Consider the following 144,179-nt stretch of genomic DNA (forward strand, 5'->3'; position numbering starts at 1 on the left):
ACTTATGTTTTGTTTTCTTTCTTTCTTTTTTTTTTCAATTAAACACACTGAGTATGCTATCTCCTGGTCACAGAATATGCTTTATTTTCAAAATAAAATGTTAAGACACAAGGTTGTAAACTTTATTTGTATTTCAGTGTAATAATGATTGTTATGTAATCACATTTGTATCCAGTAAAGTGCAAACACATCATGTCTTTGATGTTTAAAGTCTGGACTGAAAATCTGTTGCAACAGTTCTTATGGGGTGACGAATGCAAATTTGAAGTTTTTTGTTCACATTGTCAGCATGTGTCGAGGATGTACATGAGTGTCAGTGAGTGTCTAAAGCAGGGGTAGGCAACTCCAGGCCTCGAGGGACGGTGTCCTGCAGGTTTTAGATGTGTCCTTGATCCAACACAGCTGATTCAAGTGGCTAAATTACCTTCTAAACATGTCTTGAAGTTCTCCAGAGGCCTGGGAATGAACTAATGATTTGATTCAGGTGTGTTGACACAGGGTGATGTCTAAAACCTGCAGGACACCGGCACTTGAGGCCTGGAGTCGCCTACCCCTGGTCTAAAGCCATCTATAAAACACCATGGAGTCTCTGTCATGGTTTGGGTCTTCATTTCTCAACAATATTAAAGCAGAGTGGGATCATCTCGACAGAACAGAAGGCAGCCAACATCCAAAGAAAAGCTTTAAAAGTCCTCCAAGAAGCCTAGAGAACTATTCCTGAAGACTACATAAAGGAATGACAAGAAAATATAGACTTTCATGGTCATTAGAATTGTACAAACTCTTGCCTTATACACTCTATTTTCATGCATGTTTGCACATATTTTAACAACAGCAGCAATTTCCCATTTTTCCAACAAAAATATAAAATATAAAGAAATGTGGGGTGACTCAAGACTTTTGATTTACTCATTACTGTATTTAAACAACCAAAAGCTCTTATTCTGCATTTCTCTGGAAGTTCATTTATTCTTGTGACAGATGCTTGAAAAACGTTTACATCAGTGAGCTAAGCCATGTCAAGGCCTGTTCATCTAACACTGGCTTCCATAACACACCCGTCCAGATAAGATTAGCCGCTTACCCTATTTTAGCAGTTGACTCACCTAGTAAAGGCAGCTCCTTGGCTTAAATGTCAGGTGGATTTATCTAAAAGTCATTCTATTATAATTAGTGCTAATGGGTGAAAGTGAAAGCAGTTAACCTTTTATTAAAAGTTGTAACGATCTAAACTAAATCCACAGATGTCTTGATAATAATAATAACAGTGTCAATGGAGCGGATGAGCACACTGGTTTGACCAACGATGACTAAATAATGATGCAGTCAGTGTCAACATGGACCAGAATTGTTTGCAGCATTTAACCCTTTAAAACCTGAATCACGAAATAATTGCCAGAAAATAAAATTTTTCTGAAAATAGTGTTTATTTAACCTTCTTTTGTTTAATTTTATTTAATTGTTTAAAAAATTGAATCACATTTCAATTTCCATATATGACATTTAATTTGTGTCATATTTGCTTATCTGGTTGGTTTTTTTTTTGATTGCTTAAAAATATATTGTGCAATTTATTTAGGTTTTTCAGGGGGGGGGGATTCACACTGATTATGTTGAAGTCCCAAAAACTTTCAAAAAACTGTATGTATCAAATATGATACACTAGGCATTAAGGGGTTAATTTGGACACAGCATCTTATAAGCAGTGACAATGCCTCTCTGATATGTATGGTTCCCGCTTTCAGTAGATGAATGAAACCAGTCTTGTAATGTCAAATAATGCACATATAATACAATATGTTGGGTTTTTTTTTTTCTTGTATCCAGAGCAATTGATGAGCTAAATAGATTAAATAAAGCCCAGTTTATTGTTGCAAAGTGGTGAGTGGTGTAAGCGGTCAAAACTGTTTTAATGCATATGTGTTTTGGAGCTACTTTCAAAGGGTTTTGCCAGTTGACCTTTACCTTTGTGATTCTTCTTTACATGCAGATTCACTACATTCATCCGCCATAGCACTGTTTCTGTGTGGGCGGCTGACTGAGGAATGCACAGTCCTTTCTTGTAGCACACATTTCTACATGTCACAGTAAGAAAAGCACATGTGTAATTAATGTTCCTCAAATTCTTTGTGTTCCAGTAAACCATGACAGTAAAACCAGTACTTTGTTTTTCTAGTGACTGAGCATGCCTGCAAAGGGGTTAGAGGAAAAGAAAAAAGAGAACAGGGCGGTTTAAAAGAGGTTCACTTACAGGAGAAATGCAATGATACAGGAAATAATTAGCAAATGTTGTAGTTTTAGTAGTTAACTTCATGGTAAAAAGTTAAGCTATTCATTTCATTACGGTCTACCACTGAGCTACAGTTCTGTTCAGTTTAGTGTTATTTATATTGCGCCAAATCACATCAACAGCCACCTCAAGGTGCTTTAGACTGCAAGACCCTACAGTATTACAGAGAAATCACAACAAGATGATCCCCTATGAGCAAGCCCTGAGCTATAAAGAAAAAAAAAACTCCCTTTTAATGGGAAGAAACCTCCAGCAGAACCAGAGACAGGGAGGATCAGCCATCTGCCATGAACTTTCGGGCAAAGGGAAAGAGAAAAGAAAAAGAAAAGCACAGGTAGACAGGACAAAACGCAAACTATAGAAAAGACTGACGGGAACTCAGAAAACATGAACTGAAACTACACCTTATTGAGGATCTTCCACTTTGCAGACCACTGTCACCGTCAGTGGTCTGCAATAGTCAACAAATCATTTTCAGTAAAAGTATACATACAGTCATAGTAAAAAGAAAGCACACTCTCTGTCAGTTCCAATGTTTTATGTATTAAGAGACAAAACAAAACCATCTGGTTCTTAGCCAGACTTACAATTAGGTAAATACAACCTGGGGGAACTACAAACATGACATTTTACACGGTGTCATTATTTATTTAACAAAAACATAGCCACGAAACAGTGTGCAAGCACAGCCCATGAATCAGTCACTTGTAAAACCTCCTTTAGCAACAACTTGAAGTAGCATGAGGTACATTTTTTCTGTGTAACTTTATCAGTCTTTCACATTATTGCGATGGAATTTAGGCCCACTGTTCTTTACTGGGATATTTCAGTACTTTCAGTAGATGAATTCTCATCTTTTTTGTTCAGCCATTCAGTTGTAGATTTGCTGCTGTGCTGTGATCATTGCCCTATTTCATGGCACAATCTGGGCCAAGCTTTAGCTTATTGGACAGATAGCTTCAAATTTGATGCAGGATTACTTTGATATACTATATACTTTGATATAAAGGACATTGTTCTATTGTTTTTAGAAAGAAGAGGCTTTCTCCCGGTAACCCTGTCAGACAAGCCGTACTTGTTCAGTGTTTTTCTAGTTATGCTGTCATGAACTTTAACATTTAACATCAGTTAAAGTTCACTGAGGCCTGTAGAGTCTGAGATGTAGCTCTTGGGCTTTTTTTGTTCAGTTTCTCTAAGTATTGCACAACTTGACCTTGGGCTAAGCGCCATCACTGCTGGAGAGACTAGAAACTGATTGATTGTAAACCTGAACTTTTGCTTATGTGGAAGCAGTAAAGGCATAATTAGTTTTTCAAAAACTTTCTGCATTTTGGCTTTGGTTTTCTTTGAGCAATAATGACACTGTGTAATATTTCATGCTTTTGTTAGTCTGGAGTTGTATTTACCTAATTTTAAGATTAAGTTTTATTAAGTCCTGAAAGATTGTGCATTTCCTTTTTCCTTGTTTTTTTATTCTAAATCTTGATTTCTATAGTGTATAAAATCTCTGTGACTGTGACTGAAGGGCGTTTTATTTCTAAAACTATAATTATCTGCATATAAATGGGTTTTACTAATAATATCTAAAAAATATTTGTTATTCAGTCTTTTTTTGTTTTGTTTTTTCTGAGAGGGATTAGGTGAAAATTTAGCTCAGCTGAAATATATACTTGAAAACAAGCTACATCTTTGATGAGCAGGTCATGCAGTTATGTTTTGTTAAATAATTTATCAGAAAACAGTCTGTTTCCACGCCACAAGCAGCACTTATAAAAGCCTCAGCTCTGATTTTGGAAACCTGGAAACAAAACCTAAAAAGCGAACAGGCTGAGTAAGTTCAAATTCAGCGTCAGTAACTTTCTGTGAAGTCATCGGGATTTTATGGAAAGAAGTCTCTGACAACAAGCAATATTTGCTTAGCTAACTGTGGCTTTATCTTTCCACTTTTTCACCTAAACGTTGTGTTTGTTTTCTTTTTTCTTTCACGTGAAACCGATAGCAAAGGTTACACTAACACGTGTGCAATTATGCAAACCTGCTAAACCACTGATCACAAGAGAAAGTGTTCCAGAACAAGATCAAACCCGTTTTGGGTTTTTAATTCGTAGGTGTACGCCACAAAGAGTCTTATCTGTTTCGCGTGTGAACCAAAGATCTGTGACAGGATCTTAAAGAGCAGAGTTAGACATATTTGTGTGAGTGATACTCTTGTGGCAGGAAGAGGGAGGCTCCTCAAGCAGAGTAAAACCTCCTCTTTCCTTTCTAGCGTATAGCTGCTGTGTCACACGTACCGTAAATGGGCCGTATTGGTGCTGGGAAGAGGCGTTCGGGGTTCTCACTGCACAGGTGTAATATGAAGAAGGCCCCTTGTGTAAAACCACAACATGGGGTACTGTGACAAGTACTGTAATGTCGGTAAACATTGTCACGATTTGAGTCACTGTTGTTGCCATTCGCACAATCACACTAATAATAATCTTTGTGTGGCACTTTTAGGACAGTGGCAAAGTGTTATTGCGGTGACAGCAAAACTTTCAAGGTCATTTTTTGACATTTCCACATATTTATCTAAAACGGGCTTTTTATTCGAGTAAGCTGGATTGAAGTTTTCTAAAAACCCAGCAGACCCTGCCAGCCCCCTGACAGTCAGTACGTTACCTGCTCCGCTGACTGCTATTTCCCAGCTTATTCATGCTGCGCCCTCCATAGACATTTCAAGAAAGTACTTTGTACTTCTTAGTGGGTATAAACCTTTCCAAATCCTTCTTGGGTCCAGGAATGTGGACAAATATGGACTGAGTTTTTTGGGGGAGGGGTTAAAGGTTTTACTAGAGTAGAAAATGTACAGTATCTCCGACTGAGCAACCAAACAAAGTGATGTTAATGCTTGACATTTTTTTAAAGCATTTAAGCAAAGTACATGAGTAACCAGAGGCCAATCACGTTCATCCACCTGATACTCCTCACTAATTGCACAATCTGCAATAAATGAATTTCCCTGATGAACTGGGAATGTTTTTAGAAAAATCTTTCAGCTCCTGCAAGCAGCAACTATGACGCTTTACCATGCTTACTTTATACATTATACTTTTTAGCACTGAATTTAGCATTAGACTGCTTTTTCAGTCTGGTCTCAGCGATATAAAACATCTGTGCATGACAGGTTGTTAAGTCACGATACATGGTTACTTCTGGATTTGATGCAGAAGTTCCAAACTGAACCAACAACAACAAAAAAGAAAAACATGGTTAAAATGTTTAGTGATTCAAATTAGCAATGTGAAAGTCAAGCCATGTGTCTAACAATGCAGGTATTAGAAGTATTAAAAAGCTCAACTTTTGGACCAGACTGAGAAGTTTATTTCTGCTCTAATGCTGGACATTTTAACAATTGAGTCTGTGGGATCTAACTGGCTTTTGCAAACCAGTCTAGAGAGGCTACAGTTGGTTATTCTGGGCCTTTAGTTACTGTATAAACACTGGAGCAAATACACCCACTGTGAACAAGGATTTGCACCTTGTCAAGACATAAGCCTTCGTTTTAATTTAATTTGTAATTGCAGGTGATTATACACTAATGAAAGCATCACTATCGATGCCACATTTAATTATGTTAGAACAGAGAACAGATACTGATGAGTGTTTAACAGTTACAGCCTGGGCCTAATACTGCAACCTCCAGGGTGGATGAGCTGTTGCCTCAAGCACAAGCATTTAAATCCAACTAATGTGCTGCCTTTCTGTGTGTGCACGTGCTCTGTTTTTTTTCCTGTGCATTGCATTGGACAAAAGTCTCAACCAAATTACAGCAATTAAACGGCTATGTGGCATGAATAATTGGTATAAGTAAGGGGTCAACTTAAGTATAATAATAAGCATTTTAAGACAGGAATTTCTCTTTTTTGGCACAATTAATTGTTGGCTAGTAACATCAGTGTTTACTAAGCCTACATATACTCTCTATATTCTTTTCCAAATAACAGTTTTAATTACACAAAAGTAAAAATGAACATTTTTGTTAGTGTTTTTTAAATCTCATCTCCACATGGTGATATAACTTTAGGTTGCAAAACATTTCCAACACTTTTAATATGTAGCTTGTGTCCAAATAGTACAAAGTCAAGATAGCATTTGCTTTATAACTGACCCAAACACACCATGATAATAAATGTGTATGGCTCAGGTGGTATAGAGAGAGGTGTAGCAGTCAGAAGGTCAGTGTTTGATCTGCCTTTAAGGTGTTGCGGATAAATACAACAAAATAAAACTAGTACCGGTACCGATAAAAAGAAGATTTATTCATAACACACGTGAAAAGACCCAGGAAAACCAAGTTAATGATAAAAACGATAACAAAATAACGCTGAAAACAGATAAAAACCCAGAAAACTATACATTTCACACCTGAGCCTCAACTCTCGCGGCCCGGTACCAAACGACTCACGGACTGGTACCGGTCCGAGGCCCGGGGGTTGGGGACCGCTGTTCTAGGGTCTGCTTGTGTTTCCAGCTGTCTGCAGCAGAGTACAACTGAGGCCTGCGAGTGCAGTGTACATAGACTGTAGATAAAAGATGACAGCAGAAGCGCTTTAGATCTGCAGTCTTTCCCATTACCAGCAGGAGGTGATTCCTGTTGCTCAAACACACACACACACACATATATATACATATATATACGTATATTGAAATCTAGAGGAAAGCAGCTTTGTATTTCTTGCTCTGTGACTTCAGTGACTGTGACTTGAGTGACTTTCTGATCTCACTCACTGTTTTTAAGTGTAAGCACTTTAGGGCAAGCACACCCTATCATAGACAAATCACTACCACTTGAGAATGCACCATTGGTCGGCTTCTCAAATCCACACTTTCCTTGGATATCACCAAGGTGATATCCAAGGAAAGTCTCAGGTTTGGGCTTCAAATCAGGTCTGCAAAGCAATGATGATGATGATGATGTGACGGTAGCTATATTCATTTATATATGGGAACAGACTTGTATAAACTCTCTTGAGTTTCTTTCACCCATAGAGTCGAGAGTTGGCTATTTTTGGTCTTACTGGCAAAATATGGGGATTTTTTTACATTATTTCTTATTTTCTTTCAGGTGGAAATATCAAAAAATGTCCTAGGCAACAAAAATTAATGGTTGTTTCGGTGGAGTGCGGGATATCACATAATGCCATGCTGGAACGTCCCCACCATTGGCTATATTTAATAGGAGTGGAAGCTCCCACTTCAACAAAAGAAAAGCAAATATCTTGATGTGAAAAAGGGCACTGAGGAATCACATGTCTCTGTCTGTTTGGTAACATCATCTCTAATTAACATATGCTGATCATGAAACCAGTCTCCTAAAGAAGAAAAGGATGGCGTGTCCTATATGTGGGAATAAATCACACAGGTTTCCATAAGAAATAATAAATAATTAGCTCTGGGTTGAGTCCCCCGCGCTGAGTGCCGGTTACTGGAGGAGGAGCAGTGGCGTATTTTCCCCTCTCTTTCTTCCCTGAAATAAGCCCGCTCTGAGTCAACACCTTTCAGAACAGACTGTCAAGAGATTGTGTAATATGATAAGCCTGCGAGATGTGTGATTTTCCCATAACCCGCAGGCCATAAGTTTTGCATTTTTTTGGACAGTTTCATTTCGATATTAGTGGTTCTGAAAGCTGGTCGGGCTTTTAAGCGGCTGCAGTTTAACCACCCAGGAAGTAAAGAAGAAAGAAAAAAATACTCAGCATACAGATGAGTTCACACAGCTGAAACTGGAGGCTGTCCACTGTAAAAAATCAAGAGTCAGAATCTCTTACAATATTATTTGGTATCATTATAATTTTTCATATGGTTTCAAAATTTTATTGACATGAATTAGGATATGGACTTTAATCTTGAGGTATAACATATATAGTAAACAAAGTAATTTTTTTATGTTTTTGTTAATAGACACACAAATAAAGCTATAAAAGCTATAAATCTATAGCTATCAATAGTGTTATTTTATTTTATTTTGTTTTGTTTTACATCTAGTAATGTGTTGTCCCAACGGGTAGAATAATTAATTCATGAATTAATTAACTGGGTTTTTGTACATTATACATGCTTTTTTTATATAAAGCAAAACTAGCTCTGTAAATACAGTAAATGTTAGCTTGGCGTTAAGTTTAAATGCTAGAAAAATATTCTCTCGGTTAAAAAAACGTAAATAAAGATTTGCCATCTTTTGCAGTGCAACAGCAGATTTTTTTTTTGTCTTAGTCATCGATTCATACCATAAACACATCGTCTATTACCGCTCGAGGCGTTGATTAACTGCTTGTACTTTCCTTTCCTTCGACAAAGTCGGTCAGCGGCTCAACTCATTCTGACTGCACGGGACCGGGGAGGGAATCCCGGCAGCTGATTGGACAGTCAGGGTTTTCCCACGTCACAGGGGATCCTCGGTATAACTGAGAGGCGAGCCGGTCGCGTCGCTTCAAGTCACACGTTTTTTAGTCGGGTCTGCACACTCTGAAGACGCCTCCGAAACGCAGTATGGTGAGTCTGCTGCTTTTTACACTTCGCTGCTTTTGTTTATGTTATTATCGAGCAACTCTGACCTTCTACTTAAAAAAATAAAAAAAGGTTTTGCTTCGTACAGAACACTGACCTGGACTCAGAGCAGGAGTTCAATAGGCGTTTATATCAACTTGGACATCTTGTCCTGATAAACATGTTAGCTCCTCAGAGGTTTTTAAAGGCAGTTTAAATAGATTTGATGATTTACCGAGGAACGTGCAAGCTGAGGTCGGGTAACCACGTGACAGCGCGGGGTATAGATAATCGACATCCTTTGTGGGTATGAGTCAAGTGTCACTTTGTGCCATTACAAACAAACTGAGCTCACTGCAGCACAGTATCTCCGTGAAGTGAGCACAGGGACTACGTCAAGGCTGCAACACACTCTTTGAGTGATTGAATTGTTATTAGTAATAACTGATTAATCGTTTTCTGAGACAAAAGCAGAAATACTTATAATATTCATTTATGTTGATATCTTTGGGAATTTGCATTGATGTCAAATGAAACCGCTGAACCTGTGGAAATATCTGTTTCTACACTGGGGTGTTATGTCAGAAGAAAAACTCATTTTAGGCCATCCTAATGTAAATACATCTCTGCTGACGTACTTATTCTTACAATAGAAGAACCGGTTTTTAAATTATTATTATTATTAATTTCATATAAAACTTAGATAAGATAAGATAACCTTTATTAGTCCCACACGTGGGAAATTTGTTTTGTCACAGCAGGAAGTGGACAGTGCAAAAGTTATGAAGCAAAAATTAGAATACAATAAGAATAAATACAGTACACAACTGTACAGAATAGAATAAAATAAAATACTATATACAGTAGAATAAAATAGAATAAAATATACAATAAGATAAAAATAGAATACAAATGCTATATACAACTGAGTAAGTCCTTATGTCCTTGACATTTTGGGTTTTTTTTACAGTCTCTGCTTGAAAACTCAACGGAAAGGCTGCCTGTGGACCCATCAGAGTCAAATGACACTGACAAACACAGACAAGCCCACAGACTGTATCCATCACTGCCAAATATAGACAGGTGAGACACATCACAGCAGCACTTATGTGAACATTGGAGTCAGTTTTTATGGAGGAACGTGATGCGAATAATTTGTTTTTCAGGCATGAGTTTTGGTGCAATACTGGGGAAGAACTACACCGGTCTGTGAAGCTGGAAAACACACAGGTAACAAAAGAACAGAGAACCACCACCTTTTGATTGCCTGACCACAACTGAATGATGATATTCGTTGGGTTACTGGAAGCAGTGTGAAGCAAAACTTCCAAAAATGTGTAAAAGGAAGTTGGTAGAGGGAGTCATGTTGCATAATTTCCCAGAGTCGCAGGCATTTGGCTGCTGATGGATTTACTGCGTGCCACATTTGAGTAGTTCCTGTTTTTCTCTCTTTTATGTGCCTCAGTTGCAAGGGTCCTCACACAAAAGTGATGTCAACATGAAAACACAGATTCTTATCTTAGAAGAGCAAAAGAACGAAGTGAGTACTTCTCAGACTTTCTGTGTATTCATCCTACGACCCGTGTATGCACGTTTAAAGGTTCACAGTCTTTCTGTTTTTACTCAGCTTCTTTCTATTAATGAGAAATGGGCAAAAGAGTACCGAACCATGGTGCACTACTACAAAGAGAAGGTAAGAAAGGAGCAAGTTCACATCCTTTAATGTTGTTTTTCAGCTCGTGTCGGTTTATTATCGCGCTTGTTTATCATTTAAGTGTTGTCTGCGTTCTGCACCCAATGTCCAGGTCGAGGAGTTAAAAGCATTACAGCAGTGTGATCGCTTTGAAGAGGAAGAAGGAAAGCACGTCACGTTAAACCGACTGAAGCTCAAGGTGATCAAAGGAAGAGAGAGCGCACAGGTAAATGCGCCGACCGCTCTTTGATAGATTAAGTCGTTTGATCTGAGCGCTAACGGTTCCCTCATGGGATGCTTTTTCACAGACGGAAGAGGGTGATGCCAGCTCTGAGAAGCTTGAAGCACAGAAAGAAGTAAAAGAGCTGCGAGCGCAGAACAGCGCCCTGACCCGCAAAGGGCAGCATCAACACGAGGAGATCAGACGACTGAACAAGGTGAGGCATCAGGCTTCCTCTGATATTCACTGATGAAAAGGAAGTCTCATTCTAACCCTCGCAGTAAAAATGCTCTAACAGTGGCTTCAATGTGTTTGTGCAGGCCTTAAAGGAGGCGCTTCAGGCTTCTCAGTCCCTTGGAGTGGACAATGAAACACTAGACATCTGGAAACATCAAGTGAGTGCTTTTTCTTCATGTGTGTGATGTTTTTCTTTGCTTCCTTGGTGGAAAAAAATGGTTAATGTTGGGAACATAGTCACAGTATTTGTTGCTTCAGGCCTTGCATGACAGACCAGTTTCCATTCAGATGATATGGTGATGATGTCGTTATGTGAATCTATCATTTAGTGTTGAAAGTAGCCTTCGGATTGCTGCCACCCTGTTTAACAAATATACAGTGATAGCAAGGGTTAGCTTAGCATAAGGACTGAAAACAAAGGAAAAAGGTATTACTTGTCCGTGTCCAAAGGCAATCAAAAAACCTATAAATTTCACTCTGTAGTAGTCTGGCTAATAGCTGCTTTCAGCTGCCACTTTGCCACAAAGCAGGCACCCTGCATGTTTGATTTTTGGCAACGTTTTACACCGGATCCCCTTCCTGACGCAACTCCAAAGGGGATTTGTGTCTTCGGCTCGAATCCACTCTGCTGCTTTTCACTTACTCACTTAAATGAATGTGTAAACCATATCTTATAAAATCCAAGGTTAAATGTAGTAAGGGGTGTAAAAGAATTGCCCAAACTGTTGAGTTACCCCTAATGGACATCTGTTTTTATTTGTCTCACGTCCATATTTAGGCTGAAGTCTTTAAGGAAGACTTTCGGAAGGAGCGCAGAGACCGGGAGAACCTTAAGGACAAGTATCTGGAACTGGAGAAGAAGTATACCAAAGCTCACAACGAGCTGCATGTCCTCAGATCTCAGGTACCATTCGTAACCTTAGAAAAATTCAGCATGTGAACTATAGGATTAGTGCTTGACTTTAATATGCTTTGTGTATATTCTTCCAGATGACATGGACTCGGCAACTGCACCCCGTGCTTAACTGCTCCTGTTCAAATCAAGCCAAATGTCCGAACTCGGAGGGCCACCAGGTTAGCCAGCGCCACATGAAGCTGCAGAGGCGGTGCACTCTCGATAACAAGCAGTGAAGCTCAACCAACTCCTCTGACTTTTTGGGATATTGTTTAGGCGGACTTTCTGGATGTTTTTCCCGGAGTATGAGCAGCCAGATCAGTGTTCATCGCCAGCAGAGTGAGGAAGTGAGCTCCGTTCCAGCGAACTCCTCTGCTGGTCCTGCTTGTAACGAGGCCACGCTATCAGTCTGGGTCCACTGAGAAACTTATGTGGGGCAAGGGAGGAACCTAATACACAAATATCGATGCATACGCTTACCAAGAGGAGAAAGGCAGCGAGGGGTAAAATGAAACTGTCAAGATAGGCTGATTACACTTCGGGTGTGACACAGGTTTTATTGCACTGCCCAAACACTACTGACATCCACCATACTGATCAATGATGCAACAAAAATGTGGAAATTTCCTGTGTTTAGCACTTGTAAACACCCTGTGCCGCACTACGCTGTAGAAACCTCTTAAAAAAACAGAGTCGTGCCTCAGTGATGGGACTAAAAAAGATCAAAACTATCACAGCTCTGTAAGGAGGCAAAGAAACTCAAGCTATGCTGTGATTATAAAGGCTGGTGTTTTTCTGACTTATATTACACTATGTTATGTCGGTTGCATGCAGGCGCTTTTACAACAGCGAGAATCAAGCCTGTAAGAGAAAGAAGTTAATATATAATATATACATTTATGTTGAGCAGAGTATTTATATATGTTTGGAAAAGTTTTTTTGCACATTTTTGTCTGTTTCTTATTTATTTGTCGTGAAAATAAACAACTATACGGTGTTTGTGTTTTAACATGTTCGTACATACTTCATTCACTGAAATCACTTTTTCACAAGATCAGACAGACCAGATTGTCTAATTTAGGTAATGCACACTCAACTTTAGCACACACTCCATTGGACTTTTTAAGGACTTCGGTTACACGATACAGCGCACTGCAGTGAACTCATTGTCACGTTAAAGACACCAGTTTGAGGTGAATATGAGATATGTGACGTGGTGTGTTATCCACCCAGTGTCACAGCAGAAATCAAGACTCATCAGATCAGGCAATGTTTTTTCCAGTCTTCTAATGTGCAGTTCTGGTGAGCCTGTGTGGGCAGCCTCAGTTTCCTGTTCTTAGCTGACAGCTGACAGCACCCAGTGTGGTCTTCTGCTTATTTGAGTTACCAATGCCTTCCTATCAGCCCAAAGCAGTTTGGCCATTCACCTTTGACCTCTGACATCAAAGAGATATTTTTTACCCCGAGATTTGCTGCTCACTGGATATTTTCTCTTTTTCAGACTGTAAACCCCAAAGACAGCAGTGTGGGAAAATCCCAGTAGATATGAATAGATGAGCAGTTTCTGAAATACTCACACCAGTCTGTCTGGCACCAACAACCATGCCACGTTCAAAGTCACTTAAACCGTCTTTCTTCATTCTGATGCTCAGTTTGAATTTCACCAGCTCGTCTTGATCATGTCACTGACTTGCTGCCATGATATTGATTGATTAGATATTTGCTTTAATGGGCAGTTAAACGGCAATAAATAATAAAGTCTATATCTTTATATGGACTGGTTCTTATATAGTGCTTTTCTACTCTATCTGAGCACTCAAAGCGCTTTATACAACTAATTCATTCACCCAATCACACAGGCACTTTTTTATAAGCTGTTAAGTGCTTCATACACATTCTCACTCCGATGGATGCATCAGAAAGCAACATGGGGTTAGTATCTTGCCCAAGGATATTTGGCATGCAGACTGGAGCAGACTGGGATCAAACCACCAACCTTCCAGTTAGTAGCTGCCCTGCTCTACCACCTGAGGTACAGTCTTTGACTCTAGCTGTGTTTGGTGAAGGATAGCAGAATATAGTACACATGTGTATCTGTGAAGCACTTAAATGTTTTCAGCTTATCCGGCTGATGGACCGATTAGTTTGTTCTAGGGTGGGACCTCCCTGCATCTGTCTACAATTTACAAGAATCGCCACTCCTCCTACAGTATTAGTGAGATTTCAGTGAAAGAAACACACTAACCACCTAATTCATCCAAACTGTGCTCAAGATCAAAGTCACATTCGTAGTTTTACAGGTAACAACTTGTGAATCGTGATGGATGTTGAGCAAGATGAGCAACTAAGTCATTGAAAATCTGCTCACCTCTTAACAGGTAACATCACCTATTTGCATTATGGTAAATGGTAAATGGACTGGTTCTTATATAGCGCTTTTCTACTCATCTGAGCACTCAAAGCGCTTTACACAACTTGTGCATTCACCCATTCAGACCCATTCGCACAAGCACATCTTTCTAAGTGCTTTCTAGATAACATTCACACACATTCATACTCCGATGGATGCATCGGAGAGCAATTTGGGGTTAGTATCTTGCCCAAGGATATTTGGCATGCAGACTAGGGGAAGCCAAGAATCGAACCACCAACCTTCCGATCAGTAGATGACCTGCTCTACCACCTGAGCTACAGCCACCCACATTATTGAATCAGATAAAGGAAACGTGATTTTTTTTTCCCTATATTGCACCGATATGTTGAAAAGCTCAGTTGTTAAATTTCAGGAATCAAAACGGATTTTTTTCTGAGGCCTGACAAGCAAAATTTGTGTATTTCTCATTTCAATTTAAACTGGGCAGCTTCAGTGACAGACCTACAGTAAATAAGTTTTCAGTGTCACAGCACAAAGATGCAAGAGCAACAAGACGCCAACGACTTGCCTTTGCACTCACTCTTACGATCCTCAGAGCTTCCTGTGTCGTTGCTGCAGTCATTCAGTCAAATTGGAAGTCATCTGCATGAGGAAAACTGAATATGAAGCCTGGTGCGAGGAAACTGATTCCACTTATAGTTTCATTGCATATGTTAGTACTGGTGTAGCAGACTGCTTTGTAGAAACCAACCTTGCTTGTTTGAAAGACATCTGAAAAAGATTCTGTATTTGGAAACCTAAATCAAATTTAAAGCAGACCATCTAATTCACTTATGAGTCAAAGTTTGCCTCGAGCACACCAATGATTGATTCAAGAGACTTTAATAAAAAAATACTTGTGTTAAAAATTGTTATTTTTTCAAGTCACTTATTATTGGTCATAAGTATCAAGCTAATGATGGCTCAGCACTGAGAATCAGCATACCTCTACTGACCTCTAGTGGTAACCAGCGCAACAAACAAAACCTCATAATTCTCAGTTCCCAAAATAATGAGGAAATATGACTATGCCGACCTAGGAGCCAGCAGAATCACGATTACCTTATTTTAGTAATTTCTCCATTACGTTACATGTTTACATGTCCACTAACTGGAAGTCTGTCTCTGACTGTATCTGTACACATAATACTAAACATAAATGGTTCCCTAAATGTTTTCTACTAGATATCCTATCCTCCGCAAAGCTTTCAAGTAAAGACTTTAAGAGAGCTGCAGGATCCTTCTCACGTTCTATTTCTTTATTTACATGATGATAATTTACATCTGGCAGTGAGGAAAAAAGCACAGCCTATGCTGGCGGAAAGATTTTTCATATGTTGCAAGTTCATCTTGAATTTCTGGGCTTTGTTTAGGTAATGTCTCACTGAGGCATGAAAAAAAAAAGATTTGGCAGCAAGTTCACCCAAGCTCTAGACTTCCACTTGCTAAAGGTCATCACTCAACAAATGATGCTTCTCTGCTGGACTGCCAGAAACCACAGAAAGAGCTGGCTGTACATCTGTAATAACAGCTGTACGGAGCCCTCAAAATGCTGGAAAGGTTTTTAGAAAGCAGGAACTACAGCAAAAAGGATAGATTTCTGGTAGGGGGGGAATGAAGGTTTTAACTTGAGTGGAAGTATGTTCTCTGGCTCTTGTCTGGCAGCTTATTTGCTGTAAATTGGGTACATACCTGAATTACACGTAAAAATTGCTAGCAAAAGGCTTTTGATCCCTGAAATATCACTGCTTTGGATTCTCATAAACTCAAACAGTAACAACCAGCCACACTCTACAACATGGTGTAATTGACTCATTAGAAACTACACTGCATTGAACCCAAAGATAAAGCCAATTAACCCGTGTGGATCTAGTTTTATACAACTCATTGTTGTAACTGATTTAAGGCAAATAAGCTCTCCTGCAAGAGCCAGAGAACATGTTGACATTCCATTACAGGAATTTTTGTGAGATCTTTCCCCCTCAAGTGTTTAGAACACAAGGCCCCCACAAGTGGACAGACGGACAGGATGTGCAAATTCTCCTCCATCTGCTGCTTTTCACTCTCACTGTGCTGCAATGTCCTCACACACAAACAACAGCAGCTTCAGAGCTCTTTTAAAGGCAAAAGAAAACCAGCTTTTCTCAGTTGCGCTGTGGTCGCACTGTGATCATAAAGTGACGGCCACAGTCGGCAACAACAGATTAGATTTTAGATATTAGTGTGAACAAGACGTTGACTGGGTATACCTAACAAACGTGTACAGGTTATAGACAGGTTTGGTTTATTCAGTTGAATTAAAATAGCACGCATGCTGTTTCTTTTAAGTCTTAAAGGGGAATAGCATGTTACACGCCCATATATGGCATTCTCAGATATTCTCAGTCACCTTAATGACTCATAAACATGCGCAGGCCGGGAGGGAGTGGATTTTTACATGAAATTTATTGGCACAGTTATAGCAGCAATGTGTTCTTGTTTATTTTCAACACTGATCCCATTCCTATTTTTCAGTAAAAGCCCCTCTCAGAAGCAAACGTGCTTTCCAAAAAAAAGCCAGTACTACTTTTGTAAAATGTAAACAAAAACATTGTGCATTGATTTGCTACGCATTTAAACTCCACATTGCAGTTAGACTGGTACAAAGACAACATGGTTCCTCCTGTCTGTGTTTAAATATTAATGCTCCTTGCAGTTCATGGTTTCTGGACTCCTCTTGCTTCCTGCATAGATGGTTACGGTCCCTCATGTTTCCACATGTTCTGTGCGCTCTGGATGTTCCCTTACCTGCCTGCCTCAGCATCCAGAACCTCTCCACTCCTCTTATTTATTTCTTTTTGACCACATGCACACAGCTAATTAGGTTCATTAGCAAAAGAGCATCTTGGAGAGTCTTTCAGAAGCAAAGATGGTTTTTAACCACTCGTAAAAAAAAGACTAGATAGAGATCTACTTGAACTGTTTAACAACAGCAGTAAGGAACATAAAAAATGCAAAGAACTGGAGGATTTCATTATCGAGATTACATAACAGCCAACATGCCAGATTTCTGGATATTTTCTCTGGGCTAAAGAACTGAGGAACCATCCAGCAAAGTTTAAAAGGAGCTGGAATCCATGTGGGATGTGCGACTTAAGCTTTCTGCGAAGGCATCAGTAATGATATTCAAGAGAGGCCCAAACCACATCCTGCACATATTACAGCATGGCTCTGTGATTAAACTGAATGTCGTCCTTGCACAGTTAAACATACTTTCTATGATTTGCATTTTATTTACATTTTATTGTATCCCAGCCTTTTTGGAAACACGGTTTGCTTTACTCGTGACATTTAACTAACACAAATGCATGTGGCAAAATGCTAAATATAAGAGTTTGAGCTCAGTTGAAGTGATTGTCAGCGCAAATGCATAAAGTGCGTATGCACACGACACAAAGAAAGTGAAACTGACTATAGTCTAAATCACCAGATCTGCTTAGCTGCTGCTACATTCGCAGTGGTTTAGGATCAAGAGATACTTGTTGTTCAAGAATAGCTGTAGAAATTATTACAATGATTATGTTTCAGGGCCTAAAGGTGACAATGACCTAAAATAAAATAGATATTACAATACTTTGAAACGGTAACACAGCTGTACCCAGTGCTCAGTGTTGTAGCATGTTATTACATTGCAAACTGTGATGTTGAGGGAGGGAGTAATACTGTACTTTTCTGCCTTTTTGTATAGATAAATATGTTAAATACATTCTGTGGAAGTATTTTCAAAGGATAGCATTAACAGCCATCAAGAGAATTTAAAAAGACAAATCCTGGCCAGTATTGCACGCCGGTTTTCAACTAGCTCTGACACATCAGCCGCTGAACTCTGCCAACACCATAGCAGGAATATTAGAACATCCACTTGTCAGAAGACCAGTCCAAGAACTCCCCGTCTCAGTAGAAAGCGGGGTTTGTGTGCTCGATGACGCAGCGCCGACAGTGGCGTCTGACGAACCGCAGAGCCTCCGGTGACACCTCGCAGTCCTGCACGTTGAGCAGCTGCAGCTCGCAGCAGTTGGCCGCCAGAGCTTTGAGTCCTCTGCCTGTTACACTTTCGCAGGCTCTGAGACTGACTCGCCTCAGGCCTTGGCAGTACATGGCTAGCTGCTCCAGCCCGCTGTCCGACACCAGCGGGCATTTACCGACATCCAGAGACTTGAGTCTGGGGCAGCTCCTGGCCAAGTGACTCAGGCCGTGATCCGTGAGCCCCTCGCAGCCCCTCGCATTCAAGTAGCGCAGTCTCGGGCAGTAGCGAGCCACATAGCGCATGCCTACATCTGTAATGCGGGTACAGTGGGCCACGCTTAAGTAGCGCAGGCAACCCTCTAGGCGGGCGACTTCCCGGAGGCCGAAATCCCCCACCAAGCGGCAGTCACTGAGGCTCAGCTCCCTCACTGAAGGGCAGTGGAGAGCCAAATGGCGCAAGGCTTCGTCTGTTAGTCTGGTGCATCGCCGCAAATACAGATGAGTCAGGCGAGGGCAGTGGGAGGCGATAGTTCGCAAGCCCTCGTCCTCGAGGGAAAAGCAATCGGTCATGTCTAGGTAGTGGATGGAGATCTGCTGGCCGTGCAATGGAGACAGCTGGAGTGAGGCCTCTTGGGTTAGGCTAATGCATGTCACCTTGGAGCAGCCTGGAGGGAAAGGAAGCAGAGGTGATTTTTTTCCATTAAAGAGAGTCTCGCTGTTGATGTTGAAAGAACAGGTGTTAATGCAGAACTCACATGTATGTATGCACATGGATTTTATGTTATAATGCAATCCAAGAGTAAGAAAAGAAGCATTTTCTCTCTGTCTATGTAAAAATGACTTTAAAAGTTCTTATCTCGTATAGTGGGACAGCAAGAAAGAGATTATAAACCAATTAAATTCTCTTATCAGGCCTCCTATTACCATCTGCTGCACTTTCAAGGCTATTTTTGTACAGCCTACAATGACAGAGGGAGGCGGTACAGTAGCCCAACACTGACTCTTAAAAGCTGATGTTAACTGAGTCACCACTTGATGGCGCCAGAGTAAAACCTGCTGTGTTAGATTACAGCGAATCAAGCAGAAGAATGAAAATGTGAGCGCAGACAAAGAAAACACAAGTGCGGTCGGTTTTTAGAGACCAAAAAAGCCAATTCAATCAAAGCCTGGTGTCTTTAACACTTTGAAAAGGGCTTATTTTTCCTTTTACTACAAAGAGCTTCCTTCCTGCTGCTAATAGTGCAGACCTCGCTCTGCCCCAGTCAATGTTATTTGTGTCACTTCCTTAATGAAAGCAGCAGACCGCTCCTCTTACCCATGTTGAGGTAAGCTCTGCTTTCAGCTAAAGAAAGTCTTTCTTCTCCCACATGGGGACTTAAGATTGGCAGAGCTTCTCCTGCTCCTCTAATGATTTTACCAGCTTTACAAGAAATCACTGAAAAAGGACTGAAAGGAGAAGTTCTTTGAGGCAAATCCACACATGTGCATGATGTCAAGTAGTGGCCACTCCTTAAGACTTAGAGCTTGCCCAAAGATTCTAATTAAAGTCAGATGGGTTTATTTGCTTTTTACTCAATATGACTTGTCTGTTTCTTTTTACCTGAGAGGTTTAGGTGTTCCAGGTTGGGACAGCGGGATACCACTTCAAACACGGTCTCATTAGAGATGTTATAACAGCCGGCAACCTCCAGGCGGCGTAGCTCGGGGCAGCACTGGGCCACCACGTGCAGACCCCGGTCAGTGAGCCTCTTGCAGCCATTCACCACCACCGTCTCCAGGGTCAGACAAATGTTCGGGGTGTCTTGGCACAGCCGGTGGGTGAGGACCCTGATGGCACGGTCGGCATGAAGCAGCTCTCCTGTTAGCTGGATAGTGCTCCACAGCCTGGGGTCCCAAGCCAGGTTGTACCAGCGGCGGCAAACGCGTGCGCAGCGGCACAGCTGGTTGGTCGAAAGGTGGGAGAAGATCTGCAGGAGGGTGTGGTCAGGGAGGAGATCGATGGGGGCGTAGTGGTGGGTTTTCGACTGTCTGGAGCGAGTGTGAGTGCCGGGCTGAGGGTGGATCACAGCGACCGTCTCAGCGGGGGCAGAAGACGAAGATGAGGAGTTGGTCTCGTGGCCGTTGCTGGAGAGAGCAGGTGAGGAGAGGGAGGAGGACTTGGAAGGCAGAATCAGTCCCGGGCTCGGGGTGCTCAGTGTTCTTGTGCTGGAATCTAAACCTGAATAAAAACAATAAAACAAAACAAATTGAGACAGAATAATTCTTCTGGGTTTTACTTTTAAATGAATCTTTTGGCTGTTTAAGCTAATATTTGAGCTGTTAGGTGAACCAACCAAAAAGGGATTTCCACTTTGCGTTACCGCCTTACAATAAGGAACACCAATAATTGTATAGTTAATTGAAAGAGTCAACAAAAAGCTGAAGTTAAGTTAATCAGTCTACTCACATTATAACCTCAATCCAGGACATTACAGTAGATAATTGTTCAAGTAAAGTTAATAAAAATAATGAATTACACTTAGGAGACACAAACTAAAGGCACTGGTATGTGATGTGTAACTACAAAGTAGCTGTAAGTAAGTAACACAAAAAGAGTAGCTAACGTTAAAGAAATGAGAAGTTACTGTTTTGTGACGTTCAACTTTTGCAATTAATCAGGAGTGACTCATGGAGAAAGTGGGGAGTCCTGTTGATTTACAGATAATTATGAAATAATCGCAACCTAATGACTCACAATTTCTGGAAGTCATTATCTTCTAGACGGGTAAGGAATTATTAAGTTAGAACATTACTAATGAATGACTCATTAACTGGTTGTTCCTGCTTTGTTGGTGTGGCTGTTATGTTCTCAAGAGGTAGAGCGGGTCATTTACCAATCAAGAGGTCAGTGGTTTGATCCCTGGCTACTCCAGTCTGCATGTCCAAGTATTTTTGGACCAAATGCTGAACCCCGAGTGTTTGTGTGAATGTTAGAGAAGGCGCTTAGGTATCAAAAAAGATGTTTAAAAAAAGTAAATAAATATAAAATGCAAAATAAAATTTGAGAAAATAGAAAAAAAGCATGATTTGTTTTCAGTGTTTCCAGGTATTTCTGTCTGTGATAATGACGTGTTTCCAACGATGTCCAGTCTTCTTATCTGAAATTTGTGGGAGACACCTGATATCTTCTGTTTTCTCATTTGTGTAACGCGTCATGATATTTTTCAGTAACACAGTCATGTTACATTGCAGTTGCAATTATGTCGTTACTTGTGCTAAAACCCTTCTGTTATCTGCGTGTTTTCTTCTTGTGTGTGCACTTGCGCTACAATTATCTGATTTTAGTGGGCGAGAGGAGGAAAATTGTAGAGTCATACAGCGATACAGCTTCTGAGGTGATATGGACATTATTTTTATCTGATGCATCGGATGCACTGAGGAGTGATAGTGGGGTCTGTCTCTTAGCCGTTTTTTATCTTTGTCTTGTTGTCGGCTTTGTGGTCATATGTGAAAAGTACGAGAACAATAATATGTGTGTCTTTATTAGGAAAAGGATTTGTATCAGTGTGTGGTTCGGCAGACTAAAGGTTTATGTTGTTAACTGGTAAATATGTAAGGGTGCGTTTGAAGTATCAAATTATGCACTAATGAGAAAGTAACAGTGTAACAAATTACTTTCTCTGGTGAGTAATTACGTGATGTACTTTTCTTGAGTAACGATCCCAACGCTGCCTAATAATCTCTTGTTGAGACTTAGGCTACGTCCACACGTACACGGGTATTTTTGAAAACGAAAATTTTCCGTTTTCGTTTGCAAAAAAAATCCCGTCCACACATAAAAGCCATAAAACGCTGCTAGGAACATGCCGAAGCAGCAGGGGGCGCTATATTCCTATCCGTGTAGAAATGTTGGCCAATCAGTCAATAAGCCTGGGCGGGAAAGAGTAAACAAAGATGGCGCATAGAAGCAGAACTGAGTTGTATGTGTGGAGGGACAGTAACTGTGGGTGTATATATAAGCATTTAAACACCGCAGAGAGTAAAATTAACAGTAACGTATTATGTCTACGTCCACCATTGTAGAAATTCATTTCACCGAAACAATAACGTGACGCACAGTGTGACGTCAAAAAATGCGCACACCTTTGACACTGCGTTTTCTCCGTTTACCTCGTCCACACGTAAACGCAAAAGCTGAGTTTTTGAAAATATCCACCCTGGCAGGAGGAGTTTTTAAAAATCTCAGTTTTCAGTGACCGAAAACACAGTTTAAATGTGGACGAAAGGCAGCGTTTTAAAAAAATACCCGGGTACGTGTGGACGTAGCCTTAATAATTCTACTGTAACCAGATTATGACATAGATTAATGTTTTAAGGTCTCCGAATCTACTAGTCCTGGTTTGAAGAGTGCATTCAAGATATATTTGTGCAAAACTCATGATGTCCTGATGCATGCTCAATCATCCAGGTAAGTAAATCCCGAAAGGTTGATTCTGTTCATCTGGGCGTAGCGTTTTCAGTTTTTCACAGTGATATTTGGTACAATCCAGACGTTTCTTCATTTTCTTTCTAACACATGGCCTTCTGTTTTGTTCCCCAAACTCTCTAACTAACAGTAATCACATCTTCATGCTTTTGTAGAGTCTCCCAATGCCAAATAACACTTGATACAGTTCCAGTAGCACTAATGACAGCCATTATACCTTCATATGTAAAGAAAAGGAATATCATTAGTACTGTATATGAAACCTTGCTTGATTAGAGGGAAGTGATGTACTGCACATTACATTTGCTAGCTATTATCAGAAAAAACAGAATAAGAATAAACAGATAAAAAGTTGGAAAAACTGGTCGAGAAACTTGGAATCCACAGTTACAGTACTACACAAGCTTTTATCATCAGTGAAGAGGTGTTTCCATGGATCCCATTATCAGGTTTTGGGATGTTTTTGGAAAAAAGTGTGTCACATTTATCTACCAGGCGTTTGGGCAGCACACACAGTTCCTCTTCATCAGATTAACTCTGCGGCTTCAAAGCAAAGCAGATGAGGAGTTTGGTGCCTGGTCTGACAATATATGGTTAGCCCTGTGTAAACACTGAGGCCCTGACAGATGTGCACTGATTGCTGCCGTGTCTGAAGATGCAACTGTGAGAAGACGAGGCTGGATCCCATCACTCTAGCGTGAGACGACAGAATCCTTTGTCAGCCAGGGCGCTGAATCTGATTCCCGGGGTCGAACTGTCGCACTGGGACACTGAGCGCTCTCCTCTGATGAAGTCACAACCCTCCAATCTATTCTTTACGATCTTGAGGATTTTAGGTGGACTGATAGTCATCACGAAAAACATTCCAAGAAGTCACTAGTATGATGTCACCCACAGCTGTCCAACCATTAGTACTAATCTGATTGACCTAAAAAGTAACAGTATGTGGTGAAAAAGGCAAGCTAGAATGAGTCGCGTCACAAAGATTGCTTCCCAATTATTTGTTTAAAAGACGATGTCTCAGTTTTGGACAAAGGTTGTTACTATAACAAGATGAGCAAAAACTTTACTGGAAACTTTTTTTTTTTTTGCCTTTTAACAGCAGAAATCCACTTACAGCTTCCTGGGCTGTTCAAATGTTCCTGCTTTTATCCATGCTTTTTCCTGTTTAGGGTAGAGTAAGCAAAAGCTACTGAGTAGCCAGTTGTTTACGATTTGTTCAGGTGTCTGATGTATGCTTCCATCAACATCAGAGCTTTTTGGGAGACTCTTTGATGAGCTTACCTCATGAAAATGAAGCACGTTAGTCTTAAGCGAGTCTAAAGGACGGTAAAAAATTGAATGTAGGCTTTTTTTCGATGTAGAAATTTCCCAGCAGTGGGATAAAGAGAGAATTTCTTATCTTGCTAATATGCCATTTTTATTCCAACGAAATGTTTTTTTAAACATTTTTTCAGAAGTTCAGACATTTTACCTTTAGTTTATCTGCTTTGATGCAGCTGATTAATGGTTTGTAAAGTTTCTAGGCTATAAACTTTCAAACTTGTGAACCTCCTGAATGCCCAAAGATTTGTAATTAATGACAAAGCAGAGGACGCAAGTGCATAGAATTTGGCACTATTTCTTCAGGAAGCAAATTCCAGCTGTCTCAACATTCATCCATCCATCCATCCTGGATCCTATCTCAGCTCTTAGTGGGTGAGAGGTTACACCCTGAAGAGGTTGCCAGTATTTAGACAACACTGTGGAGCTAATTTCCTAAGATATGTGGTGACTGGTTGTCTTACAAAAGCTCCATTTGAATGAATTCTCTTTACAAACATTGGGCCCAATAAGAAGAGCACAAATGTCCCCTTTTCTTCTACAAGAACTTTTCTAGGAGCCTTTTGTAGGAGCTCGTGAATTAGCAGTGTGTGGTTATAGACTCATACTTCTAACACCCAAACATTCATTAACTATTTTCTAAAGGGTCCGTCTACTGAGGTGGAGTCTCGTATTTCAAAATTTGTGAGACAAACTCCAAGACAAACTCTGAGTAACTGAGTTTATTTAAGAAAGCCCAGTATGTCTGTAAGATCAATATCAGGACCTCATTTATTAGTAATTCACATTATGGAGATTACTGAGCAGAATTATCAAAAGGTCAAAATAATACCAACAGTCATACAACACCCAATACGTCACAGACGGGCTCACAGCTATCTGCAGGATCTGAGACAATATTTTGGTCAAAAATAAACTTGCAAAGTCTGCAGGTAAGTGGTGAGGTCATTGAGGTCGTGAGGATTGTTGTACTTCAACAGACTATTGACAAATAGGTGATTTCCATGTTAACACTGTCTGCAATCTACAATCTATATTTACACTCCCAGTCGTGTGAACTGAACTATGTTGGTGAAAATGAAAGGGTAAGTCAATCATCTGCTTCTGCACAGTGTGTCAGCATGTGCAGTACATGACAAATAGACAGCATCCTGTCTGCCATGTGGATTTGTGCGCTGGGACAGGCAGCTGGGCAGTGACACCGTCCTTACAGTCGTATTTCAGATGTAGATACCAGAGCTTCTGCTCAGTCTGCTTCCCATCTCCCTTCTGATGACATCCACAGATTCATCCTCTGGGGAACATGTCCTCGAATTCTGCTTTTTAAACTGCCTCTTGTGTGCTTTAAAATTCTCATTCAAATCCAAATCCTGGCCAGATGAAGAGAATGCATCAAAACTTTTCACATGTTGGGCTTTTTTTTTTTTAATTCTTGTGGGATAGAGTCCACCTCATTTTGGTTATAATGCATCACATTCTTGTGGGTGGTCCATCTATGATTAAAATATGCAGGACTATTCTCTTGAGGACTTGTACCTTTTCTCGGCCAATAGATATCTCCAATAACAATTCACTTTTTAGCTTAATGCAAAGGATTTAATGGTCTGACGTCGTTACAAACACCTCATCTATTTTGAATTTCACACAGCTGTCCAAATATGTCTCAAGAATAGTAGTGCTGTACAACATTCCCACAATTAATACCTAGTGACTGTTATTTTTTTTTTGCATAATTTGGCTGCAACCACACACCATGCAGCACAAAACTCTATAGATGTGAAAATATGTTTAACTATTTTTTTAAAAAAGTGACGTTTCACTTAATAATGGGAATGAAGAATATACTGATACTGCAGTAAATCTTGTGATGTGAAAAAAATATGTATATGTGCAAGTCTTGCGATGAAAACATCACAGCATCCAGGAGAAAATCAGATTTTCCATGAAGCTGTGTGCAGGCATTACATAGACACATTTTGTGAATCATTAGTTTTGATGGATGAATGAGGCACCACTTTATTGTCCAAATCCTAGCTAATGCGATAGATTCAGCATGCAACTCATCTGCCACTGGCTAAGGAGCAACTTCCAAATTGCGTAATTACACGTGTCACTGATCAGAAGAGCACTCCAAGTCCAGGCTACACCCAACCCCTTTAATCTGAGACACAGTTTCAAACAGCTGGTGGGAAACGTTAAGTGAAGTCAGCTTCGCAGTTGCTTAACTGTGCATGATTCTGGATAGCTAGCATCTGGATTACTTTAAGGAAATCCAGGTGTTACAGTTGTCTATGTTTTTCAGCTGAGTGAGGATCTTGTTTATCCGAGTATCACTGAAGACTCGAATGATCTCATTTCTGATATTTTCCTTCATTTTTCACATGCATCTGGTATCTGAATTACAAAGTATCACAAGATCCCCTGGTACTTCTTGTCTTCTGTGTGATTCATGCAGTTCATGCAATGCATTTGCAACACATATTCTCCATACTTTCAAATGTTAGGGGTTTGCGAATACAAACACAAATAAAAGAAACAACATGAAAGCACTTGAGTGGTCAGTCAAGCACATAGTTTGAAAGCCCATTAGGCGGAATTTGCTATACAAAAACTTGTGGAATGAATGGGGTCGATATATTAACTGTTTGCTGATATATCGAGATCAATTTAAAAATGGCAGATAAATGAAAACTTAAAAATAAATGAAAGTAAAGAAAAAAGAAAACTTTAAAAGTAAAAAAGAGACACCCTTCAACCATGAGTGTTGATAGTGCATAGTCTGTCCACCAGAGGACACTGTGCCACTTTCCTATCTGGTCTTTAAGTGATGATGTATCAACCCTTATTGCAGTTGTTCTCCTGACTGAAGTTTGGTCCGTTTATAGCATCCTGTCATGCGATTGCATTTGTCCCTAACCATCAGAAACACCCTTGAATAACTTTTACCGAATGGCTTCAGCTTTACTGTGCTAATATGTTCATATTGTGCTAACCATAGCTTTGTAGCTAGCCACCAGGTAGCACACCATTATATACCAGCTAGCCCAACTTCAGTAACCCTACAAATGTCACTGCTGTTTAGTTTTCTGTCTTCAGAAAGTGATAGCAGAGCTGTACATTTTAATTTTTTTCAGATATCCCTCAGTCAGAACATGGTATATAATATTTAGGTAGAAACTAGCGAGCTAACCTCTAACTCCGTTAAATTTCAAAAATGTTGTTTTCGTGGATGCCTGGATGATAAGTTTAATTGTTACACCTGCCAGAGCAGCCACACTGATCATTTTAATAAAGATGAAAGAATTTAGACAGTTTTTAACTCTCAGTGATGCCAATAAAAAATGATTTTGGTAAATACCAATACAGAATTTAGAACAACTATGTCATAAACTTTACACTGGGTGAAGGTCTAATAATTTTTTTAAGGACTGTACACAAAACCAGTGTTTATGAAATCTGTGTATTTAGTGTGTTTAATATATCAACCCACTGTATCAATATCAGTATTAAAATATAGTATAAGCATAGGAAGTATATAAAGTTTAAAGAATAATGCAATAAAGACAAAGCAAATTTAAAATAATAAACATATATGGGATAAGTACCGTACACAGTCAAGACTGGAGGGTATAATATTGACCCTAAGTCTTAAATCTTTAGGTAAAAGACACACTTTCAGAATCAACTTACCTGTCTCCTAAAAGTAACATTTATCTGGACACAAATTCGAAACTCAGAAACAGTATTCTGACAAAACAATCACAGCTTATATTTTTCTCTTGCTAGCTTGAAGCCAGCCTGGAGCTTTCAACACACTCATTAGTGGACCATAAGATGGAACTGTTTTGTAATCTTCCTTTCAAAGAGGTCAAGAATGAGCTTTATGCATAAGCCAACATGGATGAGAAGTGTTATGGAGAAAATTATAACAGCTACTGAGCTCACATGTCAAAATATTCTTCGCTATGACAACAAGGAAAACTTTCCTCTAATAAGGTCCATCTGAAACAGCAGAAGGTCTCTAGAAAATGTGGATCTCTTCAGAAGGTTTACTTGCAACTTGCAAGAATAAACTTTCCTGTAACTTCCAGTTGCAGCTTTACGAGTTAACCAGTGGTGTCGTGTTTTATATCTCTGTATCATTGCAAGCCTATCATTAGCAGAACAAATACTATGCAGCTGTTAAAGTTCTCTTGAAGTCACTGCAAGTGCAGATGGTGGAAGATTCAATTTAGTTTAAGAAATCAGAGAACAGTGGAACATCTGGTCTTTACCCTGGGCAAAGAACAACTGCACAGTAATGAAATGAAAGAAAAACTCATGCATTTTGAATGCACATATAGCCACAGCAAGGCATACTTGGCTGAAATCATTTGCCACAAATACCCAAATCTGTGCTGATCCATGGCAGTGCCACAGCAGGATCTCATTAATGTCAGCTCAGCTTCACTTCTAAAGCACATCTGGACTGTGCTTTGATACTGTGCAGAAGTTTAATGTAAATCAATCGGAATGATCACTGAAAAGACACCGTGCCTGGATGATGAAGAGGCGCAGCTGGAGTGAGGTCGACTTAATAACAAAATCCTGATTAATATTTTTCTTTAAAGTAGCACACAAAAACAGATTTGAGGAAATCAGCTGAAGGCTTCCAAAAAGAAAGCAGGAGCAGTGGGGAAGGAAAGAGGGAAGATAAATTGGCAAAAGAGCCTGCAGACTTTACCAGAGACAAAGACAAGTGCACGGGCAGGGTCAATCCAGACTTTGACGCAGTCTGGTCATAAACTAAAGCTATAGGGATTCTACTCAGGATCTTGCAGTGCCGTGAAGCTCTGCTAAGACCCTGTCTGGGGCTCGCAGGATTATTACTGCTGCATCTGGCAGAACAGAGCAATGCATTACCTCAGTGACATTAGCCGTGTGACATGCTCCTGCTCTGTAAGCTTTCACTGGGCTCCTCCCTGCCAGAAGTGTGAGGGAATAAAAAGAAGCTCATTTTCTACCCATAAGTCAGGAAATAAAACCAAAATTCATTCAAGAGGAGTAACACGCCAAGAAGAAGTATCAGCTAATAAAAAACAACCAGGCAGCAGAGATTTGACTGAAAAAAATGCGATTGATTTATCAGCACTAAAGGGGCATGTGCTTTAGTTCTTTTCTTTAAAAAAGGAAACATCCAACTGAGAGAGAGGACTGCTCGGATGAAAAACATCTGGGTCTGTCTCAGATTTTATTGAATACATGGAAGTTGATATTACTGTACAGTGTGGCGGCTGGGCTATCAGCAAAGCCTTCACTACAGGAAGGTCTTACGTCACTGCGCAATCTGAAAGACAATAGGGCTGCTGGTTACTTCACAATGCGCACATTCGGACAGGAAATAGACTTCTTCACTCGGCACAACCCCCAACCCACCTCTGCTTCTGGATGGCAGCTTTTCTCACACTCACTCAGTCTTGAGATTCTTTCTTTGCATTTTTCTCTCTTTATTTTATTTTTTATTTTTGAAGATTTTGCTGCAACAGATTTGGCAAGTACATATGTCAAGAACTATAACACGTTTTTCCCCACAATGCGACTAATTTCCTCAAGAGAGTTTTTCCACCTATTAAAGCCCCTCAAACGTTTCCATACCCTGCTCTCGTCACTTTATAAATCCTCAGTAGAGGAGGACAGCAGACGCTCAGATATTCTACAGCCAGATTCAAACGCGAACTCACTTCTTCAAAAATTAGCTCTTATGTTTGCCCGTTCGTCACAGCGCAAATTTTCCAGAATGCAGAGGAAAGTTTGCAGTCCATGAGTGATTTGGCCCAATTCAAAGCTGATCTGGCTTTTGGCAAATAATTGAAATTCAAGATGATGTAATTTTTTTTTTTTAAAGGTCGTTAAATTGGGATGTCAAGGTTGGGTGACCAAGTTTGGGGAGTCGTGTGCATGATTTCTCTTTTATGGACAGTTTCTCCATTTTGGCAGAGTGTGTGAGTGGGGTTAGAGTGCAAAGTGACTGTAAGTCATGTCAAACGACCGAGGAGGGTAACGTAGCTACACAGAGCACATCTGACACAAATGGAAAAGTGAATGCTTGGCCAAACGTTTGATTTGGTTGTGATGAGGAGCAAATGTAATGATGTCATGTGGTTAAAGCAATAGAACAAGGGAAGTGCCTGGACTCTTTGGTTATAAACCCCTGACAGAAAAGGGTTTGGTTGAACTTCTTAAAGAGGTTGTTTCACATCAAAGTCCTGGATACCCAACTCATGGAAAAAGCTGACAAGTGCATTTCAGGAGAAAAAAATAAGAAAAACACAATTTATTTTACCACAAAATACTTCTGGGAACAGTACTGGATGACAGGATTAACATCTCTCTTTTGTCCATATGCTAAATCTGAAGCTACAGCATGAAGATGATTAGCTTGAGTTAACACACCTGTCAACAGCAGGGCTCTCTCCAGTACTACTGCTTTAACAGTCTTTGTTTTCCTTGCTTTTTACTTTCAATTACTCCCTGAATCAGAAGGAATGGTGATTCTTTGTAATACACACCTGATGGCCCAGATATGGTAAATGGTAAATGGCCTGTATTTGTATAGCGCTTTTCTAGTCCTTAAGGACCCCAAAGCGCTTTACACAACTTGTCCACACACTGGTGATGGCAAGCTACATTATAGCCACAGCCACCTTGGGGCGCACTGACAGAGGCGAGGCTGCCGGACACTGGCGCCACCGGGCCCTCTGACCACCACCAGTAGGCAACGGGTGAAGTGTCTTGCCCAAGGACACAACGACCGAGACTGTCCAAGCCGGGGCTCGAACCGGCAACCTTCCGATTACAAGGCGAACTCCCAACTCTTGAGCCACGATCACGATATGCACATCTTTTGTACTGAATACTTTGACCTCTACACTATTTCTCTGTGTGACAGTTTACCATCAATTGCTACACAAAATGGCAACTCCCAGGCTTTCTATAGTTTCTGTCGCCATCTCAGTTTGAAGGCTTTGACGAGGAGGGGCAGGTCTGACTGTGAAACGGCTTGCTCATTCGCTAAAAACTTTTCAAATTACAAATTAACCAATGAGCATACTATAGATTATCCTTGTTTGAGTGATTTAGAAGATAGGCCTAATTATTCATGACCCCAAACGATGTAAAACTACTGAAAAGTTTTTACAGAGGTCAATTCATATTCTGCTACTTTAGATTTACCTGTGACCTCAGTAAACACTTTCCTAAGAGTTTAATTGTGACTAGCTGGCATGTTTCTGGTAAATGTAATTTTTGTGCAAACAATGAAAAATGACTTTGCAAAGCGATTTTCTGGCCTTGTAGTATCAAACTTCCAATAAGTTTGTACTGTACAGATCATCATTCAGGCCAAAGTTCTGAGCTAATATTTTTCCTCCTATGATGGTGACAAGTGTATTTCTAGACCCAAATACTTCAGATAAAGAAGATGTTTAGTTGTTTTTGCATTTCCAATGTTGCATAGTTACATAAAACACAATTAATAAAAGAAAGAGGGTGGAACAGTCTCCATAGCAATGTTCCTCTCATTTTTGTAACGCTGGAGCTTCAGCCACAACTGACGCTTCCCTGCTTACGTAACGAAACAAACCACAGAGTGAAATGAGGGGAGGGGAAGTCCAATGTGTCAGTTCAGCTGTTCCACAACCGCGGTCATATTGCCACATAAAAGCCCAAATACCCAGGTGGATCATAGTGAAAACATCGCTTGCGAGCCAAAATCTTACAGGAAGCGAGCATGTGTTTCTTCCAGGTGGCATCTTTCCCAACTCCTGTCAAACGTGCTCCTGTAGTAGACCTGATAAACGTGACCCCTGTTGAAGAAAATGGCAAGCACATTCAAAACAGAAGGGCCATCACTTCCTCCCTCTCAGTAGAGAAAGAGAAGACCGAGTCGTAATCAGAGAAGAGTTATGAACTGACTTCCCCCTCCTCCTCCTCCTCCTTCTTCTTCTTCTTCTTCTTCTTCTTCTTCTTCTTCTTTTTCTTCTTCAGTAAACTGCTTTCACTTGTTTTTCTTTTGAAGCCTTGTTCTGTGCTTTTTCGCTCAGATTTCCTGGCTTGTGGAGTGGTAGAAAGGAAGGGGGAGGAGTGAAGACAGCTGATGGAGAAAATCTGGGCAGAATAGCATTGGCATTCTTTTCCTCACTGTGTTCTATCTTTACTAAACTATTTCCAACAAGGATTAAATGCAAACCAATGATATTTCTTATTGCAATCGCTATAGGCTTGTTAAAAATGCCCTTGGATAACTGCAGGCAGCTGTTTTGTGTCCTAATTTAGGACAGTAAAAAAGGTGCAGATACTTGTTGAGGTGGTGAATTTCTGTGCATTAGTATTTCCTTAGTTAAATATCTTGCGTTAAAAAACAGATGTGATGTTTGAGAGGGTAATAAAAGGAGGCTAACACCTTAAATCTCTTTTTTTGTTGTAAAAATGCCCCTAAGTCAGCGACACTTACGGACATCTCTCTGCAGGATCTGGCAACAATCAACAGGGAAACACTATATATCTGGCTGAGCAAACACAAGGAAATAGGCCAACAGTATGCAGAGTTAGTTTATAGATGAAGTGTGAGGGGTCTTTTGCCCCTGGGAGAGCAAAAATATTAACTTGTTGGAGACAGGAGTGAAGCTGTTTAGACTGCAAATGTGACCCCGACACCACATTCGACCCACAAAAAGGGGGATTATTAGTTTGTAATGCTTTATATGCTACATTGGAGCATATGACTAGTGCATTACACAGATAGCCTAAAGATAGAAAGATGTGAAGTGAGTCATTGTGCTGACACAATGCATCTATCTGGCATACTTGCCACAGGATCGGTGTGCATATACAAACCTCCCACGTACACTAAAGCTTTCGGTTTAAGTGTGTCTTTGTGAGAAAAATCTAGTAGTGCATCTTAAATAGCAGTTTTTTATGTTTTATTTCATTTTGACTTGTTTTTTTCCAATTCATTGTATTTTCAGGTTGTTTCCAGACAGGATTTTCTTGTTTTAGTTTAGTTTTTATGCTTTTCAGTTCTAGTTTTAGTCTCTTTTTTTTTAATCATTAAGGATTAGTCAGAGACTGGATAATCAGTCTGGTGGACCTTGGTAGATTCACCCGTCACCTTGCTCCATTGCTATATAAGACTACACAGAGCCCCAGCCAGTCAGTGTTAGTCTTACTCTTGCATTAACTCATATAGAAACTTTACTTACGTCATGCAGAATGTAGATATTTATAGCAAAATATCATCTAAAAAAATTGCTTTGATAACCTTCTAGTTAAGAGCATATAAATTAGAACGTGTTTACAGTACAGCCTTGTACTACAGTGTTGGAAGTGCTATAGAAGGACAGATTAGGTTTTTCCTCGGCACTGTTATCTCTGTTTCTTTGGTCCTTGGCAGACAAAGAGGAAGTCAGCATGTTCATTGTTCCCACCATTCTCCTGTGTCTGAGCCACCTTCCTGGTGCCATTATGTACGAGTGAAGGAACTGACCCCAAACATTGGCTGTTTTTACATAATCAACACTCTTGTGAAACTGTGCTACTTCATTGGGTAAACCTTTGGCAAAGGCTCCAGCTGATACAGCAACATCAAAACGGTCTTCAAGAGTCACAGCATGTAGGCTGAACACCTCAGGGTGCTGTCTGTTTAGCGCTTACTATGTCTGAGCCACATTCCTAAGGTACCCGGGGTCCAGCTGTACCAAAGCGAACCCTTGAGGCCCAGACTGGGTCACTGTGTAACCCCTGCTGGGAGATACTCATTTTCATCTCACAGGAAGGATTTACTGTCCCAAGCCTGTGCCTTTCAGTCTGCAACTAATAAGCGATTCAACTGGGTCAGGCCACCACAAAGTTGTCTAAATAATAACTGAAAACAGAGACGTATTGCAAAATCTTACCAGATGACTGCCCGGCTCAGTTTGTTTTCAAGAAAAGAATGAGTGTGACTTCCTAATGTTGGTTTTGTTGGAATACTTGACTGATCATTGAAAGACGGCAGGCACCAGTCTACTTTCCGTTTGCATACTGATATTATGGCTGGGCGATAATTCAGTAATATGGTTTTCATTAGTTTTTGAGATGATTACAACCTATTTGAAATTCTTGCGATGGCAATAGTTTTTGTTTAGAGAAATATGAAACAGCCCTTATGGGACTTGGTGCAGTCTCAAGCCGTTCATTTCCAGGGTCTCTGGTTTGGATCTGACATACAGTGGCTGTAAAAACAGACAGTTTCGTTTGAAAAATAATGTTTAAAGAGAAAAATATTCACCTCAAAAATCTAAAAAAGGAATGCAAACTTGCATAGCATTGGTTGTGAATTAATATATATATCTTTTCCATGTGCATATACAAAGTTTCTAGTAAGGTTAACTTTGGTTGTTTTAATGGTAAGCTAACAACAAGAATTGTTCTAAAAACCTCACTCCTTTTCTTTTTTGGACAGATCATTGTTAAAACCAGATTCATGGATCTGCTTTGTACTCTAGATAGTGCAAAGCAGGGAAGTTCTGAGCAGCCATAATCAGCCCAACAACAACTCCAATCTGGTCCCCATGGAAACCCTTGGAAAATGTGAAGGACAAAAACTGATTCAAATTCAATTTACCTGATAAAGGCTTCCCGCATGACCATTGAGACTACACCAAAGTAATTAAGTAACAAATAAACAATTGGATAACAGGAAAGTTCCTGTTTTTCATTATCCAATATAGAAATGAATGTTGGGGGGGGGGGGGGGTTACAGGATAATTTGAGGAGCAAGCTAAGATAACTTTTTCTTTAATTTTATACAGTAATTTTCTTACAATTTAAGGCCAAAAGGTCGTGCTGACAGATTTTAAAAGTTAATAATTAGATTAGATAATTACATTAATAATTAGATCAGGGGTTAAATGTGTATTAATATAAATAAATAGTAGTAGTAGCATAGCATAGTAGTATATAAGTAAATAGTAGTAATATAAATATAAATTTACCATAGCTAAAGGCTTTACTTTATCTTGTATGACAACTAGCTTATGCTAGCTAATGTTAGCAAACATTAGATTAGATTAGAACATTTTTATATTTTCTAACTAATGTTTTTCAGTCACAACTTAATGACATGTATATACTCCTTTCATCCATCTGCAGATGGGTGGAGCCAGAGGGCTGTGGTCTATCACAGCTGTCACAGGGTTAATATTACTTTAGTTTCAGTTTTGTTGAAGTATCAGTAATAATATAAATAAATAGTATATAACATAAATATTAATATAAATAAATAGTAGTAGGATAGTATAGTAGCATATAAGTAAATAGTAGTAACATAAATATAAATTTACCATAGCTAAAGCCTTTAGCCTAAAGGCTTTACTTTATCTTGTATGACAACTAGCTTATGTTAGCTAATGTTAGCAAACATTAGATTGGATTAGAACATTTTTATATTTTCTGACTAATATTTTTCAGTCACAACTTAATGACATATATATATATACTCCTTTCATCCATCTGCAGATTGGTGGAGCCAGAGGGCTGTGGCCTATCACAGCTGTCACAGGGTTTAGTTTAGTTTCATTTTTTAGGATCCCTATTAGCCACATCAATGCAGCAGCTGTTCTTTTCCACAGGGGAAAAAAAACTTACACTGTGACAGTTCACTATAAACAACTTACACAGAGACATAAAACATCTTTACAAAACTCCACCACGCACACAAATAAAACAAAGTAAAAAACATAAAATGATAATATCATGTCAGCATGAGCAATCTATCATTTAAGTGCACAGCCAATATCCCCAGGCTTTTTTATCATTTCCTCCATTTGGTCAGACACCATCTCAAAAATGTAGTTTTTTAATAGCCTTTTAAATCCAATTCTGCTGGTTTCTTTCTGTGTCACCCGTTTGGCAGTAAATTTCACCTCGTCATAGCCTGACACAAAACTGTTCTTTCAACTGAATTAGTTCTTGCAACGGGTAATAAAAAAACATCCTTCTGTAGCCCGTCTGGTAGAACAATCGTGTCTGTCTCAACAGAAATATGCATTTTTCTACAGTGAATGGAATCTTTGTAACAACAGCACGAGAAGTCACCAGCCCATCACAGGGAGACAGACAGCCACACGCTCTCACGTTCACACCTAGAGCCAATTAAGAGTTGCTAATTAGCCTAACAAGCCTGCTTTTGGACTGTGGGAGGAAGCCAGAGCACCCAGAGGAAATCCAAACAGCCACAGAGAGAGCATGCTACCAGATGACCAGGAGCTTCAACCAGGACTGCTGCGAGGCAGGAACAACTGCACCACAGATCTATTCTGTTACTCGATATTTAAGAATTAACACATGACGGGTGCAGCCTGTTTAGTTAAAGGGCAAATGGAAGTGGAAAACTCTATATTTAAATTCAAATAGGTTTAATTTATTTGGGCACTTACTGGCAAAACATAAAATTTAAGAAATATGTTGCAAAGTTAATATTAGAGATGCTCTGACCTCTAATAGTCTTTTAATCTGCTCTCATAAGGTATCACAATAATAATCCAGCTCATAGCATTCGGTGTCTTTTGGCTGCACTCTTTTATACATTTATACACCTCTGTATAAATGTTCCTGTACAACCAATGTTTTCCTCTTTCATTGTGTTACTATGGTGTTTTACAAAGAGCAAAACAATAACTAACTAATGGAACTACATCAATGCAACAGTGACCATACTGCAGCATGGGGACACTGGAGGCCCTAATATGAATACTCCCAGTGTGTGGTGGGGAAACAGCCCAGACTGCTTCCTGATTAGTTTAGTGGACCACAGGACTAGGTGGGGAAGGGCTGTGTAATCTGCCACTGTATATGAGCATGTGGATGTGTGTGTGCGCGTATGTGTATATGTGCATGCACATTCATGCGTGTGTCTTTCTAAGGAGGGGGGATTTGACTGTGGCCATAGCGGTTCCAGACCATGTAATTACTCCCACTTAGCATGGAGAAAAAAATAACAATTTCAGTCATAACACAGGGGGGGGAATTATGGTCTGGAAGCCACTGGCTATGGACTATACTCTCTCTCCATATATATATATATATTTCTATCTGCACAGGTTGTGCTCAGAGAAGACACATCCAGGACAATTATCGATTTCCACAAAGTACTCTGAATTAACTTCCAGAAGCTGCTCGGTGGACGGACCTTTATGCGTCAGCATTTCCAGCGAAGCCGAATGAGTAAGAGTGATCTATCTTCCTACAATGCACTCTCACAAGTACATCTCAGTGTATTTTTAAAGCAAGATGTGAAACTACTTGGCACAAACTTTGCACAAAATCTGAGGTCTCCTGAGGAGTTTGTCTGATGCGTGGTTTCCCCTGTGATCCTTTTTTTTTCTCTGAGAAACACCTTAAAATCTCCAGCTGAGTGACAGTTATAAAAACACGCTGTAGTTAGTATTTGTTTTCTTGTGGGCAGTGCAAAGCCACAAGAATACTACATTTAGCATGCCAGAGCAAATTTAAGATTGGCGATGACAATGCATGAGAGAAAAAGGGCGAGTGTATTGTAAAAGTGTATGAGCGTGCAAAACAGCCGATGACTCACTGGTCAAGTCTCCTACACAACAGTAGGGAGACCACAATGTATCTGTGGGGGATTTTGATAAAGCTTTTGATCAGCTTTTGATCAGAATTGTCAAGTGGCTTTGTGATTACTTCATTGGGGTTTTACATCTTATTCTCACTGTCTGACTCATCATCTTTGAACGCATTCTGACCAGTGGAAATCTGACGTCTACAAATGATCGTGATGATAGCGACAAAGATGCTGTGAAGATACCCGACCTGGATAAAGAGTACTGATGAACTGTGGAAAGAGAGCACTATCACAGCACTGTAGTCCCTAAACATGTGGGCGGAGACCACAAACTAAAAGTGATGGGTCACTGCAACACATTAGCCATAATAACTAGAGATGCTACTTAACAGAAGCAGCTGCAAGAAATTTAGAGGATATCGACCCTTTTCTTTCTCCAGAAGTATCTTCATAACTGCTTTGCTCATACTGAGGTTGCTGACTTGTGGCTTGTTCTGAGCTTTGCGTAGCTTTAGCTTTTCTTGTGATAAGCGTTTTCACGGTAGTACTGGTACAGCAAAGAGCTAACAGCATGTGGCTGTGAGTGCACAACTATTTGTCTGTGCACCAGCACAGCAGTACTGACATTTCCAGCAAAGACTTGTAATCAGACACATGACTGACCGGCCAGTCAGCATTCTGGTCCCTGGCCAGTCAATTTTTATTTTAAAAAAAGCCAATTTAAACCGTCGGTGTTCTCGTCCCTTGTGTTTTGCACTACTGTATTTTTACCTGATGTCTTAGAGTAGAGGAAAATACATTTAAAATTGGCATACAGTCATCCATCACTTTAAAAAAAATGTGGAAAAAGTGTATGAAATAGATCGGCCAATGGAAAAGAGCACCTTGCCTGTCTTCCTCCTGGCACCTCTAAATTCCATCAAAATTTCTGAGTCTTTCTCATTATGTGGTCAGGAAATGTTACTGGACCTGTGTTTTTGGAATGCACTATAATACTGATGCAAGAAAACATTTTCTAAAATATGTTTTTGGTGTTATATTCTGTTCTTTTCGCTGACAAATTGTTCCGACTGTAACAGATGGATCAATGTTTGAGACAGCTGCTGACAGCAGGCTTCAAGATGCATCTGCCAGCTGAAAAGTGTTTCCAAACCATTAGGGTGAGCACACAGTTTACATTAGTAACACATCCACTCCTGAAAGAGTTCCTATGGTGACTCTTGCAGAGTTGGACACTTGCCTGGGCAAGCAGGAGGCTGAGGAGGTGAGAGGGAGTCAGAGAGTTGGAGAGGAGTAAGGGCATGATCTGAGCAGAAGGTGAAGCTCTCTCTTCTCCATTCTTACTCCCCATACCTTCACTGTCTCCAACAAAATCCCTCTCGCCCACCTCTCCCAAGCGCATGCAGCTCCCACCCGCCCTGGCAACGCTTTGAGCCTGATACGACCACAGTTTAGATAAGCATTCTTCCACAATGAGAAGCCAGAAGTGTTTTTTTCCCCCTTCTTCTAAAACAAAGCTCAAGAAATGCCTTTGGTTTCTGGGTTCTGATGGCAGCTGTGAGTTTGTTTTCAATTTAAGGTTATCCCAGGAACACACAGGTTTCTCTCCAAAAATAGGCAGCACAGAAAGTGGATGAGGAGGAATAAGAGCGCTGGAGGGGGGGGAAAGAAGAAGAAGAAAAGGAGGGAAAGAAGAAGTAGGGAGGGGAGTTTGGTTAATGAGCACCAGATGCCTTACCTTCAGTGGTAGCCACATTCTTCGGAGCTTTAGTTGGTGTGTGATCTGTGCTCGAACTTATGTCAGAGGAGATGCTTGAGCTCCCTTTACCTGCAGGGAAGAACAACAAAAGTGCTTGGACATAAAATATCAAGGTTAAGATAATAAACTGCCTTTTTAATTAAATTTGTAGTCATTTGAGGCAAGTTTGTAGCCCGCAATCCCCCGAAACTTTGATTTTCAGTTTAATACCTGAAGAATGTTTGCTAAAGATAAGGTGGACTCACACTTTGATGACGTATATTATACAGTAAGGAGGCACAAAGTGTAGTGAAATATAAATCTCATCAATCTCTGCTTTTATGACTTTATGTTCCTCGGTTTTGGAGGAATGGATAGCCTTGGCACATGCACAAAGTATCTGCTGGTTCGTCTGAGTTAGTATCCGTTTTTGACATTTGGAAAAAGAATAAAGTCTTCTAAAATCCCCCCTTCAGCCCTTACTTCCACACAGGACGAGTGACAAAACACAGAAAGAGGTTAATGAATGGTATCATCTGCAGTGAGTCAGCACTGTCTCACAAACACCACATCATAGTGATTTCTACGTTTTTGTTCTAGGATTTCGACTTTGAATTTCTACACAGTCGACTCGTCTATGAGTGCTAAAGTGAAAAAAAGTATATGCTTTTGCATGACTGCCTCTGTTCCCAAAGTACGATAGGCTTCACTGCCATGGTGACTACAGGCTGCCTGTGGAGAAGTTGTTTATGGCGTTTCATTCCTCTGTCAGATCATAAATGCAGCTTTGTGGCTTTCCTGAGAGTAACTATGCGCCTTTCGCCCAGCACGACAGGCTAAGGAGGTGTTTCCAAACAGTCACGCCCACATCCACATCAAGCGCAGTAACCTAAACAGACAAGACAGTTCCCAAAATATGAAGAAACTCTCAAAAACTTGGGACGGAAGAAAAAAAAAGCAACCTGTCTGCATAATGAGCCCAACGAAACAACGAAAGATCGCACAGCTACTTATAAAATAACACAAAACCAATGGAACAGATATGGTATGAACATGAATGACACTTTGCGGTGACATCACTGAGCTGACACATCTGTTAAAGCTCCCCCCAGTCCACAGAAATGAGTCAGATATTCATGAAGAGCTTGCAGATGTTAATGTCAGACCACTTTTCCCAGCAGAGCATAAATGGCTGAGTTAACGCAAGCAAATATATTTTGATATTTAGCCGGTTACACAATTCTTTAGCGAGCGAGGAACTCGTGGCTGCAGGGGCTGTTTGGTTAGCATGTGGGTCGGTCTCTGCAAGGCAATAACTATTTTCTGTCTTTCATTGAAAAACAAGTTTCAGAAAAGCTCCTGCTTCCTGTCTTATGCTTATATAATGTGCTGGTTGCTGCATAGTTACGACCAGTGTGTAATTAATTGTGGAATCACACTTGAAAACAGATGTGGACTAATGAACTGCAGGATTCTAAAGTTTGGGTTAAGAAAATGGTCTTAGATACTATCAAGCGATAACAATGCAATACTACCTTAATTTTACGTTACTCTCCTGACATTGTTGGATCCAAGGTCGACAGAAGGAAAAAACACAGCAAAACCAGAAATATTGTTGTTTTTTTTTATTCTGTGCCTACATTACCCAAAACAGAACTCTATTGCTACTATTAGTAATTTGCTAATCTCCCACCACTTTGTAGCTGACAGCTGGTTGCTAATTGGCATTCCAGATTCTGGCTGTGTAGATATCACCATCATATGTCAGTTAGTTGTATTCATTTGTTCATTTCACCTGTTATACTCAAAGATGTACGCATCACACTTTGCTCTGTCATTGCTACAAATCACCCAATTTTATTGATACTCTACATTCCCTGGTTACCACATCCACTGCTTGTCTGCCCGCTGCTTTCAGCCCAACTTCAGCATCACTTGAGGCAGCCTATCAGATTTTGTGCAGCCCCTCCAATGCATTTAAAGACTTCAGATACATGTTTGATAGACTGTTATGGAGAATTCCTCTGGAAACTGATTTATCTAACAGCTGATATTATCAGTCAATATTAAGTATTTGCTAATATATTGGGCCTAGCATTTATAAATGAAGATTTAAAAAGTAAAGATGAGCCAGGAGAAACACCCTTCAAACATGCTATGTGTGCCAACATTGCACAGTTTGTCCACCAGAGGGCACTCTGCAACTTCAGTTGACAACACATGTTTGTAACTCCCCAAATGCATAAACCATCTGATCTTAGCCAAATCAGGCAGATGGTAAACATGTATCTAAAAAAACTACATTAAAAAATGTTAGGAAATACGTTAATGTTTTGTAAAAGAAAATATTGGAATATCAGATACATAAATCAACGAATAGCACTGAAAACAGGTGAAAAAAATCTGGAGCCCAGTGTCTTTTTTCTGCCAGAAATTTACACTTTCTGCAATAACTTTGGCAAAACCTACAGAACAATGTGCAACAAGCTTTTCTAATATCATGATGGAAAAGCAGCCATTTATAAACTGAGAATGCAAGGGTTATTTTTAGCTGTACAACAAATAATACATCAGTTATTATTCTGGTATATTCTGGTATCAGGTATAATCTTAATTTTTAATTCTGCATTGGATCTATACAGACATATCCATGCAAGTGGGTGACATCACAGCCAGGATGCATGGTGTTCCTCTGCATCTGCATCCTCTCATCCCTAAAACGTTGAGCTGGCGGTGGAGATTATCTCTTCCAGTTGATCAGCAGAAGCTGGCAATGCATAGGAGGAAACAGCACTACTGAACGGGCCTTGAGGCAACATCTATTTACATTTCTAGGGAGTTGCATGTCAGGTTATGGCATAAGTTACAGCGTAGGGTTATAGAAGGGTTTGCGGTTATAACTCCCCTACGGTGTAGATTTAACGCAGAACCATAAATCTACTGTTAAAGGGGAATTCTACTGATTTTACACATCAGTGTTTGTATTACTAGCATATGTATGTTCTGTGAAGGCTGATAGATTTTCTGAAGTGATGTTCTTGAGTTTGAAAATTATATAAATAGATAAATCAGTAGAGTATGGGACTAAGAAAGAAGTATGCACCGTAGGTAAGGATTGTTCATTTTGAGCCTGTCAGAGACTTTAAGATCACTTCTTATGTTAAAGACTTTAAATCTTAATCAACAAAAAGCACAATTTTTTAACTGTTTGGTTTATTTTGTGCCAGATACTAACTGCATAGTATGGTGTTCTTCAGTCTGGGTATTCTCTGACTGCTGCACAGCTCAAGGACAACTCAACTTCAGCTCTTGAGTACAGGCCTTGAGCTTGTGATAGAATCTGTTCATGTACCTTAACAGACTAAATTCCTAGGTGGAGTTGCTCCACGTGTTATTTTTAACATCATGAATTCCAACCTTTTCTCTGCAGCTATTGACTTAGGAAGAGAGCTCCTTGGAATGTTATTTATACAAACATTTTCTGCTCCGAGGTAGAAATAATGTGTTTGGTAAAGTCGGACCACAATTTTTTTCTGAACAAGTAATGCTGAAGATCAGACCTCACATGAGACCTGCACGGCAGAGATAGGTTGTAACACAACGTTTTTTATTTTTGATGATAACAGACAAAAGGCGGGATAAATTCCTGGATCATTAATGCCACATGTTGGAGATTTTTCTGCATTTTTCTATGAGAGTGAACAGATTCTGATTCTGATTGTGGTAACGTCACGAAAAACAAGGTCTAATGTTATCTTTTAGACGGTTCGAGCTGCATTCCTGTAAGCTGAAACAGCTTTCTGTACTTGTCTGCCCGTTAAGTGTGATGTACTCTAAGTGCTTTTTAATCTATGCAATGCAACATTTTTCGTGTCTCGTCAGTCATTGATATTAATATGTGGCCATTTTATTTTGCCAAGTCTAAACACTTGTGCAAGAAAAAAAACTAGCATTATGTCTACTTGTCCTCTGTGAACCCCAGTTTCTGAGGCTCCGCCCAAACACAGCATTTTACAGCATCTGCAGGAAAGTTAACTGTAATTGAAATAAAAACTGAAGTGAAGCAAAAATAAAATAAATCAGTGAACTTGAGATGTACAGTCTCAATGAGAATCCATTTAAGAAAAGACTATTCACAGTATTTAGCTGTTTGTGTCTTGTGCACTTTTGACTTTACACAAAAAATAACATGAAATTGACTAGCATGTATGAAATGGCCTCCAAATCAAACAACACCAGGCTGTGGGGTCTAGACTGCAATCTCTGATAGTGGCTCTTATCAAGATAAACTGGACTTAAGTGCCCACATCTATGAGAACCACCTCCACTAAACCTGAATAGATTTTATCTTCAAAAACAAACTATAAGGCTACAAGAACCTGCTAAGTCAGAGTCATTATGCAATGTTGAGATCCTATTAAACTGACTTTCTTTCACTCATATGCTTTTAACTGAAGGCAAACACACAATAAGGCAGAGATGAGTTAATTTCCTTGAGAATAAGAAAAGAAAAACACGAATTTTGTTCAAACTTGACTTTTCTAACACAGCAGGCCGGTTTTCAAAGGGATTAAAAACGACCGCCGCCAGATGTCACTCTTATCTTTTATGAATAAATGTGACACATCTCTAAAACCAATATAAAATACAAGGCAAAAGTAGCCAACAGCTTTAACTGCACACACCCCAAACACCTCGAAGACATGTGGAGTAAATTAAAGTGTGCATAAAAACAGAAAACGCACAAAGGAGATTAAATATAGTGCACAACTCCGAGGAGATGGTGCTAGTTTTAAGCTAGCTAACTGATGTCTAGGGACAAGCTCGAGGAAGCTACAGACCCAAGAAACTGCATTATTTTCTATTTTTAGATGGCCAGGACACAAAAGAAAAAAAGCCACAGACGATGATATCACAGCCCCTTTTTTACCCACTAAAAAGGGAGTTTTTCATATATACTTGCATAAAAAAGAGCGAGTTTTAAAGTGGCATTCACATAAATGTGTTTAAAAGTAATTTTTGAAGCACTTACCCTCGCTTCCATACTGTTTTCCATTGTTCGCACCCATTTTAAAGAATACATAATCTACGAGCACAAACTCGGGTCATTAAGTTAAATTCCAGAGTAGGCTAAAATGCATTCTTTCCATCAAGATAGCAGGCTATACAGTCAAGAGTTTCGTGTAGGGCCGTTAGCTCTGGCTCCAAATAGTTAATCCAGATGTTGAGCAGAGGACGTCTGAGCATTACGCAAACCTAGAATCCCAGACTTGCTTCCAGCGGTGCAGACTTTCTATATCTGAACATCCACAGGCTCAGAACGGCGAAAAAAAAAAGACCAAAAAAATCCCGATTGGAGGAGTTTGGAGAAAACTTTGTGAAGCGCCCTAAATGGTAAGCAGCTGTTTATCAGACTGAGTGCGGGCAATCACAGCGGCCACACAACTTTCTGAGGACGCGCGGCTCCCCTCCAACTGGATTTGGATTTAAAGAGACCGCAGGCCGGAGGGAGATGTGGAGGTGAAAATAAATAAATAAAATAAAATAAAGTAAAAACGTACAACAGCCTAAAACTGCGCTTTAGGAACATTTAAGTACAGCATTTCTACCTATTTGCAACTTAGCTCGCTCATTTTAAACATTTTTATTCGTGCACACTTGGAGTTTGCCAACTGTACACGAAGAAGACAGAAAAGAATCGCAGTCCAAGGAATCTACTCCTCATTACTACCAGGTGCGACTTCAACAGATTTATGCCCGTCCAGTTAGAAGTGAGGACACATAATCGCTGATATATTGGGAGAACAGAAGCCCACTGAAAAAAAAGAGAGCGGTTTAACCACATGTTACAATGTTTCTATGAATAGCAGCCGTACAGGTCATTGGATATGCAGAAGTAAAGACACGGGACAAAACCAGTTGTCTGCTGTTGACAGTTGACTTCGTATTCTTAATACATGTTAAATTCCTTGCTAAATGCACACCGCCAGTAGGTCTAGATTTAGTTGAATATTGCACCAGTGAGTTTTGTCTCAAACATTTCTTTTGGAATGTGAAAAAAAGCTAAATTTCCTCCCTTTGTTAGAATGCAAATATTTCTAATTCTTTACAGACTACTCACATTTGTGCTATATTGGTAACCGTGTTGGCTTCCACACTGAAAAAGCACTACTGTGCTCAGCAGCAATCAAGAGATTTCTTACTGCAGAGTTTCCATTCCACATCGGTCTTCCACTCCTACATTTTCACACCAAATGTCACTCTTATTGTACAAAACCTAATTTACATCAAAGAAGAAAAAAAAAATAAAGCAAAAACTAAATTGTGGTTTAGAGAGAATGCATTTGAGAGCTGAATCATATGCTACACCAAAGCTATTTTTTTCTTTATTTTTTAAATGTGTGGAGTCTTACAAAACATCAAGAGTGCATTATGTGCTTTAACAATGTTTGATTGGCTCACATGGTACCAATCAACTGGGCTCTTGGCTGTCTGAGGTCAGATGTCAGACCTCAGATCTTTACAGCCAGTAATCTCTGCCACGCTGGAATGCATAGTAAGTGACATTTAAGCATCCTGCAGGAGATGAATGTGATTATGAACTCTGAATTACTCAAACACAGCCTTCTGCAGTTACACATTAGCATCTCTAACTGATAACGGAAAACAAATACCAGTTATTATGGTCCATATTTATGGCTGATTTAACCCGTGAGAATTTTCATAAAGGCTGTGGATGCACGTTTAGATCAGCTGTGCCTGTTGTCCACCCTGTTGAAACGTGTCTACAAGGGGTGGTGAGTAAGAGGAGGCGGAGAGACTTTAATTTATTTCAAGAATAGATTGAGATTTGGCTACAGTCAGGGCAGAACGTGCTAAATCAGAAACACTGAAGCCGTCCTTTGGCATAGCTGCACTTTAGGAGAAAGTGGCCAAAGCTCTGCTGGTGTCGGCCACAGCTGTACTCGAGGGAGCTGAATGGTCATTTTCAGCCGCTGTGGTGGCCGAGCAGCTGGGAGAAAGTGGGACAGAGGTGATGTCCTCGAGCTTGTTGTATAGCATCCTCATTGTCTCAGGGATGGACATACAGCTGAAAGGAGAAAAACAAAACAAGTGAAAGTTCCTAGAAGGAGTGGAGCTAAAATTCAGTACAGCAACAAGACAAATCCCCTCCTCTTACAACTGTTGTTGAAACAGTCTGCTACCAGATATCTATATTCTTAATAAAACATGCAAGAACTTTAAACAGAAAGCAAATCACAAGTAAATAAATGTGCAAGGTCACAATATGTTAGTAGAGACGTCAGTGGGACACAGGCGCTGTAAAGGTTAAGTGCAGCAGCTCGGTGGGAGAATGTAAACGCAGAGGAACCGGGTGAATGTGATGAAGACACATACCGAAGAGAGTTTAATCTATAGTTGTAACACAAACAGCAAGGAAGCTGCTGGTATGTTAGCCAAGCATTGTGTTGAACACACAGTTTAACCTAAGAGCATCTTCTTTGTTGGCGTGTGTAGCATGTTTGTAAATGTAGGATGAGTACTAGTGGTTGAGAAAGAGTTACTGTAATTCTACCATGTAATGATCATTCAATCATGTGTTCACATTTGTTATGCTAGTTAAAGCTGTAAAGTTTAGACACTGTTCGGGTAGGTGATGAATGAATCAGCAAAATAAACTACATTCAGTTACACTTCAGTTATTCTGCTGCACACAGATCTTCCTAATGCAGAATTTCTGTACATTGTTACACACACTTGAGTCTTTAAAAAGTAAATAATAATCACATTTACACCAATATCTGCATGTAATCATAGTTCTTAAAGACAGAAAACATACCTCATGATGACAGAGGAGAGGTATTCATTAATGGAAGGATCACGTGTATTTGCTCCAAATAAGCTGCAGGTAATCTGGTGAGGTTTCGGTACATTCACCAGCACTGTGGGCACAAATCAGTTTAAATTACCGGTACACACCACATTCCTTTAACGTGTTCATTTTCCCAAACTGATATTACAACCAGGTTTTTTTTACTTGATTTGCCCATCTACCACCATGTTTATAGCCAAAAAACGAACCCTGCAAGAAATTTGATGACGTTCAAGAAACCAGGCTGAGATTATTTGTACTTTGTGGCATGACACTTTGTCCTGCTGGAAGGAGTCATCAGGAGGTGGGTACACTGGTGGACATTGCTAGCAGCAACACTCAAGAAGGCTGTGACATTTAAATGGTTCTAAGGGGACCACAGTGTGTCAAGAAAATCTCCTTCACTACCACCCCCACCACCCTGAAACTGGAAATCAGAGCCATGCTTTCAAGTTGTTATTTTCTAACCCTACCATCTGAATGTCACAGAAGAAATAGACCAGGCAAACTCAGGCCAGGCAATGTTTTTACAATCTTCCATTGTCCAAATTTGATGAGATTGTGCAACTTTAGCTTTCCATTCATAACTGACAGGAGCAGCACGATGCATCATCTGCTACTGCAGCCCACCTGCTTCAAGGTGTTCTGCATTCAGAGATGCACTTCTGCATATCTTGGTTGCAACAACTGGCTATTTGAGCTACCATTGCTTTCCTATCAGTTCAAACCACTCTGGCTATTCTCCTCTGACCTCAACAAGGTGTTGTCACCCAGAGAACTTCCACTCACTGCATAGTCTTTTCCCAGACCATCCTCTGCAAAACTTAGCGATTTCGCACCCTGACACCAAGACAATTTTCCTTATTTGTGTACAAACTTGGCCATAAACATGATTCTGACTGTGGTGATGTCAAAAACTCCCAGTAGACCATCAGTTTATACTCAGACCAGCCCAACTGGTACTACCATGCCAAATGAAAAGTCACTTAAACCATATTTCTTCCCCATTCTGATGTTCAGTTTGAGCTTCAGCAGGTTGTCTTGACCATGTCTTTATACCTATATGCATTTGATTATTGCATATAGATAAAAAACTTTTGTTTTTTAAAAAGGATAAACTTTTAAAACAGCTAATTTTTTCCCATATTTGAAATGAACTTATGCTCACAAACACCCAGGGAGTCAGCATCAGGTGGCTGGAAGGTCACAGAAAAGCTGCTGTCAGACTCTGGAAGGACTTCGAAATGCAGGCCACAAACTGAACCTGGTAAGATGCATAAATGAAGATGATATTTTAAGCACAACAATGTTTGCTGCCCACTTTACACCATCTCTGTGTCGACCGATTTTGTAATGTAAAAACACTCCTACCTGGACTGGCACAGTGAAATATGAAACAGCTCCTCAGCAGGGTGTTAATGACACACTGGTGGCGCAGCAGCTCCAGCAGGGCTGGGACATGACCAGGGTGGGTGAAGGGAACACTGTCCACCACAGCCCCCCTGTGGGCAGGCACATCCCATGCAGCTCCAGGGAAAATATAACTGTGCATCACACCACCAGGAAGAGTCTAGATGGATAAACATTAATCTTTTTTTTTTTATAAATGCATAAATTACATATTAAATACTAACCCCTCTTTTACCTTTTCCACTTATAATAAATAGTATCTTCATACCACTGTAAAAATCATCTTGCTTTCGCATGTCATCTTCCAGGAGCTGTTTGCGCTTAATGAATCTCTCATGAGAAGCTTGGGTAAGGGTGCCGACTGCAGGTCAACATCTGGTACAGTCACATCTAGGAAATAATCGGAGACAGAGCAGCAGTAATGAGCAGGCTTTTTGTTTCATGTACATTTCACACAATACTCATGAAAGCCTCCCTGACCTGTAATTTGGCTGAGCTTCTTTACAAAAGACGGCATCACGGGCATAGCTGGCTGCAGCTTAAGCAGGAAACAGGCAGGCAGCATTTCATTTGGCACCTCATTCAGCGGAACAAACACAGGATAACTGCTCCAGGACACAATTGTACTCCATTAACACCAACGCTAGTGACAGTCAGACTCACTCATAAATGGAAAATGAAACGTGTCCCGCTGGGTGAGAGATTAAAAATCAGAAAGCAGGCCAATACCCCTGAGGATCCAGCTGGGGAGGCTGAGGGACCACAGATGCCATCTGAAGCTTGTGGGTCACATCGCTGACAACTACAGTAACCTGGGCGGCTTGAACAACTGGATTCAAGTCTGTCATTTGAGGAAAATCTATTTATTTTAACACCTCCGAAGACACCTGTATTGAATGAACTGAATGAAAGAGAACGCAATTTATCACGTTTTTAACTCAGAAGCTTACCTGACACCAAAGTTTTCGTTCTATTGGTCGGCGGAATAAAAAACCGCATGGCGAAAGGACAATCTAGAACAGGGATGTCAAAATCATTTTACACCATGGGCCAAATTCAGCCTAGTTTCCTCTTAATTAGGCCAGACCAGTGACACTTCCCTTTCTGTCATTGTAAACACATTTAACTTCAATTTTAATGACTTTTCTATAATAGACAGTGAAAACTTTTACATCACCTAATTGTTTATCCATTACTTTGTGTGGTGTGGTTGACTGTGGGGGAGGTGTTTGTCAGAAGGAAAGTTGTAAAACTTTATTTTCACAAGTTTTACATCTTTCACATTTTCCAAAGCCGTCCAGTGGGCCGGATTGGAGTCATTACTGGGCCAATTCTGGCCCCCACACCTTATATTTGACACTCTTGATCTAGAATTTAATTTGAATAATTTAAATACAACCAATTTAATATACAAGTGTAACTATACCTTCTTTTCCCATGTTTAAATCCCCAATCCTCCCATTGTTTATCAAGTCCATTTCAGGGTCAGAATACTTTTGTTTCCTGAAAAGAGGAAAAAAAGAAACAAACCAAAAAAAACCTGCAGTTTATATGAAGAGCTACAATTATTTACTCTCCTGATCGTGTCATATACATGCGTTTTGGTTTATGAAATTTAAATTGAAGCACTGAACAGCAATTCATTTTGTTTTAAGCAGACAGACTTTTGGAAAGTTGTTGTTTTGTCACACACCTTGGCAAATGAGAGATTTTCCATAAGTCTTTCCCAAGGCACTGTAGAGATGCCAATAATTTTAATTTAATTTCACTGGAAAAGAAAAAAGGGAACACATGGCTAAATGATCACAAGAGCCTCAGATTTATTAAAGCTAAAGAATATTTGACAAGCTGAGGTAGGCACTTGTCTCCAGGGATGTTGTACTGGGCAAAGAGGCCTTGTAACTTCAGGGAGAAGGCGGCAAAGTTCTTGGACCTGGGCACCCAGAAAGTAGCACAATCAGCAAATAGAGTTAAAACCATTAGTGCTGTCATTATGCTCTTAAAAAAAATTTAGTGGATAATGGCACTGCTTACTGCAAGCAAAATGTAAATTTAAAAGCAATCCATTCCCTTACCTTAGCAGCTGAAGCAGAGATTCACTGGGCTAAGAGACAGTTTTATTTTATCAGCATGATTAGCAAAAGGAGAGAAGTTCTAATGACTTGCTGGAAACAGCACAGTCCACTTACAACAGGGGATTCTCCGTGGTGGACCACCTTCACCTCCTCCACTTCACCACACGGCAACAACAATACCTCAACGTAGAATAAATCAGCTGATAAATAGCACGTGGCCTCAGCAAAATGAAAACTCAACCTTGGGAGAAAAGATTCATATGGATAACAAGGTGTCATCACAGTAGATGAATAGAAAAACAGATCAGGAAAGATATGAGTCTCTAAAGCAAAAACAAAGCCACAGAGGTCAGGTTTATACCCTTGTTGTTTTGCGATAATCTCCAGGCGGAGCTTTGTGGTGTTGATGGTGCACACTGAAACATATCGAGATTCATTTTACTCATGTAAAGTAAAAATACTGTAAAACAAAATACATGTTACTCACATACCGTTTGATTCTTCCTGGAGTTTTTCCAGGGATCTTTCCAGTGGCTCACGGGATCTGGATTTATCTCTGGATTTCTCCTATTATAGGAACAAAGGCGAGAGACAAAGAAAACAACAATGGACTGTTTGTATGGCAAAAGCAAAGTCTTGTGCAAACAGCCTTTGGTCCTGTCTGCCCATCTCACCATGCAACACAAACTGCATGACACCATCTCAAGGAAAACACTGACATTTGCATGCTTTTCATACTGGGATGTGTGTGTTTAATGAAACAAATGTTTTGGAACTAGGAGTTTGAAAATATTGTGCTTAATTTTTTTTTTTTTTTTTTTTTTTTTTTGAAGAAGAAGAAGAAGAACCCCACTTCTTCACAAGTTCTCTTTAAGATCACTGCTGGAAGAGAAATGGATAACTAGCCCCAGATGCCTTATCCCTTTGGACCACACATCACTTCAGACCACCAAGTAATCACATTTCTTCAACACACTCCAGAGACTGACCACTGCCAAGCTCCACTCCACATTAATCCAAAAGTATTATCTACCCTGCTGCTCCACCCATGACAAATCTAAAGAAAACTAACCAACCCTCTCTTCTCACAGAGGCCCAGCATACAGATAGAACAATAATAATAATGACTGCACAGAGTACAGCCCTTTTGCCTCATGTCAGTGCTTGAACTCTCAAACCTCTAAGCAAATAATATACATGTACAAGAGGGACATCCTCTATTTAAGAATCGATAAATAGTGCAAAGGAAAATTAATTAAGCCAGCAGTAGTGCATGTCTGGCCAAAAGGGATGGTGTTAAATAGTGGAATCAAAGCCAATGCCATAAAGATAACCAACAACCCACAGTCAAACTACTTTGTTTTGATTTGAACGCGTTACTCCATACACTGTACCAGGTGCTTGATAAGTAAATCCAAGTAGCTTAAGTGATACAAGTTAATGCAAAAAAAGAGAAGAAGAAAAAAAAAAAAAACAAAGCCGTGTGTGTTCCAGGATGAATGATCTCATTCTGAGTGCATAGCCACACCAGTTCACACCACATTATCATATTAGCAGAGCCATGCACTAACCAGCCACATAACGCAACGTACCCCCTTTAAACCCCAAACAAAACAAAGGAGGGGGTCTTAGTTTAAATTAGAAATAAAAATGAGTAATCTCTTTTGCGTAAGATGAGATTTTTTTAAAAAAAACTAACCATATGACTAAAACGATTCAATTAGACCATTTGAGTAGAGGCATTTTCATTTTTATTTAGTGAAGACTGCCTCACCATACACCTTCGGACAAGCTGAAAAGTGTCAGGCCAACTCTTCTCTGCAAACTTCAAACGCAACTCTGGAATTATGACCCTGTCCATCATCACTAAAGCGTCGAAAAACAGGAGATTGATGGGGGAAAAAATCAAAATTAAACTTTCTTCCCATTTTAAGATGTTTTATTTACATTTGCGCATTTTTTTAACTTAAATTATGTGTTTATTTAGTGAGAACACTATATTCAAACCGACATACCTGGCATGTGGAGGTCTCTTCACTCTTCTCCTTTTGAACAAACCTGCCACTATTTATGCGGATTAGCCAGTTAATCAGTTATGTGGTACCTTTCATCCGCTGTTCCTAATCTGCATTGTACTGTATGCTCAACTGCGAGGGTAATTATCTGATATGTCCATACCTGGGGGCTATATTTTTTTTTGTCTGAAAGAAAATATTACACTCACACACTAAAGTCAAAGTGAGACGCTGTCTGCTTCTCAGGCAGGCGGGCGTTGTCATTCGGAGCCAAGCCCACAGGACGTGCAGTCAGTCTGCTGCTAACAGCTACCAGCCGGGTCTCTGGAGTTAGCCAGAAAGCTAGCCATGAGCTAACAAGTAGCTACCTGAGTCGTTTCGTTTCGCCACCTTAAATTCTGCTTCATCGGACCTTTTGCCAAGGTGAGTGCTGTTTATTTTTGGATTTGTGTTAATACAAGACAGGGTACTGGTGCAACGGGCCCTGCTTGTCTTTCAGTTTTATTAGCGTCGCATCATTTAGTTATGATTAGCTGCTCGCTAGCCGTTTTTTCCCCTTTACCCCCCCTTCTGTGTGTCCACACTCGTCCTCGCTAACGAGGAAGCTACTGAGTTTGGAAGCAACGAGCGAACATCTGTTGCAGAATATCTGCTTTTAGAGACGTGTCTTTAAGATGTTATCTTCATCCTGAAATGTTACTTTGATGTCAGGTGGCATTTACCTGCCCGGTAGCATAGTTAGCTTGTTAGCCACATTGCCCAGCAGTCAACCAGCTAAGTTGCTAATAAGTTAACGTTGTTGTTAGGGACGTGTACACTGACATTTGCTGTGCTAGTTTATCTTTTATTGTAATAGTTGGTTAAATAGTTGATTTCTCAGTTCATGTTATGTATAGTTTTTTGTGTATAGTATTTTGTTTTATGTATTCTTGGTGTGCTTATGGTGTGGCGTCTTGTTTGTTTTTTATTTGCTAAATAATGACTCACTGACTAATTTGTCTAACTGGTGTATTGGCTTTCCACCCACATTTGTGCTGATGATTGAAAACTGAAGGCATAGTATTGTCTCTACAGTCTCCCTGTCTTTACATAAGGTGACTTGGGTTTGTTTAGAAATTGTTGTTAAACGCCTCTCCAAGCCCAGAACGATTGACCCGTTAATAGTTCCCTTTTCACTTCCACTCAAAACAACTTGCTAAGAGATGTTTGCAGCTTTAAAAGATGAAAGTAAAGCAACACTCCTCCAATTCTTTATAGTACTATTGACTTGCAATAAATAAACCTTTTATGTTAATTTGTGTAGTGACAAATTGGCTGCAAGCCCATGCTTATCCCTGATCCCCCCCCACCACCCACAAAAAAGGGTTTGTGTTGGCCTTTAGGAAAGGGCTTGAGCACACATTTCTGGACAGTATGCATTTTCCATAGTGTTCTTGGACAGTCCAGTATGGAAAAGAGGCCACTCAATGGCTTTATCATGTGTCACATTTTATCCACTGTTGTCAAAGACATATAAAGTACTGTCAGCTTTTCAAAACTTGTCTCCCTTTTCTTAGGGCAGGTTCACTTAAAACTGTTCTATTAGTGGAAGTTGTGCGCTTTATTTGCAGTTAACATTACCTTTTCTGTGCTATTGACAAGCAGTATTTGGTCGTCAGGCTCCAATATGTATTTGTAGTGAAACTTGGCTGCCAAAAGTACTGCACCCACAAGGCGCCTTTCTGAATCGGTATTTGTGTTTCGGTATTTTAGCAACACGCAAAAGAGGTTTAAGATTATAAAAAATGTACCCTTTTGCTATGTTGTAGATTGGCCAGTGCATCTGTGATATCAGGGTCATGTTTCGACCCGTTTGTTTGGTATAACCTTAACAACTGTTTTTTCACAGGAATTAAAGAGTTTGTTTCTCGGGAGAAGTTAGGAATCCCCTTGCTGGACTAGGCCTAAAACCGACTCTGACAACATATTCATAAATCTCTTTCAAATCTTTGTGTACCTTCAGACATCTGAGAGGGAAAAATTAATAAATAAAAAACTATTAGTAAATGTCTTTGCATGGACAAGCAAATTATTTCTTGTCTCTTGTATGAGGACATTATGCCAGGGGTAATATTTCTACCAGTAGTAACTTGCACTTCTATTGCTTTCTCCATCTTGTGTTTCACAACTAACCAAGATGTAAAAACAAAATGTACAGCTGGAAATTAGAGCCAGGTTTACAATTTGTGTGATCTGATTTCTGTTACTTCTGAATACTTATGGCCTGAATTGTTAACAGGTCAAGTGGTATTGCGGTTGTGTTTGTAAAGAGGAAAGTAATACCGCTTAAGGCAGTAAGGGATAGGTGCTATTTGCACAGGCAAATGGCTTCAGAGCAGAATTTATAATGAAAATAAATTTGCATTTCTAATGCGTCAGTCTTGTGTCATGACAATGTTTCCTGCATTCTTGTTAAGCTACAGAGAATCATTCTTTTGTACGACGTCTCAAGTCTAATTGTAGTTTCTGCTGTTTAAGCCTTTTATTGGTTTGGGATTTATTACCACGATGACTGTGCAATCAAAATGCAGAAATGGAACCTGGAGGCACTGGAAAATATGATGCAACATCTTTCTGTTCTTTTTCTTTTCTTTTTTAAATTCTCCACAGGAACTATCATTCAGCCCTTTGTTGGACCTGCAGTCTTTGGATCTGATTTTTGCAGTCCTCACATTTCACAATCCCTTCCCGCCATCTTGCACTTTCTCCCTTTGATACTTGCATCTCTCGGTACACGGAGCCATGGCAGCTGCAAAGCCAAAAGGGCAGAACTCTCTAGCCCTTCACAAAGTGATAATGGTTGGCAGTGGAGGAGTGGGCAAATCAGCTCTTACACTCCAGTTCATGTATGATGAGGTGAGCTGCTCACATCACAGTACTCAACTGAAATTCCAGTTTTGAGGTTTTTATAAAAAAAAAAAAAAAAAAAAACTCTGGCATAATGGATCTCTTTCTGTTTTCTAGTTTGTTGAAGACTATGAGCCCACTAAAGCAGACAGTTACAGGAAGAAAGTGGTGCTGGATGGAGAGGAGGTGCAAATTGACATCCTTGATACAGCCGGGCAAGAGGACTATGCAGCCATCCGGGATAACTACTTCCGAAGTGGCGAGGGTTTCCTCTGCGTATTTTCCATCACAGAGCTGGAGTCTTTTGCAGCAACAGTAGACTTCAGGTGCAGCCACTTAGATTCTTTTAATGAAGCACTTACCCATCCATTAGGATGTAATTAAGCTATTCTTCCTCCTTTGCTTTTTTGATACATCATCACAACTCAAGGTTTTTCTTCCATCAGGTTGACTTGACTCATATGAGTAAGGATTTTGTGCATTTACCATGCAGCGCTCTGTTTATTTACATAATTCACGGCTGAATGAGATTTCCTGTCTTTTGTTTTGTTTTGTTTTTTTTGTTTTTTTTTTGCAGAGAGCAGATTCTGCGAGTGAAGGAGGATGAGAATGTGCCCTTTCTCCTGGTTGGTAATAAGTCAGACTTGGACGACCGACGGCAGGTTAGCGCAGATGAGGCAAAGGCACGTGCAGAGCAGTGGGGCGTGTGCTACGTGGAGACTTCGGCCAAAACTCGTGCCAATGTTGACAAGGTTTGTTTAACTTGCTGAACATAATAATTCCTTCCTATGCTGACACCAAGCAAAACAGACACATAAACACAGAAATGTGAACACTTGTGTTTTTTATGTTCTCCTCTTAACAGGTTTTTTTCGACCTAATGAGAGAGATCCGGGCAAGAAAAATGGAGGACAGCAAAGAGAAAAACGGGAAGAAGAAAAGTAAAAGTTTGGCCAAGAGAATTAGAGAGAGATGCTGTATTTTATAGTCGTTAGAGGGAGCAGGCTCGCTGCTTATGTACATACGCATTTCTCAGACTTTTGCTTTTTTTAAAAGTTTTAATTTAATTTAATTTTTTGTGCCCATACCTGACCATGACCTTCTGTTCCTGGTTAACAGGACATCTGACCATGTGTCAGGAAGTAGTAAGGTGGCACTTCATACACCATTTATAGCTCTAACTTTTTATGTGCTGACACTCCAAATAATTTATGTACTCTCTCTTTCTCACTCTGACCACATTACAGAGTGTAATAATTCAGTGGTGTTTTTAATTTAGACCTAAGCTTGAGAGGCTAAGTCCTGAAATGTTCCAAAACTTTTCATTGTAAAGTCTGACGTGTGTGTGTAACACACATACACATATTAAGAGAGCTGTGCAGTGCAAGTTGAAAAAGGATTTAAATGAAAGTCTAAGCGCCAAGGTTTAAACAGGGAAGATGTAACTGGAGCTAAGTACTGGAAAGCCCCAATCCCTTTTAATTAATCCACCATCTTTGGTAGGAAGGGTTAGTTAACAGACTCGGCAGTGTAGTGTCAACCCAGAGTTCATCAAGAGCCACAGAGGAGATGAACATTGCACTGAGCCTATGAAACATTTCAATTAGAAAAAAAGTTTCATTATCAAAGCTCGAGACAAAATTTGATGCCATTCCTATTTGTTGTTTTACACCTCAGTTTTACTACGTTGTACAATTATGTATACTTCTTTTTAGTCGTGACGTCAAACATTTCCCTTCTTCTTCTCCTCTATCATATCACCCAGTGTAAGATAAGCGCACTAATGTTTCCACTAATCTCTCCCCTTACCCCACAGACTTTGAGTCGTCTCAAATGCACAATGGACATTAATCGTTACCCTTGAATCTGTGAGGGATTTTGCAACACTTGAACTCTTTTCAATTCTAACATGTCAGAAGTTTTACCTCACTTGGCATTGTCTTTTTTTGCGATAAAGGAATCCCTGGTGCTCAGATAAAAGGTGATTCCATAACACTACATCCCTTACATGCTGACACATCTTAATTTTAAAAACAAAGAAACACATTGTAACATGTAAAAAAATGTCTTTTTTCATTTATAACTTTTCCTGACATTTAATCTGCAAACTTGTATCTCCTTTTTCCTTTTGTTAAATGGAAAAGTCCTTAATTGGAAAGCCGGGGTAAATTAATGAATAGATCATTTTTAAGGCATGAAATGAAAACGAGACTGCAGGCTGCATAGACGTGAGGTGATACTTGTCCAAAAAAAGTTTTAGTCGCCAAAGAAAAAACGCTAGCTAGTACAAACAAGTGCCCACTTATTATTTGAAGTGAATGACAGCTTGCTGTAATGAGCATCAAAAGTAAGCGCTACAGTCTTTGCAAAAGTCAAAAGGAGTGTCGGGAAGCGTCGAGATTTCGGTCTGATTCGCCTGGGGAAAGAAATGCAAGGTTATGAGGGCTTTAGTAATTCTTGTGCAGTGCGTCACTGTTGCCTCTCTGTCCATTGTGAATGTGAAACATCCCCTCATACTCATCCTGTTTCCCTGTAATCTTAGACTGCCAATGATTTGCAGAGTTTAGAGGTCACCGGCGTTCTACTTTGCTACGTTTTGTGCAAGGCTACCCTGTGTTACAGTGCTGTAGTAACATGCCAAATGTGTTCATTTTATCTTGTAGATGGCATTTTAGAGGCAAAGGTTGAAACAGTGTATAGAAATTGGCAAATTGAGAATGCATAGACCAAAATACACTGTGAAAACTGCCCCTTGTTTCTTAATTTATGACTGAGCCTTTTTTTTTCTTTTCTTGTGAACAATATAATTTATTTTTAGTAACTTATTATTTGTTTTTAATATTTCAGTAAAGCTAAACAGCCACGTTGAGGTTGTTGCCATTTTTCTCTCTGATTCACTACCAATCGTTAACTTAATAGTAAGCTGCTCACCATTTACACTAAAAGATTGCCACAACCAATAACGTGCCCAACACTGGAGTCTATGCAAAATGTTTGGTGTAATTGCAAAGAGGAAATGTGAAACCTGGAAACAGTTTAAAACACTAACTGGGTCTAGAAACTATTGAGAACTAGAAGCACTTGAGCTGGAGCGCCATTTAGAGATCTGACTACAGTTTGGAAAAACATGTGTCATCCAACAACTATGAAGCTTTCTTTTGTCTGTTTGTTTGTCTTTTTAATGTGCGTTTATCATGCAACTCATGTTTACAGCAAAGCACATAGTAGGAGAAGTTGGACTTTAAAACAGTAACGTGAGGTGGCATCAAACTGATTGGTAAGCAGTTTAGTCTAATATATGTCCTAAGGGCTAAACTCCAGTACACCACATAATGATTGAAACGCCCTGAAAGTTAAAGTGGCACGCACAGAAACTGGAATGAGCATAAAGATCCCAGTTTATTATTACTCTCCTTCTTTAGCTTGAGATTATTACATTAACCGCATTGTGTCTTCATTGTTGAGGATTACAGAAGCTGCCCTACATGAAGTGACTACCGTAATGCTTGCATACTATAACACTGGCTAAACAAAGTCTTTCTTGTTTCAGTTGTTTGTTGTGGGTTTTTGTTTATTCAAGCAGACATCATTCATAATCATTCTACTGCTCTTACTTTGTTTCCACATATTAATTTAATAGACTTGATAGCCCAGAAAAATTTCAGTGAAATACTAAAACAGATGTTTGTGTGAACACTATGAGCGAACTGTCCTACTGGGTATTCAGATAACTTGTTTTGCCTTTTCTATACCCTTGGAGTAAAAAAAGAAATCTATAGGTATCTATGTAATTGATTGGATGGTTGTATGTATGCCATCAGTTAAATGTTTCCTTCATGTTTACTTATTTTTAACATAACCACTAATGTAGCCTATCTGTTTGTGAATACAAGAGGTGATGCTTACATTTCAATTCATTTTTTTGTGAGTTTGGAAATGGCAAATAAAGTGGACATTACTAATAACACTTTGTCTATGTTCTGTGTGATACGTTTATTGTTTTCTGCACTGAACAGGTGCTGTGTTATATGTATAAACGTGGATAATCTCTATCTCCTTACCCTGATCTTTCTTAGAGGGAAAGCACTATCTTAAGGTCATAAAACAAGCTCTTGAAGTGTCTAGGTTTTTCTAAGCTCCCTAGAAACTCATGAAGTCTTTCAGCAGGCCTATATTGCCAGGAAAATGGCAAGAAATGTCCATAAAAACACACCACAAAAAAACTTGCCAGAAAATGGAAAAGTAACATTTATTGGTGTCTTTGTTGGATAAATAACAATAAAAACAGGTAAATATATTTGTCACAATTTCAGCTTAAGTCTGTGCATTTGGTTTAGAGAACAAAGTAAAAAATTGCTTTAGCTTTTAGGTATCTTTCTCGTGTTACACCGTGTCTGCGATGAATGTAATGATGATGTTGTAATTTGTAAGGTATTTCAGTTTTATTGCATATAAATGTATCTGTGCGTGCACAAAGAATTTGAAATGTTATTGTACAATAGTGAGCAAATTAAGGTGTAGACTGAGCTTGTGCATTGCCAGTCAGATCATCTTCTAATATTCTGAATATCCTGAGTAAATACAAAATGCAGTTGGTAAATGATTTCATTTATTAACGGTAAAGGTTATCCAAACCTATCTGACCATATGTGAAAAGTTCTTCTGTAAAGAAAAGTGGGCCGAAATTCCTGTGTGAGACTCATTGCCAGTTATTGCAAATGCTTGACTGCAGTTCTTGCACCCAAAAGTGGCACAATAGGTTACTGGGTTTAAGGGGTATTTACTTTTTCCCAAGGCCAGGTAGGTTTGGAAAGTTTTTTTCTTTAATAAAAAATAAAATCTATTTTGTTTTTAATACTTAAATTTAACTTCTTAATTTTCCAATCATTCCCTTGACAAATAACCATATTCTGTATAGTAATAATTAATCATTTAAACTGAGGAATGAGGAACAGATTAACTGTGATTAACGGCGCGTGATGGCAGCATCTGGTCTTATTGTAATCAATGGAAAGACGTAACCTGTAGTTCCATTTACTGGATACGTAGAAAATAACCATCTCCTGTACACTCTGGTTAATATCGCATTTTCATATCATATTATGTGGGGTTTTTTTGATGGTAGGGGTTTCCCTTTTGTTGTGACGTTACCAATGGATTACGAATACGAGTGCCATTGGTTGACACCGACGCACAAGGCCTGTAGTTTGAAAGCAGCCTGGGCCCGGGTGAGCTGTACCGTTAGCTGCACTGGGAACAAAGTTATATTAATATAAACACATTCAGAGATTTTTTGAGCTATTTAACGCAGAGGTTTTGCTACTTTCGGGTAAGGCTGCAATCAGCTGAGGTAGCAGTCCAGCAAGATACGTGGACGCAGGCGTGTTTTTGAATGGCATTGTTTTCTTGCATGTTGACTGAGTTGTCTTGAACTCCACACAAGGAGAAGCTAGCTGGCTAAGTTGCTAGCGGCTAGCTGGTTAGCCGTGGACTATCCGGCCAACTCGCGTGCTGTTCACTTCCTTGTTGCACACCGGAGTGTGATGGAGGGCAAGAAGTTTGTGAGAAGGAGACGGAGTTGACTACTTACATTTTAACACTATTCGGTAAATGGATTTACATGCTCGCACAAACGATAACGTTTTAGAAGAAGTGGATCTTAAATTTAGAGAGGCTATAGGCCTGTGCTTTTACCATGAAACGGAATGCGACTGTGTAGCCGAGTACAGTTAGCCAGTTAATACTAGCTGGCTAAACCGACTAGCATTAGCTGATAAATCTGGGAGATGTCCGTCCTGGAACACAATGGTTGAGTATCGTTTGGCTCTATAACCAAGAATCATTTTGTGAATTTGATATGAGCCGGAGTGTGCTGGCACTAAGTGTCATTAATTTCTCTCTGAACTAACTCACTTTATCTTCAATCTGAACTGTACTAGCTTTGTAATGCTAACTTTAAGCTAGCTAGCTGGCTGGCTGTCTACCTGTGATTTTGCTGTTACGTTAGCTGACTAGCCTGTCACCATAGCTAGCCCAATGTTTTGTTCCACGACACACCAAGGGACATAGCTTTGGTAAATTAGAGAATATATTATTCTTAGCGTGGTGGTAGCATTTATTTGGGAGATAAATGCCTAATTCGGAGGTGCTTCGCGAGGGTCGGGGACGGAGCCCCTCTGCACAGAGAAATGCTAGCAGGCAGGACAGGCGTAGCAAACCGGGGAGCGGTGCCGCTCAGCGAGACAGGCACCGTGAGAAGAGGCGCTCATCGGCTTCTAGAAGAAAGAAACGCAGGCAACCCAAGGAAAGAGGCTTGTGGCATACCGGTACAATAGAAGACCCTGACAATGATCGAAGAAGTGCTTTTGAGAAAGATGTTGAACTTCGGACACTGGTGGAGTACGATGACGTGAGCTCCCAGTCGGAGCGTTTTTCTGGGAGCCCCTCTCCTAAACTTGACCCCCATGCTGAGAGTCTCACAGCGGACCGACTTAGCGATGTTGACTTTGTTGACTATAATGGACCAGCATCCCCAGACAGAAGTCACCCCAGAGAGCGGGAGGCAGTAAGCCTCAGCAAAGACGAGCAAACAAGAGGACCATCTGAGAGAAGCAGGCAAGAGAAGGAGCTAAGTAAGAAAAAAGACCGTCACAGTCGGGAGAGGGACTCCTCAAAAGCCAGGAGCGGAGGAAGCCTGAGTGGCTCTAAAAATCACAGAGACACTACAAGGAGCAGTGACAGGAATGGCAAAAGGACATCTACATCCCAGTCCTCACAATCTGCTGATAAAAGGGATTCAAAAAGGCACAGAAGTAAAACAAGATCTGATAAAGAGCCCCCATCTGCATACAGAGATGCTCCACAGTCTTACAGAGATGATCGTGAGGACCTCAGGGCATACAGGAGAAGTCCTGGTTTTAAATCAGAAAGTCCCTATGGGACATCATATTCATATAACTACCAGTCTCCTGGCGGTTATAACCAGCTGATATCTAGAAGAAGTCCAACTTATGGGAGCAAAAGACTTTCTCCCAGTTCCACATATTACAGCCGGGATGCAGACATGTATGGGTCGTACGGTGCCCCCAAGTCACCCAGTTCATACTCGAGCAACAAAAGGAAGAGATCACCTGTGAGCCCAGTGAACTGGCGCAGGTCTCCGAGTTACGGTCGGCACAGTCCTTACGAACAAGGAGAGTTTGGCTCAAGTCCTTATGGTAACCGGAGGCGATCACGAAGTCCATATAGGAAGTCCTTGAGCCCAAGTCCTGATGTCAGGTGAGTTGTTATTACGCAGCTAATTGAACATGTTTAATTTGTTGCACATGCTCTGTTGGTGTGTTGACTTTATTAGATTTGTTATAAGAAGGCTGCACTGTTTCATTTTTCATTAAAAAAAAACAAACAAACCAAAAAATCAACTTGCATGTGTCACTGCAGTTGCTAATCTGACTGTGATGTGATAGTATAAAAGTTGGAGGATAACAAGGGACACAAAAGAAGCTGATTTCTTGAATTATAAGTGCTTTTGATGTCCCAACTGAACATGCTGTTCTCATCATTTTCTTTCCAGGCGATCTGCTAGGTCACGCAGTAGAAGTCCATATTCAACTTCAAGGCATTCACGTTCTCGCAGCCGACACCGCCACTCTCGTTCCCGTAGTCGGCCATCTAGTCTTTCACCAAGCACGCTCACCTTCAAAACTAGCCTTGCTGCTGAACTCAGTAAGCAGAAAAAGGCTAAAGCTGCAGAAGCAGCTGCCAAGGCCAAGAATTCGAGCAATACATCGACTCCCACCAAGGGTTCCTCGTCCGCTCATCAGCCCAGCCCTAAATCGAATCACAACTCCAGGAAGGGTCGCCCTCCTTCTCCACCTCAACCGGAGAAGGGACCCCGAACTCCCACATCAACACAGCCTCAGTCACCCTCAGACAGGTCATCCAAGAAGACAACAGAGCACCAGACCAGCAGGGACAGGGATGTAAAGGGCAAGGATGACTCTATACACCGGGACAAGAGGAAAGCACCAGCCTCTGGACAAGGCAAAGAAAAGGAACGTACCACAGGTCAAGCCATGTCTACCCTCCCATCGCTGCCATTGCCCCAAACAGTTATTGAGCACACGGATAAAGGAGAAAGGTATGGATGTGCTGACCAGGAAATGTTTGTACTCTGTAGATATGATCAGACTGTTTCAGTATGCTAATGCTCTTTCAACAATTTTTCCAGCTTGAAAGACAGCTCACTCTCAGGGAAGAAAAAGTCAGAGAAAAAGGCTCGTCAGCTTTTAACAGACTTGCCTCTGCCCCCTGAACTTCCTGGAAGCACAGATTCTACCCAGAGCCCATCTGATGACAAGAAGTCCCAAACAATTCGCCGAAGACCTAAGTATGTTCTTGATGTATATAGTGTTAAATCACTTTTTGTTTTGTGCTGTTGCTGCTGTTTTCTGTGTGCTTACTTTTATTTCAATGTAAAATGTAATTTTTAATTGCCAGAATCTGTGGCCCGAGATATGGTGAAATTAAGGAAATTGCCATAGACTGGGGAAAACGTTGTGTTGACAAGTTCGAGATCATTGGAATCACAGGGGAAGGAACCTACGGTCAAGTGTACAAAGCTAAAGATAAAGACACCGGTAAGTTTTACTGAAGATTAATATTCTCCTAATTCCTCTACACCAACTTTGGCACTGATTCATAGTGTATTCTTCAGAAAGTGCAGTTTTTGTATGACATACAAGTCAGTATTGTCATAAAGATCTGTTTTATGTATTTCTTTCTGTTGTCTGTTAGCTGAAATGGTGGCATTGAAGAAGGTTCGACTTGACAATGAAAAAGAAGGCTTCCCAATTACAGCCATCAGAGAGATTAAAATTTTACGTCAACTGAACCATAAGAGTATTATCAACATGAAGGAGATTGTCACAGACAAAGAGGATGCTCTAGACTTCAAGAATGATAAAGGTAATTTATATTTTTGTGAATATTTATGATACTTAGTGGAATTTTAAAAATAGTTTAAAAGAAAGAATTTTAAAGAATAAATAAATTTCTTTCCCTTTTGTCTCAGGTGCTTTTTATCTTGTATTTGAGTACATGGATCACGACCTGATGGGTTTGCTTGAGTCTGGTCTTGTTCATTTTAACGAGAGCCACATAAAGTCTTTCATGCGACAGTTGCTGGAGGGACTCGATTACTGCCACAAGAAGAACTTTCTTCATAGAGACATTAAGTGCTCCAATATTCTGCTCAATAACAAGTAAGATAGCCTTTTTTTTTACCTATTTACAAGAACTTAGTGTTTTAAAACCTTGCCAAGGATGCTTTCAAGTACGCTTTAAGCAGTGTTTTTCTTTTCTTTTTTTCCTTCTACTCAGAGGTCAAATAAAGCTTGCAGACTTTGGTCTTGCTCGGCTGTATAACTCTGAAGAGAGGTGAGCCCTCGTACATTCTATTTCTGAATCTTACCTTATGTAAGATACTCATTTATCATTACTGGTAGCTTTTGGGTGTGATTGTGATACTAATAAACAGATGTTGTCTTTGTTTTTGTATTTTCAGTCGACCATATACCAATAAAGTGATCACACTATGGTACCGTCCCCCAGAGTTACTTCTGGGAGAAGAGAGGTACACACCTGCTATTGATGTATGGAGCTGTGGGTAAGTGCTGATACTTTTATTGTTAATCATAAACATTTAATAATAAGAATATCTGAAAGGTGTCATATGTGTGTCATGAATGTTATTTTGTGTATTAAAGATGCATTCTTGGCGAGCTGTTCACAAAGAAGCCAATCTTTCAAGCTAACCAGGAGCTTGCCCAGTTAGAGCTTATTAGGTAAGCATAGCCTAAATTCCTAAACCATGACTGGCTCTCACACAGGGTCACAGATACAGTTTCCCTCCTGTGAGCTTTGAAATTAAAGAAATACATTTATTTCTCCTCACATTTTATTGTTTGTTTCCATCACACATTAGTGGTTGAAAGAGGAAAGAAGTGAGCTCTGCTGTACACAGATGTAATACTTTACCTCTGCTCTTTACTGTACTTTTTAGAAAAAATGCCTTTGTTTTTTGTTTTTTTTTTTAGCCGCATATGTGGCAGCCCCTGTCCTGCAGTCTGGCCAGATGTCATAAAGCTTCCCTTCTTCAACACCATGAAACCAAAGAAGCAGTACCGGCGACGACTACGAGAGGAGTTTGCTTTGTAAGTTGATGTTTACTTTTTCTTATTGTAAGTCGTAGCTGTGGAATTTGGCCTTCCAGCATTTATTTTAAACATGTTCCTGTGCTTTTGCTGCTGTTCAGCATCCCTCCAGCTGCCCTCGATCTTTTTGACCACATGCTCAATCTGGACCCCAGCAAACGCTGCACAGCTGAACAGGCGTTGGGCAGCGAATTTCTCAAGGATGTAGATCCAGACAAGATGCCTCCACCAGAGTACGTTTGGGTTCATGGTCCATCATCATGTTCATCCTGTAGTGTTGCTGTGCTCATCAGATCTTTTACTTTCTCCACTTCTCTAGTCTCCCACTTTGGCAGGACTGTCATGAGCTGTGGAGTAAGAAACGCAGGCGACAGAAGCAGATGCCGGAAGAACTGGCAGCTCCAAAGGCACCCCGCAAAGAGCTGGGCCTTGATGACAGTCGCAGTAACACACCGCAGGGTTTGTCTGCCCCCGGAGCCATCAAAGCCCAGAATACAGCTGCTTCTGCTCTGCTAGGTGAGTTTGACGACTGCTTTTATTTTTTTTACGGTGTTGTCGTCTTATGCTTGGTTTCATTTCATACCTTAGTTTCATGAACTAAAAGTAAACTCTGATAGTCTGATGTATTTAAAAATCAACTTGTTACCTCTGAGTTGTGATGTAATGTATGTGTGGTGTGAATAAGGCACAGCGGGTCCAGGGATCAGCGTTTGGAGACATTTTATTCCCAACACCTCACACCACCCCGCAACCCCTGAGTCCTCGTGTTTTTAAACTTGGTGGACGTGATTAAGGATGCCGTGCAGGTGCGTCCGCCCTCCCTGCACGGCACCGCAGGCCACGCCCCACCACATTCCCCCATCGCCCGACTGAGGCCGGGGAGCCATCCGGCCGAACCTACTCCCCCCACCGCGAGCGGGAGAGGGGATCAGCCCGGACCGTCGGCACCCCCGGGCCCTGGCCTAGCGAGAGGGAGGTGTCTGTTCTGGTGGCCGCCCACTTATCCAGCGGCGCCGGTGATGAGGTGGGTCCAGGGGTCACCCACGTATCCAATGGCAGCCCCGGAGATGGACCGGAGGCCACCCATGTGGCAAGCAGCGGCGCAGCCGGCGTGACCTTGAGCCGGGGCTCGTCCACCACCTCCGGCTGCCGAGGTGCCTCCACCGCTTTACCACTGTCAGTATACCCCGGTGGGGGTGGCGGCGTCGAGCTCGCTCAGGCCTGGAGCAGCGCTGCCAGCTCCGCCATCTTCCCCAGGTGGCGTTCGCGCTCCTTCCGCAGCTCTTCCTGTTGGCGACGCACCTCCGCCGCCTGCTCCCTCTGGGTAGCCGCTATTTCGGCCACCATCTGGGCCAGCTCCTCCCTTCCCTGGCTCCGGTAAGGACCCGCCATGCCGCCTCCTGGGTTTCGGCACCAGTGTGGTGTGAATAAGGCACGGCGGGTCCAGGGATCAGCGTTTGGAGACATTTTATTCCCAACACCTCACACCACCCCGCAATCCCTGAGTCCTCGTGTTTTTAAACTTGGTGGACGTGATTAAGGATGCCGTGCAGGTGCGTCCGCCCTCCCTGCACGGCACCGCAGGCCACGCCCCACCACAGTATGGAAATGAGCTTTTTAAAACATTACAGCTTTCACCAGACTAACATGCTTTAACTAGGGGTTAAACTGGAGGTCACTGTTCAGTTAAATTATTCTTGGCCATTACACCAGAATGTAACTCTGTCATTCATTTACTAATTAATTTGCCTTTGCCTTCTTTTCTGAAGTATTTAAAAGATCCATGTTGCTAGACAACACACTGAACCAAACTCACTTATGCTCATATTGTAATTTCCTTCCACAGAAATATATATATGTGACTCTTGGTTCTTACTCTAGTAATGAATCTTGCAGACTGATATTTCCATTCTCTTCACTTGGGAAAAGTAAATGTCATCAATTAGATTTATGTATTTTAAAAAGGATAGAACTTGCCATGCAAGGTTATAATATATGGCTGTTTCCCGAAATGAAGTTATTTTAAACAAAAACCTTTTTTAGAAATGATATGGTCAGAAGTTGTTAAAGGAACTTTTACTTTCATATATTTCATTCAGGATATTATCAGTGTTATGACTTCTGCTCAATCTTGTCGTTTGTCTTCCTACAGACCCAAAGGGAGCAAACTCACAGTTAACCCAGGAACAGCTGGCAGTTCTCCTGAACTTCTTAGGCCAGCCAAAGAGTGCAGTCAGCACAGCCCAGTTTGTCCAGTCCATGAGCTCAAAGGTCAACCAAGAGACATTACAGCAGCTCTCTAAAGCCTTAGCTCCCACTGACCCAGCTGAGCCTCCTCTTCAGCCCGCAACTGCCAAGCCTCCCCCACCCACAGCCCCAGCAGGAGTACCCCGTACTCCTCCGATGCCCAAACCTCCGTCGCCCCCGATGTCTGCTCCGTCAAATATTCCAGAAGGCGAGGCTGCAGCTGCCACACAGACAGCCATGACTATGCTGCTAGCTCAGCTCCTCCAGGCTCAGCATACACAAAGGCAGGAACCAGTCGATGGTGGAGAAGGAGTAGAGAGCACCAACTCTGCTGGAGCTGCAGCACCGCTTCTACCTCCAGAGGTTAAACAGCCTCCTGAGCCCAGTCCAGTCTCACCAGGTGAGCTGCCTTCTGAACACACTGTGTCTGTGTACCTCCAGATGGCGGGAAAACAGCTTTTATGCAGTTATTGCTGGAAGTGTTTTTCTAATCCTACATCAGGGAGAGAGCCATTAAACACTGGCTAGTATTTGATTTATAAAGGCGGCCAGTAAGGCGTTTTCATTTATTTTATTTTATTCCTGAAACATCAGTAGATTGACAAATACTTTTTCTTTAACTTTTATACCACTGAAGGTCAAATATCTTGTCAGACCAGCAGAAATATTTTTTCTGATTTTGCTTTAAAGTAAAAATAATATGAGTTTTTTATTAGCTGATCATCAAAAAGTGAACTAATATCATACATGTGCAACTGTTTTCAGTGTCTGATGTAAGTGGGGTGTCCATCCTGCCCCCAGACCAGAGACCACCAGAGCCTCCGGAGCCACCTCCACATGCTGACCTTGACTACCGGCAGCCACCACCTGAGCCCAAGACAGGCCATGCCCCCCCTATTGCATCTGCAGGTGCAGGTGACGGAGGGAGACCCCCAGAGCCAGACTATCCACCTCTCCCCACTGCAGAAGGTTCTGGATACGGTGGCGAATACAGCCATCCACCTCCTCCACCTTTTACACCTGCAGCGTTTGGGGAAAGCTACATGGGTCATATGTTGGGTGGGGGCTTGCCACCTCACACTCTGAGAGAAGTGTTTAGTGGGCCTGGACAGGCTGCCAGCTCCTCTACTGCTCCTGGGGCTCTTGCTCCAGTCCACCCCGACCCATTCCCTCCAAGTGCCGGAGCTTCTGGACCCAGCAGTATGGTTTTCACTGGGGACAAGGACCACCGTTTTGAGTACAATCACAGCCCTTTACCTGTGGAGGGACAGTCTAACCCCAGTGCTATCCACCTTTACAACCATGCCATGGCAAGAAAGGATGGTGTACCTCCTCCACCACCCATCCCAGCACCAGGACAACCCTGGGGCTCCCCCTCTCAAGTCGGGGCTCCACCACTACCCCTCGGCTTTCTCCCACATGTGAACTCGACGGCAACAATCAGAGGCCGAGGGCTGCCTTTCTGAAAGACTGGAAATATGTAAAGTGACTATGGGTGACAGGGTTGACCCTGAAGCCTCTTAGACCAGATTAGATGGATCTGGAGATGCACATTAAGTTTTTAATAACTTAAATCTGTATAAGGCGTTGTATTCCTCCTCAGTCTGGAATGTGGAATACGTTGCAGAAGGACAGTTAACACCGGAGGAGCTTTTATTGCTCATACCATTTTCATATTTTTTTTGTAATCTATTCTGCTGTCTTTTAAATTAAACTCTGATCTTTTTGAGTGTACATTTATCAGGCTGGGTAAATTTTAAAACTCTACCTTAGCCTTTCTGTAATTGCTTCAGAGCAGACTAGTATTAATGTTTTGCACTACTGAGTGAAGTAGGCGGAAACTATTTTTGGTTATGAAAGGAAATGGATGATGTGCTCCATCTGCACAATTAGGAATATAACCCGTAAATAATGTTGTCCTCCTTTTTCTATTGTCAAGATTATCTTCAAACAGTGGTGGCCCGTTTGGGTCAGATTAGTCATCAGCACAACAAGTTAATTGAGAGAATAAGGAGTAGTAACCTCTCGGACGAATGCACCAAATCTGATCCAGTTTCATGGAGAAAGGCTGTTTGAATTCCACATGCCTTTTTTTGCCAGTAGGTGTTGTAAAATCACAAGCAAAACAAAGAAGTATAATCGGAGTTTGAAAAGAAAACAATGTCTTCTTTTTTTTTTCCTGTTTTTTTTTTTTTTCTTTTGTACTAAAATGATTTGTCAACCACCCTCCTCCTCCACCTTTGGCAAATGTTTATTAAAGAAATGCCGACGGTATTGTCGTCTGTTACATTACTGAAAACACTAGTTGTTCTCACAGTGGTGTGGTGACTTCACAGAGCACACCACTGGATGGCAGTGTCATGCCAGAAACATTCACTTACCTAGAGTGTGTTCATTGCACTACAACCATTGACATGACTCACACTTACTAAACTGTTGGACCTTTAGCTTAACACCAAATTTTGACACTTTGAACAATTGGTATTTTTTGCCTCAGCAAGCACTCTGTGCAATTCAGTATAATGGAAGCTCCTGTATTTTGGATTTTTATCGCGAGCGACGCGGCTAAGAAGATGCAGCACTCACTTGTGTTGCTGGCGGCACAATGCAGGAGCACAGATACAGAGCAGCACGACTGTCAGGAAGAAAGAAAATGTTCTCCAAGATGATGGCTCCCAGCAGATTTAATCTTCAAGCGCTAAGAAAACGGTTTAAAGAAACTAACCAGTCCTGCTGAATGCTCCCTACTAATGTCAGCTTTGATAAAACTTTTTGCTGTAGTAGATTTTGGTGAGGGGGAGGGGACTGCGCTTGCACATCTGGCCTGTTTTACCCGTCATATCCACATCTGAATTTGCCACACGTTCATTGCTGGTGATGAGAAAGTGATTATCTCAAAGGAGTTCTCTTCTGCAAATCTAATTCGCAACGTGGATGGCGTCTGATCTGTGCTTAATATGGCGTGGATGATGGATTGCTGAAAATTTATGGTAGCTTCAGTCAGAGTGGCAGCATTTTTTTTTCTTTTTTTCAGGGGCATGATTGAAACAACAGTGAGTACAGTTTTAAAAGATGGTGACGGGAAAGCTACAGAAACAAATCACTTAGTCAGTTTTAGTGAATTATGCTGATGTCCAGCTTGAAAAATGACTTTTCAGTCAGGGCTGTGCTATATTTTTTAAAAACTGATGTAGTAATTCTTTCCTTTTTCACTCAGTGTAAGTTGCTTACCAAATGTTCAGCATCATGTACAGTCAACTCCACTGAAAACCGGATCCAAACATTCAGCTGCAATACACAAAGGAACTATATGCACAGGTGAGCCAATCACATGACTTCGTATCAAAAAGAGACTATATACCGTATATCATCATCTATGGCAGTAAGCAGATCTTAAAGATCTAAAACAGAAAAACCGCTAAAGAGTAATACAAACAACCTCAACATCTATTGGGGCGATCGTGGCTCAAGAGTTGGGAGCTCGCCTTGTAATTGGAAGGTTGCCGGTTCGAGCCCCGGCTTGGACAGTCTCGGTCGTTGTGTCCTTGGGCAAGACACTTCACCTGTTGCCTACTGGTGGTGGTCAGAGGGCCCGGTGGCGCCAGTGTCCAGCAGCCTCACCTCTGTCAGTGTGCCCCAGGGTGGCTGTGGCTACAATGTAGTTTGCCATCACCAGTGTGTGAATGAATGGGTGGATGACTGGATATGCAAAGCGCTTTGGGGTCCTTAGGGACTAGTAAAGCGCTATATAAATACAGGCCATTTACCATTTATATAAAGCTCACAGGTGCTACCCCCTTTGTTCAATCCAAAGAAAACCTGAAAAATAACATTTAACTTTTCATGCTAAGCTAACTTTATCCACTAAAGCTGGCTTTGTGTTCAACCTACAAGCAAGAGGGTGATATAATCTTCTCATCTGACACAAAAGCAAATAAATGAAGCAAATAAACATTTCAAACAACTCCTTTTATCGAGGCCCTCCAGTGAAAAAACTGCAATGTTTGACATGTAAACACATTTACTCAAAGTTCAGCCTGACAGAAGCTCCACTAGTAGCCAAAATAAACTTTTGTACCTAGCTGTACATATTGAGTGCAAAGGTGGGGGTGTGGCAGTTTTACTTATAATAACATAGAATCAGACACCAGTAAAGTCATAAGTAGTATGCCAAGATCATAGCATCTTTGACAACCATGCATTGTTATTGCAACCATCACAGTAAAACACAAAATCACTTTCAGTCTGTTCAGTTGGGAAACATAAACTACTGTGAATCCATTTCATCTGCTTTGGTACACTTTATCAAAGAGGGGGAGATCCCCAAGGCCTGATCCACCTGGGATTAAATAAGGGATTAGACCCAGGATAGTTCATGAAGTTCAGAAATATATATACACGTTATTGCACTAATGGTTATTTGAAATGCAGTGAAAGTAATGAAAAACTGTGATATTATAAATCAGAAGTCAGCGGGGCCACCGTGTAAAGATAAATGGATGTAGGTGTTGTGCAGCTGGAGTAGTGCATCAAGAGTGTTCTCAGCAGGCGCTGAGGGGGGTATAGTTTGTAAAATGGTATAAACGTGATGTTTTGGCAATGCTATTACTCTGGTTCTTGCTCTGAGCAAACGGATCATCTGAAAGAAATGATTATACCAAAGGTGAGAAGTGCATTTATAAAATGAGGCAACAAGAAGACAACCCTCAAAAAGGAATGGCATTGCAAGTGGAGGCCACAAACCACTGATATCTTTTTATCCCTCCAGGCTGATTTTTCTCTAGTTTTGCTGGCAGGAACCAGGTCGTCCTCCAGGACCACGTCCAGGCCATTTCAAGGAGGTTTGCTGTGTCTCCCAGCACAGTCTCAAGAGTGTGGACGAGATCCCAGGAGATGGGCTTTTACACAGGCCTGTTGAAAGGCACCAACCCAGAAGCAGGACCCCATCTGCTCCTTCGTGCATGTTTCTAACCAAACTGTCAGAATCAGACACCATGAAGGTGGCATGAGGGTGTGATATCTTTCAGCGGGACCTGTGCTTACAGCCAGCACCATGTAGCTGAATTGGCATTCACCAAGGATATGCCTCCCCAGACGATCGCTGAGCCACTGCCAAACTAGTCATGCTGGGTGATGTTGCAGGCAGCATAATGTCTTGCCACGGTGTCTCCAGACTCTGTCGTGTATGTCACACATGCTAATTGTGAAGCTGCTGTCATGCCAGTGGTGGATCTGCCAGTTCTGGTGTTCTCTGGTGAATCTGAAAAAAGGATGCCACACTCAAGGAGTGTGATTCTAAAGGTTTGGTTGGAAACATGCACGAGTAGCCTGTTGGAGGTCATTTTACAGCACTGTAGCAGGACTCCTCCTGCTCCCCCTCATGCAAAGGAGCAGATAATGGTCCTGCTGGTCCCTGTTTGACTCTCCTCGTCTCACAGTAGTGAACTGACTTTCTGTTACACTGCGATGATCAAGTGAGCTAAAATCTTCCCTTATTTAATTTCATAAATTTTTTGGTAAGTGTAAGTTGCTTTATTATAACAATACTTTGAACACACTCAATTGATTCTATTTAGTCCTTTAAATAAACGTCAGTTTGTGCTATTAAGACAATATGACACACATTAAAGACACCAATCAGAATCAGAATTGCATTTATTGGCAATATGCACAGACGCATACAAGGAATTTGGTTCCGGTAGATGGTGACTCTCAAGCACAGCAATGTATATCACAACAATGTAAGCAACACAATTCACCCACACACACATGCGCGTGTGGATATATACAGCTACACATGCATACACATACATACACATACATATACAAGCTGTGTAAACCAACCATAAACCATTCACTTTATTATTGTGCAGAACAACCTACAGCCAGTGCATATGAACCACTACTTATAGAAGAAAAACAGGCTGAATTTATCACAAAAACCTTCCTGTTTTGTGACTAGCTATCAAGAATGCTAAATCTGAATGAGAGGAGGTAAGGCTGTTTGCTGGGTAGCAAGAAAAGCGTCTGATAAGGTCATAGGATGAAAGGTATATGCATAAAATATGTGTAGGGGTCATGCTAATCCAGGTGCAACAAATGGGCTTTGAAAAGTGCTTCATCTGATAATTACATCAAAAGAAGTGACAACACGTAAATACCATAGACAGATATATGGATGATAAGCCTGGCTCGAAATTTTGCCAGGCACTTTTGTGTACCTTATTAAAAAAATGTTTGTTTCTACACCTTTCAAACAGGAAATGTAATTTAGAAATGTGAAATGTCAATAAATTTGTTGATTAATTTATATATTAAGTTGATTTCAAACTGCTGATGCAAAGCAGGAAACACAACAAAGAGGAACTCTGAAAGACTTCACGAGGTTGCGGTTACAGTCTTTGTCACTCACAATCACATTTATAAACCCTATCAGACCCTCAGATACATTCGCTAACTGTGTGCGTAACCTGTAAAAAAGACAGCATCAGCAACATGCCACACATACTTAACTCAGAGCAAGTCTTTGCAGTGGATGCACACGCTCCACCTGCTGTCATGCCTGGTTTGAGGCACAGTGTGGTGCTAAAGGACTGGAAAGGAAGCTGAAAAAAAGAAAAACCAGGAGCCTCTCAATCCATCACCAGGATTTCATAAACCTCGCAAAACTGAAAATTATGACGAGTACACTTCATCCTTAAAGCCCATGAATATGGACACATGCCCATTAACGCTGATGTCTGACAAGCAGAACTGACAGCATGAATTCATTCTTACTTGAGTGCCTAAAAAAGCATCGAGGGACTGGCTCTCTGATAGCGGAGCGGGGTAAGGTGTTCCCTTGAATTTTTAAGCTGCTGGCTCTTGTTGAAAATGGATTATAGCCAATATCATTATGATCCATAAGCTTATCATATTTGGCTAATAGACTTGAGCTTGTTAAGCTATTACTGCTCCAAGGTGCTTTGAGGACAGGAAGAGGTGCTACCTGTGCTGACTGTTGACAGTCAAATGTAGAAGGGAAATGATTAGGAGTTAAGGATGATTTATTGAAGAATTAAGGTGCTGACTTTGAATTAACCTTTGAGATTTTGGCAGCAACTAAACCACGGTGGGACCCAGAGTGCGTCACTGCGCCTTAGGCCAAACTGCTCCTTAAAGAGGTGAGTCAGCTGAACGAATGGCTCTTTAATGGCCAGTGGTCAAACCTTGTTTTGTTTTTGTGTTCTGTCTATAACGTGAACGAAAGGCAACGCATGTCTTTGACATTTTAAGATAATGTTATGTGTACATTTTGTTTTCGCTGAGAAAATTTCCTCCTGGGGCGTGTTCAACATAGTTTTTAATTAAAATGTGAAATCTGAAATAAGTGAGACAATTGTTGTGCAGTCTTCCACATGCATGCACAACATAACTAACTCTCATGCCTGCCGCGTCATTTAAGCTTAGGTAGAATACCAATCATTAACGTGACCAAGTTACAGGGTGTTAGTCTCACTTAATGAGCTCTTTCCTTTAGAAGACACTGCATTAGCTGTGTAACAGATAAAAAGACGGGATTTACTGACCAGGCAGGCTTCACAGTCAATCAGTAAAGATGGAGTGTTAAAGGGCAGCTTTTGCATCCTGCTGCTGTTTATGAGGTTGTGTGATCGGCAACAAGGTGACACTTCCCAAAGGTTATGCTGCACTGACCTTTACTGTGCTAATGTCACGCATGGTGACAAAGATGACCACAGGTTAGTGAAGCCATCACATTAGCGAAAGGTCATGATCTCAATAGCTGTCAATATGTGCTTTAAAGCTACTGATTTCTGATCTTCTCTGCCTTTTTTAGGGGAATTTGAAGAGACGGATCAGCTAAATTTGGCACCAATTACACACAAAATGTAGAATTGTCACTATACAGAAAAGTTCACTGGAATGTTTTTCTATTCATCTATGAGACGCGGCTTCACCTTTTCTCTGACGTCCCCATTAACTCTGACCACAAAGACACGGGGTTCTCCAATCATTTACAGCAGATATGACCCATAAATGTCATGCTCAACTTCACTTCACGCCTTACCTGTACATGTAAGGTCAGGCTCCAGTAAGCTATTATAAAAGCGAATATGGCTCTGCACAACCAGCCATTTTGACCCCCAGACTTCTTTTAGAAGGGCACGTCACAGCACAAAGTGTTTAGAGGGTTTTATATTAAGGGCTTTCACTGAATGGTGTAAAATTTAAGAGACCCAAGCCTGGAGTCATGTTGACCTGTGAGATGTTCTTCTACATCTATGCAAACAAACACAAACATAGCTTAGTTAGGCTAGTGAGTACAGCTTGATTTGGCTGTCGTCTAAAAGTAAAGAAAAGTACAAGTTTAAATTAACAACAACTACTACATCTATTCTTGAAGTAAAACTTACTAGAAAGTAAGAGACTAAGTTGGCATGTGGAAGTTCTACTGCCCCTTCCATTAGTGCTTTGAGTTAAATTGAATATTTAAAGCACGGCTCTGCAACTTTTACTCAGAGTAGGCCTCAAAATCTAATAAATAATAAGTCTGGTTTCCCTACATTTCCCAATTTTCTCTTGCATTCACTACCTTAATAGCGAAAGTAGGGAAAAGTCATAAATATTAGGCAACTGACTCAGAAATAAAAGCTACATCTAGTTAATATTAATATTAGCTTACTATAGTTAGGGTTGATATGTCAAACGAGACTACTTTGCAGACTGCAGGGAGCAAGCTTGTGTGGTAGTTCTTAGCTAACTTCTCTTTGTAATAGTGATATTTTCTCTTTTCAAAGCTACATATCTTAGCCTTAAATCTTTATCATGCATTGAATTCTGAGTGAGCTAAGTGATGCTAGCAATAGAGTTGTTTGAAAAATTTAAAGACAAGCAGGAAAACAGACTATTAGCGATTAGCGATGACAGACAAAATAACTTTTAGCAACCCAGATTGGGCAGGTACAGAGGTTCAGCTTTTCTCAACTTTGAGGCCAATGGTTGAACTGACTACCAGTGAGAGTGAATGGTATCATTCACTCTCACTGGGGCAAAAATGCTTTGTTGATGTCAAAAGTCGAAGAAAAATGTCTGGACTGGTTTGAGCTAACAGCAAGCTAGCAGAACACAGAAAACTTTTTGTTACAACCAAGGTGTAACAAAGGAGAACATCTCTAAATGTAAAACTCATTAAACCTTGAAGTTGAGCCACAGTAGTAGAAGATTCCAGTGCGCCATTCCCATCACCGAAGGACAGCAAGCTCTTCTGTTGCCCCAGAAGACTGGAAGATCTCTGGTCTGATAAGTCTCATTTAAACAGCTGGACCATACTTTGCCTTAAATAACATGAAAGCATAAACCCATCCTGCTTTGCATCAACAGCTTAGGCTAGTGGTGGTGATGGTGTTGGTGTAATAGTGTGGGGGATATTTTCTTGACACATCTTGAATCTCTAAGTGTGTCTTTTGACATTTCTCTCTCCACTCACCCCAAATTGCCCCTTCCTGTGTCTGGTTCTGCAACCGGAGATTTCTTCCTGTTAAAAGGATGTTTTTCCTTCTCACTGTCACCAAAGTGATTGCTTGTCTGATTGTAGGATCTTTACCTTACAATATAAAGCTCCTTGAGTCAACTGTTGTTGTGATTTGGCCCAATATAAACAAAATGGGACTAAATTGAAAGCTCCTCTCAAATGGGTTTCTTGAACATGACAATAGGTTCACCGTATTCAGATGGCTTTCGCAGTCACCAGTAAAAAGGGAGTCCAACCCAGTACCAGCAACCTAATAATGTGGTTGCTGCGTGTATGAGGGGGAGGTAAATGCATTAGAGGGTTACCTGTGTAACAGGAGGCTGGAATACCCACCAACCATCAGCTACAAAGCAAAGCACAAATTGCTTTAAATGTGGATGGGGCTTTGCAGTGAGAAAAACCTGATGGCTTTGGTAGACTTTGATCAGTTTGTTGCCTCAGACGAAAGGGTCACCACAAATTTATGCAAATATGATCAGAGTGAACATTTTTTTTTTCCTGAGCGCCCACCCACAGGCCACATGGGGGTCAAACAATTGGATGAATCACATGTTTTGGCTTTTGCGGTCAACAGATCTCGAGGTTATATATGCGCTGCCCTCCGTTAAAACATCAAATGAAGAAATATGTGTTGGGAGCATGGTTTTCCATTTATCTGACAGTGTTTCAGAGACTCGTGGAATCAAAGCGGGAAACATGGTGGGGCAACACATCACAATGCGCTTTATGTTCGCGCTTCCTTTAATTCGTCTGTATCTATAAAGAGAAAGTTAAAAGAGCGGGATTTCATTTAGGAATTCGCTGCTGTATTTACTGTTGGATGTTCTGGATCAGTGAGAATGAAAAGAAACAGTGATGCAGCAGTAATGGCAGCAGCGGTTTGTTTTTCATTCATCATGGTGTAAAGACATGTATTGAAAACGATTTTGGAAATAATGCTCGCAGAGAGGACAGTGAGTGAGAGTTATGTCAGCAAATCCCTCGCTTTATGCCATGCAAAATCTCATATCTCCAAGGTGAGGCAAAGCTAGATGATCTGTGAAAAAGGGTACATCTGTTTTATACAGCAACTTCCCACACATTACGGCTGTCTAAAGCCACTGCAAAAACAATCTCCGAAGCCATTAACGGAAATTGTGTAAGCACACACAACTGCTTTTTCCATAAATGTGAAGAGAAATATGAAATCAAGCGTGAAAAGTAAGAGTCACATTTCTGGAGAATTATTGTGACTCAAATTGAAATGGCGTGGAGTGGGGGTGGGGTGGGGAGGATACAAAGCAGGCAAACAGTGTGGCATGTGGAAAGGTCGATAAGTCACTAAAACATCTTAGTTATGAGTCATCACTTGTTTTGTACATTGACCCTTGCTCAAACTCTGTGTGCACTGTGCTCAGCAGCTCTGCTTGCATTACTGTAAAGCCTTGACACCCCACTGGAAGCATGTACAGTAACTTTACAGTACACGTTGTTCCACAGCTTGTTTCTCCACCGGCTTCTGTTAAAAAAAAAATGCTACAGATGAAATGCTGACATCTTCCTGAGCAAACAACCTGTCAGAGAAAAACATACTGCCAAACAACAAGGAAGGATCTTTACCTAGAGGGAAAACTCCACACCCCACAGACTCTTGAACTGATCAGAATGAAGAAACAAACACAATTTGTGGCTGGTTGTTTACAGCAACAGGAAAAAGTGAAGCACACCAACAATGATTGATACTGTCTTGTGTAATAATCCAAGCAGCAGGAAAGAATTTAAATATATACTTGGTCTTGGTTTTTTTTTTTTCTTCCAATGATCTGTGCATCAGAATAACAACACAGCATATATATAGTGCTGTAAACAAAGGTTTTTTTTTGCATATTTATCAACCTCAAGTGTCAGATCATCAGCCAAATTAATAATATTTAATATTTAACCCTTTAAGACCTACCATACAACCAAGTCTGCCAGAGCTTATATTATATTTCTACATGTTGTAGTGCCATTTTTGGGAGCATTTCAAGTTGATATACATCAATACAACCATTATAGCCCAAATTTTAATAATATGTCTGCATTAAGTGCATAGTAATTACATAAATTGCAAAAAAGTGCAATAAACTACAAAAAAAAATAAAATCGTTTTTGTTTTTTTAACATATATTTCTAGTTAGAGAAATTTAAGAGGCTTATCCCTCAAAACTGTAAATACAAAAAAGTTGCACAAAATAGTTTCCCACCACAGGAAATTTATTTTAAGTGTCTTCATAGTTTTATTTTTGAAATACACCAATTTTTATATAATGCAGGAAAAACGAAAATAAATATTATAATGCAAATTTGCAAAAAAAACAGCAAATGCATCAAAATAAACTATTTCCAGCAGTGCAATATGAGTCCTAAGCATCCCAGAAACGACACAGAAAGTCATAAACTCAAACATAACTTTTAAATACACCAGTATAGGCTCATAAAGCCCTGATGGAAAAAAACTACATTTCCGCAAAATGACGTCACTTCCGGTCTTGGACAGGACACGCGATAGTTCGCGCTGATGGAGTAGGAAGTGTTACAAACAGCTGATCGGATCGGCAAAGCCTGTTTCTGGAATATTATGTTTTTGTTGCTGCAAGCGCTTTTTATGCAAATTTTGCAAAGCTATATGTGGAAGAAAACCGTGACGTAGGACAAGCTGATGGCATAAGATGTAAGTACAACTCCTCCGGTTTCATATGCAAAAAAAAATATTGCGCTAGCTTACGTGGTTGCAGTGCTACCGGGACTTAAAAATAGTTACGCAAAACAGGTTTTAAAGGGTTAAAGACAAAAAAGCTCAGTGAGCCGAGTTAGTAACATTAGATTCTTATTCATTTTAATTTTAATCAAGTAGTAATAGCTGTAGATTGGATATATTACTTTTCTTTCTGATTTATCAATGAGCGAGACAGTTCGCCATCACATTCAGAGTAGACCTACAGCTAAAGAGAATTTGTTTGGATTCCATTGGAGAGGCAACCTCATTCAGTGTCACTGTGAACCACGCAGCAATAATATCTAATGAGTTTAGGTTGCAGGTAAATGACTACCCCTGGGCCTGTCTTTGAATATGGAGGTGCATTAAAGTAGAATAACAGAGGAAGGAGAATTAAAAAGTTATTACTTCTTTTTTTTAAAATCATATTCTTCAAGTCACGGAGAATAATGCATCAGTTAGTATGCTTTTTTCAGCTCAACTTTTACCACAAGGTTTAAGTTGACTTGGCATTTGAGTGATGAAGTACATGAGCCATATTGTCAATTTGTTTGAATTTCTAGAGCGTTTTGGCAGCTTGTTGACTGATCAATGTTCTCCTCTGAATCACAAATATCCTCCTTGGTTTTTAAAGCTGTCCTGACTTATTGGTACCAGTAAGACAAGAGGGGAAAACAATGTCTGCTCTTATTACAGAGGGTGTTTGTTCATGAAACACCAGTGTCTTCATTTGCATCCTTGGTAACCTCTGTGCGCTCTATGTCTAATGGAAAAAAGAAAAACAAATCAAGACCTAGAAATGCCAAGCAGTTTGATTTCTTTCAGTCTGGGAATAGCTAAAAATACACATCCCTTCCAATCATTCAAATGTGAAAGTACTTTAATTCTTTGGGCATTCTGACCTGTTTAGAGTCATGCTATAGCATCTCAATCAGATTTTGACCCATTTTGCTGACACACCATTTATTTCAGTTTCCATTTTTATTAGTGTTTTTTTAAAAAAACACAAATGTTTTAACGTCCTTGCAGAGTCAAAAACACAGAATTCTGCCAGTGATGTTTTAAATGGATTTAATCAGTGAACATTTGTCATGCATCATTTTAAAGAAGAAAAACTCATTATCTGGATCGAGAACCTTCTATGATTTTATTGAGCCAAGGCCTCAAGCTTACACTGGGGTTTTTTCCAGCCTTGTGTGAAGCGGTTGGGAGGTTGAGGTGGGCATCTGACCAGGATGCCTTCTGGGCAACTCCTGGGTGAGATGTTTTGGCCATCTAATGGAGGCCCTTGGGCAGCCCCAGGAGATGCTGGAGAGATAAGGTACTATTTTAATGACTAAAAACTGCATCGTGCCAGATTTATACACCAGATTTATATGATACCAGATGGTGAGGGAGTTTTTAAGTATAACGTGGATTGTACTGCAGTTTATTTTGCTATAATATTTGCTTCTCGGTCCTCGGGAACTAAAGTGCTGCAGCTTTTAGATGCATCCCTACTCCAACATAGCTGAATCATTTGGTTTGATTACCACTTCAGCATGCCATCAACTTTGGCAAAGGCTCGATAACAAGCCATTCTTTTGATTCAGATGTGTTGTAACTAGGATGCATCTAAAAGCTGCAGGACCGTAGCTCTTGAGGACAGGACTTGGACACCCCTGCTTTACACTAACTGTAAACACTTGGTGTGAAGGTGCAATCAGCTTTTACAACTGATGTAAGCTAACTCTGACCAGCCTCTGTGCACCACTCACACACTGTTCTTTACTTTAAACCTGCTACAGTACAGCAAAGCTAAGCTGCAGAGTATTTTCATGCAGCCTTTAAATAACACAAAGTTAGCATACCTCAGTTTGTTTCCCAGAATTTACAATATGAAAGAAAAAAATAAGTACACATCTGAATATCTTAAAAAAAACATGAGGATGTAGTACAGTACAGTAACTAAATATTTGTACTTAGTTACTTCCACCCTTTCCATATATGTAGCATGTTAGTAGGATGAGGCTCAATGTGTTTTTATTCATGACACAAAAGGATGCATTAGAAGAAATTTGGAGTTCGGTATTTTGCCAAAGGACACTTCATAATGGAGACTGATAGTGCCGGGAATCCAGCCACAGACTACAATTAGTTGACTGACTTCCCAAGTGGAGCTGCATTGGTACAGAGGGGTACCAGTCTTCCTTGTGGAGTGGGTCTTCCTGTTTTGAACGCTCCGTCAAGTGTTCCTTCTCTTGGGAGATTTTGTACAGGGTGGCAGACAGAATTTGAGGCAAAGTAAATGCCTGCTTGTTAATGGCAAACCAATTTTCTACCACTAAAACGTGCACATTTTGACATTTAAAATGGTTCTTTTTCAAGTGGAAGGATATTTTTTAGGTTACTGAGTGTCAAAAAGTGTTTGTGTTACGTCCGAGGCAATACTTTTTTAAAACGACACCCGTGATACTTTTTACAATTATATCTCAGTTAATTTTGGTATATTTTAATTAATAAAGTTTTAAGAGTTGGATACGGAAGAGAGTTATAGCGACATCGACGCTATTATGCAATGGTAATGTAGACAGAATAATTGAGAACACTTATATTTGCTGCTGGTCTTGAAGATTTAATTTTTAATGGGTGTAATATTTTACAGAAATGATAATCACTTTCCACTCTGTGCATTGGTTACTGTAACCAGTGCCTGCCAACCGGTATAGGATAGCTTATGAGTCATTTATGACCCTTTGTGGTTTTCTGCTGTAATAGCACTTTGTGTGGAGTGCTGAGATGAGGACAAACTGTATATTTAGTGTTCGGCCCAGTCTCTCGCAGTGTGATTAATGAGCAAGCAGACAGACAACCAGGGTGCATTCTAATCACCCACAAGGACAAAGAGTGATAGAGAGAGACAGAGGGTGTGAAGAAATGCCTGCTTACTAATGGCTTTAGCTGCCTGCAATCTACGGGATATTTGACTGAATTTGTTAATGGAAATGCACTCTAATGATAAAAAAATGTCATTCTTGTACATTTGCCTAATAATATGCCCTTGGAACATCGTAATGAGTCATATTTTTTCTTTGTTTTTCATGGCTGATGCAAATCTTGACCTTGTACATTTTAGTTTGACACAGAATAACAATGATAATAAGCTTTACTAAGTTTTTATCTGCGTTAGAATTTTATAGGGAATAGAATATGTGGTTATATCACAGTTTAAGATGTGTAACATGTCCCTGAAAGCATGACAAAGCTAAAAAGTGAACTTTGGACTGAGATTTTTCAGTCTTTGCATTGCGTCCTTTTACACCTTGTACTGTTAAGCCTAGAAGATTTTGAACAGTGACAGCTTTTGTTTGTCATTCTGTGCATGAAAACAATAGATATTAATTCAGACCATCAAGATGTGACTGAACTTCAGACTTTCAGCTTTAGGTCGAAGGGTTTAACAAATGGAATGAACCAGTGCATATTGCTTTGGTTTGGGTCAATTTTGTATCTGGGTTAAGAATTCACACATAACAAATGTCTAAATGATTTTTGAACACAGTAATTTAGAAAATATAAATAGCTTATCTGATAAGAAATTTTGCATGTTTGCATGTTCTCCCCGTGTTTGCGTGGGTTCCCTCCGGGTACTCCGGCTTCCTCCCACCGTCCAAAGACATGCAGCTTGTGGGGATAGGTTAATTGGATAATCCAAATTACCACTAGGTGTGAATGTGCGAGTGAATGTGAGTGTGAATGGTTGTCTGTCGTTGTGTGTTGGCCCTGCGACAGACTGGTGACCTGTCCAGGGTGTACCCCGCATCTCGCCCTATGACAGCTAGGATAGGCTCCAGCGCCCCCCGCGACCCTGAAAAGGATAAGCGGAAGCGAATGGATGGATGGATGGATGGATGATAAGAAATGGAAAATGCTAAATTAATATTTCAGAGAGCAGAGAGTGCATCTCATGCTTTACAAAATCACTTTAAACAAGTTGCAGTAAATTCTGCAGCAACTTACAGCAACAAATATCTTGCTGTAACTGCAATTACAGTAAAGTTGCAACTGGAATTTACAGTATTTTCCAGCATGTATTTATTTATTTTTTACAGTTATTTGCTGCTTAAACCTTTTGCACTGATACGTTTGAATTACAGAATGACACATGTCAACCATGTGATTTCATTATATTTTAAAGTTGGCATGAATACTATACTTACTCAATACTTATTGATCACAAAACTGGCTTAGTGCAAACAAGCCTGGAATAAATTGTCCTCACTGACCACTCAAAGAGCTTTTAATGAGTCACACTTTAACCATACATTTATACCGCATTTGTTTATGTACACTTAAAGCATTTTATCTACAGCATATTCATATAGTAATGCCTTTGCACTGTTGGAGGAAACCAAAGGACATGTACAGCCATCTAGGCCCCTATTTTTAAAGGCTCAAAGGTAATTGAATTAACCCATTAACGCCTAGTGTACATACATACTTTGCCAGTTTTTGGGACTTCAGCATCATCAGTGTGAATTTTTCCCCCTGAAAAACCTAAATAAATTGCACAATACATTTAATTAAAAAAAAAACAGATAAGCCAATATGATACAAATTAAATGTCATATATGGAAATTGAAATGTGATTTATTTAAAAAAAAGAAAGAAGAAGAAGTTTAAATAAACACTATTTTCAAAATATTTGAATTTTCTGGCAATTATGTCATGATTCAGGCTTTAACCTCCTAGGACCTGGCATCCACATATGTGGACATCTCATTTTGGGTTATTTAGACCAAAATACTCAATTTTGCTCTACAAGGGCCTGATATCCACTTACGAGGACATTATACTGCTACTGTTCTATCAAACTTTTAAACAAATATCCTCATATGTGGCTCTGATTTTTCATAAAAACAAAAATAAGGTAAAAAAAAAAATCTGGTAATTCTTTGTTTTTACATTCATTGGGGCCCAATATGCCCAAATTAAAAATGCATGCTGTGGAAGAGTTCGGGTCTTAGGAGGTTAAATGGATAACTAACATAATTTTAAATATCCACATTGTTTTTAAATTCTTGGATGAAAATCCTTCGCAGTCAGTGATTGCCTGAAGGCTCTGACCCATGGACATCACCAAATGCTGTGTTTCCTCCCCTGAGATGTTCTGCTAGGTCTTTACTGCAGCCGCCTTCAGTTACTGCTTGTTTGTGGATCTCTCTGTCTTCAGTTTTGTCCTCAGTAACTGAAAAACATGCTCTGTTGTGCTGAGATCAAGTGTCTGAATTGGCCTTTGAAGAATAACCCATCTCTGTGCCTTACTCTTACTTTTGCAGTATGCTTTGAGTCATCATCCATTTGCACCATTAAGCCCTGTCTTATCTGTTTTGGAGCGTTTGGCTGAGTATGAATAGAGCGCATACCCCTAAGTATAGTTAATTGTGTTTTCCCTTTGTCCTTAATTTTTAATGTGTACTGGGCTGATTGATTACTTCAGCACAGTTAAGAAAATAAAAAAAGAGCTTCCATCAATCACATTTTGAAAAGCTGCAGTAGGGAGCCAACAGAAGGCAATGCATTTGACCATTTTTGAAAAAGTGTTTCAAATTAATGCGCACATTTGGGAACCCAGTGGAAGCCAAAGGCATATTTCCAGTTTCTGCTCCCTTGATTTCCAACATATTTTGCCTCCAAGATAAATATTCAACTATCAGTCGCAATTCGGTGAAGCCAACCGGCAAATCAAACACAAAATGCATCCATTAGCAGTAATCTGCAGGGTAAATGTAAAATATAGCAAGAAGTGTACGAAATCAAGTTAAAATTTGTGGCCTCTTACTTACAGTGAAGAATTTGCCCCCCAAAAATGTTTACTTTCAAATATAATTTACACGAGGAAAATATGAAATAAAAGCACCGGAAAGTAGTACAGCAGTGCAAATGGAAAATACAAGCGCCATCAAACACCATCACGCTGGTTTAACAAAAGCAGAAAGAACAACAACAAAGACATGGTAGTGATTTATATGTTTGTCCATTTCCTCCAGCTTCTAACTTAAAACCCAAAGACTGGAGAAACGTCCCCATTTATGTGTGTTATTTGGCAATTTCACAGACTTAGTTTGCATATCTATTATGAAATCATCTGTTCTAGAAAAATATGAAAAATTATGACTCATTTAGTGGCAAACAAATTAAATCTACATTTGCTTTCTAATATTTAGTATATTAAAAAAAATTGCTGTTATCTGTTTCTCACGTTATTAGCAGCAACGGACAATTAGAAATCAGTTTATAGTTTCTGTACCTCCCCCACCACTCCTGATTTCTCCCAATAAAAACGGAGCGTCCATGTGTGGGATGTATTGCTGAAAGTCACCATAGATTTGGGTGATGTATCTGCTGTCACTTTGTGAATTAACGGTCTGACCTTTTCTTCCTATTTCAGAAGCATCATGGCCCAAGCTGGTAAGAAAGATGGATACACAGAGGATGAAATCTGTCACAAGGAAAGAAATTGGGCAGGCGGACTCGACATTGTTGTTCTACAACACATAAACTACTCTCAAATGTGAAACTAGCACATGTTATCAGACAAAAATGTAATATACTGAGATGGAACCAGAAAATTGACTTTAAGTGATCCAGGGGAAAACAGAATAGAAAGAGGAAAGAAACATTAAGAGTGCGAAGAGAAAAAAACAGAGTGAAAGGAAGATGGGTTGCACAGCAGAGGAGAAATCGACTTCTTTGCTCATTTGTGCTCTTTGTCTGAGCTGTTACACAATAGATCAGGCCAAAATGTGGATTGATTAAACTGTCACTGCCAGTGTTATCCCCCTTTTGAATGAATTTAATATTTGATTCAGTTTGTTATTCATGCTCGGGGTTCTTTGCAATGCCATTTGGCTCCACTGTCACTGTCAATTCATCTCGCACTGCCCTCACTGTCATTAGCTGAATCCAATACCGAAGAACAAGCTTTTCTGGTAAGCGCAATTATTCCGGTTTATAAGCGTATTTTTATGCTTTCTTCTTTTTTTGCATTATTTGAAGATATTTTCAGAGTGAAATAAAGTCACTCTTTTGGCCTTCTTCCCGAAGAAGTACATATTTGTAAAAAATTTGACTTAACTTGCACTTTTAAGGCTAATTTATTCTTCTACTCAGTTTTTCACCCACTTTTTACTCTGTTTATTTGAGCTGTCATAGGCATTCCTACAGATGAAAATTACACATTAAACAGTGTGAAATGATCATCAATTGCACATCAGCTGCAAAAGCTGTTAGCACGAATACTTTATAACAATAAGCAGCCTTTAGAAGCCATGTGAATAACTGCATTTAAAATGGAAAATGAATGGAGCGGAGCTTTGTAACATGTTATTAATATCACAGTTACAGAGGCAATGACAGTGGTCAGTGACCACTCCTGTAACCACCAGTTTCTAGCGAGAAGTGTGTTTTCTGCAAGTAGGAGGTTGCAAATTGGTTGCCAGGCAGTATTTAATACAGCACTGAAATGCTCTTTCCGGTCACTTTGGTTGCTAGAGGGGTGCCCATATTTTCCATGTAAGACATCAACGTGTCCCTAAAAACTAGCTAACTACTTGCCAAGTGTGAGTGAAAATATGAAATATGATACGCAAACTGAAAAGTGAGACTGTTGACATTCAAAGTAAAAGTTGAGCCTTTTGACATATGTTGGGTGCAGGAGTAAGGAACAACCTCTACTCTGAAGGCAGGCATTCTTTGTTTCTAGTTTGCATCACAGTTTTTCAAATTTGACTCCAGCTTTGAGAGTGAATGGTGAGTATTTGCATCTTCCATACAAACTATTAGTGATTACGGCAGTCCGCTAGAGATCAAAGCAATATAAGGAAGTTTTTGGCACAGCAACGTCCTAAAACCACCTGCCAACCGGTCAGGGAATAAACATTTCTGCTCCCAATGAGGTTGTCAGGTCTCTATCTATGTGACTAAAGCCTACATTAAGCAATGCTACTTAAGCAATCTCAGTCCTGGTCCAGAGGCAGGTATGTATGAAGTGGTGGTGTACTACCTCCACCCCTTCAATCTAATTACATGGATTTTGACAGTGTGGGTTTTATTAGACATAGGAACAAATGAGTGATGTAATAGTTTAGTGGAAGGATGTGTTCCATTTATCATAATAATCTATCAAAGAGTGAATAATCAAGTCTTACACAGACACATATACACACAAATAGGCTACTTGGGAAAAGAAATACTTTGGCAACATGGTAGCATCTGTAATGGTTCATCTGTCACTGAGTGAGCTGTGATGAAATTTTGTACAAACATTTATGTTCCTTTGAAATGAATTGTGAGAAACCTTAACTGTTTGACTGTTTGACTTCTAGTTCCATAAACACTGTGATTGTGGTCAAATATCAGTGTTGGCTGTACTTTTGTGGTTACTACTAATTTAGCACATGTTAACAGGCTAAAATAGCATGGCCTAAAGATATCATTTAAATGGGTTCTTTGCTCAGTTATCTTTTATGCGTAGACACAACACTGGTTCATCCCGTAGGTCCCTTTTTTATGCTTGAATGACTCATAGGTCAGTGTTAAGTGGTTTAACAAACAAAAGATAACATCCCTGGGAAAATGGTCAGCTACAAGGACTGAAAATGAATGAAAAGCAGCCAAAATGGCTCAAGAGTTTTGCACATGGCTGTATCTTAAATTTAAATAGGATTTTAAATGGGGAACGTTTATTTGTACTTTAAGCAAAGTAAAGTATCTGGACACTCCTTGTACCATTTTTTTTTTTTTATCTCAAACTTGTGCTACAAAGTGTTACAAACTAACTCAAACCTGAAATCAGCTTGTTTTATAAGAGCCAGTCTTTCAAATTCCAGCAACCCAGTTTCAAAGCAAATCTGTCTTTCACTGCCAGAGGAAGCTGTGAATATTTTTTTACAGCTGAATTCTCTTGGCTATATTTCCAGAAAGTTATGTCCTATTATTTTTTTTCCCATCACAACCATCCAAGGACAGATATTTACTGCCTGTAGCAGCAAACAAAGGGCTACATCATCACATACCGTAGTCGAGTCAAGCCCCATCGACAGCAAAGGAGAATATTATTTATGTAAGAATATCACAAGACCTTGTCTGCTTTAGTTCAGTAGTAAGAGAAATAATTTACATTTATGAAAAATTAGAGGTGGTATGTCCTAAAATCCATCCACTGTATTGGCTCCAACTAATGAAATATAAATTAGTTGAGTTTTGTATGGTGACTCCAGTGTTACACAGAAAGGATAACCTGTGATAACCCAAGCGTGAGTGAAAACTACACAAAAACACCAACAGATAAATCCTAAAGCTGGTAACTTTTTGGATTTTTAGAGGATCAGGAAAAAGAAACCAAACCCTAAAATATCCTGTGGATGTGCACACATCAGAGATATGGAATCTTTACTTTCTGATGAATAATTAATGTGTTTTGATCGTTGCATGCTGTGGGCTTCTTGCCTAGTGGGGAGTGCTGAACTCATTTATTGCATTGGATTCGTATTTGCGCATGTGTACGTGTTCATGTGCGGCTTTTTTGTTCTCTAGTGGATTTCTACACCGAGCTGGAGGGACTTGGATATGTGAAGCCCAAAGGACTTGGATGTGTAAAAGATGCAAGCACACGCTGTGCTCATCTCTTGGCACCTGAATTCTTTGGCATGAGCATATGTACGTTGGAACGGATGCTTGGCTCCAGCCTGCTGAGAGGTGAACTGCATGCTGGGATGGCTAAGGGCTGAGAGAATCTGCCGGTTTGTGTAGCCATGGCAGCCGTGGCGGCGAAGGTAAGAGGTAAGGGTGCTGTCTCTTCAGATGACCTCTATTTGCCACGGTGCAAAGCACGGATGCCAGTTGTCGTCATGGTATCCGGCGAGAAACTTCCCCAGTCAGTTAACAGCCGGAGGGGTGGAACCGTTCAACAACATGAGCCGCACTGAGAGGCTGAGGAGTAGCTGTGAAACCTCCACCAAAATACACACTGCATCAGGCTGCCTAAACAAGATATGACACATGCCTCATTCCCTTATGCCAGCCCATGACAAGTGATCAGGCAATCTCATAACTCATGCAGTGCTGGAGTAGTTGGCGCACACATTTAAATACATCTCCATATACAGTGGCTCTGCTTCATTATTTCAGCATTTTAAACTGCGATAGCTTTGTTTGTCACACTCTACCTATTCCTAATGTAAAAGAAATGCACTTACAAGCTACCTCCATCAGCTAGGAGACAAAATACACACTGATGATGTTACCCAAAGTATTTGGGGATGCATGAGTTGCAACCTGGAATTGCAAATGTGATCTAATGAAGTGCAATTCATATTTGATGAGGCAATAAAACACTTTTTTCACTCAGCAGCGAGCGAGAGAGAGATGGGTGGGGATCAGTGTGTTTTGTATGCGTTTCACTCTGCATTTCACATTTGGATTTCAAGGCTCTTTCAAGGCTCCGCGGCACCCAGGCACACAGGTGCTTGCACAGAAACGAGCCCACACATGCCTGGTGTTTATGCAGCTCACAGTAGCTGTGCAAGCAGATTCTCTCTCTTGTCCCTTATTTTGGGTACTTTTCTAATAGACGTTTTTGTAGGGAAGATCTTGTTTTCTCTTTCACGTAACAAACATGTTCTCCCCTCCAAAGTGTGCTAATCGACACGTTATAGCTTGCAAAATCTTTTTATACATATGCAGCACTGCAATAGAGTCAGATTGAATAACAGAACCTAAACAAATCTAATTTGTTCCTCACATCGTAACAGCCTTGTTTTCATGCTGGTGCCCTTACACATGTCACCGCGTACAATTTTAATGACATTTGACTAGACAGTTGGCATCACTAATGCATGTTTTTCTTTTAAATAATGTGGTCCAGGTTCCATTTTTTTCTTGGTGCCTTACACACACACACACAGAGGATAACACTTTAACAAGTTTCAGAAGCAAATGCCACATTGCATTATTTAGTGGAAGTTGAGAGTCTGTGAGGTTCTTCTAGTAGCACTTTCATAAAGACACTTAAGTCAATTGTTTCGGCTTTGGGACTGTTTTGCAGGGCTTAGCTGATAGCAGCATCTTCTTCCACAGCTTCAGTCTTTTTTGTGTGGAAATGCATAGAACTGTGTTCTGGATTTGACAGTGGATTCACACTGATGCACAAGAAATATGACTCGTTTTTAATAAATATATGTTGGATATGTCCATGTGGTTTTAAATCATTTCAGCTGGGATGCTTGGCTTATTGTGCAGACTTATCAACTACATTTGTATTAGTGTAATTTGCTTACTGAAGATGTATTTTTATGTATTTTTGTTTTTTGACCTGCCCAGGGACTGCAAATGGAAATTAGCTAGTAGCTCAATGTGGTACAATACATCTTTTCTCTTAGGAGGTTAATGTTTTTTTGTTAGTGCATGGTCTCTGACAAAGTGAAAATGAATTAAAATGAAAATCAAGTGGTGCCACGTTTGTAAGAAAAATACATTCATGGGTTGCGCAGCAGAGTTGAGTATGTGGGCTGCATCCATGAAAAACCTGCCAGATCTCCTTTGACGGTGCCAAACGGCTTATTCTGCTGTTGACTCTTGTTTGGAGCTGTTTGCTAGATTGGATGATTGAAGTCTGAAGAAATTTAGCATATTAGCACCTTAACAGACAACATGGACCTCAGTAGCTTGTAGTAGAACCATATACTGCCACTACAGCCTGGTACCTCATCTTCATGATCGTCACCAGCTTGGTCACACTCTATAAGTGATGTGGGATAGCGTCCCATTCTGGGTTGGTTGGTTACCCTGGCACGAACAGCATGCCCAACCCGGTCCTACAAGTGTTCAGTGGGGTTGAGGTCAGGACTGCAGGCCAGTCCATCCCAATCCCATTTGATTGTTGTGCCTAGGTTTTCCTACGTGGAGGTTGGCCAGGAGGCTGTCGTGATAGTCAGCTCCCTCTTTAGTGACTCTTTTCCATGAACATGACTCCAGCTCCACCACTTTGGATGGCAGCTGGTGAGGGGAGTCCTTGTTAAGCTGTGAAGCCTCTGTGAGTTTGGCATAGGGCCACATAAACCCTTCTCCACCGACATTAAGTTCTGGATGGAGTGCCCCTTCAGTCCACAGTGGGTGTCCTGGAGAACAAAACAAGGACTACCGTCATCAACTGTACTCTAAGATGATAAGTCGGATGAGCGACTCATTGGAGGAGCTGTTAAAAATATCAAGGACTTAGAAGTAGATTTAAAGTTTGGCTTTTGAAAGATGAGATGAGTTAGTAGAAGACCTTATTGCTTTCAGCTGTTGTTTCTCCCTGTTTCCATCTTCATGTCAAACTAATTGAATATATATTTATAGGTGTATATTTATCACAAAATGTTAAAAGGTAAATATATACGGTACTCTGAGGGAACTGGAAGACTATCCTTTACTTTCATGCGGTGATGCAGTGATATGTAGTGCAGGTTACTGAGGACAGAACATTTACTTTCAGATACATGACCATGAAAAGAAAATAGCCAGAGATTGTCTTCTAAGAGGAAGCTGTGCCAAAGCGATTTCATAATATTTATACCCGGGTTGCTTATCACCCAGAAAATGTCGAGAAGTATTAATATGTAACATCTTGCAGGCCTCTCCAGGACACTTGCCATAGCTCCGGAGACGGAGAGAGCTGGGTGTTATCGAGGCTTGGCAGTGTGACTTGGTGATGGTATCAGCCATGTTGACTGGATTCCATTAGGCAATGCCCACATCTATGTCTACTGAACATATTGGCTCACACTGCAGGGAACACAGCGAGTGATAGGCCTGCAGTCATGACATATGAGCTATCATCCACCATCCAGGAAGGCATATCGGCACATACACATAGTCTACTGCAGACCTGATGCTGCACTGCAGAGATTATGGAAGTCTCTCTCTTCCTCTTATATAAATCATACTTTGGTCAAAAAGCAGCAGTTAGGATGATGGGAATATTCTTCAGGGCTTTCTTTCCCCCTTTTTAAACACCCTGACTATTTTCCCAGATGCCCACATTTCTCAACACTAATAGGATGAGTCCACCCCCCCCCCCCCCCCACCCCCTTGCCTTTGTATACACAGAGCTGCTGATTTAAGCAGCAGATTTGCATTGCAAAGACAGTAATAGAAAAATTCAAAAAACAGAACAGGGGTATAATGAGACAGCAGATAAAGGATAAGTAATGAGAGACAGTTCCCTGTTAAATGCACTGGTCCTTGGAGGTCAGAGATTCAAGTGAGACTGCGCTAAGCTGTGCATCTGCATCCATGCTGTTGTTTTAATGAGTCCCAGACTTACATAGCCATCAGCAATTAAATGAAAGTCAATGAGATTCTAGTCACCTACTGTAGTATGAGTGGCTGAAATCTCTTACATGTGCAAAGAATATTAATAAATATCAAGGGAAATTGTCTTTTTTGAGAATTTTATGTTTAATTATCTAAACTGCATATGCAGGCACACCCGCACATTTATGACGGGATCTTTTTTGTCTTTGCCACCAGCTTGATTTTTATGTTAGATTTGAGGCATTAATTGTCTCACCATGCAATGCATTTTGAAATTATACATAGGAAAAGGAAAAACAATAAAATAAATACTAAAAAGGACTAACAGTTTTGCACTGTAGAGAAACTTTTCCAGACCACAACAGCTGGATAAATGCAGGGCTGATGCACAAAACTTTAAAAGCAGAAGTAATTTCTCTTCTGCAGAGCACAGCTCTGCTGTGTGTCATCACTTGAACGACCACCTTTCTGCCTCTGTTTTTCTCTTCCTGCCTTTCTCTGTTAAAGTCTGCTTTGTTTGGAATGTGGGTGTTCATTCATTTTCTTCTGTGGCAGCTTACAGGCTCAGGCTTGAGTTCACAGTTCTCCCATAGCTCAGACAAACACATTGTGTAGCCTGTTAGGATTATCTACAGAGGCAACAAGCTTTGGAGACACTGCCAAACAAAATCCTAATTACGCAGAATGCACTGTGCTCTTCTACCAGTGTGGTGTCTACTAAAATGTTCCGACATGAGCGGCTAGGCTTTGCGGAGTGCTCTGACAACAGGAGCGAATCTTAGTGCATCATTACCTGTTTAAAGTCTTTAATTTCAATTAAAAATATATGTTGGAAAAATAACAAAAACCCACACGAGGAAATACGAAAACGATGCACCTTAAAACATTTTAAAACAATGTTGAAAAAATGGTGCAGTATATTCACACACAAAATGGAAAATCACAGTCACATGAAATAGAGTGCAAATGTCGTAGTGTGCTTTTGGACACACTGAAGGGCCATGTTGCACTGGGGGCTCGGTGGTTAGAGCAGGGGGTTTTGTTTGTTGCTTTCCAAACCAGCAGGAAAAATCTGGTCAAATCTGGCAGATAAGACACTGGGAGCACTGGGCTGCTCTTAGGACAAAGTGCATCTATCCGTATGACTGGATCAGCCTGGAAATTGTACTTTAAAATTGTCACTCTGCCACAGACTGTTCATCATGTTTTCTAGTGTCCATGCATGTCTACATACACGTAACCACAACTGTAGTGCATGCATGCGTGCAAGTCTGCTGTTACTGTCTGCAGCTGCCCATGGAAACAGACACATACAGTCATGGTAAAAAGAAAGCAAAGAAACCCACTATAAATTCCACTTTTTTACATATCAGGAAATAATAGAAATAAATAGCAGTCAGGTGCTGATGATAATCGATCGATCAAAGGCACATTAATTGATCATCATGAAGTGTCCGCAGCTCTATAAAAGGAGTGGGCCTGGCAATTTGTTGGTCGGGAGGATTCAGGTTTGTGTTGACAAATTGCAAAGGAGAAAAGACATCAGCAATTAGAAGCTGTTAAAGAAGCCACTGTTGCTCCCCATTAATCTGGGAAGGATTATAAAGCCATTTTCAAACAATTTGACGTCCATTATCCTAAAAACATTCACCACTGGAAAATATCCAAGATAGTTTCCAATCTTCTCAGGAGTGGACATTCCAGCAAATTCACACCAAGGTCAGACGGTGAAATGCTCAGAGAAACCGCAAAAAATCCAAGTGCTACATCTCAGGCCTTGGTAATCGTGCTAAATATTACGCTTCTTGACAGTACAACTAGAGGAAGACTAAACAAGTTTGAGGTGTTTGGCAGAAAAAAAATCCTCTTCCTTCTAAAAAGAACATAGCAGCACCGCTTAGGTTTGCAAAGTTTCATTTGAAGATACCAAATGTCCTTTGGACAGAGCAGACCAACAGGGAGATTTTGTAGGATCTCCATCTTTGGAGAACAAATAATAGTAAAGTGGTGCTTTGAGTTTAATTTGTTCCACGACGGAGGTCGTAACTCAAATTATTGAGTTACGACTCAATAATTACGACTCAATAATTAACGACTCATATGTGCTTGCAAGCACATATGCAAGCACAACACTGATGGTTCCACTGCGAGCTAAATGCTTAAAGTGAACGAGTGAGTCACGATATGCTGGGCGGATGTTGCGGTGTTAACTGTGGCATTCACTGCGCCAAATAGGCGTGGGGTATCCAAAGCTGGCTTGTATATGAATTTTAGCTCTAGAGTCATAGCAAAGAAGAGAAGGCTTGTATCTCGAAAAACACATTTGTTGGGACACTTGTAAATCAAAGTACCACTGTACCTCATGCCACTGTCAAACATGGTGGTGGAAGGCTGATGATTTGGGCTTTTTTTTGCAGTGAAAGGGCCATGAACTCCACAGGGTTTTAAAGTCAGTTATGAGGCTATCTGTCCAATAGTTGAAGCTTGACCTAAAAGATCGAAACAGTGCTGTAGCTGAAGGAGACCATCATCTGCTCATGTTTTAATCACCTGGGAGCTTGGAGGGGTTTGTTTCCTGGGGAGTGTAGGCAAGGATAAGGAGCAGAGAGAGGGAGTCCTAGATAGGGGAAGGGTGTCGTAGGTCTGCTTGATATTAATGTACACATGGTCCATTAACCATAACACATGTCAAAGTATATGTCATGTGTTGTTGTTCAACTCTGGATGTAGGGCATTTAACATGTTGATGAAGTTTAAGGAGTACAGATTTCAAACGTGCCTTATTAAAGTCCCTTGCAACAATATGGATGCTCTCTGGGTGGTGTTTCTGGCATTGACTACTAATCAAAAGGTTGGCGGTTCAGTCCCCGTCTGCTGCAGTGTGCATGCCAAAAATCCTTGGGCAAAATATTAAGTTGCTCTCCGATGCATCCATCAAAGTATTTAGAAACTTGCATAGAATAAAATTCTTATGTGAATAGAGCTGAAGGAGCCAAGTTGTGTAAAGAGTTTTGAGTGCTGAGATAAAGTAGAAAAGCACATAATAAGAACCAGTCCGTTTATCATTTGTCTCTGCAGGCAGAGGTGGTTCTACAAGCTACTGAATCATGGGTGGTAGTTTGTGTAGTGATCCTGCATTTTAGCTAAGTTTTTGTTAAATAAATAATGACATAATATATGTCATGTGTTATTGTTCATCTCTGGATGTATTTGTATCATTTTCCCGATGTGTAAAACAGAGGGTGAAGTTTAGTTTTACCATTAAAGTATATAAGCATATTAAAAAAAATGCTTTAAGGTATAGATAATAGAGTATGTAGGTATCGATTTTGTTGTTATATTGAGGAATATAGTCTGAAAACCCATAAAACTGTTCCATTTCCGAGCAGAAAGCAAGACAGTGTAGAAATTACACTTCATGTTTACAAAGTGTGTGCAGAATCCCATGAATTCTTTAAGGCTCATAAGATTCACTGATGGCTGTGAGCAGGAACAAAAAAATCAATAATACATAAATGTAACTCACCATTGACTGACTGGTGAAGTTTTTCTTTCAAAAGTTGCTTGTTTTGTACATGGCTGAGGGGAGAAACTGTCCACTCATCCAGGAAATAAGAGAGCAGCCATGTGATTTAGAGAGGAGAGTCTCTGTCAGGCATCCAGTCCACCTGAGACTGAGATCATTCTAGGTATTCAGCAGCCCGTTGATGGATAGACACACTTATTTTATTGCTTTTGCTGGCCTTTGATCATTCTTTTGTGAACATACTATTTCATGTTTTATCTGCACTGCAAGATTATTTGCTATATATTATATTGCGTACCCAGAGACCTATGATCTCCAAAGGAGACTTCAAGGAGAGTCGTTTCCCCACCTAGCTTCTGTGTTTGTGTGTGTGTGTTTGTTTGTGTGTGTCTGTGAGAGAGAGTGAAAGATCATCCCTCTGGTTGATTAAACCACTGCACCTCAAAGCACCTCATGGCCTTGGTGTTTATTGGCAGGCACTACAGAAAGATGCACTCACAGGTGCAATAAACACACACATGCATATGCACACACACCTACACAAACCTTACTAACATCCCCAATTCTATCGAGCTCTGCTTCATAATGAGCATCTAACAGTAATTTAAGGCCATAACACTGACACCCATATTGATCGAGGTGGACAGGGCATGAAGAACACCCACAAATCAGCGCAGCCGTGTTAAATATCCTCTCTCATAAGATAAATCAGCGCTTGCCATAAGTCCAACCCTTCCCCATTGCATTTCAGCAAATTTGTATTTCATATCATGTTTTATACTTGACATCATACTGCTATTTATTCACACTGTATAAAATTATGTTCAGTTTTTGACAATAGCGTAATGGCTACTTGTGACTTGCAGGGTACGAATTTGCATAAAGGACAGCCTTAAAATTCTGACACTGTAATTTATTTTATAGCGAGGTCTAACATTCATTATAACTTATACATGTCTGCTTTTTAAAAGGGGCCACCCATATATCCAGTGAGAGGTGCTACTATCCGACCGGTTTGTTGCAGGGCTAACACACAGAGACAGACAACCGTTTTAAAAAGGACACTGGGTCTTTTTACTTTATTTTACACTTTCCAGTGTCAGTTTGATCCCAGCTGCCAGCTCCTCTCCTGTCAGCTGCTCCGATTGGCTGTCCTACTCGGCTGCTGAAGTGGGGAAGACACAATTAGATGATGCTGTGACAATCAGCCTCCCCTGACACCACACCCTGAACCCGCTGCTCCACCCCTTGCCTGTAGCCGAACGACAACCCACACCCCGCCACAAACATATACAGTCATATTCACCTACTGCAAATTAAAATAAGTTGACCAAATAAACAAATCTTTGGACTGTGTTACATGGTTCAGGCAATGGAGAGAACATGCAAGCTCCAAACAGAAAGGCTCCAGATTGGAATCAAAACCAGGAACTTGTAGGTGTGAGGTAGCACTGTTACACCAACAAGTCCTGGGTTTGAACCGCTGCGGTCCTATGATACGATATCACCACTGTAAGTTCTAACTTTGAATTTAAGGGGGAAAAAAGACCCCCATCCCTTGCATCACTTGCATAAACCCATGCAACAAGTTTGAAGTTGCAATTATGGATCTTATGATGGGGCATTTACTTAATCGAATCAAACAGTCAGAAACTCCTTCAGCTCCTGTAAACGTGTTGTCAACCCAGAAAGGCTACATTCAATGATGATTCTCCAAACTAACCTATTATACATACATGCACTCTATCTCCCTGAGAAAAAAAAAAAAAAAAAAGAAAAAAAGATTGCACTCATCTATAGTTAGCTAGACTTAAATGGTAACTACAGTAAAATCTGCACACACGGATTCATCCTCAGTGATTCAGAGGAAGAATTCTGCATGATGAGTGTGTGCTTGAGGTAACATTACTTTCTGATTTAAGTGTCTCTGTGGGTTCAGAGCCAGGAAGCCGTGCATTTAAAATAAATTTCCTTGACATTGTTATCACCAGTCAGATTTATTTACTCATTAGCAAAGGTGCCTGATGGTTGTGGCCCACTTTATTCCCTGTAAATGTAAAATATGAAATCCATTCACACTCTACATGACATCTGGTCCTGATTTCGCGAATGGGAATTGCTCTATAAGAATTTTCACCTTGTACATATACAGAGCTTTTGTATGTTTACATGCAAGGAGGCCTATAGGAATTGTCACGGCCGAGGCCGACTCGAGAGAAAAAGGACTCAAATGCAGGACGCAAAGGAGCACAGAGAAAGTGACAATGTTTATTTTTCACAACAAGTGTAGTAGTTTGGGCCAAAGGGAGAGTCAGACTGGATGGCTGGGTACATATGTCAGGTATGGTTCCGGAGGAATACTGGCAGCTATTAGTTCTGAATATTCCTTTGCACTGCTTACTTGCCGTGGGTGGATCAGTAGCATGGAAGGGAGAGTGGTCTGGGTGAATGGTAAGTAATCTGAAATTCCTGGCAGGGAGGCAGGCAGGTGGATGGAGTGAGTAAACCCGCGAGAATGTCGGGAGGGCCAGCGTCCGGATGGAAGTTCCATGGTGGAGATTTGCATCTGGTAATCTGAAAGAGAGGTACAAGTTAAGACAAGACAGTTTACCATGACGTGTACAAAACACAGTGGTGGCCTGCACTAAATGTGGTTAAGTTGAGTGCGCTGGCCTTATAAGTCCACGGCTTAATTACCCACAGGTGAGAGCAATGAACAGGAACACAGTGGCTCCTCCCACAGGTGGAACTGCCGGCTCAGTGGAAAAGCACTGGCACTCACCCAGACCATGACAGGAATTTCTTCTTAAGTTAAAAATCCTCATTTTTTTAGATGTGATGTGGTACATCAAGCCTCAGAAAGTGATCTTACATGGAGTTTTGGTGATTATATCCATCAGAATATAATATAGAAACATAACAAAACTCAACTCTCAAAATATAGAATTATACTTTTAACAGTACTTGATCAAGTCTGATCCATATTGGTGGTAGACCTCAGGACACCATAACCCACTGACTAGCTAAATACCCTAACACTGCGTTAAAAAATAGAACATGTTAGAATCACTTCATCATGAACTGCCACACCAACTTGCAAGCTAAATATGCTTTTGACCTACAAATGGGAAACAGGTTTTGAGAAGAACCAAGTTACTGAAGAGTTGATAATCACCATTAACACTTACCTCTATAGTGCATTTCTCTATAGAGTGACAATCGCCCCCACTCGCTTTTATCCTCCCACCTCACTGAGATCTGTGGTTGGCAGTACATTCCCAGGAATATGTCTTTCCTTGTGTCCTTTAATGATAGCATTTGTAGCATGTGATTTAGATTTTTGTATTCTAGCATAATTTTAATGCAATGTGCTAAAAATTGTTTCAAACTATTTTGAATCCCAATCTATGACAAACTGAAAAATGTTAATTTACATGGAATTGAAAAAGAAAGTGTTTTTTTTTTTTTTTTTTAACAAAAACAAAGCGCAGTCTTTGGCTGTTCTTGTGCCTTAAGCACCAAAGGTTATTAGTAAACATACGTGTGCAGTGTGAATTTCCCATTTGGTTACATGAATTCTGCATATTCACATTTTTCAAACATCCGGCCTCTCGAAGCCATCTGGAACCGCCAGTGTTTGAAGCTGCTTTGTGCAGGTTTACTTTAGGTCACGAAGGATGAACTGAGAATGTGGCGATGAGATAACCAGGAAAGGATCCTGCAGGTGAACTAAATATAAAATGACATAAATTCATTAGAGTGGTGTAGAAAGAGAGAGAATTGTGTGATTTCATGCTAGCAACCTAATTAAGAAATAAGTTGTTGTACAGACTTCCTGGAACTTTCTGACATTGCATGCTGTTTTTTTAACTACCTTTTTCGCTGTGCCCTGATTATTGCTAACACAGCCTGCTGGGCTGAGAAAATGTTGCAATAGAAATACATTAATGGCTGGACTCACCTTGTTTTATCCCCAGGGTACAGTCACAGAATTAATGAGAAAAACTAAAAGTACTTCATTAAACAATTTGAGAATTCCCAAATTTGTCTTACACTTGCAACTACATAAAAATGTAGAGTAACTGTTAAATATATTTTTAGCTATGCTCAAGTTATTAGTCATTAAGTTAAAAGGGTTATTGCTAAGGTACAGGGCTATCCAAAAGTTTTGAGCTCATTTTCTTTATAGTTTCCAGGGAGCAGGATTTTTTTGTAAGTTCTTTAAAGTGGTCTTGAGCAGTCGCTCTCCAGGCTTTCTGGAGATATTGAAAGTTTTTTGAAAGCATTGGCTGCTTTTTCATTTATTTTACACTCCAGTTGTTTGTACCTGACCTTTTTTAAAAGAATGTTTTTTAATTGTTTGGTTGTTAAGCCACTTCACACTGAATCTAACTCAAAGGGTCAACCAGTGTTGTGTCTACACATAACAGACAACTTAGCAAAAAGCTAATTTGAAATTGTATCTTTAGACTTTATTACTTTCACTAGCTGGGCCCACGTCCTCATTTTAGGTTTGACAGCATTTTAGTAGAGTAAAGGTGAATGCTTGGACATGAACTGAGCTGCGGTTTGGGGAAGGCCTCGAAGGGGGCTGGCGACGGCTCTCGGGCCTGGCAGATCCCCGTGTACTAAATAGGAGTGAAGAAGTTAAAGAATTGAGAACAAGGAGGGAGGGACGGTGGGGCACGTAAACGAGAATGAACAGCTTGCAGAACTGGGGGAACTTATATAGATGACAACAGGAAGGAGCGTGTTTGGAGGCGTGGTCCTGCTCCTGAAATTCCGATACATAATCTCCCAATTAACTTAACCTAAAAAAAATGCAAGCAATAACCCAGTTTGCAGGGAAAAGTTATATTTTGCATCTACAAGGTGATTCCCAAAAAAAAGCCATTAGCTGATTAATTCAATTAATTCAAATTTGAAATATTTGTCTCAAAAAACACGGTGGAGGCTCTGTCATGGTTTGGGGCTTCATCTCAGTCAGTAGTGTTGGAGATCTTGTGCCATCAGATTTTGATCCAACATCTGGAAAGCATCTGATTGTGAACAGCTTCATTTTTCAGCATGTCAGTGATCGCAATGATCATAAACACACTGCCAATGTAGTAAAAACATACCTGGATAGAAAACCTCAATATTATTGAACCAATGTAAGATCACCTTGTGAGAGAATGAGATTACAACAAAGCTTGTGTAAGAGAGTTCAGTCTGTGTGGGAAAATAAATGTAATCACGCAAAATATTGAATTTCAACCTTGATAGAATTGCACAAATTCTGTTTTTCTTATATGCTGTATTTCCATGTATGTTTCTACATGTTTCAAGTGATTGCTGCACCTGCTTTCCTGTGCAATTAAAGGTACAGCGGCACCGTGGATCAGTGTTCTTACTCTCACCTGGTCTCTGATTTGTTTTCATCTCTTTCAGACAAACACGTGTGTGCTCTTCAAGCATTCAGAAATTGGATTCCTGCTGACATTTTTAGGCTATTTGAACTTTACCAAGAAACAAACCAGCGAAGGCGATGAAGAATGTAAACAAGTTTTCCAAAGAACTCTTTTACTGTGTTTTTCCAATTTCTAATACAGCACCTGCAAAACTCATTTTAAACATTCTTCCTGGGCCTTTGAACATCAATTTGTTCATCCAATCCACAGGGTATGTTTAAATATATATTTAAATTATGCATTTATAATAGTGATGAGGGTGCTGTCAGAGCTGCACTGTTATGGAAAATTGCCACACAGCCTCCAGCTTATCAGAATAAAGTAGTCTCCATGGACATACATAATATGTAATTAATTTGTGACATTGCTACAAACACGCCATTTACCACTGTGCACTCCTTCTTGTAATGCACTGAATGTAAATTCTGTGACACATTACTGCGTCTGGAAGCATAAAATCTTCCAACACAGAGCTTCTCTATTTCTCTGCAGGAGTTTTCTCTTTACCTGAAGCAAAGCTCATTTCACTGGAAAATTGGCTCTACCACTCAGCTCCCCCATTCTCTCCGCCTGCCTCTCTAAATTCAGCCGTTATTGTAGTGCCTTAAGCACTAATCCAATTAGCTATAGGAAGCAAATGGAGCTATCTCTCATTTTAGCTTGTCACCTGCGCAGGGGGCAAAGGGAGGGGGGAGCAACGAGTTTTAAGGGGATTGTGACTTGGGGGGGGGGCTGGTGGGAAGTAGTTGGTACCTGGCATGCAAATTTCTCAAGCCTGCAGAAGACGAGTTTAGACATTAAAGTGAACCATCAACACAAAATGAGTTGGCGGTTGTATTAGAGAGGGAATTGCAGTTAAAGAAAATTGAAATCAAAAATGTGGCTCTGCTTCATTTGCGTAGATGGCGTGCATTTCCTGGTTCGCCCTTAACACTTCACCACTTGGTGACTAAATCTCAGCTTTTCACTTCTTTGACCCTCATCCATGGCCTCAGGTGGATGGTCAAATTCCTGGCACCGTGCCGATCTATTAGACATGCGAACATATCATTGGTTTCAATGCACTTGCCCTAGGCTGCCCTTAGCAGTCAGGCATCCACGCAGCAGCCATATTTCTCAGAGTGCTTCGCTTAATGCCAGATGGTGTCAGTGCTTACAATGCCCGAAAACAGTGTGGGTGGTGATTTCAGTAGGTTCCTGCAGCGATGTTTTTGAAATGAATAAGCGGATGGACTTGCTACTACTTTACAATTTAGACGCACCAAGAAAAACAGCTATTTTTCAGTAAAGTGTCAGTATGTGTTTCAGTTTTTTTCCCCTCGAGTATAAGTTTTGTATTTGTTGTTAAAGATCAAAAAGTTGCAGGTATTTTGACTTGAGTTGCTGATGTTTGATATGAGTGGTAAATAAAATAAAACTGATGGTGATGTTTTCTCCTGGAGGTTAAGGAATGCCTGCTTGTTCTTTTTTTGACATTACTTGTCATTTTAATACAACAATGAAAAATAATTACAATTTTGAAAAAGGGTGAAACAGTTTCTGTAATTTTTTTGATAGTTATTTTTTTCACATTTCTCACTGAGAACTTGACTCGACCACATTCAAAGTCATGAGACCAATACGTTGTTTAAATTCTTCAAAAAATTCTGATTTTTCTTCTTTTTTAAACATGTGGTTAAAATAATGCAGAAAAAGGTGTAAAAATGTAACTTGTGTAAATTCAGCGGGTATTTTGCCTGTCGTGACGTCTTAAAAAAAACAAACAATGATCCATATTTAATGAGCCACTATAAGCATGTTAACCTTAAAAAAGAAAAAGAAAAGCTTATCTGGCTAACCAAAATATCCACATGGTTAAGTGATAAAGAATAAGGTGAGTAAAACTCACACCCTCTTCACTTTCTGTCGCTTTATTGCACGTGCACTGTAAAGATGTGGTTAAACTGCACACTGAGTCCTTCTTGGCTGGGTTTAGCTGCATGTGTTAGCCACTTCACTGAAGTAGTGGCTTTACTGTGGTTGTTAACGCATAGAAATTTATCATTACAGGCAGCAGTCATAGGTTACCAGCATAAATGAGATTGTGATTGTTTAGTCTCTGCAGGCGTGGCACTGGGTTGTTGATCTGTTAAGTTATGTTAGGCAATAAATTTGGCAGAGTTCAGATGATGTATTAGTACCCAGCATATTCATAGAGTTTGTACCTCCTGTTTGGTGTGTGTCACTGCTTCTCTGATATTCAATATGAGGCAGAGACAGAGAGTATTCTGTGTTAGATGCCAGTGTCAGTAAATTAGCAAGACGTGTAAATCTGGAATCTGAATGATATGATTTGTGTGAAATTATAGTGTTTGTGTACATATGCAATTATGTAAATTTTGGAAGCTCAGCAAGAAATGATTTTTTGGTTAAATTTAAGTGCCTGGATTATGTAACTCAGTGGTTCCCAAACTTTTTTTGCTGGGCCCCCCTTTGTTTTAAATCAAGAATGTGGGATACTGTTTGTCCCTGATTTGGACAGCCCAGCGCATGCTCCCGATGCAGGGAAAATAATTCTGTCGCAGAGACCTACCTCGGCACTTGTGCAGGTGAAGCCAAAGGGAAGATATGCTTCACCATATTTTCTAGTCTTTGGCTTAGAATGAAGTTGGTTTGGAAACATATTTGCCGATGCTTCATCTCCTCCTTTGCGTTTGTGTGGGCGCCCCGTCAAAAAAACCTGTCCATTATGCTAGCAGTTTCCAAGCGTTCTTTTTTTTTTTTCCTTTTCATACTGCGCCCCCCCTGCAATGGCTCAGCGCCCCCCATAGGGGGCGGGCCCCACACAGGGGGCGGGCCCCACACTTTGGGAACCTCTGATGTAACTCTACACCTTAAAGTTATGATAGTTGAAACATAGCTCTCGGGATTATGACTACACCAATTCAATGCATCATGTGACCTTTGTTCACACATAGTTAAATTGTGGACATTATAAATTCATCAGAATGATGAGCTGCTGTAGAAGCATTAAGGATTTATGGAATATAGTAAAAGTTTTTCACATTTCTTCAATAACATTATGGACAATATATTAATTTCATTGCAGCATTATCACAATGGTAAGTTATAACTATAACAGAGTTAACTGTTCACATGTCGTAGGGCTGGTTTCATTTCATTACACATCTTAGATGTGTTAGTTATCTTGGGTGTAGCTTCATAGCAGCAAGAATCAAAGAAAATCTTCATGCTTTTATTTTTGAAAGAAATTGCTTGTGAGATGCAACTGTGTGATCATGACTGGGCATCATTGTTATATCTAGGACACACAGCTCCTACAAGCTCTACAAGCTCCTGCTGCTGCACCAGAACACTGTCATGGAGTGCTGTGTTACAGGCAGGCTGCAGACCCAAATGCAGAACTCAGAATCAGAAGTGGAACAAAAAATAAATAAATATCAAACATTTGGTGGTTACTCCCCAGAATTCAGTGAGATTCACAAGCTCTGCAGTTTGTGAACAATGCCCCAATTTATGAGAAAACAGTGATATAAATGAGATACTGCAACGCAGCTGATATTCACTCGACTTTAGGTGCTGCATATTTGCTCTTTTGTATCACATCACAGTGGAAGCAACTTATAAATATACAACTTTGTGGATTTCACGAATACGACACGCTGTGCTAACTCACCATGGACACCTCCAAAGCTCCACAATAAAATCAACTGATTGCAGTGATTAAACTGGCCTGATTTTGATGCTCACTTACAAATTAGCAAACAACATGCTTGCTGAACTTCAAAAATTTAAACATAAAGTAGGATTTGGATATGCATTTGAAAAATGTAGCAGCCACCAGGCTATGGCAACAGAGTGAAATATTTAAAATAGGTGACATTAGTGAACATTTTGGGGGATTCTGATCCTCATATTGACATAGGGAGAAGAAACAGAAAAAGCAGTAAATGTTTGTTTCATCCGTATAAGCTTTCTGACTTTTCTTTGATAAAGTGATTTACTTATAAAAGTAGACATGTTCAATTTATTTATACCTATTCATGTTATTACATTCAACAAGAATGCAAATCCGGTCACTTTCATGAATACAACATTATAGAAGAGTTATAAAACATACATAAAACATAGAAATGTACTTCACATTTTTTCTGTTCCCTTTCTCTTGTCCACAAATGGAAGCAGCACCGCAGTGGGTGACAAAGACTTGTATTACTATGTAAAAACCTTACCTGATATAAGTTTCCTACTTGACATTTCCTTTCTGTTCTCTGGTAGCTTTTTTTCCCACGAAGGGCTTTTTGTTCTTTGTCCTGATCTGACTGTCACCCATATAGCACTGGCAGACCTGTAGTGCTGCTAGCCTTTTTGACACCCTGGTGCCTCGTCATGATGACAGTTCTGCCTTTTACCCTGCCTGAGCTTTTATAACAGTGTATTGCTTGTGGTGGACTGGAACATGATGAAGTGGACACACAGAGAGCAGAGACCTGCAGGTGGTTCAGTCTCTGTTTTAGGACTCGTACATGACTATGTATAGCTGCTCCAGAGAGGTCAGACTAAGTAGCTTCTTGAGAACAACGCTAGCAAAACAGTACTGTAGATTTTCTGTAATATTGTCCTTCTGTCACTGGCATCTGAATATATTTCTTCAGTTTTACTATATTGCTCAAAGAGATTTTGTTAGATGTCAGTCACATAGGGCTAGAGACTAGTTGGTGACGCCCTGACAACCACCAGTCACGAAGTTGTTGGAGGTTTCTGTCTTGCTGTAAAATGGACGGTGAAAGGTGTCGCACAAGTTTCGAGACCACTCAGTGTGCCCCAGGCAACCATGTATCCTCAGTGATACAGGTCTAGACAGTCATACAGCCACCACTTGCTTGAAAAATGTGCCTGTTTACCGACCAGTTGGCAAGTGCTTGCAGGCAGTTGCAAGGTGTTATTGAGCCTCTTTTCCACTGGTACCTACCGGGCTCGGCTTGACTCGACTTGATTTTTAGGGCTTTTGATTAGGTGGTAGTTGCTGGTACCAGGTACTTTTTTAGTACCTGCTCAGCCAGGATTTTAAACAAGTCATAGACCAAGAAGCAACTATATAATCGCCTCGATGTCCTTAATTGTTGCATTGTGTTTGTGTCACGGGACTTTTGACTGCGCCCCAAGAACATTGAGGTGGTACTCAATTGTAATGGAAAATGAACAAATCTGAGTTGAGACAAGTAGGTACTTGTGGAAAACAGTTCTTGCTTTCAAAGACGTATAATGTGCTGCATTTAAAGCCTCCTTAAGATTGCTAGCTTGTCATCACACAAGCAGTTGAAAAAGTGTGAAAACTGTGATGCTTTTCCTTCAAAGAAAATGATGGCCTTGCCACCACAACCAACATGTTTCAAAAGTGGCAAACATGCAAACCATGTTTGCATGCAAGTTCATCTAGTAATTACCAGCAACCTCTATTAACCTCTTGCCAACCAGTACACATTTTTTTCATGGTCACTGGTGGTTGTTGGGGGAGTTGCAAACCAATCTGGGCTTGTGGGACAGCAGCCTGAGCTTTCTACAACAGGTACTCAATGCACTCTTAAACACGTGCAGATGTTTTTGTTAGACCAAAAGTGTTACTAGCAAAAACGCAAATAACCAGTGAAGACAATAAAGCACATCATTTATAAGTGATTTATGATAAGCTGTCAGCTATTAGACCTCTATCAGATGTTGCTGTCACAGGTGGTGTTGCTCAGTTTCTTCATCAGATCAGACAACGTTCAATTTGTTTGCAACTCACACATTTGCAACTCGCACATTTGACTGTGGAGCACCGCCATACTTCAAAATGAAAGCTTTCACTTCAAAGAAAGCTTTTGAATGCTGCCTGTTGTATTCTGTGACATTTCTCCGTGGTGTCAAGGAGAGGACAGGCCCACCAGCTGTATGCAGGACAAACACCCATCTCCCTTTGAGTGATGTCTTTGAAGAGAAAGTAGATGAAACAGAGCAGTCTAATTGAAGCAAAGTCCACCCCCTGCCTATGCTGGCTGCCATTCTCTTGGCTGAAGACACTTACTGTAGGTAATTACAGTGCCGGAGAGCAGCAGTCTCTCAAGCTAATGTGCAATCACAGGTTGGAACCTGACATTAAACTGAATCTTGCCATATTTGGTTCTCATAAGCATCCTTGCATAAATACATGCTGTGCTCACTGCATTTCTGCTACCTCCCCACATAACTCAGTTGTACATCTGCGTTTTTGCTACAGACAAAAAAAGCTGTTTTTCTTACAGTAAAGGATTCAAACCACTCTCACTCCATACAACTAATGCAAAGTCGCAGCAAGCAAATGAGCAAACTGTTTTTAAAAGCAAACAGCTGCTGTAAGCATTACTCATTCTTGTTTATCTTAAAGTATATGAATCATGCAGCGGAAGGTTCTGTGTGCATGTCCACATCAAGCAGGGCCCTAAATTATTTAAAGTAAGCTGAATAGCAGCATGACAGTGATTAACAGGTGGCCAAGTCAGGCTGAAATTGTAAGTACCACTGCCATGAAAAGTCACTTTTGCACAATTTTTGCCTTTGTGGATGCTTTGAACCACAGCTGTTCTTGTATTTATAATGCAACGTAGAGGAGGGACTATTTATACAGCAGCCACACAAAAACTCACGAGCGATCAACAGCACCCCGATGAGACAAATACCATAAAGCTGTTTGAGGTTTTAAATGTTGGCACAGCTCAGTGGGCCGAGCATCTAAACAGTCACTGGTGCTTTGCAGAGCATATTATTCCTGGATCTTCATTGATGCATGACGTTTGTAAAGGTCACTGAAAGACCAGTCTTATTGTAATTGAAATCTCATGAACATACATGAATATTCCCTCAAATATACGATAGCTTCTTAAATCCCCTTTGGGACCAATAAAGGGACAATTGTTGATTGAAATGGACAACACTGCTGTCTGGGATATCTTCATATTGTTAGGTCAGACACTGGTAACTCAGTGTTTTACATAATTGTAGTATTTGACCAATATTACATTTGACCAGTGTCTATAATTAGGGGGTAATTAGGAGAAGAGGTTTGAATGTGTCAAATTTAGGGAGCTGGAGTCTATCCTAACTTTCACTGGGTGACAAATAAACCATAGATAGGGTGCCAATCTATTACAGAATAAAAAAAAAGAAATGAAAATCAGTGTAAAACTTTCATCTCAAATCTTCACAGAAGTTTACAGAAGTTCATATGATATTGTTAACCTGATAGAAAAAGAAAATCAATGAGTTTTTTTGTTTTTAAAGTGCACTGACTAATCCATCACTTCTCAAGACAGGCTGCAATAAGAAACACCTAGCTGGGATTTATGACCTACCCTAACAAGCCTCTGCTCCATCATAGATGCAGTATAAGCTGCAGTCAGCACTGCAGGATGCAGGACTGTAGCATATATCAAAAGGAATAGCAGCAAAAACAGTGGAGATGATCAATTGTCTGAGCATAACAACAAAAAAAGAAATGACGCTGTTATAATAGACTTGCCTTCAACCAGCTTAGTCAGAAGAAGGCCATTATAAGCTGCATGGGAGACCCAAACAGAACAAAATAGAGTGAAAGGGACATCACTTGCACCATAGTATGAGCTAAATATATCTGCAGGTTTTACAGAAGGGTTGCAAACACATGGACTATATCTTATTGCAGAATGTGCAGTCTACAAAAGATAGGTGCAAGGTGGGGGCCAAGGGGGGATGTATCTAGCAGCATTGGATGTTAGTCTATAGGATGGCTTCGGAAGTTAAGAACAGGAAGCGAGTGAAGGCAGAGGCAAGGATTAAATGGTGGAAGATGAACAAGGATGAACAGTACAGAGTTCAGAGAGGAGTTGAGACAAGATTTACCAGATGAATGTGAAAGTACAGCAGAAACTGTTAAGGAAACTGTAAATAAAGTATCTGTTATACCCTCTGAGCAGAGGAAAGAAGAGAGATTTGGTGTCAAGAAAAGAACACAAACTGGACTCGAGTAATGGATACTGGAAGTCCACAAAACAGCATGAGGAGCAGGCCAACACTAGCACTGTAGGCATAACAAGCTGACATCAACTGAATGGAAGCTTCACATGCAAAGCAGACGAGGAGACCACTGCATGTTCACTTCAGAGCAGCAGTTCCCCATAGTGTGACGGATCTTCAGCCTTTTATACTCCCAGGTGCAGACAATCAGCCAGTCAATTGGTCATGGAGTGGTCATGGGATCTCCAGGCAGCCAATCGTCCGCGAGGTCTGGCACACTTAGATTTGCATAAGCACAAAAGGGTAGTCTCACGCTCTCCAAGGCCCAGGGCCGTAACACCCCTCCCCTTAAAATACAAGACTACGTTTTGTATACACAGATTTCAATATTCGTGACAGACAACAAAACAAGTCATACTCACAACCGGGAGAGGCCATCAGCTAGTACATTTTCTGATCCTTTTATATGCCGAATCTCCAAATTGTACTCTTGTAGCAGCAAGGCCCATCGCATGAGTCTTTGATTGTGGTTAAACATTCGGGCAAGAAATACAAGTGGATTATGATCAGTGTACAATGTGCCAGACCCCAAGTACACATGGAAGTGCTGAAGAGCTAGCAACAGGGCCAATGTCTCCTTTTCAATGGTGGAGTAACTTAGGCAGGAGGTGACTAATCACAGGATTGCACACAGGTGAGTCATTATCAGATTGCTTGCAGTTATGCAGGTGGAGAAGCGTGGGAGTCTAGGGAGGCTTTGCTTCTGAAATTAAAGCAGATAGAAACACACACATAATCCAACATCCACACTGACAGAAAGCTATGAAGGTGGTGGTATGGAGATGTCTAAAAGGGAGGGTAGGCGACTTAACCTTTAACCAGATAGTTTAACACAGTCTTGGAAAGGGAGACGATGCCTGAGAAATGGAGAAGTGTATTGGTGCTGAATTTCAGTAACAAGGGCAGAGCTGTGGAAACTAGGTTACAAGGTCAGTGAGCAGCAGTATAGCTTCATGCTGAGAAAAAGCACTACAGAAGTGATGTTTGCTTTGGTAGTGTTGATGTAGAAGTATAGAGAAACATCTTTGCACCATGTTTTGTAGCTTTGTCATAAAAAGGTATATGATAGGATGCCAAGAGAGGAACTGTGGTACTGGACAAAGAAGTAAGGATTGAGGGGTAGTGCAGATCCCATATGAGGGCAGTGAGACAGAGGTGTGTGGTTGGAGTGACTGATGGGTTCAAGGTGGAAGTAGGAATTCATCAGGGATCTGCTCTGAGACCCTGCTTGTTTGCAGTGGTGATGGACAGGTTGACGGATGAGGTCAGGCAGGAATCTCCATGGATTATGATATTTGCAGATGACATGCGATCTGTAGTGAGCAGGTGTAAGACAGTCTGGATGGGTGGAAGTATGCTCTGGAGAGAAAAGGAATAAAAGTCAGTTGAAAGAAGACAGAATGCATGTGTGTGACGATGTAAGGAGTAGAGGTAAATGAGGTGGATGAATTTAAATACCTGGGATTAACCATCCAAAGCAACAGACAGCGCACAAGGGAGGTGAAGCAAGGAGTGCTGAAGGGTGGAGTGATGGAGATGAGTGTCAGGAGTAACAGAAGGATAGCAGCTAAGAGTGAAAGGTTCACACGATGGAAGTGAGATCTGCTATGACAAGGTTTGGATACAGTTGACAAAAAGACTGGATGCAGAATTGGAGATGCTGAAGATTTTTGTTGGGAGGGAAATCTCAGTTTGGAGACAAAGTTAGAGAAGCAAGGCTGAGCTGGTTTGACCATGTGCAGGGGAAAGATAGTCGATATATTGGACAAAGGATGTTGAAAATGGAGCAGACAGGAGGAAAAAAACAGAAGATTTGCCAATATCATAACAGAGGGTTAGTGTGACAGAAGAGGATGCAAGATATAGAGTGAGATGGAGGAAGGCGATACACTGGCCCTTTCTCAATTCTCAAGTACGCGAGACCGTACTCGCGTTCGCGGCGAGTCCGGAATTGCCGAGAACGCAAGCACGGACTCGCGATTTGCGCAATTGGAACACCAGCGTACTTGATGATGTCACAGGACACATGTCTCTTACCAGTGAAAAAATTCACAAAAGACTAACCAGGAACAAGACAATTTAATGTAAGAAACTGGATATAAACCAATTTCTTGTCTTCAGATTTAATAGAAGAAATTCAGACTTTAGCCACTGGAACAGACAGGTAGCTGTTATGCACCAATTCTTGATTATAATCATCTGCACTAATGATCTGCCTTTGATGTGTTCCCAGCTGCAGAGTTCTAAACATGAACAAACTCTGAAAAACAAATGAAAATCAGTAATTGGAAAGGTATATAGAAAAAGTTTCAAGAGAACTGCCAGGTCTTCAGCCTGAAGCCAGAGTCATCTTACAGTCAGAGCAAAAGTTAGCCAGTTGGCTTTGTTCAAGAAGGTTCAGCCAGATCTAAGCAGGAAAAAATGTTTTTAAATATATGTTGTAAGTTGTGAATAAAACTCTTAATGAACTCGGATGTTTACCACAAGTTCTGTGCTGCAACTGACAAAGAGACTTTAAATAAATGAATGAACCTTTGACCACATCAAAATTCACACTGACAAATGGGAATTTAGAATAATGAAGAGTGATTCAGTTAGTCTGTTTTGTGCCGATATAGCTTGAGGGGATTGTGTGTCTCTTTAGACAGACTGGGAAAAACACAGACTGCAAAGAGATTTATTTCCAGTGAATGATACCATATAGATAACAGTGATAGAACCTGGTAAAATTAAAGAGAAGAGAGTAGATGCTAGATCTGGGAGCAGAGGTCTACAGTTTGTGGCTCATGAAGTGCTTGAGCTCAAGAAGGGGTCACCAGTGAAAGTAGAGAGATGTTTTAGCCAGAGCATGCTTCGTGACTCAAAACACTAAAGGCTCAGTTGCTGACACACTTTTCACTTTGTGATTTTATTACAAAAGAAAATCTGTTGTAATAATAATTTCAGATGGAGTACACAGACTCTTGATGCTGAGTGCGCTGTCTTGCATTAAGCTTAGAGATCATATGTAATTCTCCTTCCTTGCAGCTGTCTAATGAAGACAAAATTCCCTCTGAGCAAAAAGCTTTGTTTGGTTTCAAATTCACATGTGCAGTAAAGTAGGTTAAAAAACAACAACAATGCTCTGTTTGAGGAGCTTGCACCAGCTATATTTGCATCATGTCTTAAATAATGTCTTAAAATGCTTAGATGCCACTGCAGACACACAGATAGGAGCGAAGAGATGGTCCCACAGCAGGGTGCTTCTCTGGAAGCTTTTTTTTTTTTTTTCTTTTGCCTGTCCCATTTGGTTCTTTAGCCGTCATAATTGTTGTCTGAAGACCAACAAGGATACCCAATGGATTTATTTTGCCAAATGGCTCATCATGGCATTGCCGTATTGGTCCATTTGATCGACCTTTGTTTTTATTATTTATTTTATTTTATTTTCAGTTGTTACAGACGGGACAGACATGAGTGAGGGATAGGAAAGGGAGAAAGAAAGAGGAAGGAAAAGAAAAACAGAAGGGGAGAGGGACAGTGAGAAAAGGGGAAAAAAGAAATATCTCCAGGATCACCTGTTGAGAGAAAAAGAATAGAAAACAAGCAAAAAAAACCAAAGCAACATACTAAACACAACACCATCGCATTAATCTAGCTAAGTGTAATCAGCAGTAAATACAAAATATTGAATGTTGTTGTGCAGCACGCAGGACAGACAGCGCACAATGTGCTTTGAAGTAGCAGCCAAGAAAGGTGTGATTTAAGTCTACGAACAGTGAACACCCGTGTGCACACCTGTGTGGATCGGCGCGCTTGTATTCAAATGGTTTCCCCATGTAATGGTCTGCAAGAGGATGTAGAGAGCCATAGCCCTGTCCCCCAGGGCATGAAGCAGGCATGGTGGAGATCCAGGCCCCAGACATCCAGAGGCCCCAGAGTGCATCCGTGCCACCTTCATGGGAAGGGCTGAGGATCCCCAGACGAGGGGTCACACAGTAGCCACCGGGCAGAAGCTAGAGGGGACTGCACCGGCGTGCCCGCCGGCTCCGCCGGCAGCCAGCTGTGCCAGAGTGGACCGAGCCGCAGGCACAGAGGCCGGAGGCCCGTGGGCCCCCCGCGCCCCGGAAGAGGCCTGACCGAGCAACAGGCGCCAGGCCCCGCCAAGTAGCCACCGGGAGTGAGCTGGTACATACCTGAGCGCCCAGCCCCGGACACCAAGAACCAACAATGCACCGACCCCTGAGGGCATCAGTCACCGGCAGGGAGTGTGGTGAGGGGAGATAGGCCTCCACACTTTGGAGGGCCTGGGAGTTCCCAGAGAGGTGGAGTCTAAGACCCGACCTGACATATAGACACAGACAAACAGGCACACACAGACACAGACATGCATTCCCACCCTCATGCACACATATACAAACACTCAGCACTCACCCAACGTTCGTAGGGATAAATGTAAATGGACATGTACACGCATTCACACTCCCCAAACATACTCTATACCCCGGGTCCAGGTACCCTCGCCCCCAGAGGGGGAAACGGCACCCAGACCCAAGAGATGTTACCCTTCCCTCCGGGGTGGAGGCAAGCAGACCGTCCCAGGCTCCGCAGCAGCAGGGAGGCCAATCGGACAGCCAGCATCTCCTCCCAGCCCCCTCGCCCCGATGGCTAGTAGAGAACGGGGGTGTGTTAAGACCCCATACCTCCCTCCTCCCGCTCAAGTGTAGTGTTGCTGCGTGTTGCTCTAAAGTGCATTTAAAACAAGGGAGAGCATGGTGCTGCTGCCAGAGAGCAGCAGGTGTTAGCATGGCCCCTCCCGAGAACCCTCAATGTCTACATGGATTTAAAATTGAGAGGTGGGCACCGGCGCCAGAGGTAGGTTTGAATACACAGACCGTCTACTGGATGCCGTTAACGTGCCCACCCTCAAGGCCCTATATATATATGTGTGTGTTATGAGAGTGTAAGTAATGTGGATGTCTAAGTTGTGAGATAAAATTGAGGCACAGGTGGCCAGAAGAGGACGGGGGGGATGTCTCTCCTGCACCCTGGTGACACACCCGCACCCCAAAGCCCTACCTGTGTGGGTGGGTGTGGTGGAGCGGGAAGAGGGAGGTAGCCAGGGATGGGGAGGAAAAGAAGGGAGGGGAGGATGCCCCTCCCTAGAGCCAGCTCCCCCGCTGACCCCAGTAGGCACCCCCGTCCTCTGGTATCCACCAAGGTAAGGGAGCCCAGGCCCATCCAGACTGGGGCCTACGGCAGCAGCACCGTCAAGCCCCACAGGACCCGGGGCAGCCCACCCTACCCCACCGCAGAGGAAACTGTACCCACCCCAACATTCAATCATCTCCCAGACTACACAAGACAACAGACACCCAGGTTAAGTTTATTCTCCACCTCTCCTATGTCTCTCCCCCACCTGCAGAGTGGACTCCTGCAAGGATGGAACAACCTCCCTGCCAGTTGAAGAGCCCCCCAGTTAGGCCGATGCACAAGAGGCCCCCTGCGCCAGGGCTGAGCCCCCGTGCACCCACCCGCCCACAACCTCGGCGACACACCGACAAGGACCGAAGCCCCCAAGGCCCAGCCAGAGCCCCAGCACGGAGGCGAAGCACCCCCGAACCCCAAACCTACACGCCTGCCCCGGATCCACTCAGGGGTAGCCAGGCCACCAGGCCAGTAACCTACGTCCGCCAGCACAGACCATCCTCCAGCCCCGCTGCACGCAGCTACGAGGAGAACAACCTCTAAGAGCGACCAGAGCCACTAACCAGGTTATGAACACAACCCCCGGGTTAAGCCCTCCAGGGATAACGTCTCTAGGGGTCCTCCAGGTGCCCTAAACCCGTCCCAACATCCACATCAACCACAATAGCTAAGGCGGGACCAAACCACGACCCCCTACCCCCGCTAGGTGATGGAGCCGATCAAAGGAGCCCAGAGGGATTGATCTAATGTGGTGGCGGAGGCTATATCGAGACTAATGTGATCTATTAGATAGTTTCTATATTGGCTAGAATTAAGATTATTTTTATTTTTCCAGTTCATGAGGACCGTTTTCTTGGCGATGCATAGGGCAGTAAAAACCATGTGGACTGTATTAGTTTCTGTAGTGACATCATCCAAATTTCCCAACAAGCATATTAAAGGGGAGGTTGGAATTTTACATTTCAGACACTTTGATAAGTCTTCACATATCTCGTGCCAAAACTTCTGCACTGGTGGACAGAATCAAAGAGCGTGGATGTAATTGTCTGGTGTATTGCCTTGACAGTGTGAGCAGTTGTTGGCGGATGTAAAGCCCATCTTGAACATTCGATGACCTGTATAGTGCACTCTATGTAGTATTTTGTATTGTATTAATTGCAGACTGGGATTTTTAATCAATTTAAAGGTTTTTAAGCAAATCTGAGACCAGACGTTTTGGTCTAAGCTGACCGATAAAACTGCTTCCCACTTTGCAATAGGAAGGGATATTGATTCATCTATTTTAGAAAGTGTTCTGTATATTTTAGATAATAATTTGGGGGATTTAAGAGTAAGAAAATGTACCGCACTTGGTGGCGTTTGTAATTCAACTTGACTGAGGTTAAATTTCTTTTTTACTATGGATTTAATTTGTTGATATTCTAAAAATCTTTGCTTGTTGATCCCATATTGTGTAACTAGTCTGTCAAATGGAATAAATTCTGTTCCCTCTAATATATGTTCTAAGTATTTAATTCCTTTACAACTCCATTCTGGGAAATTAATCATATTATTGTTTTGTAATATCTCAGGGTTATTCCAGATAGGTGTATGTTTGCATGGGATTAATGAAGACTCCGTTATTTTTAGAAACTCCCACCATGCTGTCAGAGAAAAGCTGATGTTGATGCTTTTAAAGCATTCATGTCTTTTGATGTTTGAGCTAATAAATGGTAGGTCTGAAATCTCTAGTTCATTGCATAGTGCCTGTTCAACATCTAGCCAGGGCTCATCTAAGAGGGTACATTTTAACCATTCTGAGATGAACTGAAGCCTGTTGGCTAAGAAGTATTGGTGAAAATTAGGCAGATCTAATCCTCCTCTTTCCTTGGTTCTTTGTAGCGTTTTTAAGCTGATACGCGGGGGTTTATCTTTCCAAAGGAATTTAGAAATATATGAATCCAGAGATCTGAACCAATCTTGTGATGGTTTGTTAGGGATCATTAAAAATAAGTAATTTATTTTTGGCAAGATCATCATTTTTATAGTGGCGACCCTTCCCATGAGTGATATGGGTAGAGATTTCCATCTAGTCAGATCGCCTTCTACTTTCTTTAGAAGTGGGATGTGGTTTAATTTAGTTAAGTCTGAAAGCTTAGGAGAAACATTAATACCTAAATATTTAATATTTCCAGATTGTAGTGGGGCAGAAGAAGAATTATGGAAGGAGCAGTTAATGGGAAGAACTGTTAATTGAATGGCCAGTTAATTGAATAATCTGAAACTCTTGAAAACCAGTTTATTAGAGTAATTACCTCAGAGAGGTTGATTTGTGAGTTTTGCAGAAAAAGCAACACATCATCCGCATAAAGACTGATTTTATGTTCTACGTTCTTACATTTTATGCCCTTAATTGTTGTAGCCTGTCTAAATGCTGCTGCTAGAGGTTCGATAAAAATTGCAAAAAGTGAAGGGGAGAGTGGGCATCCCTGTCTGGTGCCCCTCAGGAGACAAAAGCTGGAGGATGCCTGGTCATTTGTTCTGATACGAGCTGTTGGGGAATTGTATAATATTCTTATCCAGTTTATGAAAGAGTTTCCAAAACCAAATTTGTGTAAAGTTGCAAATAAAAATTTCCAGTTAACTCTGTCAAATGCTTTTTCTGCATCTAGAGATAATATTATGGTTTCAGTGTTTTTATTGTATGAGTAGTCTATTAAATTAAGTAATCTACGAGTGTTTGTTGAGGAGTGCCGACCTTTTATGAAACCAGTTTGGTCAGGATGAATTAAGAGGGGGGTTATTTTCTCTAATCTCTTTGAGAGAGCTTTGCAGATTATTTTAAGGTCTACATTTATAAGGGATATTGGACGATAACTTGAGGGAAATAGAGGGTCTTTTCCTGGTTTTAGCAGGAGACTAATGTTGGCAGAATTCATATTTGGTGGTAGTCTGCTATTTTTCTCGATTTCCTGCAACATTCCATGGAATACTGGTGCCAAAATTGTCCAGAATTCTTTGTAGAATTCTGCAGGAAAGCCGTCTGGACCTGGAGCCTTATTATTGGGCATACTTATCAGGGCTTCCTGGAGTTCACCTGGCGTCAGTGGCGAATCCAGTGCCATTGCTTGACTGTCTAGTAATTTTGGAAGAGTTACGTTGTCAAGAAACAAATCAATTTCATTTTTAGACGGGTTTATTTGTGGTGAATATAAAGTTTCATAGAAATCCCTAAAAATGTTGTTTATTCTTCCAGGGTCATATATTGTGTTCCCCGATAAATCTTTAGTAGCACATATAGTTGTTTTTTCTTTATTTAATTTTAACTGGTTTGCTAGAAATCGACCTGATTTGTTACTGTGTTCAAAATTCTGCATGCGAAGTCTTTGTACAAGGAATTGTGTTTTTCTATTAATAATTTCATTTAATTCTAGTTTTGTTTTGCATATTTTGTTCATTATTTCTTGATCTTGGTGGAACGCGTAGGCTTCTTCTAAGGATTTGATGTTTTTTTCTAATTCCTGAATATTTTTGTTTTCTTCTTTCTTTTTGTGTGATGAGAAAGAAATTATTTTACCTCTCACCACAGCTTTTCCTGCTTCCCATATAACAGAAGCAGATGTTCCGGGAGTGTCATTAAAGTCTAAATATGAAATCCATTCCTTTTTAAAATATTTAATAAAGTCTTCATCTTTAAGTAGTGATGTGTTAAATCTCCAGTTTTTACTTGGCGTAGTATTATTCTTGTGCATTAGTGTTAAAGATACAGGAGCATGATCGCTGACAGCTATAGGGTGAATCTCAGTGTCTGAAATGTCACTCAGCAGTGAGCTGCTGACCAAAAAATAATCCAGACGAGAGTAGGAGTGATGAACATGTGTGAAGAAAGAATATTCCTTACTGTTGGGGTGAAGGGAGCGCCATGCATCGCAAAGGCCATAGTCGCTCATATACTGTTTGATTATATTTGTGGATTGCCAATTGCGCTGAGTTCCTGTTGTGTTAAGCCTATCCATTTCTTCATTTAGTCCAAGGTTGAGGTCGCCTCCAAGAATGAGTGTGCAATCAAGGTGTTCAGAGAGTGCACTAAAAAATCTGTGGAAGAATGAGGGTTCATCAACATTTGGACCATATATACTTACAATACATAGTTTTTTGTTCAATATTGATAGTTTAATAATTAGAAATCTACCCTCTGGATCTATAACTGTATCGAGTACTGTAAAATTAACATTTTTATGTATTAAAATTGCTACTCCTCTTTGTCTAGAATTATAACAGGCTGCAAACACATTAGGAACCTCAGGTGTTTTAAGTTCGTTTAAACCTGTAACAGGTCTGTGAGTTTCTTGTAATAAAACAACATCTGCCTGTAGTTTTTTAAACTGGTTAAATATCTTTAACCTCTTTCCTCTGGTGCCAGCCCCATTTACATTCCATGTGACAAACCTCAGCGTGACCATAATTGTGTGTGTATGTCTAATGATGTACGCTGGGTGTTTCGTTTAGACGGCTGGAGAGAATGTGGAAACATCACTTGTTTGTAAATAGAAAGAGAAAAAAGTGTGGTGATAGGCTCCATAAGTCTGACTATGTGTGTGAATATTCACTAATATGAACAAGTGTGGCTTGCGTAGTCTGTAAGTCTGTGCTTGCTGTGAGGCTGTTGTAAATGTGCTGCCGTTGAGCGCATGTGTTTGCGTGATCGTGGTGTAAAAATATGGAGAAATAGAGGGTGTTGTTTGTAGGTGAGTGGGGAAGTAGGTGATCACAGCAGTGAAAGACAAGAGAAAGAAAGAAACCACATAAACTGTGAGCGACAACAAAAAAAAGAAAAGAAACGGAAACATTCCAATTAAAGTAATGACGGAGGGTGACGGTGTTATATCTGCTATGACATCATACTGATATTACTAGGTTAAACCCATGTTAAAGGAGAAAGTGTGAATGAATGAGAAAAGAGTGTAGCGGGTTCTTATCTGGAGTGCAGTCAATATAACCACGGTGTGGTGCCGGGGTCGCGGTAGAGCTGTCCGTCCACGTAGAGCCGGTCCACGGCAATGACAGCATGGGAGCCTTTCTGGATGAAGCTACGTCGAACTGGGAACAGGACCTTGCGTCGTTCCAGGATTTCTTTGGGGAACTGGTCGTGCACGCTGAAGTCCGTTCCTTTCAGCTCCCTGCCGCGACTCTTCACCTGTTCCTTCTGTTTGAATTGACCAAATTTGGCAACAATAGGACGTGGTCTCCCGGTCCGCGACCTCACGCCCCCCAAGCGATGCACTCTATCGAAGGCGATGTTCTTTACGGTGTCCTCCGGCAGCTTCAGGTGGATTTTAATGAAGCTTTTCACCGTTGCCTCCGCGTCCTCTCCGGCAGATTCTGGAATACCAGAAAACACAAGATTATCTCTCATGCTACGGGCTTGTAGATCGATAACGGACTCTTTTATTTTTTTATTTTCAATGTTTAGCTGGGTCACGTTATCGGTGAGAGATTTGACCGACTCCCGTAGCGTGGCATTTTCAGCGGCAAGCGTTTCCACCTGCTGCTGGCTGAATTCCAGGGATTCTCTCAGAGATTTAAATTCCCGGTGTAAAATCTCCACCAGGGACAGCCTCGCATCGAAACTGGACAATCGTTTGTCGATTGACTCCAGGATATCTGCGATGTCTTTGCCGGCAGGCGATGTTGTGCCGGGGGAGTCTGCTGGGCGACATCTCTTCGATGACGGCGTCTCAGTTTTGGCCGGGGAAGATGCACTCTGGGCCTTCTTCATTACTAAATCTTGGAAACAGCGGTCGATGTATTCTTGGAGAGCGCCTAAACTCTCCCCGTTGTCCTCCAGGGTGTTAGAGATGATAAGACAGATGTTGTTAGTTATATGACAGTTGGTTAGTTTATTTGGCAATACTGAAGCTTAAGGAAACTGTGTTAAACTCTACGCTACCATTCGCTTTTTTTCCCGCCAAATCTCCGGCGTCTGACGTCACCTACAACATGGGTCACTTACCTTACCCGTCACTTCCGTCACTTACCGCTCGCTTCTCTGGAAGCTTTAATGAAACTCAGCTCAGTTACAAAATCACTTAATTCTAAGACAGAAAAAATGGCATTTACGTTGGGCTTAACCCTGATTTAAACTATAACTGTGTCAAATCAGCATTTGAAAGCTGATTATCACCTTCATCTTTATTTATACTATAAAGTGAAAAGAATCTAATGTTTAATATGTTTGTTTTTCAAATGTTTAAGAAAATGAAAGATAGAAAATGAAAGACAGATATTCTCCCACTTTAGTCTGATACAGGTATCTTGCTGCTCAACATACCTGTGTTAAGAGATATATTCTAAAACACTTCTTCAGTTGAGAATCAGAGAGGAGAAACACACAGTTTTCTTGCTAGCAAGGGCAGTCACCAGAGTGCACGCACAAGAGTGAGGCTCAGAGACTCGCAACTCTGAGACTGCCCTGGTCTTTATTTATACTTTAGTGGGCGTTTGTTCCTTACATTGGAATGTGGAGGTGTAGATCTGTGTGTGTGTGTACGTGCGTGTGTCAGAGTGTGACCCCATAAAGGACTTCCCTTAACCTGCTGGTCTGGAAAATCCAACAGTTCATCTATATGTAAAAAAGGGCACTTAGACTAAAACTGACATAGCTACGTTAATCCTACCGTAAAACAATAAGAGAAGGTACGACCTTTCCAATGCTCCCAGGATGTGGATGTGAATGCCAGAGCACTCTGGAATGCACGCAAAGCTTTTGCAGACTATTAAGGATCGCACATCCTATCACTACCATATGTAAACTTATATTATTAAAAGATTATACTGACTACTAAATACAATTTTCTATTGACAATACGTGTGTCTTCTTCCTTTTGTTTAATGATGGGCCTAATGTTTTCTACTACGAAGCCATGCTGTTGTAGATGCAGTTTGCCATTTAGCATTGACTTGCTGAAATATTCAATGGCTTCCCTGAAAAAGATGGGAGCATATGTTACTCTGAAACATGTATATAACTTTCATCTTCCCAAATGTGCAAAGTGCAATTTCCATAGGCACTAATGCATCCTCATATCATCAGTGATGCAGGATGTTGACCTGAGCACTGATAACAATCAAGATGGTCCCTCTCCACTTTAGTCCAGGGAACACAGTGTCTGTGTTTTTCAAATAGAATTAAAACTTTTGGATTCATTTGAGCTCAGAATAGTTTTTTTTCTTTGCCTCAATCCATTTAAAATGAGCTTTGACCAGACGGATATCACAGCATTCATTCATCGTGTTCACACGAGTTCTTTATGATGGAGCTTTAATCTAAGTTTTTGTATGGCATGACAATGGTTTTTCTGAAGTCTTGCTGAGCTCATTCAGTAATTCCCATGACAGAATCATGCCCATTTTTAATTTAGTGTTGGCTAAGGGCCCAACAATCACCGACATCCATCCATTTTTGAAGTATAAGCCTCGTCCCTTGAGCAGATTTACCAACTCTTTTATTGACATTATGTACTGTAGATGAGATATTCAAACTCTTTGCAACACAGTTTAAACATTTCATATGTTATGTTTTCTGTGTTCTGTGAATAAAATATGGATTTATGAGATCTGCAAATTCTTTCATTATGTTTTTTTCATAGACATTTTACACAAATGTCATAACTTTTTTTGGACAAGGTTTGTAGTCATAGAGCAGTCATTTGCATTTTGCATGTAAATTTAATACTTAATTTCACTTAGCACTTAAAAACTTCAAATTTTACCAGCCTTTCAGATGCTAATATTTTTGGAACGGGTGCTTGATATAGGCCTTCATTCAGACAAACTGTAGACAGTTCTTTTCATTTCAGCAGGCCACACAAAACGCTAACTCTTAGTTAACTTCTTTTTCCATCTCCTGTGTTTAATGGCACCCCCAGGAATTCAGCAAATTATGCATGCCTTTGTACATCTTTGAGTATATTTTATTTTGATAATTTAAAATGTGAGCAAACAAGAGCAGTTTCAGTGTGTTGTGTGGAATTAGGTCACAGTGCAATACACAAGCTGAACACTGAGAGTGACTGGTACCCATCAGTATGAAGGTTATTTTTTACTCCATCAGTCATGTAACTATTTTAATTACTTCAAAGCAATTAAAATAGTTACTGTAAAATTTAACTTACTGATAACCATTTAAACTGAGCAGACACAAAATAAACTACGCATTGTTTGGAAGGGGTGCCAGGTTGGACAGACCCTCTTCTCTCTAAAAAACAAAAACAAAAACATGACAGAACAGCTCAGGTTTGCACAAGACTTCTGAAACAATGTCCTTTGGACAGGTGAGACCAAAATGGAGATGAAGAGACTTAATACACAGCACCATGTTTGGGGAAAACCAAACAGCGTATCAACATCTCATACCAACTGTCAAGTACAGCGGTGCAGGGGTCATGATTTAAGATTGTTTTGTAGCCACAGGACCTCGGCACATTGCAGTCATTGACTCATGAACTCCCTCGTATACTAGAGTATTCTTGATATCTATATCTAGTATTTTACAACAACAACTTAAATTTGCTCATGCAAAGATAATGATCACACTGCAGTAGCAAATCTACAACAGAATGACTGAAATAGAAAAGAATCAATGCGTTGCAATGGCCCAGTCACAGTCCAGACCTCACCTGACTAAAGCGCTGTGAGAAGACCTTAAGAGATCTTTACATAAATGAATACCTGCAAAACGTTTTAAAAAGGAGTGGTCCAGAATTTCTGCAACGGTGTGAGACACTGATAAAGTGATACAGAAAACAATGACTTCCAGTTATTGCTAATAAAGGTTGTTCTAGAAGCTGCTGAATCAAGGGGTGTACTTAGTTTTTCACATGGCTATATTTTAATGTGGTTCCTTTGCAGTCACCAGCACTTTTCTTCATGCAATTCAAGTATATATTCTCTTGGTCTCTCTCTAAAGATCTCCCTGTAGGACTGTAGGGACTCCCCACCATTTGACCTTAGAACTGAAGAAGCTTCTCGGATGAGAGGTGAAACATCTTCAAGCAACTTAAAGAAGTCCAGACGCTTTTCTTTGCAAGCTCCTTTGACTACGATGACCTGGATGACCGAGAACCTTCACAGACATATCCCTGTAGGGTGGTTTTGCTTTGAAAGCAAATAGAGCAGAGAGATGTGTAAAAAGGCCAAATAAAAAGTGCACCAAATCATCAGTAATGAGCCTCAATTACAACGACTGACAGTCCTGGTAGCAGGGTCGGACCAAAGCCAAAAGTGTTCTTCCATTTACTGGTACATTTTAATCAGACAGGACATTTTTCTTCTTATGTAAAATCCCACATTAGCCAATTCATTTCTATTCTGAACTAACACTGATCAAATTGACTATTTAAATGTTTTCCTTCTCATGAAATATTTCCTGTGTTGAGATATAACCAGCAAAATGGTAAGCAGTACTTGTGTGCATGTCTCACTCTTTTACTGGAAAATCTTCATGCTGTCTTTAAAGCTTTTAAATTAGAGCCAGCCCATCCCTGCTGCTATGACTAAGAAAATAAAATGCCCACAAGCTACAGTCATGGCACATTGTATCAGCGTCTACTGCTGGATGATCATTTCGCTTAACACAAGTAATTATCGCGTTTAACATGACTAATTTAATTGAACATAAATTAGCGTGATCTTCCTCAGGCATCAACTCCACCCATGTTCTTTTACATTATTGCTATACTGAAATCCACAGAGTTTCAAGGATTGGCGTAGAGACATAACTGATATTTCTTTTCCCACCCCATAACCATTTGTGTCACTAACCTTTTAGAGACGAGATACCAACTTTTCTGAAACCTGTCAGCATTTTAAACCAATACAGGGTTTAAATCATGCTTTTTTATGTGCATTTTATACATTTTTACTTTTTGGCAAACAGAACAAACAGAACCTCCCTTTTTCACAATACAGGAGAATTCACACTCTTGCTTTATCACTGTCCCCAGTTTGATTATGGGTCTGTGAAAATACATACAGAAAGAGATGAACATGTGGAATGAAAAAGGTGAAATGAATGTCAGCTGCAGCGATATATCAGCCATCTTAGTCCAAATGTCAGCCAGGCTTTCCTCCCCCCCGATAAAGCAACAGAGTTATCAAACTGCTTCCTATTGCTGCTGCCATGGTGACAGGAAGGTATAGAAGAGGTGAATCAGAGGCTGATAAGTTTAGGAAATAGATGTCACTGCTTCAGTCATGCTTTGCTGTTGTGTGCTGAAATTGTCCACATCCACAAATGGTTTTTAAAATGTTTCAAAGGAAAAAGAAAAAAAGGTTAAAGTCTGAATTGTCATGTGTACTTTGTTAAAACACTTACAGCTATTGTGTTTAGCCGCCAGTCGAGTTCAAAGATTTCTTTTAAATGCCAAATCTTAAAAAGCAACCTTTTTTTTTCCATGTGGGATATTTTTAAAGTTTATCTCATTATGTTTGAGAGGATTTTATACACCCAAGAGTCGCAGCATTTCTCAAACCACTGCAGACCATTTAATCCTTTCAGTGGAAGCAAATTAATTAATTAATTAGTAACAGAAAGCGGTAGCTTAATTTCAGGTTTAGAAAGAGTATAAATGTGTAAAAGGCCCTGAAAGGTCAAAGGCACTGCAACTTCAGAACGCGCTAGCAAATAGAAAAATGCTTTAAAAGCACACAAAATACAACAGAAGCTGAATAAAAACAAACAGAAAAGTGATTTTGTGGCGACATCAGGAACAGAAAGCAAAACATGCAAATGACTGTTGGTTTTGTAAGGGCGAAAAAAGTAATGTGTTCTAATTGTACAATATGTGTAATACTGTAGCTACATGTTTGCTATCAGTTGTTTATATTATTGTATAAATTAATGTGTATTATCCCTTTCAATAATTTCTGTAGTATGTAATTTTTGTGAGATTTTGCAGTGTTTTTCCTACGTCAGCTGTGCTTTATTAAGCTTCTGTTGTTTTTTGTGTGTCATTTTTCTATTTGTTTTCTGTCGTGTTTTGCAACTTTCTTGGTTGGACTCAAGTGCGGGACTCGGGCAAGACAGCGAGACGTAGAATAAGCTTTACAATACTTCATTCGCTTTAACACAAAACTGAGACAAACAAAGATTTCTTGAACACATGGAAAAGGAAACTAAGGATTACTCTGTATGTAGACAGAACTGAGCACTAGACTTTAACTGGGCAAGAGACAGGCAAGTGGAGCGGAGGCAGGCAGCAAAAGGGTAGGCCGGATCTAGGGAAGGAGATGACAGGTCAGGTGGAGCAGGAAAGAGAGTTAGGTGATGTTATCCAGAGAGCTATTGTGAGATGCCTTACTTGTAATCCAAGTGAGATGGAACTGAGGAGGGAGTCAGAGGAGACGCCTTGGATCCCCAAGTTACTGAGGAAAGGGTGGGCATACAGGGGGAGCAGGAGTGGAGATCCAGTGACTGAGTTTGATCCGTAGCAGTAGCAGAAGAAACGGTGTTCCTGAAAAGGTGAATGTCAGGGAATGATCCAGGGTTGGCTGAGTCACTAGAGAAAGGAGGAAAACAGAATTACTTGATGTGAGATCATTTAATTAGAGCAAGACTAACAATTAGCCTGTTACCACTCTAAAAGAGCTGATAATCTTTCGGAGTCTGGATGGCTGCACTGGTCCTTAAGTACTGCAGTTGACTGGTGATGACTAGCAGGTAAACATAGGAGGAGAGAAGGATGCTGAAGCTCTGCCCAGGTAAAGCGGAGATGACGACTGCCCAGAGATCAAGGCTTCTTATGACATTTTCTTAAGCTGCAGTGCATTTGACATCTCAGGGCCATTGTGTAAAAAGACGCTCACCACAATTTCTCAGTGTAGGAAAGTCTCAGACTCCATCTGGTCTTAAGTATATAATGGCATTCAATATGTAAGTGTGTGTAGCAGGGACATGCTAGAGGAAGAAGAGGATAACACCATTCACATGGGGAAGACCATCATGACCTCCTGTGAAGCTGACATTGACCTGCTGTGCTCCAGAGATGCATATGAGTGACATGCTGTCACTGCAATGTCGGTATCACAGAGGAACGTGATCAGTAAATCACAGTCTATCCTGCACAGAGCATTAACATATTGCCTATATAGTCTACATGCATAGCGAAGATGTGTGTTTGTTTATGCATTTGGAAAGGGTCGTTTCTGTGTTGCTTCGTGCTGCTTTTCCTCAGTTCTTCAGTAATGCTGCTGTATCTTGCTTATTGCCAAGATGTCAGGGCAAAGGTGTTGTATTTCTTTATTTGTTTACTTATTGTAACGATTATTTGCATCGATGTAAATGGGATAATGTAGGAGTGTTTGATGCGTTTTAAAGCATACATTAGACGATGGTTTGGGTGCAATACGTGTGTGGATTAGGAACACTGCATAAAAATAAGTAGGAAGTCACCAAAGCAGCGGTAAGCTACATCGATGCTACATCATTTCAGTAGGAAAACAATGTCCATGTGACCAAATGCCTCCCCTTTGTGTACATTTGAAAGCTGACACACTGGAAGCCAACTGGCACAAACAAACAAAAGATGATTTAAATTATACTGGTGTGCAACAAAAAGGCGACGCAGGGTGATCAAAATCAAGTCTAGATAATAACTAGGAAGGTCAAGAAAAGAGAACTCATGGAGAAGAAACAGAACACTGGGAGCTCAGACAGCAAAAAAACGCATACAGTCAACAACTGACAAAGGAGACTCAGGACTATATATCAATACAAGAACTGAATGAAATAAAGACTAACAGGGAGAGATACAGACACGGAAGATGCAAAAGAGAGTGAAAACACAACATAACTCAAAGAAAAACAAAAATGTAGAAAAACATTATGAGATTGTGTCTCTCCTCTTTGCATGTTGAGCAATCTTTAGTGAGACACATATTTAATATCTGTAAAAACTGGAAAAATGCATTATTAGTTTATATTCCTCAACAAGGCAATAAGTGATGCCACTATATTCACTGCTCTGAACACTAGTACTGGGTTGAACCCTCTTTTGCCTTCAGAACTGCCTTAATTCTTCATGGTACAGATTCAACAAGGTGCTGGAAACATTCCTCAGATACTTTGGTCCGTATTGACGTAAATGCATCACAAGTTCTACAGATTTGCTTGCTGCACAACTATTGTGCAATCTACACCAAAAAGATGCTCTACTGGACTGAGATCTGCTAACTACGGAGGTCATTTGAGTATAGTAAACTCATTATGTTGCTCAAGAAATCCATTTAAGAATGGATTGATGATGTTTCACGTTAACTTGCCATAGAAGTTGGGTACACTGATGACAAAGGGATGAACATAGGGAAAATATGAGGCATCTAAAGGATGACAGACTCCACCTAAGATGCCCAAAGTGTCAAAGAAAATATCTCCTACACCTTTACAACACCATCACCTAAACCACTGATAGAAGGGAGTAGGGATGCACCGATACCGATACTGGTATCGGGTATCGGGACCGATACTGTAAAATGTGGTATCGGTTAACTCGTAAAAGTTAACTGATACCACGAACCGATACTAACTTATTTCATTATTCAGAGGGTGGATTGTCATTTTTGTTGTAGTTTTTTAGATTGGCCACTAGGGGGACATCCCGCGCTAAACAGGCACAGGGTTAGACGAGTGAGACTGGCTGCTCCAGATAAAAAAAGAGAAACTGGAGGCTGCTGTAGCTAGGCTAAACAAAATGTCAGCAGTGTGGACCGGAACAGCCAACTTTAACTCGGGTTTTGGAAAAGCGATGAAAAATGTCAAGAGAAAATCCACGGGCAGTTAAAATAACAGAGGCTCTGACTCATTTTATTGCTCTGGATGACCAGCCAATGCCGGTCGTGGAAAACATAGGATTGCATCTTCTCAGCATACTCGAGCTGCCATATGAAATTTCCAGCCGCCCACACATCAGGGAGATAATGGTGCCAAAACTTTCTAAAGAGGTAAAGACAAGCAGTGTGTGCAATGTCAGTTCTTGGTTTAACGGCACAGTGGACTGATGATCCACAGGCAGATGGGGAGTTCGTTTGTCAATGCCAAATACTTTCGTTATTTTGTTTGTTTGTTTATAATATGGACACTCTGCAATAATTTAAAAGTTTATTTTATTCTCAAACCTAATTTGTATTTATTTTATTCCAAACAGAAGTGTTTATTTATTATTCCGAAAGCTCGAGACAGTGCCAATAGTTCAGTGATATTTTGTTAAATTACAATGTGGCGACTCTGTAATAATTTAACAGAAGTGCTTATTTTTCACTTGAAATTTTTTTGTGGTCATTTTTATTAAGATATTATTTATTATCGGCAGAGAATAAAATAAAACCTGTCTTCCAATTCATTGCATGTGTGTGTGTGTGTGTGTGGTAGAAGTATCGGTTTTTGTACTCGGTATCGGCAAGTACTCACATCCAAGTATCGGTATCGTATCGGTTTGAAAAAATTGGTATCGTTGCATCCCTAGAAGGGAGGATTGATCCAAGCTGATCCAAATGTCTCAGCAAAAACCAAAACTTTTCCAGCTTTGCAATGTTTTGTCCCAGTTTGATAAAACCACGAGACTTGAAGCCTAAATTTCCTTTTCTTAGCTGACAGGCGCGTTACCCGGAGTGGTCTATTGTTGTTGTAGCTGCTTCAACTTCAAGTCTCAATATGTTGTGCTTTTGAGATGCTCTTCTGCATACCTTGCTTGAAGTCAGTGATAATTACTCCTACCTTAGCTTCTGTCATCCAGTCCTCTCAGGTAGAGTTGTGAGGTGGCACTTCTTGCTGGGGGTGGAGCCTCTGTTTTGCTGTCTCACATCTCTTCATCACTGAAGCAGCAGTATTTAAAGACTAACCTTTGCATCCACTCTCTGCCAGATTGTTGTTGCCTCTATGGTGGAAATTGGTTCCTAAGACTTAGTAACCTTTCCGTAATAGGAAAAAACAAAGTAGTCCACTTTACGCTTTGGCTTCCAATAATAAGAGCAATTCTGGAAGGCTTACCTATGGCTGAGTCTAAGTCTTGTTTAGGCTTTGGCAGTCACCCCTTTGAGCTCCGGTAATCAGAGAAACTTACCTCTTGCTTTTCCTGGTACTGTTGAATTTCTACTTCCTGTAAATAAACCTAAAATTGTGGCCGGTCTCTGGGTTAGCATTTTTGAGTCCAACCATTTGGTAATTGTGATACTATCAGCTTGAAACAGTCTGGCCATTCTCCTCTTACCTCTGACAACAACCAGGGATTTTTTTTTATCCAATAAACTGCCGTTCACTGGACATTTTCTTTCTTTAGGACCGTTTCTATAAACTCTAGTTGATTGTGTTACACTATACACAGAGAACCTGGTCTGCATAAACAGTATATTAATAAGACAGTAGTCAGAAAGCTGTAAATTTCCCAGCTTGAACTTTGCTGCTTAAAATGTGTTATCCTTTTAATGTCCTTCAATTTTTCCTGTAATTTGCATAAGAATGAGCATCACTTTTATATCTTTATGTATTCTTTGAGCAAAGTTTTTGATTTAACATTAAAGGATGAAGATGGTATCAAGATTACCTCTAAAACGATGACAGTTTAATTAATTTTTGCTATACTCAGAAACTGACAAGTTAAACATTTGTTCCAGTAGGCAGATTTAATACTTGAAATATTCAGACAAGAAAAAAACAGCAGAGGCCATAATTTAGCACGTATAGGTTTGCTTTCAATATCAGTACGTCGTTCTGTTACCTATTGTTGCTGCTGTTTATGTCAACATTCACAAACAAGCACCCATAATCACACGAAGAGAAAGTTTACAGTGTTTCCTTGTGCAATTTTGACAGGTAGGGGAAGCGCTCTCTCATTTTTTCTCAGCCTCCAGCTCCAACTTCAGGTAATGAGGTAAGAATGTGAACAAAACACACACTTCACACAATGTTTCATGTAGGTGGTAAAGTGTAACATGAAAACAAATATTCTTTGATGATTAAAAAACACATTTGTTTGTCTCTGATAGGTAACAGTGCAGTATGTTATGTTAGCTGGGCTGGGCTGGGCTGTAATTCTGTAGCCATGCAAATCATTTTATAGGTATTTTCATGTTTTGATGTGTAGTAAAGTGGTGTGTTGTGAATGTAATTTCAAAAGCACTTACATAAATGATGACAGCTTATCTTGACATGAAACTAGAATAACTGCCATAGGGGTGGTTACAACCACTGACAAAGTAGTGCATTTCAATAATGTTGGCTTTATCTATTATCTACTTGACCTGGTTAAAGTTAAACTGTGGGTCGCTGCCATACACAGCGGATACATTGACCTTGATGTTTGTTGACCCTACTTTTGAAGCCCGACTTTAGCATCATTATTATCCTTATCTCGTAGAACTTTTACTTGGAAGGCAAATGGTCTCTGGCCTCTTTTACATCATAACTAGTAGTTACTGAGATGGCATCTTCCATGCAAACTACAGGAAACTACTGCAATCTACTAGCAACCAAAGCAATCACAAGGATGTTTTTAGGTCAGCACTCTCTTCGCGACTGATCCCACTCACTGACAGCAAACTTAGTTTTTTAGTCCTGGATGTGAATGCTGCCACTTGGTCAATATCCATGAGTCTTTCAACCAGGGGCCTAGAAAGCCCTGGGTTTCTCAGAAAGAGGCTTACCTGACTGTCATGGCGGGAAAAACAAACTGGCAGGCTGCTGTTCTAATTGTGACCAAACAAATATTTCGAAAATTAGCGTTTCAATCTACTAGTACATCAAAAAAACCATAAACCCCCCAATTATCGTTTTCCTTTGTTTAATTCAAAACAGCAAAACTATGTGTGTTCTATATTAATTCCATGTAAAGTGAAACATTTAAAGCCTTTTTGTTGTCATTTCTAAATTATTGTTAACAATATGAATAAAGCGTATCTGCCTGTGCAGTACACTCAAACACAATCACAGGGAAGACTGCTGACTTGACAGCTGTCTAGATGATTCCCTTCACAAGGAGGGTAAACCAGAGAAGGTCATTGCTGAAAAGGCTGGCTGTTCTCAGAGGTGCTGTATTGAAGCACATTAATGGAAAGTTGACTGAAAGGGAAAAGTGTGAAAGGAATAGGTGTGCAATTATCAGAGATGACTGCATCCTTGAGAGGATTGTCAAGAAAATTAAATTCAAGAACTTGGGAGTGCTTCACAGGAAGTGGACTGAGGCTGGTATCGGTGCAGCAAGATCCTCAACACCCACAGACGTCTTCAGGAAAGAAGTTACAACTCCCCCATTCTAAAGTGTAAACTGCTTCTGAATCACAAACATGTCAGAAGTATCCAAACTGGGCTAAGGTAAAACAAACTGGACTGTTGCTCAGTGGTCCAAAGTCCACTGCTCAAGATGTAAGGAAATTCAAGGTCCCGGAGTCTGAAAGGAATGGAGAGACACAGGATTGTGTGAAATTTTCACAGTATTCATGTCATTTGTTGGTGTTGGTAGTGGATGGCCCTTGCAGGTGTAAATGCAGATGTCTGCCAGGAGATTTCATCAGATTTCTTGCTGACAAGCTTTATGGAAATGTTCATTTTCTTTCCCAGTAGCACGGGAAACCATTATTAACAAATGGTTTGCTGATCATGTTGTGTACTGTTTCTGTTTGGCCAGGCAACTCTGACCCGAAGCTCACAGAAAATCTAAGGGTTACTGTCATGACGACAATGGGACAAACCTTCAAAATGAGTTTGCTTTTTGTACAGAAACAAAAATGAAAAATCTATGATATTACTTGGATGTACTCACCCCTGCACAAATTTGTTTGCTTTCCGGATTTGCTCAAATGAATTTATAAAACACACGAATGGAGTGTTGATTGGTGTCTAATTTAAGGCACCATCTTTTAGCTGATTTATTCTGTATTACTCTACTCATACTGCATAATGATGGAGAATGAAGTAGACCATGATGAAGTCTATCTTCTCATTCAGAACACTTAGTCATTACTGCATGTTTATTTCCCTCTCAGTCAGATCCTTTCAGTGTTTTCACATGCCTGTCCTTCAGTCAGCTGCAATACATTCCCATGGCATGAAAAGGAGTTTAATTCGATGGCTAAGTAAATGTAGATTGTTTTGTTTGTGTCCGACTGCATATTGATGCACTCTTATACAAGCCATTGATCTGAGACATTCAAATTAGCAAAAAGGACAAGAACATCAAATACAGCATTCAGCAATGTTGGACCAGCAGTGTTTTTAATCTGTGTGCCAGGTGGAAAAAAAGGAAAGTAACCAAGGCCTTTGTCTTTGCAATTAGACATCCCCAAAGCCATATATATATATATATATATATATATATATATATATATATATATATATATATGCAAGACACACATATATATATGTGTGTGTGTGTGTATGTGTATAAAGTCAAAAAGGCTTGTCAAGCTGCAAATGTAGCTGTGGGAAAATGGCAAAGGTCACCTGCTCGTGCAGTTGTTGTGCCCTCTGATTTGCTCAGCCGTGTTCAGAGGCTGTGTTTGCCTCTTCATAGATCAAAGGTGTGCGACTCCTGTCTCTGTGAGGACATTGTAAGAACACAGCATCCAGCAGACTAATCCAATTAAGAGTGTTTGTTCAGGTTGTGATGTGCCTGAGCCAAAATAGCGTTGAAGGTTGTGCTGTCACTCTACGGCAGCAGACGGAGCGGGAGCTTGATTAGACTCGTGTGTCCTCAGTCCACGTGCAGCGAGCCAAAAACTGAGCTTATGAGCATATTTACAGTGAACGCACGCGGCAACCAGCAGCTCAATTATTCAGCATGAGGAAGAGATGTAATGACTTTCTCCTGTTATTAATGGCCTGTGCCTGAGCTTATTTATGAAAGGATACTTGGGTGTATTAGGCAGAGATGAAGGAGCATGAGATTGAAGATGTTCCCCTTTATAGTGATTCAGGCTTAATTAAAAGTTTTGTGAAGTCCAAACAAATAGATTGCCTCTTTACACTTCCTCTCATGTACATAAAAGCTATTTTGATTTCAAATTTCAACTAGAGATTGCCTAATTTTAATAATTTATGTAATATATTACTTTTCACAGAGTTTTCTTTTGCCATAGGCAAACTTTGGATCAGTCAATATCAAATGTCAGCTGCTATATTAACTTGCATGCCTATGCACCTAACAGCTAGAGCCAAAAAAACAAAGCTTTCATTTATGTAAAACAATTAGCTCCCTTTGAGTAGCACAGGCTAAAGGGAGTATAGCATGCCATATGCAAACGTGTTTCCCAGGACTTCTCAATAAAATAAGAAGCAACCTTCAAAGCTTTGTGTCCTTGTCTTAAAACTGGGGCTGTGGAAAGGTAGCATGTTCAAACATTCATTAACGAATAGAGTGCTATGATGAAAGCAAAGTTTTCCTCAAGGCCCAAATCCCCGTGTGACTCTGAAAATAATATTTCATCTCAAAAATTTGTCTAGTTGCATTTAAATAAGCCACATTAGTAGCTGCTTATAATTCCTGTTGGGAAAATAAACCTGTTCCCTTTCTATATTTAATGTTAGAACATACTGATGAAGCTGAAATGATGGCTCTCAGTGGACCTGTAGATGTGCTCGGGATTCACTTCTTCTCTATTAAAGGGTCACTTTAAAATCCCAGTGGTAATGTTAATTATAGACCTGTGTGGCTTTAGATATTGCAGTAACAAATCCTTACACAAACACACACACACACACATGCTCTTGAGACTTGATCTGCTGATTCAGACGATATGGCAGTGTAAGGGCCGTGAACAGGGCTGCTTTATCAATACTTATTGAGCTGTGGCCTAACTGGATACATTGCTGGGTCTCTGAAGGACTGTACAATAAGTCTACTTTGTGTTTGTCAGCTTAATGACTAACGGTTTATGTTACCATAGGAGAACATTTATGAAGTAAACCCTCCATGCTCTCCTCAGTGTTCCTCTGATTTGCATGTGTTCCCATAGGATAACTTGGCTAAAGTGTAGTCTTTGGTTTGTGAACATTTGTGAACAGAAAAGTGTAATCTATACTGGCCTATACTGATAAAACTTTATAACAAAAAGTCATTGTGCAGAATCCTTTGCCAAGGCTTCACAATCCTTGAAAAGAAATATTTCTGAATCAAAAAGGTCGATGTAATCTATTTTACACAAGCACCGCTGCTGGGATATTGTCTTCTCTAGCAAAGACGGGTCATTTGGTTTATTGCTGCTTGGGCTTGAAGAAAATTTCATAGTGTACAATAGCATGATTTCAGACTGCTGAATCACAACCCACAATTGTGACTTGTTCAGATAGGGTAAAAATTGAACTGAATTCTAGTTAAGCCCAATTATCAGGCTTATGTTACAAACTGGAGGAGAGGAGGTTTAAATAATGATGCAATAAATAATTTAAAACAACCATCTCCGAAAACATTAGAGCACTTATGCAAATATGTGATGTCTTGAGGAATCGAGCAGATATCTGAAGTTTACACAGCACCATTCTTGCATAAAAATATCTTAACAGGTTATTTTTTGACCCAGAAAGAGTAATATTTCATCCTCCGCCACTGCCTCGTTTGAGTTTTGGACGAAATGGATTCTGGGATATTGCATTTCGTCATTTCGAGCTAATTGGAGACCAGAACAGCCAATCAGATTTTTTTGCATCCAAGTTCGTGATTGTCTGGTTTTGTGGCACAAATACAATGGTGTACAGAAAGAGTTGAACGCGCACGGGCAGAAATGTTGAGAGCGCAAGCAACACATTGCGAGCGAGCGCAAATGCAAAAACTGAGCGAGAGGGGCTGCTATTGTGTGTGTGTGGATAATAGCAAACACTGAAATACATTTTCTGCATGCAGGAATGAATTTGGTTCACTCAAATTTAGCTTTTCTTCGCTCAAAATAAATTTCTCCTCAAAATGCAACACTTGCACCTGCAAATTCTTTTTACATGCGCTCAATTTTTTTTTTTACATGTGCTCAGAATAGTGGCAAAAAAATAACGCCATACTCTGATCATTAACCTATCTGTGACGTATTTTCTCCGTTAACGCTGTGAAAAGTGCTTCGGCATAGTGATGGGATTTCCGGCTCTTTTTAGAGAACCGGCTCTTTGGCTTGACTCACTAAAAAGGGCCGGCTCTTTTGGCTCCCACCCGGCTCTTCAGGTTGTTTTGTTGCTTTAATTAATTTATTATTAACAACCAGTGTTGGGACTAACGCGTTATTAAGTAACGCGTTACAGTAACTACGTTATTATTGTGGTAACGAGCACGGTAACTAGTTATTATGCCAAAATCAGGAACGCGTTAGTCGTTACTGGGATTTAGATAGGGTCGTTACTCGTTACTTCGTGTGGCGGCTATCGCGGAGCTTCCACAGATTCAGTAACATTAGCAAGTGGTGGAGGCCAGCTGGTGGATGAGGGAAAGGGGACGCAGAAGGAAAAGAGACCCGAGGCGGCCGCCGGTCCAAGTGTGAACTGAACTTCAGGTAAGAAGTTATGACCTGCAGTCTATCTGGGTCAGATATAAACCAAGTTTAGGTGGAGTTTATTTTCGTTATTCTGACTTTTTCCATACTGCGTACTAGCTAGCATGACGGAGTTTCTATACAGCTGGGTGGGTGCTATGAAGTTAATGTTGAACTTTATTTTGTTCATAAGTTATTAGAGTTGCCAACCGTCCCGTCTGGTATTCAGAGAAAATATTACGCGTTTCTTATTGAGGTGAAAAGGAACAGTTTGTCCCGTAATTCAGCTACAATGAAAAAGACACAAAGCTGGAGTTATTCTGTGTCTTTGCTGCACAGCTGCCTCTTCTTCTTTCATTCTCCCCCCTCCCTCTCCCGTTTCTACTTCAATCATGAAAACTGATCAATAATCAGCTGATCGGCTCTCTTGTTTGTTTATCGCCCACTTTGCGCCAGAAAGAGGAAACCATGTCGCGTTAAACAACAGCAGCACGTTTAAGCTTGATCAGCTGTTGTTAGCATTTATTTAATATTAATTTCTAGTATCAGTTGATGTTTGCTGGAGCCACAGCTGTATAGCTGCTGGTCATGGTGTCGGTTTGGTTATCTGGTGAGAGGGAAACATGAAGATGAAACCAGGAGATGTCCTTACTGAATCAGAGCTGAACAGGTGATGGAGAAACAGGTTTACCTTTTAGGTGACATGAATGAGTTGAAGGGAAGTTATGAACTGTTTCTGAGAGACAAATAACACCAGGATCCTTTTTAGGTAGCTGACAGCTGGTAACTGTGCAGGTGTGGATCTAGCAAAGTTTTGCCAGGGGGGCCAGGTAGGGCATTAACAGGGAGAGGGGGACACAAAGAAGTACTTTTCTTTCATATTCTCATTTAAAATGTCTAGCTTTTAAAAAATAATTATCTGAATCTTACAACAAAGGATTGATAGATTGATGCATATATACCATCAAACAGTGAACATCACTGTCACAACAGCGTTTGCTTTCATTCAAAGGCTTTATGATTTTTCCTATAATGGTGGGCCAGTCTCTAGTCAAAATGCCCGGGCCAATTTTTTGTCCCAGTCCAGCCCTGTATGCAGCTCATCTGCAGTGTGGTGTTACCTACATCTTCCTATTCAGAAGGCAGAATTTCCGAGTTCTGAGTACAATCAAAGCACCACGACTGCAGTTTTCGTGTTGGATGTAAAAGGCGCACATGACACTGTGACCTAGGCTAGAATCATGGCAGCAGTCAATGACGGTCCAGGCGTGGGATTTCTCTCGTGGAAATATGCACATTATCTTTTCCTTTCTATTGGTAGGTGGCACAGTGCACTTGTGGCAAGTAAGCAAGCTAGAAGACTGGCAAAGTTACGGAAGCAACACATTAACAAGAGAATTCTGAGTAAAACCAAAGTTACTTTCCCTAGTAACTAGTTACTTTGAAAGTAACGAGTAACTTGAAGTAACTGAGTTACTTTTGATAGAAGTAACTAGTAATGTAACTAAGTTACTATTTTAAAGTAACTTACCCAACACTGTTAACAACAATATAAAATTATGCACAAAAGGAATTACTAATGTAAAAAAAGGTGGTTTTATTTATATATGTTTATATAAATATATATGGTGGCCCCTAGAGACAAAGCATGTACAAACTCCAAAGCACATTTCCAGCGTTAACTGAACTTCCAAAACAGAGCTACCTAGATCACTTAAATCACACAATTGAAAGCATGAAAGCATATGTGTATTGTTTGTGTATTTATACACAAGCACTATTTAAATAATTTAAAAAAATGTTCATTTACTTGTTACTACCACACACCAAATCCGGTCGTTGGTACTTCCTGGCTTGTGTAGCCACTAGGTAACAAAAGCTCAACACTGCCCCTAGCATCCTGGAGCACTTGGAATAAGCTCATGTACACGCTAAAAGTGCCCTACACGATTGTACCTTGGAAAACGTTTGTTTTTATACAGAAAAGAAATAGCAAGCAGAAGCCTTGAGAGAGGAAAAGGTTTAAAAAGATGTTCATTAAAATCAAGAAAAGCATGCCTTGTGTGGAGATCTCGTCTATTTGTTCGCTGGCTGTCTAGCTTCTTCACCTGGTCACGTGTCGTGAGGGCAGCACAACAAGATTAAGCGTCCCCCACCCCCGTGCATGGGGCTGGACGGCGCCAACGCGTTAATGAGCGTTAGCTAAAGCCCATGCATGGGGCGATTCGCAGTAACTCGTAAACAGAGATTTGCTGCATTAATGCAGTTATGGTGTTAACGTCATTTTAACAAGATTAACGCTGACAGCACTAATAGATAGATAGATAGAGACATAAAGGGATAGAGAGGACATAGAGAGGATAGCATAGTGGTAAGACTCCCAACCAGGCTTTCTGCATCCAGTAAGGGTCCCTAGGCTAGACCCCGCATGCTAACCAAGCTTACCATATCCTACCAGTGGCTCGACAAAGCTGGACTGAAAAACAGCAGAGAGCCATTACTAATGGCAGCACAGGAACAAACTCTAAGTACAAGATCTAAAGGGGCTGGGGTCTATCGCACCAGGCAAGACCCCAGGTGCAGGCTGTGTAAAGATGCCCCTGAGACAATACAGCACATAACAGCAGGATGCAAGATGCATCGCAGGCAGGGTATACATGGAACACCATAGTGACTGGCATAGTATACAGAAACATGTGTGCTGAGTATAGCCTGGAAGTTAGATAGTTTTGGTGGTTTGTAGGCCTGGAGAATTCAATTGTGTTAACACAACGCAAAAAAGAAAAGACTTAATCTTAGAGAAGCACTTGTTGCTGCCTGTCAATCTGCCAAGGGTTATGATGCCATTTTCAAACAATTTACACTCAATTGATCAACAGTGAGAAACATTATTCACAAGTAGAAAATATGATGATTTGTACTTGCTTTGCAGCTACAACACCTGGTCACCTTGCAATCATCGAGTTGACCATGAACTCATCTGTATGCCAAAATATTCTAGAGTCAAATGTGAGGCCATCTGTCCAACAGCTAAAGCTTGGCTCAAATTGAGTCATGCAACAGAAAAAAATATCATGTGCACGGCAACAAATCTACAACAGAATGTTGAAAAAGAAAAGAATCAATGTTGCAATGACCCAAAGTCCAAAGCTCAACCTGACTGAAATGCTGTGACAGAGAGTTGCACATGAATGCCCACAAACTTTAATGAACCAAAGCAACATTGTAAAAAAAGAGCGGGCCAATATCCTTCCACAATTATGTGAGAAAATGAAAAAGTCATCCCCCCAAAATTTAAATACTCAAAGTAATTTCCGTTAAAGGTTATTCTATAAATTGTGTCCTTAGGGAAGCAGTGGAAAAAATTGGAGATGGGTAAGAAATGGCACCCTCAATTAATGCAAAAGTCAAATGGGAAAGTAATTTGACAGCAAATTATAAAAGCAATGAGCATATGGAAAATTTTGCCCACTAAATTAAAGAAAAGAGCTATATATGTCAGAAAACTTCAAAGATCAGGCCATTTATTGGTTTAACACATAACTTTAGGTCAAAAAATTTTGTAGAAGGCAGAAGTTATGGGAAGGAATTCAAGTTAAATAAACATTGTATTGTAGCTACAACAGGACAGAACAAAATATATTGGAAACAAATTAAAGCAACATTTTTATTATTCGGTTTGCAGCAGCAAAAACTCATCAGTCATTACAAACAGTCCCTTCATTTGCATTTGTAAGAAAGATACAATACTGGTAACATTTGGTTGAAATTTACCACAACACAAAACACAACAGAAGCGGTATAAAACAGCAGACATAGATAAAAAAAAAAAAAAACACAGGAAAGCTCACAAAAAAGAAAAACAAAATCTCATAAGACACAACAAAAGTGTCTTTTGGTGAAACACTAATGTGATGAACCAAGTGGTGAAGTCACATTATTAGTAGGGATGAGAACTGATAAGAAATTAGCAATTATGATTCTGTTGTCGATATCACTTATCTAATTGTTCCTTATCGATTCTCATTGGCTCTGCTTTGAGAGTCACCACTCTCTCTAAGCATAATATCAAAGATGTTACAAAAAAATTAATTGCATGCTGTGTGGTCAAACATTTGTGCATTTGTTGGAGATATTGCCCCTCTTTGTTGTAATCAGTGTTGGGGTCATTAATAATAGTAAATTTAAAAAAATACTGCACATTAACACAGAAAACCTTCCTTAAAAACAGTCCACTATGTTACTTTATTACTCCCAGGAGAAAGTAATTTACTACACTACTCATTACGTTATTTTTACATTTCTCTAAAATGACCTCAAACCATTTGACAATATAAGCCTACCTACAGTCCCACACAGCAACACAAATCCCTATCCTAATCAGGACATATATATGAGCTTTCTCTTACTATTTAGTTAAGAGCACAAATCCAACAGCGCCAAGCAAAGACGAAAACCTGCCCACTGACACTTTAAAGCGAGTAACAGTGATCTACCTTAGAAACATGAACAGGCATAAATGCTCATCTCTTTGTTACCTGTTGAAGTTCAGGGTCGGCCTCCTGGGCTGGGGTCGGCATTCACTCAGCTTTAGCATCACTGTGGGTTCTTTGCTAGCTGGATTTGGAGCTGGAGTTGTGTTAGAAGCACAGTGGAGATGTTTCTGTCCTGTATGTAGTTTCCACTTCACCATCGCGCTCTTGGCCTTTTGTGCAATAAAAATAAAAATACTGTCCATATTCACACTGTAAACTGTGTTACCATTTTCCAAGTGGAAGTGGAACTGATAATCTAAATTAATAGGCAAGCAGATTAGCAATAATAGCTAATAGCAAAGATGTAGCAAAGTATTATATATCTCATGCAATTAAAAAACACATTACCTTGCATCTTTTTCTTCCTCACAACAGGAATGAATCCTCAACTTTTTTAAGCGTGTCTCAGTGCTTCAAGTGCTTTGGTTTCTGTCACTTCAACAGCTATTCTGTTTTATTATTGTCTCCCAAAAACACGTTTTATATTATTTTGGTTTTTATCCAACTTTTTTAATTTTAACTTTATTTGTATACACTTTTGTATTAAAACTTGTATTTTCTCAGGGCCACTGCAGTTACCAAGCTGAAAACAGTTTCTCATGGTAACATTTTGTATCTGTATGCCTTTCTGTCCACCCTGGTGTATTTTTGTTAATAAAAATAAGTTTATAGAAAGTTTTTCTTTAACTCACACATGTGCTTTAATACCAGAGGTGCAGTGACGTGTCCAGACCAGACTGGCCACCCCAGGTGCCACCCCGAAGCTAAATGTAGGTAAATGTACGATTATGGTTTCACGGTGAAGCTCAGATATCCGAGGGTAAGTGAATGCAGCACCGGCTTCTGCACTCAGTGTTGCCAACTTAGCGACTTTGTCGCTATATTTAGCGAGTTTTCAGACCCCCTAGCGACTTTTTTTCTAAAAAAAGTCGCTAAAAAAAGACGTGAAAGCGCATATCGCTTTTACTCTCAACGAGCATCGGGTGCTGTAACGCAGTCAGTTCTTCTTTTACTCTTATGCTGTTTTGTGGTAACAGTAACTCCACCAGAGTGCCTATTTCGGGTCACTTTTGCCGGTCGAAGCCCGGATAAAGGAGCAAGGTTGGAATTGTGACATTAAAAAAACAATAATTGCTAAAAGAAATTTAATTTGTAGTTCTAAATAAATTCTAAATGCATTTAGGACTTTTTTTTACTCACTTTATGTCTCTTCCACGATGTTATTTCTCTCTCCAACAACATAGGTTATAATTACATTAGCATGACCAATTATGCAAATTAGGCGATGACATCATTTAGCGACTTCTAGCGACTTTTAGGACAGCCAATAGCGATTTTCCTTACTGAGGAGTTGGCAACACTGTCTGCACTACGAGCATCATGTTAGCAAAGGTAGGAGAGCCAAGCACGAAAGACAGCACTGCGGAAAACATTTTTTTTGGCGAAAGATTAACAAGTTAACATAGCTGGACTAGCCATCGGACATTTGCACGGTGGGCTGATGACTTATTTATTTATTTGTAACGGCATGAACAATGAGAGGTGGTGGATTGTATGCTGGCCGATTTGTAACAATAACTCAGTTGTTTGGTAGTGGCTATGGCGGAGCACCCACAGAGGCAACAGGTGGATGAGGGAAGGGGAGGCAGGAGGAGGAAGAGACCTGAGGCAGCCGCTGGTCCGAGTATCAGGTGAACTGAACTTCAGGTAAGAAGTTATGACCTGCAGTCTATCTGGGTCAGATATAAACCAAGTTTAGGTGGACTTTATTTTCGTTGTGCTGACTTTTTACAGTCAGTTACAATAACTCGTACTGCGTGAGCTAGCATGACAGAGTTTCTATACAGCTGTTCGGTTGCTATGATGTTACTGATAGTAAACTTTATTTTATTCATAAGGTTAGTTAGTAGAGTTGCCAACGGCTCCTTAAAAATGGAATGGTCCCTCATTCAGAGAAAATATTATGCGTTTTGTATTGAGCTGAGAAGAGACACAGTTTGTCAAGGACTTTAGCTAGAATGGAAAAAAGACACAAAGCTGGAGTTATTCTGTCTTTATGCTGCACAGCTGTCTCTTCTCTCACCCCCCCCCCCCCCCCCCTTCTGTTGCTACTTCAATCATGAAACTGATCAATGATCAGCTGGTCGGCTTTTCTCTCTTGTTTATTTATCGCCCACTTTGCGCCAGAAAGAGGAAACCA

The 144,179-nt window shown here is 40.4% G+C and overlaps 6 protein-coding genes across 7 annotated transcripts in view; 4 read left to right on the plus strand and 2 right to left on the minus strand.

Annotated features, from left to right (window-relative positions):
• LOC146511604 (ADP-ribosyl cyclase/cyclic ADP-ribose hydrolase 1-like) overlaps positions 1-1,695 on the plus strand; it is a 6,065-nt gene extending 4,370 nt beyond the window's left edge. The window contains exon 6 of the mRNA XM_085172274.1: positions 1-1,695. This exon is cut by the window's left edge and continues 252 nt beyond it. The gene's annotated coding sequence lies outside the window, so the exon portion shown is untranslated.
• A 6,709-nt stretch (positions 1,696-8,404) lies between these two features.
• Positions 8,405-14,451, plus strand: LOC146511605 (TNFAIP3-interacting protein 3-like). Of its 2 annotated transcripts, none has more exons than XM_085172258.1 (10): positions 8,405-8,821; positions 9,786-9,898; positions 9,982-10,045; positions 10,281-10,355; positions 10,443-10,508; positions 10,591-10,734; positions 10,817-10,945; positions 11,049-11,123; positions 11,744-11,869; positions 11,956-14,451. In XM_085172258.1, exons 1-10 carry the CDS (start codon positions 8,819-8,821, stop codon positions 12,094-12,096), a joined length of 936 nt encoding a protein of 311 aa, XP_085028384.1. In that variant the 5' UTR covers positions 8,405-8,818; the 3' UTR covers positions 12,097-14,451. The 2 variants fall into 2 exon arrangements, with proteins under 2 accessions (XP_085028384.1, XP_085028385.1); XM_085172259.1 differs by having other exon boundaries at positions 8,418-8,821; positions 10,621-10,734.
• Positions 14,452-14,571: 120 nt separating this feature from the next.
• On the minus strand, positions 14,572-45,530 carry fbxl7 (F-box and leucine-rich repeat protein 7). The gene is made up of 4 exons (XM_085172256.1): positions 44,440-45,530; positions 39,408-39,497; positions 19,879-20,496; positions 14,572-18,943 (listed from the first exon to the last, which is right to left on the minus strand). The coding sequence occupies exons 1-4, from the start codon at positions 44,474-44,476 to the stop codon at positions 18,207-18,209; spliced, it is 1,482 nt and encodes a 493-aa protein (XP_085028382.1). The 5' UTR covers positions 44,477-45,530; the 3' UTR covers positions 14,572-18,206.
• Positions 45,531-45,707: 177 nt separating this feature from the next.
• On the minus strand, positions 45,708-52,898 carry med1l (mediator complex subunit 1-like). Its single transcript, XM_085172255.1, has 17 exons — positions 52,781-52,898; positions 52,540-52,631; positions 51,257-51,332; positions 51,127-51,181; positions 50,880-51,006; positions 50,766-50,794; positions 50,552-50,623; positions 50,384-50,458; positions 50,117-50,193; positions 49,641-49,703; positions 49,420-49,549; positions 49,171-49,295; positions 48,959-49,080; positions 48,652-48,850; positions 48,449-48,544; positions 47,248-47,350; positions 45,708-46,497 (listed from the first exon to the last, which is right to left on the minus strand). The coding sequence occupies exons 1-17, from the start codon at positions 52,785-52,787 to the stop codon at positions 46,326-46,328; spliced, it is 1,620 nt and encodes a 539-aa protein (XP_085028381.1). The 5' UTR covers positions 52,788-52,898; the 3' UTR covers positions 45,708-46,325.
• Positions 52,899-53,066: 168 nt separating this feature from the next.
• ralaa (RAS like proto-oncogene Aa) lies at positions 53,067-59,631 on the plus strand. The gene is made up of 5 exons (XM_085172273.1): positions 53,067-53,203; positions 55,430-55,675; positions 55,784-55,992; positions 56,244-56,418; positions 56,532-59,631. The coding sequence occupies exons 2-5, from the start codon at positions 55,562-55,564 to the stop codon at positions 56,652-56,654; spliced, it is 621 nt and encodes a 206-aa protein (XP_085028399.1). The 5' UTR covers positions 53,067-53,203; positions 55,430-55,561; the 3' UTR covers positions 56,655-59,631.
• Positions 59,632-60,634: 1,003 nt separating this feature from the next.
• Positions 60,635-71,402, plus strand: cdk13 (cyclin dependent kinase 13). Its single transcript, XM_085172254.1, has 14 exons — positions 60,635-62,944; positions 63,240-63,806; positions 63,897-64,055; positions 64,166-64,305; positions 64,463-64,633; positions 64,740-64,929; positions 65,048-65,104; positions 65,232-65,333; positions 65,434-65,511; positions 65,764-65,880; positions 65,982-66,113; positions 66,200-66,396; positions 68,033-68,527; positions 68,893-71,402. Exons 1-14 carry the CDS (start codon positions 61,797-61,799, stop codon positions 69,591-69,593), a joined length of 4,254 nt encoding a protein of 1,417 aa, XP_085028380.1. The 5' UTR covers positions 60,635-61,796; the 3' UTR covers positions 69,594-71,402.
• The last annotated feature ends 72,777 nt before the right edge of the window (positions 71,403-144,179 follow it).

This window comes from Neolamprologus multifasciatus, chromosome 9, assembly GCF_963576455.1.
Source record: "Neolamprologus multifasciatus chromosome 9, fNeoMul1.2, whole genome shotgun sequence".
NCBI lineage: Eukaryota > Metazoa > Chordata > Actinopteri > Cichliformes > Cichlidae > Neolamprologus > Neolamprologus multifasciatus.

Bases quoted from the DNA above. Each gene is read 5' to 3' on its own strand.
- LOC146511605 (XM_085172258.1), top strand. The intron at 11,124-11,743 runs GTGAGTGCTTTT...GTCCATATTTAG, and splicing joins TAGACATCTGGAAACATCAA to GCTGAAGTCTTTAAGGAAGA. The intron at 11,870-11,955 runs GTACCATTCGTA...ATATTCTTCCAG, and splicing joins TGCATGTCCTCAGATCTCAG to ATGACATGGACTCGGCAACT.
- fbxl7 (XM_085172256.1), bottom strand. From the start codon at position 44,476: ATGGGTGCGAACAATGGAAAACAGTATGGAAGCGAGG. The intron at 39,498-44,439 runs GTAAGTGCTTCA...TCTTCCCTGCAG, and splicing joins AAAACAGTATGGAAGCGAGG to GTAAAGGGAGCTCAAGCATC. The intron at 18,944-19,878 runs GTAAAAAGAAAC...CTTTCCCTCCAG, and splicing joins GGAACACCTAAACCTCTCAG to GCTGCTCCAAGGTGACATGC.
- med1l (XM_085172255.1), bottom strand. The intron at 51,182-51,256 runs GTATGTGAGTAA...GATATGTTTCAG, and splicing joins ACTCCAGGAAGAATCAAACG to TGTGCACCATCAACACCACA. The intron at 50,624-50,765 runs GTAAGGGAATGG...CTGGGTGCCCAG, and splicing joins TCTCTGCTTCAGCTGCTAAG to GTCCAAGAACTTTGCCGCCT.
- ralaa (XM_085172273.1), top strand. From the start codon at position 55,562: ATGGCAGCTGCAAAGCCAAAAGGGCAGAACTCTCTAGCCCTTCACAAA. The intron at 55,676-55,783 runs GTGAGCTGCTCA...TCTGTTTTCTAG, and splicing joins TCCAGTTCATGTATGATGAG to TTTGTTGAAGACTATGAGCC. The intron at 55,993-56,243 runs GTGCAGCCACTT...TTTTTTTTGCAG, and splicing joins GCAGCAACAGTAGACTTCAG to AGAGCAGATTCTGCGAGTGA.
- cdk13 (XM_085172254.1), top strand. From the start codon at position 61,797: ATGCCTAATTCGGAGGTGCTTCGCGAGGGTCGGGGACGGAGCCCCTCT. The intron at 64,634-64,739 runs GTAATTTATATT...CTTTTGTCTCAG, and splicing joins AGACTTCAAGAATGATAAAG to GTGCTTTTTATCTTGTATTT. The intron at 65,512-65,763 runs GTAAGCATAGCC...TTTTTTTTTTAG, and splicing joins GCCCAGTTAGAGCTTATTAG to CCGCATATGTGGCAGCCCCT.